Source organism: Adiantum capillus-veneris, chromosome 19 (genome assembly GCF_014529385.1).
Source record: "Adiantum capillus-veneris isolate H3 chromosome 19, ASM1452938v2, whole genome shotgun sequence".
NCBI classification, from domain to species: domain Eukaryota; kingdom Viridiplantae; phylum Streptophyta; class Polypodiopsida; order Polypodiales; family Pteridaceae; genus Adiantum; species Adiantum capillus-veneris.
In genome coordinates, this window is record NC_140949.1 from 59,273,022 (window position 1) to 59,417,200 (window position 144,179).

The following is a 144,179-nucleotide window of genomic DNA, read 5'->3' on the forward strand; positions in this document are numbered from 1 at the left end:
TGCAATGTTAATTTAAACAACTTGAATAAAAATATGATCTACCTCTTCCACTTCTTCATCGATGTCCCGTGAGATGGCCGGTATTTGTTCCTCCATGGGAGCCTTTCCTTTTCCGTTGACATTGCTTGTTCCCGCCTCGCGGTCGTGGGCTCCACCGAAGCGAGTTCTCTTAATCGGGGCCATTTCTCACTACTTTAAATGATTAGCTTGGAGAAAGAGCTAAGGTTCACAAGCATCATAACAGTCCAATGGGTAGATTAGTGACATCAATTAATCCCTCCTATATGAGAGTCGAGATTTCTTTCATAAGCAATCATTAAGGATGGCACATAATCCTATGGGAACCGGCTCTAAGATAATTATTCGGCTTACATGATCAAGAATAATTAGGATTTCACTATTGGAATTACCAGAGAATTGGATTAAGTATGATTAAACTATTTCCTAGCAATTAGATGATGCAGATTTACCCTATGCATATGTGTGGGGAAAAACCAATTCTTAGAGACTTATTGACGGATTAATTTCTCCTTAATTACGTCTTAATGCATAAGAGAAATGAATTCAATTAAGCTACAATGTTAATGAGTGATTACAATAGTGATTCTCTTCAATCTGCACAAATACTAGCTTACCGATTAATTACTATGCTATCTAGAGAGAGAAGATTCTGATAATTATGCTCTAATCATTAATCGAGAGTGAAGAATAGCTGATAATTCAGCTATGGAATGATGATTACATAATAGAGTACGAATAAGGAGAATTTAGAGAGTAGTCATAGAGATTTTCGGCTAGGAATAGGCATAATGTACGGGAAATTTTTGGTGGTAGAGAAAGGGATTTCCAGATGGCATTAATTAAACTGTCGTTACCGTGATTAAGAGCTGGTAATCTTCTCAATTTTCTGATCTAATCGAGCTTCTTGAGATGAAAATTCGGCAGCACCTTCCTCCTAGCTTCTTCTTCAATAGGTGTGTGATTCGGCAGCACCTCCCCAATGTATGTGGGTGTGTGTGTATGCACTGTGTGTGTGTGATCATAAGTGTGTGTGTGTGTGTGTGTGTGTATGCAAGTCTTTAAATAGGCTCCTACAGGCTGAAAATCGATCTGGGTTGCTAAATGCATCTGGGAGCTTCTCTAGTTAAGCATGGCAAGTCCAGTTCTCTGCCCACCAAGTGTCAGGTTGGCTTGGTTAACTAGTTCTGAGACTGAGTTGCAGGCTTGGCAGCTTTCCCAAGACTCCCACAAAGCAAGAGGGCGCCCCCTAGCTGCTAAAGCTGATCTGGAGTGGCCTGGGACCTGTTCCCACACAGTCCCTGGCCCCCGGTGCCTCCCCGGACAATTTTTAGGAAATTTGGTTCTAGGCTAAAACGGGTCATACGAATCGGATTTTGATGCCGTAAATTGCCATACGAAGCTCTAACTAAGGCGTATTGGCCCGAGTACCTGCCATATTTAGCAGCCCCCCGGGTCCGAAAATGCATTTTTTCAAATTTGGGGTACGGGTGCAGATTTTCGAGACGGTCGAAACTGGACGGGTCGGGTGACCAAAAACTTACTATTTTTGGAAATTTTTCACAAAAAATATTTTAATTCACATTTTGAAGCTTTATAACATTCTAAACATCATGGCATTGACAGAATCTGGAAAACTGCTAAAAATAGTAACTTATTCCATTGTATTCATTTCGTGGTACAAGGGTGCTCTTATGATCGGGTCAGAGACCTTACACAGTGTCATTGAAATTCAAGAAGTAAGTTCTTCTACATGCCTTGTTCGTGATCGTTGCCAATGAAGGAGAGTGAGAAGAAGAGCTTGATATACCTCTCCTCTCAACCTATGAGTGCTCCAGAAACCTCCAACGCACACGAGCTTGAAATATTCTACATCAACATACACGAAGGTACTGTGGCACACATTAAGGGAAGAGAAAGCATCACCAGACCTCTCTTTCCTGAGGAGCCGACTAAGAGGAGGAAGATCACCTCTACACCTAAGTGGCCCAAGGCCGCAGCGCGTGCTCAAGCGTAAGGTAACATTTGGCTTAATCTCATTAATAAGGGATTACATGACCACTACAGGCAAGAAAAAGGCTAGTGAGCAACCAACTTCAACCTCCAACTTGCAACCACTACTCTCACCCCTAAATCCTCCTGAAGCAAAGAGGCGAAGGCTTGCCTACAAGATTGTCGCCCGTCTGCGAGTGCTCCCAGTGCACTTTGTGAATCCAGACACCACCAATCCCAAGCCAACCTCCTGTCCGCGTGAAGATCACTTTGGATATTGTCCAAAGTGCTTTGGAGACCGGGTGAAAAGCCTCCCTGCCCTACCTTTGCTGCTAATTTTCAAGAAGTTATCTCAATCTAAGGAAACTATCTTAGTTGATGATGTGCTTCACATTAATGGTGTCACTTTCATTCGTCATGCTGATTATGGTAATAGCATCCAATTGTTGCTTGCTAAAAGGCTCAGCATTGTACAAAGTGTTGCCATCACACCTTACGTCTTCACAGATGCATCAGGAAGAGTCGAAGTGATCCGAGGTGCTGACCTTCTGTGGCTGATCAGGCTCATTGGTCCCAAGGTGGTGCAACTAAGCTAGGCTCTTGTGTGTAAGTATGGATGCCAATAATGAGAATGATGATCCTCGCATGTTTCCTTTTCATTTTGTGCATCATATCTGTGTGAATATTTGTATTGATAGAAAAATCTTTTATCAGCAAAGAATAGCCCTGTTGTTTGGAGCCGAGAGACTTGGGAAAATCTTGCGCTCTCCTCATCCTGTCATTCTACCCTTACTAGACTATTACCATTCCTTTGATGTGTCGATCTTCATCCTATTTTGAGCTAAGTTGTGCTAAAGCTCAAAATTGTAATTACCATACTCTATTTTAAAATAAATTGGAGCTGTTTGTGTAATTGTTTACTCTCTCACTTATGGCCTTCCCTAATTTTTATGGTAAGCCTGGGGAGGTTGCTCCAGACTTTTTGGATAATTTGGAAATGGCCTTTCTGGTATCGGGAAGGGATGACGAAGCTACTAAGTTAAGGGCCTTTCCTTTGGTCTTGAGGGAAGGTGCAAAATTATGGTATCAAACTTTGGCACCTGAAGAAAGAAGAGACTGGGAGTCCTTAAAGATGGCCTTCATCGAAGAATTTCGCCGCCATGAGCCTCCAGAGGAGATATGGAAACAGCTCTTAGAGCTACACCAAACATCACCCAATGACTATAGAAGCTATGAAGGAAAGTTTTCCAACCTGTGGGAGAAATGGTGTGCATCACTAGGTGAAGGAGAAAGGGCGCCAGAATGCCTAAAGAAGGACTGTTTTCTGGCAGGGCTTTACCCCATCCTTCGAGAAAAGGTAAAAGATAAATTCCCAGATACCTAGGAGAAGGATAGGAAGTTAAAATTCCAAGCTCAACTACAAGGGGGAATGGAGCCTCCACCGCTAGCTCAACCTACGGCAAGGGTAGTAGCAGGGACAGGAGAAACAGACCAAGAGTCCTCTCAACAAGAATTACTTCAACAAATCACCAATCAACTAGAGAGCCTGTCCATCAATCTGGTTCAAGGTGTAAGGGCTCCCCAGCCAGGAAATGAACGAAATAGACAAGAAGGACAAAGGCAAGCACGTGAGTACATTTGCTACAACTGTGGAGAGGTAGGTCACGGCATGTATTATTGCCCCCATCCACGACGCTATCAAGGAAATGGTAATCAAAGACGGCCTCCTCGCTAGCAAGTCACTCCTCCTCGAGCTAGGCCACTAAATGGACAAAATGCACACGTGGCTCCACCAATCCAAATATTGAGACCCCCTCCTCCACCACCACAAGCACCAACAGAGATCCCTCCACTACCATCGGGAGGGGAGGACAGGGCTGTCTCTGTCATAAGTCTTGACAATGGTAAGGATAAAGGGAAAGAAAAAATGGAGGAAGCTGTTGCCATGCCAATAAAGAGAGTTAGGAGACAAAGAACTGATGAAATGGAAGCTTCAGAGCCGGATAAAGGGAATGAGGGTTCCTCCCAAGTGATAGGAGACAAGAAAAGGAAGAGTGGGTCAAGGAGGCACATAGGAGTAGAAGACTTTCCACTTGGGGTAGGATCCATACCTTACGACCTGGTAGCAGATGTGAGTAAGCAAGGACCAAAGATTTCATGGCAGCAACTCCTCCACCTTTCCCCAAAGATGCGTAGAACCTGGTCTAAGATGGTCAGCACCAGGAGGGCTAAGGCAAAGCCAGTTGGGTCTATTAGTTCAAGAGGCATGAAGGATATCGTGCCAGTCATTGATACAGAGATTAAGAGTCAGCGAGTCTCCAATGTGTACGTAGATGGTGGAGCCGAGATTTGTGTTATGACAGAGAAATTAATGCACAGGTTGGTTTTGGAAGTAAACGAGCAAAATTCCTTACAAGCTAAGATGGCAAATAATGTAAGGGTGGCTTGTGTGGGAAAGGTTAATGGAGTGAAGGTTTCAGCTTTTGGTGTGGCAATCTCAATTGATGCTTATGTGATCCCAACTAAGGGGGAGGGCTATCCGCTAATCCTTGGAAGACCTTGGCTTATGGCTATGAAAGCTAGGCAAGATTGGGAGACAGGTTCCCTTGAGTTGCAACCAAATCATAAGGTAGGTGGCAAACAACAAAAAATTGTGTATGACATGAAGCAGGGTAGACAACAAGACCTAGAGATGGAGACTTCTATGGATGAATGGAGCACGAGCAGCTGCTCTTCATCTGAGGATGAGTCATCTGAGGAGGATGCTAGCTCTTTGGAAGTCATGGGTATAATACTGCGAAACCCAGAAGGAGAAGGTGGTCAAGACTCTCTAAACAAGGAAGAAGCCACAGGCTTAGAGGAGATGCTAGCTAAGGACCTACTAGAAGAAGAGAGAGAACCCTATTTGCAGGTATTAAAGAAGCATGTTGGCCTCTTTATAACTGATTACGAGCACATTAAAGGAGTGACGGTAACCCAACACCATATCCAATTAAAGGAAGGTGCCAAACCAGTGGTGCAAAGGCTAAGGAGATTAGGGCTAGTGCAACAAGATGCACTCTTAAAAGAGGTAAAAGGATTACTCAAGGCAGGATTTATCTACCCAGTGGAAGATTCTGAGTGGGTGTCTCCAGTTGTGGTAGCACCAAAGAAAAATGGGAAGTGGAGGGTATGTGTGGATTACAAGCCTCTAAACGCAGCCACAAAAAGGGACCATTTTCCTTTGCCTTTTCAAGATGAAATACTAAATGAAGTGGCTGGTCATGAAAGGTACACAGTGTGTGATGGGTACTCAGGCTACTTCCAAATCAGAATTGCAGATGAAGACCAAAGAAAGACTACCTTCATAACACCTTGGGGGTGTTTTTCTTATAGAGTTATGCCTTTTGGTTTAACTAATGCCCCAACTACTTTCCAGAGGTTTATGAACTTGGTGTTTCAACCTTACGTTGGTAAGTCCATACGAGTCTTCATTGATGATTTTTGCATTTACAGCTCTAGGGAAGTACATCTGTCCAAGGTTGATGAAGGTTTCACCCGTCTGGCCCAATTGGGTGGGCAATTGAATAAAGACAAGTGCCACATAGGTGAGAGCAAGGTCACTCTACTAGGCCATGTTGTGTCTCAAGATGGTATTGAGGCTGACCCTGAAAAGGTAAAGACATTGTTAGCTTTACCTACTCCTTCAAACGTGAAGCAACTAGTCTCCTTCATTCAAAAGGTTCGCTACATGGGACGATTCATACATCTCCTTTCTCAGGCAATCTATCCTTTGCAGCAGCTCACTAAACACACTACATTGACATGGAGTGAGGAGGGTGAAAGGTTCTTTCAAGAAGTTAAAACCATTTTGAGCTCATTGCCTGTCGTCCTACAACCCACATGGGGTGAATTATTCTATGTAAATCCTAGTGTAGGTCCAGAAGCTCTAGGAGTTGTCTTGATGCAAAAAGACCCAAAGACATCTCTCATGAGACCAGTCTACTTCTCTAGTAGAGTGATGACAGCTGCTGAAAAGGGTTTCAGCGCAACTGAGCAATTGGTGCTAGCTCTTAAGTTTGCAGTGGAGAAGTTTCGGGCTTACTTACTTCCGAGACAATTTGTGGTGATCACGACTGAGGAGGTTTTTCCATATGCCCTACAACACATGGAATTGTCTCAAAGAATAGCAAAGTGGGTGGTGCAGCTTCAAGAGTTTGACTACAAACTACAAGTAGAGGATTCCACCCGTGCTTGTTTGGCAGATGTCCTCACACAAAGGTGTTATGAGAAGGCCAAGAAAGAGGCACCTAGTAAGGTACCGCCTATCCCGGAGCCTGAAGTTCTACTGGGAGCACACAGTCTGTATTTTGATGGGGCTTACAAGAGGACCAAAGACAAGGCATCAGCAGGCATAGTAATATTAGGTCCAGAGAAGGAGAAGATCTTTGCAAAAGGGTTTCATCTAAAAGAGGTTCATTCTAACAATGAGGCAGAGTACCATGCCCTTGTTTTAGGGTTGCAATGTTGTTTTTCTCAGGGCATCACAAAGCTAAATGTTTTTGGTGACTCCATGTTGATTGTTAAGCAAATGGTTGGTGTATGGGCCTGTAAAAATGACAAATTGTCTGTTAAGATGAGGGAAGCAAAGGCCTTGTTGAAGGGTTTTAAAGAAGTTCGAGTGCACTTTGTACCTAGAGATCAAAATCGAGAATCACATGCCTTAGCAGGTGAAGAACTACAAACTCTCATAGTAGGTGCTATCCTTGTGAAAAGTCCTTTATACTAGGGAAAGGAGGAGCTGCATGATTTACTTTACTTTCTTGAGCATTGTGAAGCACCCTCTGGTATGAGTAAAAGTGAACGTAGGTGGTTGGCAAAAAAGGCTACCAGCTATAGCTTAGTGAATGAGGACTTGTATTGTAGAGGGAAAGATGCTGTCTTAAGGAGAGTTCCTGCATCCCAAGAGATAAAGGATATTTTGTTTAGTTGTCATGAAGGTGTGTGTGGTGGCCACTTTGCACAAGAGATTACTAGCAGAAAGATTTTACAAGTAGGGTTCACGTGGCCAAGCCTCCATCGATATGTACAACATTGGTGCCGCACATGTGAGGTTTGCCAAAAAGCTGGACCAAGGCGTCTTACCCATGAAAATCAGAATCCAATCAAAACCTATGGGCCATTTGAAAAATGGGGGATAGATGCAATAGGGCCACTACCTTGCACTCAATCAGGGAAGGAATACATCATTATGGGGGTGGTGTACATGACCAGATGGGCAGAAGCTCGTCCCACAAAGCACATCACAGCCAAGGACGTGAGTGATTTCATTTTTGAATGCCTTTGTTGCCGTTTTGGCACACCTTTGGAGATTCTCTCGGATAGGGGACCGGGATTTCGAGCTGATTTAGTCGGGCAATTGATGAGCAAGTTAAAAATCAAGCGCAGGCACTCTACACCATACTACCCTCAGTGCAATGGTCTTGTGGAAAAGGTAAATGGTCTTATATGTAAAATCATCACTAAGCAAGTGCATTTACATCCTAAGGCATGGGACAAACACCTAGATGCAGCACTTTGGGCCTACAGAACATCCTTTAAAACATCCTTGGGGTATACATCTTTTCACTTGGTTTACGGGCAAGAGAGCGAGCCTCCGAGTTCTAAAAGCACATCAAGAGGATAGTCAAGAGAAGCAGGTGGAAGAAAGAATCATCGATTTGGAGAGGTTAGGGCTAGATTGAGAGTCAGCAGTGAAGTACTATGCAGCCCAGGCAGAGAAGAAACGAAAGAAGTTCAATCGCAACCTTGTCAAGAAAGGTATCAAGGAAGGTTCTTTAGTGCTCAGATACGACAATCGCTTTGATCGCAGGAAGGATGGTAAGTTCTTGCTTAAGTGGGAAAGCCCTTTTGTAGTGATACAGAGGTTCTCAAATGGTAGTTACCAACTAGGTGACCTAGATGGTAAGGTACATCAGACCCCGGTAAATGGTTGGCGATTGAAGGCCTACCAATGTCGTCTTTCACAGCCATATGCTGGTGAAATCAATGCTAAGGATGGTTCAGAGGAGAGCTCATCATATTCGAGCTCCAACTAAGGTAACAATCATGTACATAGTCGTTTTTATAATTAAAAAAAAGACAAAAAAAAGAGGAAAAAAAGAGAAGAAAAAAAGAAAAAAAGAGAATGCTACCAGTGAAAGCGGATATTGACAATGGATGGGGTATGGCTTTCAAGGGTCTAGGAGACCAGTTGTTAGTCATGGATGAATACAATTATTCATCAGAAAGGACTAAACAGGGTGCATCAGCCAAGAAAGCAGTAACATGGCAAATTCAATTGGTACCAGATGGGTAAGTATTCAAGAGAACCCTATTGTAGCACAACCTACAGCTAGAGGCATCAAATACCTCTAGCTTAAGGGGGAGGGCTATATGATGCATGGTTTTTAGGACCCCTTCTGAAGATGCAATAAAGGCACAGTCAGTTGTTGGGGAGATGAGGATACTCTAATCCAAGGGATCTCGAAAGAGAAGAAAAATCTACTTCACAAGCACCAAAGAGTAAAAAGTGCCATGGACAGAAGATACGTGGGAACGAGCTCTTATGCATGCCTACAACCTATATCTTACAGAATAGCCCATTCTAGGTGTGAATTTCTAGTGAAATTTACACGAGGATGTTCGTGTGGACTCACAGCACAGCATACTCCGTTTTCACTTTTTTACCGACAATAAATATTTTTTACCTACAGTAAATATTTTTCACCTACATGGTAAATACAAATCACTTTTTACCTACAGCAACTTTTTTTACCCATGGTAAATATTTTTTACTGCACCATAAGTGTTTGGTATGTAACAGTTCACTGTTACTAGAAGCAGTGATTGGGCATCAACAATGCAGTTACAGGAGGAGAAAAGGGGAAAATCTTATGGTAAAGGTGAATCAACAGGGATAAAGACTTTTGAGTTGAAAAGAGACATGCTGATTTTTTCAAAGAACACATGTCAAAAGAAGCCATGGTTGAGGATTTTTTGAGAATTTGATATTCAGGAGGACCCAGCAGGTCCCCCCCTGACATGTGCAGAACCTCCAGTTTCAACAGCCACCTTACCTGCTCTTAAATGCTGGTCAAGGCCTTATCCCCATGTGTCACAATCAGAAAAATCAGCATTTACCCTCCCCTCTCACATCACTCTAGAGAATATCTTGATGGTGACATATCAGGTGACCTCAATCTGTTGACCACCCTAAGCAAAAAATAACCCCAATCAGCGGATTTAAGCATGTTTATCCCTAATCCTAAACCCTCTCAGAAACCTATATAAGGAGGCCTTCTCTCACTCAAAACCAACACTTCACCCACTTCACCAAGCAACGAAGCTATGACGACATTGCTCACAACGAGGAGCTAGGGATGGAGCTCTACTCTCTCTCCCTCTCTCTCTCTCCCTCTAGTATGCTACATTGCTAGCCCTAAAACCTAAATAAGGAGTCTTCTCTCATGCTCCATGGCCACCATCCTCGCCATCATTCTCTAAGGTATCGATGTGTTGCTAGTAGGATCATACCTACTTGCTAGGTTGATTGTTTTTGACAAGGGATTATGCCATCCTTGGCTTGCTTCTCTATATCCTTGTTATGTATGATCAGATGCCGTTGTATTGTTAAGTTGATGTCTTGTGTATATATATGCTACATAAGGTCCCTAAGCTTCGTTTCTATGTGTTTTGCCATATGTTTTGATGCCATCATAATGCCAGAAGTTTCACTTGCCTATGTGCACTATGTGTGAGGTCCCTAAACCTCTTAATTTAGGGTGGTGCCCCTTTGTTTTGTTCTTTGCTTGTTTGCATGAGGCGTGGTTTGTGGAGTGTGCACGAGTACAGAGGCCACCCGATTGCACTGCTCTTTTTCCTGCTATCAGTATCTTCTCTTATCAAGAATTTGCAAATTGCATCTAGCATCCAACCACACAAAATAAACCATCCAAAGGCTCTTCTCAACCCTAAATGCCAAAAGGCCAGCACATTGGAGACGTGCAACTTACCCATGTCATAAAATTGCATTCCCTCATTTAAAAAAGAATTATGTTCAAACTCTTGAAGATCAGCATGATACCTCCCAACATATCGACCATACACTTTATCATAAAAGAGAGACCATACAACTATTTTGCTACCATGTCCATAACAATGCCAGTCAAAGATATTCATCTCACTCAAACTATTGGCATGACAATAATAGACACATGATAATGATGCATCAAGATATTCTTTCAAGATATCCAATATCACACATCAAGGCATCTCTTACTCATCACACAATCTATATCATCCTTGCTTGACATAACTAGAGACAAACTATCAGCAAAGCCTTGTCTCTCACAATCAACACCAACATCATCCCTCATACGATCTTCCTTATTTGTTTGCATCTGAAAACCATTCATAAGAGGTATAATAACATCTCAATGGATACATTATCTTCATCTCTATACACAACACCACTAGAAATGCTATCCACCATCAAACATACACATAATCTTCATGTGATACCATCTCAATGGATACATGATCTTCATATCTATACACAACACCACTAGAAATGCTATCCACCATATCTTCATCTCTATAGACAACATACACATAATCTTCACGTGACACCATCTCATGCATACAAACGGAAATTTGATCATCATGCACTTGCACATCATCAAACGAGACCAATGAATCATGTATAGCACAAGCACTTTCATCAATAGTGACAACCGTAGGTAGTTCATCAAACAACCCATGTGTACACCTAAACTCATCATCCACAACATATGCACCAAGAGGGTTCACAATAACTTGGAACTCATCCAACCCCAAAACTTCACACTCAAGAGAGGAACCCTTAAAATCGTCATCGTTATTTGTAACCATAGCATATGCTTCTATAGTGCCATACTCCAAATCAATCTCATCGAACAAAGCATAGGTGAAAACATAGTCTTCATCCATTTTCATATCTTTCTTATGCGTGGACTCCAAGTCGACCTCAATCTCATCCACATCAACATGTACATCTATAAGATGAGAACCCAAAGAAGCATTTGTATTTTCATCACAACCACATGAGTGGCATCATCTTCCACATGCTTACATGCTACCTCACTCTCATGCATCACCACTTTCTCAACAAAGCCCATCTCAAGCTTCCACAATGCATACTCGACTAGAGGCTTGCCTATGTAAACTTCTTCATACCGAAAATTCACATTCACAATTTGCATAACCTCGTCCATTTTGCATGTTCTATCAAATACAATGTCTCCCTTATCCCACAAATATGCATACTCATCAGCATACTCTTCATTGCTATGTAAAAGGCCGTTGCTAAATTCCTCAAGCACATACTTTATCTTTGTCTAACTACCACATGTCTCATATATATCCATGAACATAGTTCTGAAGTACCTGCAAGAACTCAAATTGTCTGTATTGGCAAGCCAACATTTCTTATGGTCATTTTTTGTCTACAATTGTCAAATACATTATCACAAGCTTGCAAGTACCTCCACAAGTGATAAATCCTACAAAATCATCTTAGAACCAATATTAGGAAAGGCTTAGAGTTGATTCCCAGGTGGACTCCAACCTCGCAATCGAAACAACAAAACACTACTCTCCGCTCCTCAATGGGCGCACCACTTTATGTGAAGGATTGGGGGGGTAGCCTCTACAATACCTCAAACCAACACCAAGAAAAGAGGATGAAGAGAATGGCTCTCTTGAGATAATATAGGTTGATCCTCGCTCACAAATTTCGACGTCACTCACACTCTGCCTCAACTAACCCCAACTAGCTTCCCTCTACACCATGACAACTCCCACTACATTTGAATGCAATAAAAGAAGAAAAGAGATCAATAAAAGCAAAGAAAAAGTAAGGAAAAATTAATGGAAATCTCTGCATGTTTGTTTATAGAATCAAGAGCTTCATTTCTTTCCAAACGCCCTTCCGTGTCCTAGTAGAGACCCCATATGCGCTCCATATATACACATAGTTTGACCAAACCCCATCCAAATCAAGCGCAATTTGAAAACCCACAAAGTTCAACAAAAGAACTCAAAAAACGTAATTAAAAACTTAGAGAAAACTTTGCCCTTTTGCATATGTAAAAGCAAGGAATTGTAGCGTATAGTCTACCCTTGACTAGCTGCACCACAAAGAACTGCACACAACATGATTGTCTTACCTCAAACCACGATGAAGAGAGGTCAATATGCAGAGCTAAGCACCCAATTTCATCAGCCCATTCAAAAGAGACACACTCTCAACTCACCACACCAGGCTCTCGCAAAGCAAGAGGAGCACCCCTACATCAAACCCCCACCCTGCATCGCAGGTTGTAGCAACATAAGAGTTTCTTCTTTAAGCATAAAAACTCCCACTCACTCACGATCCCAAGTTTATAAATACTCAGTTTTTCTTCATAGTTTTTAATCACTTAGTCACTCTTTAAAATCTGGACACTTCTATGTACAAAAACAGCAAAACTATGTACCCCGTACAACTAGCTTGGATACGTAGAGACAACTGGCACACATCGCCTTTGTACAGTTTGTACAAGCCTGCTTTATTTATATCCAAGGGTCCCAAAAGCTTTAAAAAACATCTCTCAAAGTCTTTGAGGTGGCACACACCATTCCACCAAAACACGTCACAACATTATTTAAAGTCTTTTATTTCAATTCAATTGTCTATCTAACTTCTCCATCTAGTTTGATTCTCGTCATCTAATCTAATCTAACATCTAGCATCTAACTCTTAAATTCTAACCTTGAATAGCTGCCAAGTGAGCAGCTCATTCCAGAGCACGTCACGTCCGATGTCCCTTATTTTGAATATAAAAAACCTCAATAACCCTTTCTTGAAGTGGAGCACCCAGCTGCCAAGTTTCACAAGATCTCTCTCAAAAAATCATGGTAATTAAGCTAAATAGAATCTAGTGGAAATCCAATGGCCAAGGAGGAAGTGTGAAAGTGCATATGAATAGGCCGCCTATGCTACATATAGCAGCTCTAATCGACAATGCTCACATATCCCGGTTTGTAGTACAAATTTCTTGGGTATAAATGAGAAATCCCAATTGTAATTTCATTAAAGCATGATTTTCAAGGTCAAAAATGGTCAGTGGTATATACCTTAATTTTGGGCATAGATCCCAACAGTCTCATTCATTTGATATTAAAAAAAAACAAGTTCTTGAATACGCCACCTTTGAAGGGTTTTTCACCAACCTTTTAAGAATATGTTACCTACCCCATAGGATATTGTGATTTGTATTGGATGAGATTGTAAGCCTCCAAATAGAAGGCATTTCAAAAGAACTCTTTTAATAGCATTTGAAAAAAACTCTTTAATAGCGCACCACACTTTTCCACTCACATGTAGACTATTACTAGCCAAACATTAACAGACTCAAGAGTGTTGTATATGTATAGACCATCTTTCCAAATATGCAAAATTTTCATTGCATTAGGTGTTAGATACTAGGGAAAATTACCAAAATACCCCTCTAACTTGTGGAAATTCCCAATTTACCCCTCAAATTTCAAAAATTCCCAAAATACCCTTGTATCTATTTTCAATGGATCTTCAAGATTTTCTAATATTTATTCTTATTTGACAATTGAGATCGGTTTTGAGTGCTTAGCATGTAATTTTTTGCAAATTAACTCCCAAAAAAAGGCAATTATGTCTAAAAATAATGAAGGAATTCATCTCCAAAGCCTACATAACCAACTCAAATTTTAGTTTTAGCATCCTCTATGGTAGACAATCACTCTTCTTGTGAAAAGCTACAAATTTTTTTGTTTTTGGAGAAATTTACTCACAACTAGGGGTACTTTGGGAATTTTGAAAATTTTGAAAGGCATTTTGGGAATTTATGGCAATACTTTGGGAATTTTTGAAACTTGAGGGGTATTTTGGGAATTTCCACAAATTAGAGGGGTATTTTGGTAATTTTCCCTAGATACTATGGTGTTACAATGATCTTCTGCTCCTTAGATAATATGGTATTATAGCTTATGCTTAGAAAAAAACCTAAGTTTCGCGTAATCCCACCTACAAATTTTAAGCAAAAGAGATAAACTATAGGACTAATCAATGAAACAACAAATTACAAATCAAGAAGTATCATTTACACTAGTATATGGCAATTTACACTAGTATATGGCACCGCCTCCTGAGAGCACCATTTCGAGAGTGGCCGGGAGTCTCTCTCTCTCTCTCTCTCTCTCTCTCTCTCTCTCTCTCTCTCTCGCAATAGTCAAGCTGTAGAACACACTCCCGAGGAGCAACCGGATGGAGGAGCTGTTGACACGTGACCAATCGGGGGGGGGGGTTGTTAATCGTGCTAACTAATACATGTACAGTAGTACATTTGGTGCTTTTACATCTAAGCTGTAGATAGCACCTTAATTACCTTTACGAACTCCCTTGTTTCTTCACTTCACTATACTCATTTCTTCACATTCACTCTTACGTACAATACTTAAATCAAGAATCCACAAGGATTATCGAGAAAAAGATCCTTTCATTAGTTAATAAAACTGCCCATAGGGCTACAAACCACCTCTACAAAAGAGGGCTGCATCAAAAACATGGGGAGACCAGTGTGACATAAAAACGTGTTTCATGCAGATGAAACCCCGAAACCCCGAAACCTATGAAACGTTTTGCCAAAACACATGAAATGGACATGCATTTTTTATGAAACGTTTAAAATTGGGGCTTTTTTTCCAGAAACTTTGTTCAATAGAAGTACTTTGCTAAATGAATCAATGATGCATCAGTTATGATTCATGAAACTAGTGGCTGTGTTTTAACTTTCATCAATAATGAACATCTCTTTGATCGTGCTCGCTTGAAGTCGCTTCTAAGCAGTGAGCACGTCTCTCTCTCTCTCTCTCTCTCTCTCTCTCTTTTGTGGACATTAAAGTATAGAGTCATGTGTGCTACATTGTATACATATTTATTATATTTTATAATATATAATTTAATGTTGTTTATGAAACCTGTTTCATGTTTTTGACGCTATGAAACGAAACGTTTCAAAACCAACTGAAAGTGGACTCAAAGTGGAACGCAGGGCCCGTGAGAGTGGACCAGGCTGCGACGCCCCAAGTGTGCTGTCAGGCTGTGGACAGGGTTGGCATCATCAGAAGAACAAGAAGCCAAACCTGCTGTGTCATGGGCAGTCCCACAAACAATGAGGTTGACTCTCCAGAGGATGGCCGCAAGGTGCACATGCCGCCGAGAAGCCGTTGTGTACTAACCAACTCCAAACTGTTGTAGCTCTGTGTACAACTAGCAACTGAAACATAGTAACTATCCTCGGATACCAGTTGTCCCACAACCATTCCACAACCATTCCTAGAAACCTGGCAAGAACTTGACTGTGCTTTCCTCCTGCCAGTAAAGTGCTATAGCAGGAATGAGCCTCTCTCCGTGGTGCCAGTATATGGCACCCCAAGCAATCTGTGTACTGGAAAAAGAGAGTCCCTGGGTGATCGCTTGTATAGAAAGGATCCCACCAGAACCACTCCCCCGGGTCACACTGCACTCGTGGCACAGAGCGGCTCTCGCAAGCCCAAAGCCTAACTCAGGGGAGTTCCCTGAGAGCCTCACGGAGCTCTTTTGGCTACAGAGGCAACTCTAGTCTCTGACGCATCTCCTCATTAACTTCCCTGGCTGTAGCCAAGGCGAGTTGCAGACTCCTAGAGGAAGAAGCGACAAGCTCAGCAAGTCCTGAGGCCACTCTACCAGCAAGGGTGCCCTGAATGCCCAAACTCTCTGTCCAAAGTGTCACCACCCACTCTCTGAGCTCTGGATCCAGCAAGATCCTCTCAGGGATGTGCAGCATTGTGCTCCCACTCCTCAGTCTCTCTGTCACGATGAGAATCATTGGCGCATAATCTACAAATGTAGTCCCTGCCCAAATGCAAACAGATCCTCCCATGTCCCGGAGATGTGATCACTGGCATAGAAGCGATCTATCCGAGATAGATTCACTCCTATTCTACGGTCCAAACGAGAGAAAGACAAGCTGTTTGGGAGCCGCAGAAAGCCTGCATGTTGCCAAACATCTGAAATCCTCAAAGTCATACATAAACGCTCCCATGCTGCCAACTCAGCCATGTGAACTGTAGCATGACTACCTCCAATCCTATCTGAGGGTCCTCCAGCATGTTGAAGTCTCCCCCGACACACCACTGCTCTGCATGCAGCAGAGACGCTACAAATATGTGACCAAAACTCTGCTCGTGCACTGGCCGCATTGAGCGCATAAATGTTCAGGAAGCCCATGAGGCAACCATGAACCTGCATAGTAATCCACTCGGCCTTGCCTAGCACAATAATAGCTCTGCCCAGAATGGCCTGATGCCATGAGTCCGTAATAGTCATACATACCCCTCCCTAAATGCCTCCAGCCCAAAAGCAGCTGACCAAAAACTCTCATAACGGCCATGCAAAATCTGACATCGCCGAATGCGGCTCTCACAAAGATGGTGCTCCTGAAGCATAAGAATATCAATCATACCGCCCAAAAGGCATCGTTGAAGCTCCTGACGCAAGCAACCCCTCTGACACTGAAACTGGGGTCCACCTAGTCCCTGTACATTTCATGAGACAATCCTCATGGAGTCGGTGAGAAAAAAACCCATGCTGCAACAGCAACCAACTTCGCTATCTTCGAGGCCAGCCTGGATGGGGAGTAATCCGCATCAAGAGACCTCGAGATAGTCGTGACTGTAAAGTCTGACCCACCAGGCCCAAGAAGAGCGCGTCGTCCGTCGGGTAACATCAATTGTTCAACAATCCTCATGTATGTATACATATTAGGGTGGACTCTTGCGTGTCAACAAAAAATGTACCACAATGTTGTTGTATCCGATGGTGTCACAGTGAACTTGGCCAAAGGCCCTCAAGGTCTGTATCAAATATGTCACCCCCAAATCTCCCGTGTGGTGAGAGAACTCAAGGGCCTGAGCCTGCAGCCAGTCCATCACTGAGTCGAAAGTCCACTAAGTCTCGTCACTGCCACACAATCGGGAGGAGAAACTAATCGCTGTGTCAAGGGCTTCTATCCCTCTAGCTGATAGAAATAGTACGTGGACTCTGAAGCAAGCCGCCTCAAACTCGGGAGAGGAATCGTTGAGGAAGCATGTGAAGTCGTAGGTGAATAAGTCCCACCGGTGACGGATGTCAAAACTAGTGAGTCCTCGGAGGACTGCTACAAAAGAGGACGTTTGCACTAACAGGGTGTCTGCAGGAATGACTTCTCTTCTCTCGCCAAGCGGCTCGTGGCAAAAGCGCTGCCAAGAGACCTCCTAGATGCCGATGAGGAACCTGTCCCCTGAGCGAGTTGTGAGGGCAGTGGGAGGGGAGGGGACAGTAACTGAGGGAATGGGGGGAGATGGAGGTGATGGAGGCGGGGGGGTTAGGAGCAGTGCACAGAGCGGGGGGAGGAGGGGCTGTCAGTGGCGAAGCTGAGATGGAAGGGATATCTGTGAGCTCGTCCTGCTACAAGGGGTCGAAACGATTCCCTGTGGGAACCGACTGCTGTTGGCTTGGTGTAGGTCGACTACCAGGGGCGCCAAACTGACATGGTGCCCCTGACAACGTCAACCACGGACCTGCTGCCAGCCCTCCTCCGCATGGGCACCAGCCTCGGATAAAGAACCTGCTTGAGCTCCCTGAGTCTCTGCCTACTAGGTCTGCCAGCCTTAGGTGGCAAGGTCTGGGTCTAGGTCTGGGTCTGTGTTGCGGATCGGGGCTTCCTCAGTGGACAGGCCTTCGCAAGATGGCCTATCGGTCGCCAAATGAAGCACTGATTCGAGCCAACCACCACTCACCCGAGGTAGTAAAACGACCTTCAAGAGGGTGTGGGCGTCTCAAACCAAAACGCGTACTGTAGGTATGCCTTGGCAGCAACAGATGCTGCCGTGCAAGGTGTCTCCAAGATAGTCCCAATCTCGGAACCAATCCTGGAAAGGAGCAGGAGCTACTCTCTCCTCAGGCCAGGGAAGCAGATGCCTCCTTGACAAGAACATCGGAAACCAGATCAAAGCCATCGAGTCATTGTCGAAAATGAGCTTTGGCTGCTCAAAACAGGGGCTAATCGCAATGACCTTAGATGCCATCTCGGAAGTCCCAAACTCAATCTGGTATTAGCCGCGCCCGAGAAGTTGAACATCGATGATCTTTCCTGCCTCTGCTAAAAGGCGGGCCTGTAGGAGATAACGCACTTCCCCTTTGTTGGGTCGGGTGCCGATGATCTTGTAGATAATCAAGGTGGCCTAGAGGCGCACCACCTCTACCTCTAAGCTCGCTTGCTCTGTCGGCGAGAGAGCAAGTCGGATGGTGGGTTCCACGGGGTCGGACGAGGGGGTTTCAGAGGAGTCCTCTATGGCTAAGCAGAATCTATGTCTGCTGCTAAGACGGCAGGCGACTGCGGGGCGAAGGCGAGAGAAGACCCTGCCCACAAAGAGCACGATGCGGGAAGAGAGGAGGCGGTCTAGGGGTTGGGAAGGGGAAAAAGGGGGGGGGGGGGGGGTGTTCAGCAGCAGCGAGCAATCCATGATTTAATAAGTTTCCCCTCTTGTCAACTAATTTTATAAAATTATTTGAAGTAGCAGCAAAGACTAAACAAGTACTTAAAAGCCGGCCCAGTAAATTCTTCAGTAATTAGAGAATCAGAAATTTACTGTGGCAGTAGCTTACTCGACTCGCTACTATCAGCATCAGCAATGATGTGTAAGGTAATCAAGCCATTGTCTTTACTTTTAGCTCTGCTTGGAGGTAACTCTGTACGGCATTGGCACCATTGAGAAGTGGCTATCCTGTCAGAGCATAATGCCACCCACTCCAGCCAGGAACCCTGTAGACTGCCAATATATCCTGCCTGCTCACCTTTATTTTTATTGTACATAGGCTTTGCTATCACAGTGGCATACATCCAAAAAAACAACACACCGCATCAGAGAGATATAGAGAGCTTTATGAATAGTGATCATCGCACCAATAGTGCCCTTCACTCATCTTTCAACAGAAAGGGAGGCTGTATATCAAGGAAGTTTCAGTCCGTGTACAAAGGCACTGCCTGCATCTGTCTCCAGACACCTTGCTTTGAATCTCAATAAGACAACTGATTTGGTTCTCTTAAAAACAAGAGCCTTACAATGATTGAGCATGAACAACAGACGACAAAAATGCAAAAAGACCTATCCAAGACAAAAACTTGCAAGAGTAGACGCTCGTAGCTCAACAAAAAGAACTTCACCAATGCCTCCTGCTTTGTCATCCCATTATTAATCTCTACACACTGATGTTTTCAATTGAGGCAGATTTATCTATTCTCTTTACCAGACCCGCAATCACCTAATACACAAAATGAGGCCAGCATTTCAATGGCAACGATAGGAAATGTCTCGTCAGATGAACATCACCGTAAAATTTCAGCACTGCTCACCTTTCCGGGTCCAAGCTCATATCCGTTCTGAAGACCTTTTCCAAGGATGGTTTTGAGTGTCGTTTCCCATTGAACTGGAGATATAACCTGAATGAAATGTAAAGAAGGCATCCTATTATGGCGAGTTCGTCTCATACATTAGGAAATCGTCTCCTTTGAGAAAATACAAAAAAACACAGTTGCTTTTAGAAAAGCCAGGCACTTCGCCTTTTTGAAGTGCACTTTTGCTTTTATGGAGAAGATGACTTAAGAAACTACATTTTAGTTATGATTGTCATAACAGAACTCAAAATTTATGAAAAGCGTATCATAAAAAGCATAATTGTTGTTATAGTCTCTCCCTTGAGTTCATAGTCATCCTCGACTATGCCTCACTTATCTTCTGGGTATTTCTGAAATTCTTGTTTCCAGATGGATGGATGTGTCCTTTAAACTGAGCATAATATATGTACTAATTTAGCAGCACAGCAGACTTATTTGATGTACTAGAAGTCAAGTACTGTTTCAAGACGCCTAGTAAATTACACAAGCTACAGTTGAGCTTGGAAAGCCCATCTTTCTCCTGCTCCTTGAGCAAATAAACCAAACTACTACATAGCCAACTCACGGGGTCATTTAATTACTTGAAAAAAACTATTTTCCAAAAACACTGAAAACCCACATATGAGAAATTTCAGGGGTAAATTGACTATATTTAAAGGTTTTAGCACTAAAATTTCTCTAGATTTTGTAGGTTTTCTCACCTTCAAATATAAAATTTGAAGGTATATCTCAAAATTTGTAGGTGGGATTGCACTAAACCTAAGTAGCACATAAGTAAAGGGGGTTTCTAAATACCCTTTGAAAGCACATGATATAGACGATTTCCTGTAGTTCAACCCCTCAAGATAACCAACTACCAATTGTCCAAAACACTCATCATCCCCAGCTCAACTTGAGTTTCTGAAAATCTGCCTAAGGTTAGCCTCACAATTTTTTATTCAATCCAGAGCTTGCTAAACAAATCGATACCAAGTGGGTCTCACTACACGCAGAAAACCATCCTAGACTCTCGGGCTCTTGCTATTAACTTTCCAAATAACGATGCCAGTTGTACCAAGATTCCAATCAGATAAGCAAGAGGGCTTGGAGAGTGACCACAGCTGATTACCATGACGCACAATCGACACATCAGATTGCAAGAGGGAATAAACATTGCCAGCTGAAATGCATTCCAATCTAGTAGTACCAAGATTCCAATCAGATAAGCAAGAGTCCACATCGAAAGGAGGTATGGGTGAGTGATCAGCAAGCATCCTTTGAATCTTCACCCAAAGTTGGAGACAATGAAGACCCAACCAAAAATGGCCCACATCAACGAATGAAAAACATGACCATATCATCCACCACCTAATGCATTTGGCATATTCCTTTTTGAGAAAGAAAATACGCTTGGCGAGGAGCCGTTGGACCAAAGTTGAAGAGAATGCCCTACTCCAATGTAGACTCTCCAATCGAAGGGAGTTGCCTAGAGAGGAATGTCGACCATGCCATGCCAAATGTGTAGTGACAGCTGAAACCGGCCTGTTCAATCCAAAAAGGGCGGTAGACTTTACTTCAAACCTTGATTTAGCTTTCACCCATTATTAGTCGTCTATTTTACCTGTACTTTCAAGACACAACAAAGGGGAGAGGGATACAGGCTGCTAGATTGCACCTGTATGAGTAGACGGACACCAGATTGGCCCCTAACTTAGGCGCCCCTTTCGGTATTTCTTTATTGTTCAAAAGAGGGAATAAACATTGTGGTTCCCTACAAGCTGCCCCGCACAAACTCGGCTGAATTTCCACTGTACCAGCCCGATTTCGGCAGCATAACTGTACTAGGACACTTCACAGTCAGTATTCCCATGCATTGAATGACTTTCCCGACGCATACGGGCACTTTCCAAAACCTGGCGAGAATCTGCAGCACGCTGAATTCTCTGTTTTCAGCCCTGAAAATGCGCCAGATCACCTGTACAGAGGTCCCCTTGCGTCCCCGAACCTCCTGGGGGTATTAGGGTCCGTTTAGGGCCAAAACCCTAAACCTGAAAAAATACACAGCAGGCCGTAATTTACTGTTTCGGGCTCCGTTTCGCATGCCGGTCGCATCCTTAGCAAGTCCTCGAGCTCCCACACCTATAGGGCTACTTGCCCTTTGAATCAAACGAGATTTCTGGCGTGAAACCTCTCCGAATTCACTTGTACCTGCGGGGGATTAGCCACTAGCTAATCCAGTACCTGTGCAAGAGGCTCTTGCCTCGGCAATCGCGCATGAACCCACACAACTGTACATTGGTCAAATGAAGAGCCCACTAGAGGGGCATAACATACTGCCAAAGGGGAGAGAGAGGGCAGTGCGTAGCGTGCAGGGCATCACTCCTGGCACCGCACTGTGCATAAGAGGGAAAGCAAGCACTCCATAGCTCTTAACCTGTGACAGAAACTGAAAATGAGGCTCTCCCCCTCCTAAATTCAGCGCCACTTCTTGTTGCATGAGGCAAGTGCACCAGAAGGTGCCACTTGGCACATTTACAAGCATTTTCCCGTTTCGGGGTTGCCGCCTAAAAATCTCCCAACCGGCTGCCCAGTTGACTTCACGGCAGAGTAAGAAAATGTTCCCTTTGTCATTCCGGAGGTAATGACGTCAACACATTTTCAGGTCCCAAAATAGCAGTTCCCTAAATTTTAGGAAATGCTGCCATTGTATCTTTCTAGGTCATCCGACCCTCTTTGTACACTGCGGCCACATCCAGAACTGAAATGTAGCCTCTGTAGCAAAGGATTCCACTTTGGCTAGTCAATGACCCCACTTGGCTAACCATAGTCCTTGTCCAACCTTAGTGCTCTCTTGCCCTCAGGCCTGGACTCCCTCTGGACAGTTCCACACTAGCTATGCAATGCAGGGCAGTTGGATTTCCCGAGGGGTGTTTCCAAAAAGTGAAAGTAAATAGATAATAAGAAAGAAATCAACAAAAAGAATAGATAGTAGTCACACGCTGGTGACATACCCCCCTCTTGGCTAGTCAATGACCCCACTTGGCTAACCATAGTCCTTGTCCAACCTTAGTGCTCTCTTGCCCTCAGGCCTGGACTCCCTCTGGACAGATCCACACTAGCTATGCAATGCAGGGCAATTGGATTTCCCGAGGGGTGTTTCCAAAAAGTGAAAGTAAATAGATAATAAGAAAGAAATCAACAAAAAGAATAGATAGTAGTCACACGCTGGTGACATACCCCCCTCTTGAAATCTCAAACGTCCTCGTTTGCATCTATGTCGTACATGCTTACTGTCAACACTGATGTATTCAACACCTGTCGACACATATACGACACATACATGCTCATTGTCAACCCTAGTGTATTCAACACCTCATCGACTCATGTATTGCCTGCGTGTGAACCCTGTCCCAATGACATAGTGGTAGCTTCGCACTCTGCCATTGCTTTGAGTCACTAACTTTCCAATGACAAAATGGTAGCTGCACATTTTGCCACTGTCTTATAGTGCACGTTGGATCCCGTAACACTTTCGAGCATACCCAAACCGACAGTTTAAGAATGCAGTTACACATGTACTCTTCAATAGAAGCAATCACTGTATCCTTGACAAACTGACAAGAAATACTCACTTCTATAGCACTAACCAAACTTTTGGACATTCCATAAGAGCAATTGCCAAACTGACAATCTGTACAGCTCTAACATTCATGTAACAGGTATTTGATTTGAGCTCACTTTAAATACCATGTACATCATTTGTTTCAGAAGCCATTGTCACACTAACAATCCATTTAGCTTTGAAACTCAAGGGGTCAAGGTAGGTTGCAAATCGAAGGCTTCCAGGTAAAGTGATAACACAGTTGGTGACTCTGCAAGTTCACCTTCTTCCATCCACTTAGCATCCATTGGTGGATAGTTTCTGAACTTTACCAAGTAACGCCTAGCAACCTTGCCTTTCACTTTCCTTTCTTTGTGTGCCAAAATCTGTTCAGGGACCAAGATCTCGTCAAGTTCCTCGACTTTCGGCTGATCTTCAGCTGGCATATCTTCTGGCACATCACCCACATAGGGTCTGAGAAGACTCACATGAAACGCATTGTGAATCTTCCAACTGTCAGGCAATTTCAGCCTATATGCAACATCATTGATTATGTCGCATACTTGAAAAGGCCCATAGTAACGCATGCTGAGCTTTGGAAACAGTCTTTCCTTGCCCTTCATCTTCTTTAACCTTGCCTTCTTTAACATACTTATCTACTTCAAATATCTTGTCCTTTGTATGCAGTATGGGAGGAACTTTCTTGCCACCTTCAACTATCTCAAAGGGTGCCTTGCCAGTTGATGAATGCACTGTATTATTGTATGCATACTCCACCAATGGCAAATACTGCTCCCACTTTCCTTTATGCTCTGACACATAACACTTCAGCAGATTTAGGACAGTAGAATTTGCCTCTTCTGACTGCCCATCTGTTTGAGGATGAAATGACGAAGAGAATTTGAGCGTGGTGCCCATATTCTCAAACAAACCTCTCCAGAACAAACTTGTCATGCATGGATCACGGTCGCTAACAATCGACTATGGCATGCCATGATACTTGAAAATATTGCTCATAAACAAGCGTGCCATCTGATATGGCTTTATCTTCTTCCTGACAGGAATAAAATGAGCCTGTTTGCTGAATCTGCAAATAATGGTCCAAATACCATCGTTTCCTGTCTGCGTTCTCGGAAGATCAAAGATAAAATCCATAGCAATACTTTCCCATGGTTTATCTGGAATAGTTAGTGGTTGCAATAACCCTGGTGCCTTTTGCCTATCAAACTTGACCTTTTGGCATATTAGGCATTCTCGCACAAAGGCATCCACATCCCTTCTCAATGTAGGCCAATAGAAGAATGTCTCAACCGCTTTAACTGTAGCATCGATACCACGATGCCCTGCATACGGTGGGACATGACTCTCTTCCATAACTTTGCGTCGCAATGGCTTTGTGACACACAATCTGCCATGCATCATCATGAACCCATCTTTGAGAAGATAGTGTTCATGACGGTGTCCATCCATTAGCTGCTCGAAGACCCTTGCAAAATCTTCATCATTTGCATAATGTTCTCTCATATCATCAAGTTCATGATGATAAGGAATCGACACAGCTGAAATTTGTGGCTTCCTTGACAAGGCATCAGCCACAACATTCTTCTTGCCTTCCACATGCACAATCTGAAAATGGAACATGGACAAGATATTTGCCCATCGCATATGCTTCTCAGATAACTTTGTTTGTGTCAAGAAGTATCGCAAGGTCTGATGATCCGTTTGGACAACGAAATCTGCACCTAGCAGGTAGTGTTTCCAACTTAAGAGCGCATGAATCACAGCCAGTAACTCTTTCTCATAGACCTGCATGGTCATCTCTGGCCCTTGCAAAATTCTGCTCTCATAGGCTACTACCCTGCCATCTTGCATTAGCACTGCACCAATGCTACTACCGCAGGCATCACACTGGACCACAAATGACTTCCTAAGATCTGGCAACACAATGACTGGATCTGAAGTCATCTTTTCCTTTAAGAGATTAAAAGCTGAAATCTCTTTCTGTGTCCATCTAAAGGTGACTGCTTTCTTTTGAAGAGCATGTAAAGGTGAAGCAATCTCAGCGAAATTTCGGATAAACCTTCTGTAATAGGAGCATAGTCCCAAAAAGCTTCGGACATCATGCACCGTCTTCAAATTTGGCCATGACTTGATCGCTTCAACTTTTGCAGGATCCATTCTGACACCATCCTTTGAGACAATGTGTCCCAGAAAATGAATCTCTTCCAGAAAAAATTCACTTTTCTTTGCATTGATGAGCAACCTATGACTGCGTAGCTCTTCGAACACAATGGCCAAGTGATGCCTATGCTCCTCTTCATTCTTTGAGTAGACTATCATGTCATCAAAGAATGTACCAACAAACTGCTGGTGTGGACGGAAAATTCTGTCCATCATCCTATTGAACGTAGCAGGAGCATTTGTGAGACCAAAGGGCATCACTAAAAATTCGTAAAGGCCAAACGTCGTTCTAAAAGCAGTCTTGTGCACATCCTCTGATCTAATGCGGATCTGATGGTACCCACTCTTTAGATCTATCCTGCTAAACATAGCTGCTCCTTCTAATTTGTCCATAATATCATCAATTTTAGGTATAGGGAACCTATTCTTGATGGTATTCTTGTTCAGTGCACGGTAGTCGATGCACATACGCCATGAGCCATCCTTTTTCTGCACCAACAACACTAGAGAACAGAATGGAGATGAACTGGGCTGAATCAGCCCCTTTTCTAACAGCTCCTGTACTTGGCCCATTATCTCTTTCTGCTGAGCCGCACTAACCCTGTACGGAGGCTTATTTGGTGGGCTACTGCCTGGCACCAAATCTATCGCATGGTCCTCGGGTCTCTCTAGCGGTAATTGAGACGGTAATGAATCGGAAAAACAGTCACTATACTGTTGTAAAAACATTGACCTTTCTTTATCTAGCACAGATAAATTTGATTCATCACAATCTGACACTTCACGTGCAAAAACCAAGTACGCAGAAAGATGCTTTTTCATTACAGAAGTAATAGCAGAAGCTGATACAGTAGGAATAGACTCCCCTTTAAGCTTTACATCCAGAATGTGAGTCTTTCCCCTGCTCTGTACAGTGATCTTTTTGTTGTAGGCATCCATGATTCCCTGTACACGAAACAACCAAGGAATACCTAACAACACATCACATCCGTCCAGTGGCATGATGTAAAATTCTTCAGCATCTACATAGGACTGGATATGTAGACGCAACTTTCCAATGATGGGTGTCACAGCCTCTGTATGGCCAGGACATGCCAAACCTGCCTCTGTTGTATACCCCATCTCTTCAGGTCTGATTCCCAACTTTGAAGCCAATTCTGGGGAAATAAAGTTGGCTTTGGCACCTGGATCAAAGAAGATAAGCACTGTTTGATCCCTGACCTTTCCCCATGCTCTGCAAAGCTCACTTGCATCTGAATTTGGCTTGTCGCCCACCATATCTGGCACTAGACTAGCCATGGGCTTCTTTCCTTTCTTGTCTTCCTTGTCATCAGAATCAGCTGGCCTTTTCTTTGTAGGACAATTGTAAGCAATGTGGCCAGGCTGCTCACATATAAAGCATTTGTTCTCTGTCCTCAGGACCTTCTTTTGCTCTTCTGACTTGCGAGGAAAACGTCTTTTCCATTTCTTTGCTGGTCCTTTTTCTGATTCAACCGTAGCTTTGTCTTTCCCTGCGTTGGCTGACTCCTGAGTCCCTTTAGGAGTCTCATTGGGAACGTGCTTCTTGGCTGAATTTTTCTTGCCTGATCCTGCCTTGACGCCAGTGTTAAATTCACAATCTTCTCCCTTGAGCAAACCATTGCCAGTGTTTGCTACCTCGATGAGCTGCGTCAAAGTAGTGACTTTTGTCTTCGTGCAGTATTTTCTCAATCCTTTGGGTAGGCCACAACAGTATTTTTCAATCTGTTCTGTCAATGGCACAAACCTATAGGAAGTTACTGGAAGTAGAGCTTTCCAAAACTTCCGATTGTAATCATCCAAATTTCTGCAAGTGGCAGCATTTAGCTGGTGCCATTCTGTCATGACATCTGCTTCGAAATCATCAGATAACCATGCTGCTGCAAAAATCTGCTTGAAGTAAATCCATGTGGACAGAGCTTGCCCTTGAAGCAATAAAGTTGTCCACCATTGTCCCGCATTCCCTGTCAAGAAAGTGGCTGCCTTGCGGACCTTTGAAGCCTCTGTAAAGTTTCCCCCTACATAGGCCTAGTCAAACTGCTGGAGGAATGAGAGAGCCTTCTTCCTGTCATCAAACCCTGTAAAGGTCGTGAATGACACACCTTTGCCACCTTCTTTGTACGGAGTTGGCCTCTCCAGCGACGTTAAATTGTCATATGGAAGTGACTGAAACATGGGAACACTATTAGGGTTCATCTGTGTTCCTTGGCCGCTATTAACTTGACCTGGAAATGCCATATTTGGCTGCTGATTTGTAATTCCAGCCATACCAAAATTTGCCTGTGGCATCCCAAATTGGCCCTGAGTGCTCTGAAACCCTGGTTGCATACCCATGACACTGTACATGGGGTTAGGCATCATCGTTTGAGCACCCCCAAACACTGTTCCTAGCGTGTAAAACTGATTTCCAGGTGCACGACCAGCCATGCTCTGGAATACCGATCCACCTCCAAAATAGCCAAGGTGTACTGAAGGTGGTGGGAAGACCTGTTGCATAGCCTGTAGGTTGCTTCCCTGCCCATTAGAACCAGCTATAGGCTGCTGAAAGGTGGCAGGCTGAACTGGTACAGCTTGAAAGACTGGCATCTCAGCCACCTGTTCTTGCACCTTAGGCACAGGTTGTGGAGACTGCATGTTCTCCGTCAAGTGTACAGGTGTTTCCATTGACTGTGCGGTATGAATCACCTGTGCTCGAGCCTTAACAGGCTTTTGAATATGATCCAGTGACCCAACTTGCCGAGACGGAACAGGAGGTTGCAGAAAGGCTAAAAACCTCGGGTTCTGCATTACTTGTGTGAACATAGCCACAGCAGTAGCCAACTAGGTCCTGAATATATCATCATCCGTCTGTGGTGGTCTTGAGGACTCACCCACTTCATGTGTCTGTTGACCCTGTGAAGAGGAAACCTCTTCAGTCACATCATCTGGTCTGTCAGCCATAATTGCAATTCCCTGTGTCTGGCCTATGATCCCCTGTGTCTTCAAGCCCAAAACTGACCAAGGCTCACTTCTATGGGAAAAAGTGATTTAATCCCGTCGATGGAACCATGAAACCGGCCTGTTCAATCCAAAAAGGGCGGTAGACTTTACTTCAAACCTTGATTTAGCTTTCACCCATTATTAGTCGTCTATTTTACCTGTACTTTCAAGACACAACAAAGGGGAGAGGGATACAGGCTGCTAGATTGCACCTGTATGAGTAGACGGACACCAGATTGGCCCCTAACTTAGGCGCCCCTTTCGGTATTTCTTTATTGTTCAAAAAAGGGAATAAACGTTGTGGTTCCCTACAAGCTGCCCCGCACAAACTCGGCTGAATTTCCACTGTTCCAGCCCGATTTCGGCAGCATAATTGTACTAGGACACTTCACAGTCAGTATTCCCACGCATTGAATGACTTTCCCGACGCATACGGGCACTTTGCAAAACCTGGCGAGAATCTGCAGCACGCTGAATTCTCTGTTTTCAGCCCTGAAAATGCGCCAGATCACCTGTACAGCGGTCCCCTTGCATCCCCGAACCTCCTGGGGGTATTAGGGTCCGTTTAGGGCCAAAACCCTAAACCTGCAAAAATACACAGCAGGCTGTAATTTACTGTTTCGGGCTCCGTTTCGCGTGCCGGTCGCATCCTTAGCAAGTCCTCGAGCTCCCACACCTGTAGGGCTACTTGCCCTTTGAATCAAACGAGATTTCTGGCGTGAAACCTCTCCGAATTCACCTTTACCTGCGGGGGATTAGCCGCTAGCTGATCCAGTACCTGTGCAAGAGGCTCTTGCCTCGGCAATCGCGCATGAACCCACACAACTGTACATTGGTCAAATGAAGAGCCCACTAGAGGGGCATAACATACTGCCAAAGGGGAGAGAGAGGGCAGTGCGTAGCGTGCAGGGCATCACTCCTAGCACCGCACTGTGCATAAGAGGGAAAGCAAGCACTCCATAGCTCTTAACCTGTGACAAAAACTGAAAATGAGGCTCTCCCCCTCCTAAATTCAGCACCACTTCTTGTTGCATGAGGCAAGTGCACCAGAAGGTGCCACTTGGCACATTTACAAGCATTTTCCCGTTTCGGGGTTGCTGCCTAAAAAACTCCCAACCGGCTGCCCAATTGACTTCACGGCAGAGTAAGAAAATGTTCCCTTTGTCATTCCGGAGGTAATGACGTCAACACATTTTCAGGTCCCAAAATAGCAGTTCCCTAAATTTTAGGAGATGCTGCCATTGTATCTTTCTAGGTCATCCGACCCTCTTTGTACACTGCGGCCACATCCAGAACTGAAATGTAGCCTCTGTAGCAAAGGATTCCACTTTGGCTAGTCAATGACCCCACTTGGCTAACCATAGTCCTTGTCCAACCTTAGTGCTCTCTTGCCCTCATGCCTGGACTCCCTCTGGACAGCTCCACACTAGCTATGCAATGCAGGGCAGTTAGATTTCCCGAGGGGTGTTTCCAAAAAGTGAAAGTAAATAGATAATAAGAAAGAAATCAACAAAAAGAATAGATAGTAGTCACACGCTGGTGACAACAGCCTTCCAATCAACAATGAGAGAAGAAGTAAAGGGACATCCTAGAATGTGTTGTTCAAGCTTCCCAAACATGACGTCCCAATATGTCGGCTGCCAGTGACCAAAAGATGGCATGACAATATGCGCACACAAATGTGATACCATGAGTCTCCAAGGTGGTTGCTGCTCCACCAAGATTGGCAATAACATAGCTTTCCGAGCTAGAATATAACTTCGCAGATCCAAAATATTCAGCCCTCCGAGGTGCTTGGGAGAACACAGCTTGTCCATAGATAAGAGCCAAAGACCCTTCTACTAGAAGAGGTCTGCCAAAAATGCTCCAAAATACTAGATGTAATAGACTTGGACACCCCAAGCCGAGAATCTGATGCAACACACTTGAGAGAATTGAAAACACTTAGCAGACTTGAACAAAACTTAGAGCGAGACGATACGGCATGGTGAAGTTCTGCGCCCAAAGAGATTGACCCAAAGTTTGGCGCCCCTTTCGGTATTTCTTTTTTATCAATGCTTGGCAAAGTACAATGTTTGAGGTTCCTCTCCTCCCTGCAGTGCTCCCAAGACAATTTGTCCAGTCGAACATGCCACATCATGAGTTTATGACATCCCCCCTCTTGAAAGAATTGTAATCGCCCTCGATTATGCCTACAAAACCGACATAAGCCAGAAACTAATTCAGTAGACACTGACTTTAAGTACTGACGCGCTAGACAACACATATCCAGCATTTGTACAAAGACCACAATCACTAAACATTCAAATCACATTCGCATCACTACTCCCGTCGAGATCTTGGACGAGAATCATGATTTGTTGTAACATATTTAGCAATCACATCCAAATCTCATCGATCTCTCGTAGATGACTTGATTGACTGAATCTTGTTACTATCTCATCCATCCCATCTCTCCGGAGAACAAGACCAAAATGCTGCAGTCATTTCGTCTTTCAAACATGCTAGCAGTCCTAGGGGCTTTTCCTTGTGTCCATCTGCAAGCTGCAGTTTCATCCTAGTAGCCCTCACTGCTGGTTTTCAAGATCCTTAGGGCTGATTTGATGCACCTTTGGATCTGTCTCAATGTGGGATTGCCGATGGCCACCTAGGGGTAGATTTGGGGCTGAATTGCGCTCCTGATGTGAAAGGAATGAAAGGCTGAAAACGCAAATCTCGACGATGCCAATGATGGACAGCAATGGATCACTTGATGATGGTAGGGGAATGGCCAAGGAGAGGCTCGATGGGCTGCCGAAGTACCAGACCGCAATGGAGATGGCTAGCAAGTGCAGATCCGTGTCGATCCAGCAAGAGAAGGACTGAAATCTGACAAAGCTAGGGCTGATCTAGAGGTGGAGTTGGTGATAGGGCTGAAATTTGAATACGCTAGCTTATCTTTGCTAAAACATCAGGCTGATCTGGGTCTGGAAATGCTAGGACTGATCTAGAACTTCTGCTAGCGCTCACTGGACTGATGGTAAAAACGCCAGGCCACATGCTCCCTTTATAGGCCAAACTTGCTGGTTATAAATCAACTTACGGCTTGGTAGGGAAAAACCTCTGTCAAATTCCTACAAATAAATCATAAAAATGATTTATTAATAAGTTTGACCAAGGGGTTAGTTTCTGGGTGAAATTGTCACACATCTGCCCACCCAGGAATCCGATTGACGCAGAGAATGGCTTGTTGGATACTATATGCTCGTCATGTGAGATGCCCCCATAGTGAAACTCGGATTAGTTTTTTAGGTGAAATTGTCACACATTTGCCCACCCGGGAATCAGATTGACACAGGGAATGGCTCATTGGATTCCTCTAACCTAAAATTACATACTCGTCATGGAAGATGCCCACCGTCACACAACTGTCGACCCGGAATCCGATTGATGCGGGGAATGGCTCATTGGATTCCTCTAACCTAAAACTACATGCGAGATGCCCACCATAGTGTAATAACATCTCTCAAAACGCTTGTACAAACCATTTATGCAAGAGGGATCCAAAACTGGAAAATTGGCTCTAGAAGTTGCATGTCCATGTGCACCTGACATCCCCTCCTACTTAAGGTGAGGTACTAGTACCAGACTCCATGCACGCCATAAAATGGTCTCGGATGATGTTCCTTCTAGATGATGTCCTCCACGGAGACTTTTGAGAGAGAGGCTCCCCTGGGTGATGTAGAAATGTCCAAAACACAACGATGGTAATGATGCATCTACTCGCAAACCATGGACTGCCTCTTGGATCAACGATACCCTTGTTGGTTACCCGCCAATAATAACCTTTGCTGCATGTCACATGCATATATAACCCTATGTGCATGTGGACAAGATGTACCTACTTCTAGGGTTTAGGTAGCCTATGAAGTATTCTCGCACCTTTGTGAGCCTGTCGCAAGACGTGCATGTCTAGGCACATTAAGAGTAGCTACATACCCATTTTCACCGCACGAACTCATTTTCTTGAACTGCGCTTGAACCACCTCTTAGCGGGCATTTTATTGATAAGTGTGACTTTTCATTTACCCTTGTTGGAATGTAGGTAGGGAAAATGGCCTATAAAAGAAATCCTTTGGGCACCGGTAGAAGGCAGAGGAGCAATGAAGGAGCCTCTAAAGAACCACGCAGTACCAAGTACCTCGGATCATCAGCAGCATCAACGTTTTTCCCATGAGCATCAGCGTTTTTTGCTTCAACAATTTTCAGCCAGCAGCGTTTTTGCTTAGCACGATGTACCGCTGCAGTACCCTTGCAGATCAGCATGTCCCTCGTCGTGGTCGATCTCTTCATCGCGACAAGGACGGCGTTTTCATCTTTCAGCCCTCAGATCAGCCAGCGTTTTTCAGTTTTCAGCCATCATCGTCGTCACCGACAACAGATCAGCCCACTAGCTTCGCCACATATCCAGATCCCATCAACATCCCTAGCGTTTTCTGTTTTCAACAGAATCAGCCTTTAGCCTCGACCTCGTCGTGTCGTCATCGTCGTCGACATCATCATCGTCATCATCATCGACATCGTCGTCGTCAAGTACCACAGCATCTAGAACCATTGTACCAGACTTTGTGCAATCTAAAGCAAATACCTCTCTAGAAATAGAGAGGGGGGCCCTTGGAGGGGGGTTTGGGACCCCATCTGGTATCGTCTCTTCTCTAGCACTCTTGGCACTATTCATTCACAGTTTCCACGCTCTTTGTTTTGGTCATTGCACATTCTCTCATTAAGGTTAGGAAGGCTCTCCCTTCCTCTAAGTAAAAGGAACCTTGAGCACCCATTGATCACTCATCCTGAGCTTACACCATCATTCACTTTCGATGCACATTACATTGGTATCAAAGCTCATTGACAGTGTTCGGTATCATCACTCAAGGAAAAAATCACAAAGAACCATAGGAATTTTTTTCACTTGTTGTGATCGCATGCAATCTAGGACCACTTGGGCGTGTCGAATGGTAATCTGTGTTTTTGAAGAGTGTCAGGTAACCCAAGAAAGAAGGGCTTGTCCAGCCTCTCCTCATTCCTCTTTTCCACTCATTGAGAGCGGACCTTGCACTTAGCGGCAGGCCAATCAGCGTGAGGTGGGAAAAAGCAACCTTGGTGTGGGTGCAAAGCCGCCAAGGGGTGCACCTGCATGAAGGAGTTGAGCTTGGGTAAGAGAAAAGCCTTCAACATAGATTGCAAGCCAAGAACCCCAAGAACCTCAAGAACTCACGAGCCTCAAGAACCCAAGAACCCAAGAACCCAAGACCTCAGTGCATGGTCATCACCAGAAGCGGAATGGATACTTTGCGTGAAGGTGATGCGAGTGGAGTTAGAGATCAAAGTCCCTACACTAGGAGGATTATTTCCCGATCCTCCCCCATCCCCATCTACGCCACGGATTGCACCAAACCCTATGGAGGCTTTGGTCAAGTCGATGATGGAGATGATGCTACAAAAAGAAGCGCAATGCGCCACCATGGATCGCGACCGTGAAGAAAGAAGGGCAGCTATGGAGCTTGAGGTGAGCAAGCATGTGAAGCTCAACACATAGCGGCCGAAGAATGAAGGGCAGCTATGGAGCTAGAGCGTGAGCAAGCACGCAAGGCTCAACGCATAGCGGCTGAAGAAAAGAGAGCCGTTGTGGAGTTAGAGCGAGAGGCACAGAGGGATCAACGCATGCAAGAGTTGATCCTAAAGATCCTCTCCCGGAAGCCCGAGACACTCAAGGAGGCCGGCGAGTCATCATGTAGGACACGTAGAGAAGACGACTCCAACAATCCAGTCACTGAGAAGTTGAGGTTCAATAAGTATGATGGTAAGATGGATGCTTCTATGATTCATTCTTGGTTGCATCAATTTAATGCTTACTTTGTGACTATAAAGAAAAGAAGCAACAGTATAGTTTTGATTGTTGCCATAAATCTCTCAGGTGGTGCCATAAATTGGTATCAAGCTTGTCAAGAATCAAAGTTGGTTGAGCATCTTGAGCATGCCTCGGACGGCGTACCCCTCTCTCTCAGTTGGGTCAACTTCCAAGACAAGCTCAAGGCTCGCTTTATGCCACCGCAGTACCTCGATCGGTTAAAAGAAGATAGGCGTGGTCTTAAGCAAAATATGGCGCTCCTGTTATGTCTTTTTCTAACCGTATTTTGCACATAGCATTCAATTACACAAGTTGGATGACGAACGCAAAGAGGCTTTCCTTTTCGGGTTGGACGACTATATCAAGTTCGATGTACAAGTCTTCAATCCTACGGACTACAATGACACCGTTAGAATCGCTCTAGCGCAAAAAATGAAGCACAACAAAGGTAAGCCGAAGGAGAACAAGTCAAGTACCCCTTAAGACCAACCAAATGGTAAGAACGGTAAGATCAATGGTAAGCATAACAACAATTCTTCTTCTCAATCTTCTTCTACACCTAGAGCACAGAACTCTCACAATGATAATAAAGGAAAGGCTAAAACTCAAGACACCCCTAAGTTGACGACTAATGAAAAATCTGCTCAAATAATCTTAGGAGGTAGGTTAACTCTTGAAGTACGAGCCAAATATGCAAGTGACAGAAGATGCTTTGAATGTCACACTAAGGTCACATCGAGTTTGTCCTAAGAAAGCACCTAACGAACCCACAAATGAATCCACAGAATCCACATCATCTGTTAATGGCAGTGAATGCACTCAATGAGAACACTAATGTGTCCCAAGTATCATGTAGATAAGTCTCTCATACAGTGTTATGGTCATGTGAATAGTCAACGCATTGTGATCTTGTTTGATTCGGGTAGTATGCATGATGTGATTAGTGACTCTCTTGTGAAGAGCGCACGTTTTGAAGCTCTTCCAATAGATCCCATTGTGATCTCTAGATTTGCTCCTGGCATGCACTCTTCTTTCAAGCATGAATGTCTTGATGTGACAGTGTTTGTTCAAAATGTCAGTTTTCGTCGTAAGTTTGTGGTTTCTCCTCTCAAAGGATGTGATTTGATTTTTAGCGGTTTAAAGGTTATAATCCACGTATTGATTGGAAAGAAAACTCTCTATCTCTCACAGTTGAAGAAGCACCTCCCGTGGTTCTTCGCTGTCATAGTTTTTCTCTATACACAATCCCACAGTCTAGAAAAGTATGAGTCATTGCATGAAAAGGAATCTCTTTCTGTCATTCCTTCTTCGAAGCACGACACGCATTTTTTGCATGATAGAGATGTGATTGTTTGTTGGGATCACCAAGCCTTCACGTTGCTCCAGTCTGTACCGAGTACGCCCTAGGGTGACCGTCAAGCTAGATGGTTCCAGCCTTGTGAGCAATTTGGTGGTTTGGATGATTGTGTTTCTAGTAAAGCTAACCTCATTGCAGATACGATCAGTCATGGAGAACCGATCTTGGCTCTCGAGTCGAGGTCTAAAGAACCAGTCAGGAAGTATTTCTTCTTCGCATGATTAGTCAGTACGCATTGTTTGAGTTTCTCATTCATAACGGTCTCTTGTATTTTTGTAACCGTCTTTATATATAGAGTTTTATGCAAAAACCCTAATTTTCCAAAGTTGTTGGATATAAAAATTGTTCGTGTCAATGCGGAGAGCTTGTTGAGAGGATCAACTTCGCCTTCTATCGCATATCCAAATTCTCAAGCGTCGAAGAGATTTTTTTAAGTCTCTACAACACAGAAAAGCGTAAAAGGCATGTTTTAAAGCAAAAACAAACCTTTTTTTCTCTTGCAAGTAATCTTGAATTCCTTATGGCTTATGCCCTGTAAGACAAAGCGATGAAGACGGGAGCGCGCTCGATGCGCGATGAAGTAAGGGTGGGAGTGGCTAATAAGTCCGGGGTCGGGAAACGAAGATTCTTTGATCAAGTTTCCTGTAAACTTTGGAAGCGCCAAAGTGCTCTGTCTGCTCTTGAGTAGGCTTAAGCTCTAATACCACTGTAATAGACTTGGGCTCCCCAAGTCAGGAATCTGGCGCGACACACGAGAGAATCACTTAAAACACTTCACAACTTTTTCACACGTTAAAAATAGAGTCGACATGGCCCGGCGTAGTTCCGTGCCCAGAGCTATTGGCCCCAAAGTCTGGCGCCCCTTTCGGTATTTATTTTTATATTAATGCTTGAGCAAAGTTACAAATCCGAGGGTCCTCTCTATACTCAGTTGCTCGTCAGCAGACTGAGAACAAGAGTGGCCCTAATTCATATTTATTGGCCCTTAACCTTCAAACTCAAAAGCTATTAAATGAAAAGCTTCAAACTCAAAAGCTACTCACCTAAAAAGCTGCCAAAGTGAATCGCGGAAATCCGTACAGCCTGCCACGAGACACAACCAACGCAAAACGCGGGATTTCCATATTGTTGCCACGTCAACATGTCAGCGCAATTTGTGGGTTTGTCCGTACGGTTCTGCCACGTCATCAGTTGTCTTGCAGGTCTGTCCGTACAGTTTTGCCTCGTCATCAGTTTATGACAGTAACATTTTTCAATGGGGGCACATAATTGCGAGAAGATGTCGGAATGTGGGTTTTAACGGTTTTCTTGGGCACTATCCAAGCTTGAGAGGTTGAAACTTGTTCTTTCCCTTTACCTTTTGCATTTGGAGAAGCACGAAGTGCAAGCGATTGTAATTGCTTCCCTTTGCCTTATTCGCCCCAATCGTCGAGATGGAAGCTTAAGCATCTTTGGTTTGTACCTCAAGAGAGGATTTCGGATGTGAGGGAGGTCGAGGGGTAGGGACACCTGAAGGAGGTGGCTACAAATTTAGTTCCGGACATTCGGACTGCATATGACCAAATTCTCCACAACGGAAGCAAGAGTTTGCAAATTTACCCCATTTGAATTTGAATGGGCGCTTCCCAACCACTTTATCCCCACAATCGATCGAAATGCCTGCTAGTGTGGGGATGTCAATATCCCACACAATACAAAAACGATTTGTGTTTGCATCCAGCTTAGGAGATGACTTTGCCCAACTGGACCACCTCAACCCTGACGGGGCACTTATGACGAATAAGGCTCTAATAATCCTTGGTGAGAGCCAGGGCAAAACATGAGTCATTTGCGTACTGAAGAAGAGAGGAGACATTTCAAGCAAAGCAACTCTAGCATCCATGTCTGCTAATAAGACCTCATAAAATCCTCTCACGCCAAAGTAAATCCCCCAGACTGCTTGCCGCTTGAGCACGAAATCAACCCATTGGCCTACATCTTGAGGAGTAGGAATTTTTCCCAGGAATAAGAGAATCACCGCATTCAGGGCATATTGAGCAACGGAGTCCATAGGATCCTGCATAGGAATGCGCACTTCCATGACAAGAGCAGGTCCTTCCTAGGATCGGCATGCATCTTCAAAATGAGTCAAGGCATCCATAGCCGAATTCTCCATGGCTTTCCGACGCTTGTAAATGCATTGTTCCAGCGGATTCATCAGACGATGTAATCACACACCTAGTCATGACACATGTGGCTAATTCGGGTGCACCACACACACACACACACACACACACACACACACACACACCACACAGCTTTGTAAAACATCAGGCACACTGTACACAGTCACACACACTTTTGTTTTCGAAAGACCTAGGGCACGTTGCGCACAGCTATGTGAGCAGCCAGCAGTTGAAAGCAGGTCGCAAGGTCTTGCTGAAATCTGCGCGCAGAGCTGGGCAATGCGCAAAGGCTGCAACAAGGGCAGGGTGCAGGGCTGGGCAGCGCACAGGGTAGGCTTTTCATGCGCAAGGCAGGCCGCACAGACTCACACATGCTCTCACTCACCACTCAAGACTAACACTTGGCGAAAGCTGCAAATGGGTACATTAAAGGATATCTCCGTTGCTTATTGCAGATTGCTTAAAGAATTTCTCCCTGTACTCCTAGAGCCTCATGCAGATTGCTGTTTGTCGGAGGAAAGGCCACTTGTCAACCTCTAATTGATTGCAAAATGCAGAATCTGTGTGTGTGTTGAGCTTATAAGAAGTACAATCGACATGCTAGAATATTTGCATTAAGTCAACTAAACCATGAAGACCCACTTAAGCTTTTGTGAGGTCGACTGCAAAGAAAAAAATAGAGGCCCACAGGCTGTTTTTAGAGGATCTTCAAGATCATTGGACTATTTTACAAAAATCATCTGTTAAAAGTATTCGCCCATTTTTTGTAACTTTCGCCAACAATACACTGTAAAGTGCCCTTTTTGTAAAAAGTTTCAAGAGATTTACCCCAAATCCTACACTAAATAGGTTTATGGATAAGATGTATTCGCTAATCCATCTACATTTACAAATTAATTTTTTCTCTGGGGAGAAGCCAAACAGTGTAGATCAAAACAGAAGCATTGAAAAATATCGCAAATAATGACCTGTTTAGAAAGAATCCCTTTGAGGACAGACGGATCACAATGAGGTTTTGCATCCACATTGGAAATAACTGGAATCCTTGGGGCGTTGAATGTGGTTGCTGCCAAAGCCGCCTCAAGCTTGGGTACAGCAGAGCCCATTAATTGCGTATGGAAAGCTCCAGCCACTGCCAGACGCACCTACAGAGCAATGGTATTCGAATGCTTTTGAACAGCATGAATGGAGAGTCCTCTATCTCTGGTTTGAAAATTCACTCACAATCAACATGAGAATGTGGTTGTTGAATAGCTTACCACCATTCGTACCTTGAAAGACTTCGCTTTGGCCTCAACTGCTTGCACTCCCTTTATCCCGCCTGAAACAACATAGTTTCCCTGTCTAATTACAATGAAAATGTTAGAAACAACATAATTTTCCTGTCCAATTACACTACCAAATGTTATACTCATTGCTAGCTATCCCTTTGCATATCATGGTTGTACCCCCCTATGCATATAGTACCGCATCCATTTGAGTTACAGCTCCATCCCCCTCACTCCTCATTATATACAAGCACACCCCATGTCAGTCCATTTTGTTTTGTAGCAGGTTTATTTTCAGTACTTTGGTCCAATTTGCTGGATACCCGCAGGACACACAGCCAATTTGTCTCATGGGCTAAATTCCGCCTTTCAAAGACGTTAATAAAGCTCTCTTTCTTTCTTTCTCACCGTCGCTGGCCCGGTTGTATGTCATACTTCAACTTATGCAATTGACATACAGTCATGCATGTGCTCATGTGCCTTTGCCCAATTGTACATGTATGAAGTAAGATGGCAATCTTTGCTACAGCAGCTCGGTGCAGCGAGTCGGGCGGGGGAGAGAGAGAGAGAGAGAGAGAGAGAGAGAGAGAGAGAGAGAGAGAGAAGAAGAAGAGAGTTTTAACGTCGTAGGAAACTATCCCAAGAGACCTTAAAGATCTAGCCGACAAGGAGTTGAACTCAAGACCTGTTATTCAAGAGGGAAATGGCATAACTAATCTACCACACTTGGGTGATAGAAAGGTTATTACATTTTCCTCTTTTTAGAGAGAGAGAGAGAGAGAGAGGTGCTCCACCCCCCACCCCCACCCCCACCCACCCACCCTGCCCATCCCTGCGACCCCACAATCGGTTCTCAAAGGCAATAAAAGAAGACCACTACTTCCCTCTTTTAATTTAAAGATTTGCCAAGCAAAAGAACGCACTGTGCATAAGTAGTTAGCAATCTGAACTTTCTCGTCCTCATTCAGACCCTCGTTTGCAGCATCACACAGAGCTTGGACCTTCTCTGAATCCAATCCTATCACACTAGCCATGCCTCCTTGAGTAGAATCTGCAGCTGCCTGAAAAAATAGCAAGTTTGTCCTCGTCAGGCACCCACTTTGTACATATTGAGAGTTACTTCTGCTAAAACATCTTCTTTGTTGCAATGCGTGAGTGTGAATGTTAGGTCAGTGCAAACTTGTCACCTTCACATAAAACTTTGAACAAAAAAATAATGACCTTATAACACATCTAAATACACATTTACCTGCATAGCTTCACCTCTCAACTTCACAAGCTTAAGGCCATCCTCAAAGCTGAAAAACAACATACTTCAGCACAGCACCACGCACAGGAATACACATAAAAGTATAATGTATGAACCTGAAAACTCCAGCAAAAGCAAGCGCTGTGTATTCTCCCAAACTTAGTCCACAAGTAACATCCACAGAGTCAATAATAGCTTGGCCCTTACTGTCAGCACGCAAAGCCTCGACAGCTGCCATACTGGCCACATAAATAGCAGGCTGCATGACAACAAGCGCACGTGCTCCATAACTCAAGTTTGATACCAAATCAGCACATAGAATATAGCAACTTGGTTGTTTGAATGTTTCCTTGTTGGATTACCTGGCCAATAACAGTTGAATCAAGCTTCTCTTTTGGACCATTCACACACACATCCAGAAGATCATATCTGTGCCATTTGGAAACAAAAAGGGAAGGCAGACGTGAGTTGCCACCATTCCTTCCTGCTTACAAGAAGGTCACCAACAGATTCTTAAAGAATTACCCAAGAATCTCGCTTGCTTTGTTGAACATCTCGAGAGCTGCTGGGACTTGACCTGCATCTTTTCCCATACCAACTGCTTGGGCACCCTATTGATCAACTTATAAAATGTAAATGGTTATAAGAAGTACTCTGTCCATAAGAAACAAGCTGAAAGTTGTACACGATGCGAATATTTCAGTAGAATTAAAAGACGAGCATACACCACTGACAAACCATAGCCAACCAGTCACCATTGCCTAGCCCTAGTAAAACTGCTCAATTGACATTCAACCAACAATAGTAATTCAAAGAGAGCCAAAACCAATTCAAGAGCCACTGGTTGCTGAAAATAATGAACGATATGTATGCAAATGTCCGGTATACTATCAAAGGAGAGATCAGCAATATGAGCAAAGCCACACAGACAAGAGATTTGTCACTGCCTTATTAACACTACAAGGTCTCAAGACGTTTGCCCCTCAGGCTCTCAAGTGACCAGCAACTGCAGACAAAGATAAAGCCTTGTAGGACATAGTAACTGCAGAGAGAGCTCCAACAAGGCTCCACAAGACAAAGGGCTTGAACAAAGAGAAGAACCACAGTCCCACAGCACAAAACAAAAATACAAAATTAGTTATTCATCACCAAGTCTCTGTTACAGATTCTAAAACTAAACTTCTTGGTTTGCAGGCTTTCGATTGCACAACTAGACATCCCACACATAATAATGCAACCACATTGCTGTCATTGTTTCTTGCTTTAGAGAATGTACTACCTCTATGAGGCACTGATTCACTCTTCCTAGACCTATTCCTCTTTCTAAGTGTTGTCATGTGCGCATGGCTCTCTGTGCCATGTGGACATGCTTCATCGACTTCTAAAACCAATTTTCCAGTTTTGGAACCCTCTTGCATAAATGGACTGTATAGTTTTAGGTTAGACAAATCCAACGAGCCATTCCCGCGTCAATCGGATTCCCAAGTGGACAGATGTGCGACGGTTTCACCCAAAAACTTAGCTCTTGTCAAACTTATTTATAAATTATTTCCATGATTTATTTGTAGGAATTTGACAAAGGTTTTGCCCTACCTAGCCCTTAGCAGATTTATAAGCCAAAAAGCTTGCCTATAAAGGGAGCCTGGCAGTCCATCGTTGAAGGCAATTGCAGGTAGCGCCAGCTGGCAGAAGCTCCAACATTTTGTCAGCCCTCAGCAAGCGCTAGCATTCTGTAGATCCACGCCTTGGCGATCTCAATTTTCAGCCTAGCGCTACTCTTCCAACAGCAGATCAGCCAGCGTTTTCTGTTTTCAGCCCATCCCCTTGTGGGAGATGTGCGAAATTCGCAAGCACTAGCCTCACGGATGCGGTCCGGTACTTCGGCAGCCCATTGAGCCTCTTCTCGGCCACTCCCTCGCCAGCATCGAGTGCTCCCATTGTCGTCCATCATCGGCATCATCAAGATCTGCATTTTGAGCCCTTGATTCCTCTTACATCGGGAGCGCAATTCAGCTCCAGATCTACCCCTTACTGGCCATCAGCAACCCCTCATCGCGACGAATCCAAAGGTGCATCAAATCAGCCTCGGAGCTGCTTCATCTTGAAGAGTTACCGAGGCGACATTCCCTATTCAAGTTAGTAGAGTTTGCACTTGAGGTATTGCATATGTGTACATTCCATTTACGCAATCAAAAGCAAATACCACATTGGCAACGGTGTGGGGGCCCCTTGAGAGGGTTGGTTGGGACGCCATCGGGTGTCATTCTCCTCTTTCTCTCTCTCTCTCTCTCCATCTACACATCTCTGACGCTCTCTCTCTCATTCCCTCTTTAGGGAAAGATAAAAGGAACCATCATTCAAGCTAAAAGGAATCACTAACGGAAGGAAAGAAAGAAAAGGATTTGTGGAAATGTAAAACCTATATCTTCACCAATTCAATTCCGTTGCACCTAATAGTGGTATCAGATCTCCGAAAGCTTTGAAGATTTTGCACTAATCCACTAACCTTTGGAAAAAAAAATTCCTCTCTAGTGTTTGAGTGTGTTGTAGCGTTTCGCCCAAGGACGCTTCTCTCACTCAGGGAGCTGCAGGACCTGCCATTGTGTGTACGATCGTGCACCTTGAGCGTAGGAATTGCAAACACTGTATACTGGGGGTTACAATTGTGATGCAATTGCGAGAGAGTAGTTGACTTGGTGTGCACGCTCGACCACCTCGACATAACCAAATTCTAGCATGCATATTTGCAATCATAAATTCTTCGACATGACAAATCGCATCATTGAAGACGTGCACTGGGAACATGAAGATGTTGATTGTGAATATCACGATTTGTTAGCAGCCTATGACGACAAAGGAAGGTACCATCCAGATCAACCTATTAGCGTTGGAGTCTTAGCATTGCTTGAACAACCATCTCTCCCATCTACTTGGAGAATTCCATCATTCAAAAAGAGGCATTGCATCGTCATTGATCTGTACACAAGCAGCACATCCGGTCCACACCATCTGCATCTTCGAGCAATCGGTAGCCATCAATCCGGAGCGAAAGGGTTCCAATCCGAGGCAACCACCGCGGGAGTGGAGTTCGCAGGCATCTTAAGCCTATATTTGCAGTCACATCTGTTGTAGAGACGAGGATTCATCTAGAGCTTCCATCATATGGCAATCTAGTCGAAGCCCCAAGAGGAGCCTCTTTCTTTGAGGATTTACTCCGCAGTTTCATGAGACATCATACAGAGAACTTCCCATGGTTCGTGGGCATTCCAAAGGATATATCCATCTTCAATTCCCATTGGGTGTTTCTCTCGCCAATCTTCCCACGTAGGGGCAGCATAGACTGGCCGATAACCTTCATGGACATCAACGTTTGCATATCCAACCATGCGCTCGACGAGCATCCGTCCGGTTTGCAGTTTGGTTCGCACCATTCGAGGTGGGGCTATAAAGGTTGCTTCATGACTTCTAGAGCCAATTTTCCACTTTTGGAACCCTCTTGCATAAATGGTTTGTACAAGCGTTTTGACAGATGTTATTACACTATGGTGGGCATCTCGCATGACGAGAATGTAGTTTTAGGTTAGAGGAATACAACTAGCCATTCCCCAGGTCAATCGGATTCCCATGTGGGTAGTGGGCAAATGTCACCCAAAAACTGAGCACTCGTCAAACTTGTTTTTAAATCATTTTAATGCTTTATTTGTGAGAATTTGACAAAGGTTTTGCCCTACCTAGCCCTTAGAAGATTTATAAGACAAAAATCTTGCCTATAAAGGGAGCCTGGTAGCCCATCGTTGAAGGCAATTGCAAGTATAGCCAGCTAGCAGAAGCTCCAAAGTTTATGCAGCCCTCAGCAAGCGCTAGCCTTTTGCAGATCCCAGCCTTGGCGGTCTCAACTTTCAGCCTAGTGCTCATCTCCCAGAAGCACTTTTCAGGCCATCCCCTGGAGGGCGATGTGCGGGATCCGCAAGCGCTAGCCTCACGGATGCAGTACAGTACTTCGGCAGCCCATCAAGCCTCTTCTCAGCCATTCCTTGGCCAGCATCGTGTGCTCCCATTGCTGTCCATCATCAGCATCATCGAGATCTGCGTCTTCAACCCTTCATTCCTCTCACATCGGGAGCGCAATTCAGCCACAAATCTACCCCTTGGTGGCCATCAGCAACCCCTCATCAAGACAGATCCAAAGGTGCATCAAATCAGCCCCGGAGGTGCTTCATCTTGCAGAGTTACCGAGGCGACATTCCCCATTCGAGCCAGTAGAGTCTGCACTTGAGGTATTGCATGTGTGTACATTCCATTTACACAATCAAAAGAAAATACCACATCGGCAACGGTGTGGGGGGCCCTTGGGAGGATTGGTTGGGACCCCATCGGGTGTCTCTCTCTCTCTCTCTCTCTCTCTCTCTCTCTCTCTCTCTCTCTCTCTCTCTCTCTCTCTCTCTCTCTCTCTCTCTACACATCTCTACCGCTCTCTCTCATTCCCTATCTTCAGGGAAAGGTAAAAGGAACCATCATTCAAGCTAAAATAAACCACTAATACAAGGAAAGAAAGAAAAGGATTTGTGAAAGTGTAAAACCTAAAGCTTCACCATTTCAATTCTGTTGCAACTGACAAGTGTATGTGACATTAATAATTGTGGGGCTAATTTGCATTTAATTTACTATTTTTCTTTATATAGATCGTGTGTGTGTGGTTTTTTGCTAGCATGAAAATTTCAGGGCATATGTATATACACCTTAATTAGGTTACAAAAGCCTGCACAAAAAACTAAGAAATCGGTTGAAATACTCGCAAAAACCACAAAATCAAGACATGTAAGAGAAAGGACACTGAAGCAATAAAGGATTCTTTGAAACTAACTCTTCAATCTTCAACCTGCTGCTACAATTTTTTTCTTTCGAAGCTCGTTGCTGCTCCCTCCCGCCCTCCCCTTTCCTTCTCGTGTTGCCCGCCCCCACCCCCTCCCCCTCCCCCTCCTTCGCACTACCCCCACCCCGCCCCGAGCACCCTTCTCCTCCAGCCCCCATCCTCCCTTTACCCTCACGCGCTATCTATGGGCTGTTTTCAGCCTACTGGTGGTCTTCATCGACGTCTTCACCTTCTTCTTTTCAGTAGCAGACACAGAATGGCGGCCCTTGCTCCACCTCAAGGAAACTCTATTGAAGCCCCCTCGCTCTACACCGTGTAGCCGACCCTTCGACACTCTATCGCTAGAACAGCAAGCGAGCTTGATGGCCGAGGTGGAAAGTGTAACAAACTTGGACACCCCAAGTCAAGATTCTACCGCGACACAGCAGAGATTCACGTCAAATTAGTTCACAGATCACAAGAGAGTCAACACGGCCCGGAGTAGTTCCGTGCCAAGAGATATTGGCCCCAAAGACTGGCGCCCCTTTCGGTATTTATTATTATATTGATCTTTGAGCAAAGTACAATTGAGCCCGCGGTTGCTCGCTCTCAGACTTTGCGTCCAAATGCTCTGAGAAGTGAGCCCCTAAGGCCACTTATAAACATTACAAAGGGTTTCTAAAAGCAAAGCCCCAAAAGCTTCAAATTCAAAAGCAAACTGTCCCAAAAGCTGCCAACGCTCAAAACAGTAAGCGCTAAATGCGGAAATCCGTATTGTCAGGCCACGTCAATGACCAGTGCGTTTTGCGGCAGTTTGTACGGCTATCAACATAAATCATGGCCGTCCGTACAGTAGCCACGTCAGTAGAATCTTATGCTTTATTTTTAAGCCTAGTACCCCTTTTGGCCCCTCGATAACCGTCCATAAGTTGGAACAACTTTGTAATCATGCCACGTCATCAATTTGTGACATACCCCCCTCTTGAAAGAATTGTAATCGCCCTCGATTACGCCTGCAAAACAGACAGAGGCCATAAACTGTCTTAGTAGACACTCACCATTAGTACCGACGCACTAGACACGACACATCTAGCACTTGTACAAATCGACAGTCACATCACAGGACATTACTCAACATTACAAGACAAATCACTGGAAAATTCATTCCAAATCTCAGACCATGACCATCGACAACGTATTTAGTAATCGCATCTAGACCCATTATGGACCTCACTGATGCCAGATTAACTAATCCTCATTGCAATCATGTCTATAGAGATTTATGAGACCGAAATGTTGCAGTCATTTCGTCTTTCAGTTCCTGCACTCAAACAAGTCAAGTACAAATCAATCATATTCTTTTTCTAGAATTCCTGTTATAAAGTCATACAGTAGAATACTAGTTAGCCCATTAGTATCCCTGAAACCCAAAGGGGACATCAGTGACCTTATTCAAAAACCGGGGTAATCTGTTGATAAAGAAGCAGAGTAACTCCCCTCTTGTGCAAACCCACTGCACTAGATTCACCCTCGCTGAATTTGGGGTTCTATCGGAGTAGACTATGCTAAACCAAATGCTTCAAGGTAAAGTTTCAAAATCTGAGGAGTATCTGCTAGGTCCTCCTCCTCCACTTCGCATCCAATGCAGGATAATTCTTGAATTTAACCAAGAACCGCCTAATCACTTTACCCTTTATCTTTCTGTCCTTGTGTGCCAAAATCTGTTCTAGAACGAGTATCTCCTCACTTTCCTCCACTTCGGGTTGCTCATCTGGCTCCCCATCATCGAGCACATCGCCTTTAAAAGGCTTCAATAGACTCACATGAAATGCATTGTGAATCTTCCAAGTATCAGGCAGCTTCGGAGACATCATTTATCTTTTCTTTTATCTGGAAAGGGCCATAATACCTCATGCTAAGCTTTGGAAAAAGCCGCTCCTTTCCCTTTTTCTTTCTTAGGCATGCCTTCTCAAAACGTAAGAGCACCCAATCGTCTTCCTTTAATTTCAAATCGCCACGGTGTCAATTTGCTGCCTTCTTGTGTCGTTCTTGAGATTTCGCTAAAGCCTCTCGGACCTTGGCAAAAGCAGTGTCCAAGTCCCTCGTGTATTGGTCGGCTTCAAATATCTTATCTTTCGTGCTAAGGGTGGAACCTTCGAAGCACCTTCAATGATCTCAAATGGTGCCTTCCCCGTCGAAGAGTGGATCATGTTATTGTAGGCAAATTCCACCAAGGGCAAAAAAAATTCCCATTGAGTCTTTTGATCACGGATGTAAGACTTCAATAATCCAAAACGACTGCGTTTGCAATCTCTGATTGCCCATCTGGCTGTGGGTGGAATGATAACAGAGAACTGCAACCGTGTGCCAATGTTCTCCCAAATAGCCCTCCAAAACAAACTGTTGAATCGGGGATCTCTGTCGGAGACTATTGTCTCAGGCATGCCATGTGGTCGGAAAATTTGTGCAATGGACAGTCTCGCTAATAATCCGGCTTGACTGTTTTCTTCACTGGAATGAAGTGAGCTTTCTTGCTAAATCTGTCAATGACAGTCCAAATGCCATCATGCCCACTCTTTGTTTTTGGGAGATCAAAAATGAAATCCATTGCAATACTTTGCCAGGGGCGGGTGGGAATGGGTAAAGGCTGTAGTAATCCCTGTGCCTTATGATTGTCAAACTTGACCTTCTGGCATACTAAACAACTGCGAATAAAGTCGTCCACATCCTTCTTGAGTCTCGGCCAAAAGAAGTAACGCTCCACACCTTTCAAGGTGGTGTCGATGCAGCGGTGACCTGTAAAAGGTGGACAATGGCACTCAGTCAAAACCTTTTCCCTCAACGGCTGTGTGACGTACAACATCATTTCTTCATCAAGTAGCCATCCCGCATAGAATATTTGGCAACTACCTCCCCATTCTGTATTCGAGTGAATACATCGAAAAAATCTGGATCTGTGGCGTACTGATCAACCATGTCCTCGAAGTTTCTATGATGAATCGCCGAAATAGCCGAGACTAGGGGCTTCCGAGACAATGCACCTGCCACTAATATTTTTGGTCCCTGAACATGGACAATCTGGAAGTGAAACTGTGACAAGATGTTAGCCCACCGCATCTGCTTTTCCGAAAGCTGCTTATGTGACAAGTAGCATAAACTCTAACGATCAGTAAAGACCGTGAAATTGGCTCCGAGTAGATAATGTCGCCACTAAGTAAGAGCATGGACCACTGCCAATAGCTCTTTCTCATAAATTTGTACTGTCAATTCTGGCCTTGAAAACAATCGGCTTTCATAGGCAATCACATGGCCTTCTTGCATTAAGATCGCTCCCAGACTACGACCACAAGCATTACAATATACTTCAAATGACTTTTGCGAGTCCGGCAAAGTCAACACTGGTCCAGTAGTCATTTTTTCTTAAAGTGTCTGAAAGGCAGTTACCTCAGTCAGTCCCTGCGAGAAAGGGACTCCTTTCTGAGTCAAAATGTGCAAAGAGGAAGCTACCTCTGCAAACTTTCGAATGAACCGCTGATAGTAATAACACAAACCCGAGAAGCTTCTAACTTCATGAACATTCTTCAAATCTGGCCAGTCACGTATAGTCTCAATCTTGGCCGGGTTCATCTGTACTCCTGCTGTTGAGACGATGTGTCCCCAAAAGTGTATCTCCGGCAAGAAAAATTCACTCTTTTTGGCATTGATAACTAATTTGTGACCACGCAATGCTTGAAAGACCTGTAGCAGATGGTGTTGATGTTCTGCTTCAACCTTGGACAAGACTATAATGTCATCAAAGAAAGTGCCGAGAAAAGATCGATCCTCTCAGAAAATCCTATCCTTCATTCAATTGAAAGTCGCTGGAGCATTGGTAAGGCCAAAAGGCATGACCAAAAATTCATATAAACCGAAACTTGTCCCAAAGGCTGTCTTGTAGACATCTCCCGGAGCGATTCGGATCTGATGATATCCGCTTTTTGAATCAATCCTGTTGAAACAAGAGGATCCTTGAAGTCGGTCAAGAATATCATCAATCCTTGGAATCGGAAATCTATTTTCGATAGTGATTTAATTGAGAGCTCTGTAATCAATGCACATTCTCCAAGATCCATCTTTCTTTAATACCAACAATACCGGAGAGCAGTAGGGTGAAGTACTCGGCTGGATAAGGCCCTTTCCCAAAAGGTCTTTCACTTGGTTTAAAACATGTGGTCATCGGAGTTCGAACTGTCAGAGGACGATTCCTCTGTAGAACTGTCAGAAACAGGGGGAAATCTGGACTTCTTTGCCTTTTTCTTGCCCTTTCCGAAGCTTTGCTTTTTGCTTCGCTTGTTGCCTTTTTTGTCCTCGCTCGCTCGAGTCAGAAGAGCTAGAAGAACTGTTGGAAGAAGAAAAAGAAGAAGAATTGGGTAGTCCTTCAAATCGTACAAGCTTCTTCTTCTTTTTTGCAGATGCAAAAGAAGATTGACGGCCCAAATAACCAGGGTAGTCAGTCCCCTTCTTGCGCTTTTTCTCTTGCTTTTTGGATTGGTTGTTTGCGTCCAAAAGCCGACTGATCTGTGTCTCAACCACCTGTTGTAATTCTTGCTCTGTAAACATCCTTGGAAAAGGAGGTTTCTTGATGGCCGGTTTGATGGGTGGTTCTGTGGCTTTCTGCCAGTGGGTGTGTACTTCTGCGATGGATTATTGAGACAAAAATTTTGCAAACTGCGGATCCTTCGCAAATTTAATCATCTGCTTTGTGCACTCGTCAATCTGCTGTCGACGTTCCATCTCTTGAGTTCGTACTGAGTAGGCCGAGGTGGCCCGTACTCTTCCTCTGTTAAAACACTAAAATCTTCTACGTGATCTCCTCCTGCATTAGTAGATGCAGAAGAAGTCGACTGATTCTTGTTGGAATCCATAGGTGTCGCGAGAAAAGGATCGGATTTCCCGGTAGAAGAGAAATCGGCCGTGCTTTGATACCACTATAACAAACATGGACACCCCAAGTCAAGATTCTACCATGACACAACAGAGATTCACTATAAAATAGTTCACAAAAGACGACACGACCCGGCATAGTTCCGTGCCGAGAGGTATTGGCCCCAAAGACTGGCGCCCCTTTCAGTATTGCTTTTTATTTGCAAAGTATAAGCGAGTCCTTGGGAACTCACACTCAAGACTGTGTCCAGATGCTCTAAGTAATGAGGCCCAAAAGACCTATTTATTGTTACAAGTGTTGCCCCAAAAGCATAGCCCCAAAAATATAAACTCAAAAGCTTATTAAACTCCAAAGCAACTATTCCCAAAAGCTTTGCTCCAAAATCGCCAGCCAAAAGCAGCCAGCACAAAATACAGGCGTCCGTACACTGCCATGTCAGCATGACCAGTGGCAAAGCCGGAGATCCGTACGGCCTGCCACGTTAGCGTGTCGGCGCAATTTCTGGAGATTTGTCACGTCATCAGCCCAATGCATTTTACGGGTTGCTGCCACGTCAGCAGGGGCTGTGTGTGTGTATCCGGGGGCTTGTCCCGTCACCAGTTTGTGACACCATGGCTGCCTCAAGTGTACCAAATGTCACCAGGACCCAGTGGGCAAGTTCCCTCGCGAAGAAGTGTCTACAAAGCGTGTTTCCATTGTGACACGCTGCTGTTTTTATCTGTTTTTCAGCCCATAAATGTCGTAGACGGGGCTGATTTACGAGAAGGAACCCGAGAGCACATCTCTTCTGTGTGTAGGATTGGAAGAGAGGATTCTCTTACAACAAGAACTCTTCGTGGAAAGTGCTTTTCGAGAACCGAATTGCGTTTTGAGCGTCAAGACCTCAAAGGTAATTTTTTTTCATGTAATGATCTCTGAGTGTTTGTTTCTGATGAGCGCGCGACGGTGTGTGCAAGTGAAAGAGCACGCGAGGAAGTGCAGTGTGTGCAGAGAGGAGAGGCGAAGGCCAGCAGGAGAGGAAGCGCTAGAAGAAGAGAGAGGGCTCACGTTTTTGGGGAAAACTCAATAAGTGAGTTTTGGGTTTTCCCACTTTTATTATAAGTGACCTTTAAAAAATGTGTCCAGGTTCAATATGAACCTGGACAAAGTATAAAAATGTACAAAAAGGGGTTATTTAGGCCTTTAACCCAACAACCTCCCACTTAAAGGCATAAATGGCGCCTTTAAGCTACGTGACTCCCACCATCTCTATGCATAGATGATGTTGTGCTTCGGGTAAGCACTTAGTGAGAGCATCGGCTGGATTTTGTGATGTATGGACCTTAACCAATGTAATAAGGTCATCCTCAAGCACTTCTCGTATGAAGTGATACCGCACATCAATATGCTTTGTGCGTGCATGAAACATGGCGTTCTTTGCCAAGACATATAGCACTCTGGCTATCACAGCCAAGCATAGGTGCCTTGGAAGGCAAGCCAAACTCACTGCATAGGCATGCCAACCAAATAGCTTCTTTGGAAGCCTCAGTGGCTGAAATAAATTCAGCCTCTGTAGTAGACAATGCAACAATCTTTTGCAATTTAAAACACCATGAAACAGCACCTCCCGCAAGAGTAAATACATAGCCACTTGTGGATTTCCGTGTATCCACATCACCAGCCATGTCAGAGTCACAAAATCCCTTCAACTCCATTGGTCCTTTACCATAACAGAGGCATTTGTTTTTAGTCCCTTTCAAGTACCTCATAATGGACTTCACTGCATCCCAATGCAACCTGCCTGGATTAGCCATAAACCGGCTCACAACTCCCAGTGCATGGGCTATGTCAGGCCTAGTAGCAACCATAGCATACATAAGTGAACCACAAGCTGAAGCATAAGGCACACTTTGCATGTCATTGGCTTCTTCCTTTGACTTGGGACAATCATCCTTGGAGATTTTAACATATGGCTGTAATGGCACACCAAGAGGCTTTGCTTCGGCCATGTTAAATCTGTCCAGCACCTTTTCAATGTACTTTTCTTGCGACAAATACAACAGGCGCTTGTCTCTTTGCCGTGTAACACGCACTCCAAGTATATGTTCAGATGCCCCAAGGTCTTTCATTGAAAACGCAGATTTCAGCTGCCCTTTAAGAGCATCAACAGTGCTTCTTTTCTTTGCAGCTATCAACATATCTTCTACATAGAGCACAAGAATAATAGGGCTGCCATCCTCATCATGTTTGGTATACAAACAATGGTCTGCATGGCTTCTTTTGTAACCATGTTTAAGCATGAAGCGATCACACTTCTTGTACCACTGTCTACATGATTGTTTCAGCCCATACAAGCTTCTATTGAGCATACATACCAAATGTTCCTTGCCAGGGATGACAAAACCCTTGGGTTGCTTCATGTAAAGCTCTTCTTCCACATCACCATGCAAGAAAGCGGTATGTACATCCATTCGGTCCATTTCCAAACCAAGAGCAGCCACAATGGCAAACAATACACGCAAAGTGGTCATCTTCACAACAGGAGAGAACACTTCCTGAAAGTCTATGCCCTTACTTTGAACATATCCCTTTGCCACAAGCCTTGCCTTATACTTGGGTTTTGCATCAACAGTCTTGATTTTATACACCCATTTGTTAGGAATAGCCTTCCTTCCTTTGGGCAATTCAACCAAATCCAAAGTATGATTAGCATGCAAAGCTTTAATCTCTTCCTGTATAGCAAGCTCCCACTTGTCGCTATGCTCACATGTCTTTGCCTCTTTATACGTAAGAGGCTCTCCCTCATCTGTCAACATAATGTAATGCAAAGAGGGGTCATATCGACTCACAAGCCGTCTTTGACGAGTAGACCGCCTCACCCAATGATCCACATTATCCGGCAATGGGTTTACATCAGGTGGCACTACAAAATCATCAACAATGGGCTGCTATACATCATTTTCAGTACCATTTTCAGCATTGTTTCTTGGCTGCAAATGCCCTTCAGGAGCCTCAATTTGCTATCCAACATCATCTGGCTCAAACACCACTGGATCATCTACATTTTCAGCCATTTGTGGTGCATCCTGAGGATCAAAAATAGGCCTAACAGGTGACTGGTCATGCTGAAATTTCCCCCTTTTATGGTCATGCTTTGAGGCACAATTGTTTTGAAGCAGCCTTGCCTCATTAAAAACAATATCCCAGCTGCGTACAACCCTTTTGAGCTGAGGTAACCAAATCTTGTAACCCATTTCTCCTTCTTCACCATATCCCATGAAGAGGCCTTTAATGGACTTCGCATCTAGTTTACTCCTCAACTCAGTTCTAACATGCACAAAAGCTTCGCAACCAAAAATGCGTAAGTGATCATATGAAGCAGGCTTGCCAGACCAAACCTCTTCAGGGATGTCACCTTTCAAAGACATGTGAGGGGATTGATTGCATATATGCACTGCAGTTTTCAAAGCTTCTCCCCAAAATCCATGAGAGAGATTAGCTGTGGACAGCATGCATCTCACCCTCTCACAAAGTGTCCTATTGAATCTTTCAGCCACACCATTAGAAGAGGGGCTGTATGGCACAGTAAGCTCCCTCTTAATGCCCAAATTTTCACAAAACTTGTTAAATTCAGCACTTGTGTACTCCCCCCCATTGTCTGTACGCAAGCATTTTAGCTTTCTACCAGTTTGGGTGGTCACAAATTTCTTAAACGCAGCAAAGGCTTCATCCTTAGACTTAAGCAAATAAACCCAAATTTTCCTAGAATGATCATCAACAAAGGAAACAAAATAACATGCACCACCCATAGACTTAGTAGGTATGCTACATACATCAGAATGTACAAGATCAAGCACACAAGATTTACGAGAGACACCAGAGTAATAAGAACGCTTTACTTGCTTGCCATAATGACATTCATTACAAAAGTCAAGCTTTGTGCCTTTAGCATCAAGCTTGTTCAAAGTACAAAGCTTAGAAAGGCACTTTTGGCTCATATGGCCAAGCCTCTTGTGCCACAACTCCATGTGAGAGTTAATTTCAGCCAATGCAATAAACTTGCCCAACACGGCCTTTCCATGCATGCAGTAAAGTGTCCCTTTCTTTGTGCCCTTTACAATCAGCCTTGAGCCTTTGGTCATTTTACATGATCCTCTCTCAAACAAGATGCTGTAACCATGCATATCCATCTGACCAACAGAAAGCAAACTCTTCTTGATTCCCGGCACATATCTAACATCATGCAAGACAAGCTCATTTGTGCCATCTATGGAGAGATGCACAGTGCCAATACCCTCAATGGAACATGCATGATTGTTTCCAAGGTATATATGGCCACGCTTGCCTGCATCAAAAGTAGAGAAACACTCCTTGATAGGAGTCACATGAAATGAAGCACAGGAATCAATAAAGCATCAATAAGATCACTCTTGGTGATCTACATGTCAATAAGATCTGCATGTCCTGTGAATGAACATTTAAAGAGGCATCAAAGTCATAAGCATCATCATCTGACAACGTGGCACACAAGATGTCCTCTACATCTGACAGCTCCTCAATCACGACACTAGAAGCCACATTGGCCTTCTCTTTGTCCTTTGAGCTATCCTGTGCATCTGACTTGACTTCCTTCTTCTCTTTCTTTTTGTCTCCGCCATTCTTTTTCCTTTCTAACTCAGCTTTATAGTACCTGCAATCGGGTTTCTTGTGACCTTTCCTGCCACATTGATAGCAAGTCACATCACCCTTGCCTTTGCTTGCATTTCCCCTTTCTTTACTCTTACTCTTACTCCTTTGTACATAAGCATTCTTCTTTTCTGTCCTGCCTCTAATCATGTTGGCAGAGCTGTCTCCCTCTCCACTTGCTTTCCTCATGATTTCTTCATTCAAGATAGAACCCCTAACACCATCAAAAGTCAAATTGGGGTTATTGGACAACGAAACCACCAAAGTTTCCCATGACTCAGGTAAGGTCATAAAGTACCTGCGAACAATGACAAGTGCTCTGCCGTGCTCTTGGACTCATCTTGTTGCATGCCAACAAGCTTTCGCATCAAGTGCACCTGGTTGACAAGCGTTGTATTTTCATACATTCCCTTTAACTTCTCCCACACATCAAAAGCAATCGTGAGACCTTTCACATCAATGACGATCTCATCTGTCATGGCCATTTTAATGTATGTAACGGCTTTCCTGTTCATGCTAACCCATGCTTCATCTGTCATATTCTGTGGCTTCACCTGTTCAAGTGCCCCTTCGCAATCTTTAAGAAATAGGATTCCTTGAATCCTGTCTTTCCAAAGATCAAAACCTGTTACATCGAACCTCCTAATCTCGAAGAGGTTCTTCACATCCGAAGAAGATGAGGCCATAGTTGCACGAAATAAGAGGGATAATACGCTGAATTTTTGGGCAAAATGCGCAAAAATCGGAGTATAGCCTCACAGAGATGTGTACTACAACTCCAAATGGTCACAGGAGCAATTTGGGACAAAATAGGACGATTTGGGCATAAAATTCAAGTTCTGAAATTTATACGCAAGAAATTTCAACGAGCGAATCTGTGCTCGAAAACAACAAATTTAGTTGTTTTTAACCTCAGAGGACATACATAAGGTTAATACACAGCCTTTAGAAGCATGTAAGCACAAAAGCCCCAATTTGTAGCATCAAAATTGCATGAAAATGAGCCACAAATGGTCATACATCGACAAAATTTGTCAAATGTGCATGGATTGCATCTATTTGCACTTTCCCCAATGTAATCGCACCATAAAAACACTTGCAAAAACCTGCGTAAATCTAAAATTTGCTTAAAACACCTGTTTTAGGGCTTGTTTTTTTGGCAATTTCAGGGTTTTCGGGTAGCGAGGACTTAGCAAAAGTATTCCCACACCTTAATACATCATTTGCAAAACCTGTATTTTGCTGTCATAACCTGTAATTTCCTGTTTTTGACCTAATTTCAGCCTGTCTTAGGTCAATTTTGGTTGCCGGGAGCTCTCTAGTGTCCGGAGACGAGTCCTTTGGCGACGAAATTTCAAAATCTCACAAGAAAGTTGACCTTCTTGGCTGAAATTCAGCGTTTGCAGGTTTGGAGGCAAACCCTAATCGGGCTCTAATACCAGTTGATGAGCGCGCGGCGGTGTTTGCAAGTGAAAGAGCACGCGAGGAAGTGCAGTGTATGTGCAGAGAGGAGAGGCGAAGGCCAGCAGGAGAGAAAGCGCTAGCAGAAGAGAGAGGGCTCACGTTTTTGGGAAAAACTCAATAAGTGAGTTTTGGGTTTTCCCACTTTTATTATAAGTGAACTTTAAAAATGTGTCCAGGTTCAATATAAACCTGGACAAAGTATAAAAATTGTACAAAAAGGAGTTATTTAGGCCTTTAACCCAACAATTGATGCTTGAGCAAAGTTACAACTCCCGCGGGCCCTCTCTGCTCAGTAGCTCGTGAGCTAACTGAGGGGAGAAGTGGCCTTGGGTTCTTATTCAAAGACCCTTGGCCTCAAAATCAAAAGCAAGTACATGAAAGGTGCAAACTCAAAAGCTCTTCGGCCCCAAAGCAGCTAGCGAAAATCGCGGAAATCAATGAAGCCTGCCACGTCAACATGTCAACGCTTTTTATGGAAATCTGTACGCAGCCCATGTCAGCATGTCAATGCTTTTTACGTACAGTTCTGCCATGTCATGAGGTCCTAGCCCGGGTGGTCATGCCACGTCATCAGTTTGTGACATGACCCCAGGGGTTAGACCTTAATGGAACCCTACCATGGACAACCCTTGCCGAGGGACACACAACCCAAAAGTGCTGACGTGGTAGCCGTTGTACGGGCACTCCACGTTTTATGGATGATGATGTGGCACACTGTATAGACGCTCAACGTTTTATGGAAGCATCTTGGGTGTCAACTTTTGGGTCCATTTGTTTTTGAAGGACAAGCTTTTCATAGCTGTTGCATTTTGAGGCGAGGTGTAAGGTGCAACGGATGTGAATTTTGAACTTTGCTCAAGATGAGTGCTCCAAACTATGCTCAAGGTTCCTTTTACTTACAGAAGGGAGAGCCTTTCGTTCCTTTAGTGAGAGTGCAAATGATCACAAACAAAGTGAATGACACTGTGAATGAAGGTGCTGGGAGTGAGAGATAGAGAGAAGAATATGACACCATAATAGTTGTCAAACCCTCCTCCGAAGGCCCCACTCTCTATGGTGAGAGTGGTCTACTATTGATTGCACAAATCTCTACATTGCTTTGGACTTGCCGACGATGTCGACGATGATGAGGACGACGACGAGACGGGCTGAAATCTGAAAACACTAATGTCGGTGACGACGGCAATGACAATGATGCAACGACGACGCGCTGAAAATGCAGATGCTGAAATCTGCATTTTTCGGGCTGAGTGTGCAAACTACGTTGGATCTGACCGTGTGGCGAGGATCTGCTGCGGGAAGGTGAGATCTGCCAAGTTCGGGACTTCTATAGCTATGTCTTGATGTTGAAAACTAAATACGCTGATGCTTCTGGGTGTCTTGTCGCGAAGGATCTGTTGAGTGGTCCTTCTGATCCAAAAACGCTAGGGCTGATTTTGTGCTGATGCAAAAACGCTGGCTGATCCGCGACTATCGAAAAATGCTGGCTGATCTTTGGTTTGTGGCTGAAAATGCAAGGTTTACTGCCCCGGGGGGGGCCGAGGGGGGGGGGGGGGGGGGGGGGGGTTCTTGCTGAGAAGGTGCCTACTGAACACTTGGTTCGTGTTGCCTCTTCTGCTAGATTATGCTAGCGCTAGGGTTTCTTATATACTTGACTTGCTAATTTGCCCTACCGAGTTTCCCAACAAAAGTCACTTAAAAATAATAAGTGAAAATTGGCTAAAATAGGGAAAATAGGTCTATGCATTGTAAAAATGCTCCTGATGGGTTTTGACTGAAAACTGATGGTCATGTTGTATGCAACCACAGGATATGCATCTACTCTAAGTGCCTGGACGTGCACGGTCTACGAACAGACTCACAAAAATGCGAGAACACTTCCTAAGCTAACTAATTGAACTGAACTGAACCCTTGTCATGAAGTAGCTTGTCCACGTACACATTGGCTAGATGTGCACGTGACATCCCCTCCTTTTCAAAGTGAGGTACTGGTACCGAACTGTATGGCGTTGATAGAGATCGCCAAGAGCGTCAGGATGAATCTTGGGAAGGACTCTTCGCCGGTCCACTTTGATGCGTGGGATGCGATACTTGAACTTCATAAAGGTCTGCAACGCTTGCTTCTTTGGGCCGTGCCGAAAGCGACACAAAGTCTTCTGTGGCTCCTTCAATGCTTCAATTTCGTCTATGGTCATGCGTCTACCTTCTTCAAGAATCTCCGAGTTTGAAAATTTCTGGAACCACTTTTAACAGAAAAACATGAACATACCCATTCCGTGTAAAGTGACTAGAAAATGCAATGTAGATGAACAAAGTGACGGAGTGCCAAATCATTCATTAAACACACGCAAACAATGGGGTCGAATCTTGACTTTCTGATCTAAATCAATCTACTGTGGCAAATCACAATGGAAATGCCCATGCTTGATGCTCAATCCTTTTTGTGCTCTTTCGGATACTATGTCATGCCAAGGAAGAGACATGGAATGTGAATTCCTTGGGTGCAAACATTTCATCATTTCATGAGAAATCCGCATACATCCGTGCTCATTCATGTGTGAATCGTGCTCAGTGTACAATAAGTCATGCCTATGAAAAGGGATCACATAAAGACGGTGACTAAAATACAAGAAAGCATCACGAATGAAACACTCGAACAATGCTACTGACTAATCATGCGCATACACAATACTTCCAGTGGGGGTCCCTTTCTTTGTGCCCTTTACAATCAGCCTTGAGCCTTTAGTCATTTTCCATAACCCTCTCTCAAACAAGATGCTGTAACCATGCATATCCATCTGACCAACAGAAAGCAGACTCTTCTTGATTCCCGGCACATATCTAACATCATGCAAGACAAGCTCATTTGTGCCATCTATGGAGAGATGCACAGTGCCTATACCCTCAATGGAACATGCATGATTGTTTCCAAGGTATACATGGCTACGCTTGCCTACATCAAAAGTAGAGAAACACTCCTTGATAGGAGTCACATGAAATGAAGCACCGGAATCAACAATCCAAGTCTAGGACAATGCGTCATTGACAGTCAACAAAGCATCAATAAGATCACTCTTGGTGATCAGCATGTCCTGTAATGAACATTTAGAGAGGTATCAAAGTCATAAGCATCATCGTCTGACAAAGTGGCACACAAGATGTCCTCTACATCTGACAGCTCCTCGATCACGACACTAGAAGCCACATTGGCCTTCTCTTTGTCATTTGAGCTATCTTGTGCATCTGCCTTGACTTTCTTCTTCTCTTTCTTTTTGTCTCCGCCATTCTTTTTCCTTTCTAACTCAGCTTTATAGTACCTGCAATCGGGTTTCTTGTGACCTTTCCTGCCACATTGATAGCAAGTCACATCACCCTTGCCTTTGCTTGCATTTCCCCTTTCTTTACTCTTACTCTTACTCCTTTGTGCATAAGCATTTTTCTTTTCTGTCCTGCCTCTAACCATGTTGGCAGAGCTGCCTCCCTCTCCACTTACTTTCCTCCTGATTTCTTCATTCAAGATAGAACCCCTAACACCATCAAAGGTCAAATTGGGGTTATTGGACAAGGAAACCACCAAAGTTTCCCATGACTCAGGTAAGGTCATAAGCAAGAAGATAGCTTTCAACTTACCATCAAAAGGGGGCAAGCCAGAATCCTGTAACTGCGACAAAGTACCTGCGAACAATGATAAGTGCTCTATCGTGCTCTTGGACTCATCTAGTTGCATGCCAACGAGTTTTCGCATCAAGTGCACCTGGTTGACCGGCGTTGTATTTTCATACATTCCCTTTAACTTCTCCCACACATCAAAAGCAGTCGTGAGACCTTTCACATCAATGACGGTCTCATCTGTCATGGCCATTTTAATGTATGTAACGGCTTTCCTGTTCATGCTAACCCATGCTTCATCTGTCATATTCTGTGGCTTCACCTGTTCAAGTGCCCCTTCGCAATCCTTAAGAAATAGGATTCCCTGAATCTTGTCTTTCCAAAGATCAAAACCTATTCCATCGAACCTCCTAATCTCGAAGAGGTTCTTCACATCCGAAGAAGATGAGGCCATAGTTGCACGAAATAAGAGGGATAATACGCTGAATTTTTGGGCAAAATGCGCAAAAATCGGAGTATAGCCTCACAGAGATGTGCACTACAGCTCCAAATGGTCACAGGAGCAATTTGAGGCAAAATAGGACGATTTGGGCACAAAATTCAATTTCTGAAATTTATGCGCAGAAAATTTCAGCGAGTGAATTTGTGCTCGAAAACAACAAATTTAGTTGTTTTTAACCTCAGAAGACAGACATAAGGCTAATACACAGCCTTTAGAAATATGTAAGCGCAAAAGCCCCAATTTGTAGCATCAAAATTGCATGAAATTGAGCCATAGATGGTCATACATCGACAAAATTTGTCAAATGTGCGTACATTGCATCAATTTGCACTTTCCCAATGTAATCGCACCATAAAAACACTTGCAAAAACCTGCGCAAATCTGAAATTTGCTTAAAACACCTGTTTTAAGGCTTGTTTTTCGGCAATTTCAAGGTTTTCGGGTAGCGAGGACTTAGCAAAAGTATTCCCACACCTTAAAACATCATTTGCAAAACCTGTATTTTGCTGTCATAACCTGTAATTTCCTGTTTTTGACCTAATTTCAGCTTGTTTTAGGTCAATTTTGGTTGCCGAGAGCTCTCTAATGTCCAGGGACGAGTCCTTTGGCAACGAAATTGCAAAATATCGCGTGAAAGTTGACCTTCTTGGCTGAAATTCAGCGTTTGCAGGTTCGGGGGCAAACCCTAATCGGGCTCTGATACCAGTTGATGAGCGCGCGGCGGTGTGTGCAAGTGAAAGAGCATGCGAGGAAGTGCAGTGTGTGCAGAGAGGGGAGGCAAACGCGAGCAGGAGAGGAAGCGCTAGCAGAAGAGAGAGGGCTCACGTTTTTGGGGAAAACTCAATAAGTGAGTTTTGGGTATTTCCACTTTTATTATAAGTGACCTTTAAAAAATGTGTCCAGGTTCATATTTGTCCAGGTTCAATATAAACCTGGACAAAGTATAAAAATGTACAAGAAGGGGTTATTTAGGCCTTTAACCCAACAGTTTCCAAGGTACTTCCTCTTTGTGAGGGAGTAGGAGCAGAGGAAGGCATAAGCCTTTGTAGGAGAAAAGCGCTCTGACGAACTAAAGCGAGATCAGCCCAAGGGTTTTGTACTTGAGATTGGGAAGTAGATTCACGAATCTGAGAGTGATAGACTCTCGAGTTGGGATCAGGAACTTGAGATCCCCAAGGAAGGACTTGCGTCCAAGGAAAGCAGAGTTATTCTGCAAGAAGAGGATTCTGGGAACAAAATCGAACAAGAGTTGTAGGGATGCTATGCCTTGAGTCTGAAAGGTGAGATCTAGAGGCGAGAACCTTGGTTCTCGAGGATTCGGAATAAGGGAACATAAGTTCGTTAGAATAGGATCTTGCCATAGGAGCAGGAAGCTGAGACTTTCAAGAACCATCAAGTCTTATTCTAGAACGAACGTGGTAATACGTTCGGTTCAAGTGCTTGTATAGACTTCTCCTTAGTAATAAAGATACTATTGGGGGGGAAACCATAACTTACACTATTTTAACGGTCGATCTACGTAGTGTACAGGATGATCAATGACCGTCAGAAAACTCCCTTCTAAGTAGAGAGACACTCCAGAGTGATCGGTCCTAGTTAGACATATGTATCCTTGTGCGTAGAAACAATACGCAGTTTACAAGTTCCTCAAAGATTTAACTTTGATCGAAGACCTGCCCTCTCACTTAAAGTTTGAGGGTCTTCTGTTCAAAATCATGAGGGTCAGATTGAATGCCTTACTCCACAACTTTCTCCGGATAGCAACGTATCCTTCGAGGAGAGAGAACAAAAATTTGCGGTTTTCGTGTTCAATGGTTCTCATCCCACTGTGGGGATTAGATTCTTTGTACACTGGACCGTACACTTTCAGCTTGCATGGCTAACTCCACCATCCGCTTCAAAGTATCTTGCCGATGCGTCTGCAAAGTTCGGGTAAAAGTACTTCTGAAACTTCTTCATCGTTTCTTCCTCAGAGAGGTTCAAGAATGGAGCCACCTTGGAAAGAGTGAACCGATACATGTCCACGTAATTTGTGACTCCCTTGTTCTCCTATTAGGCAAACCGATCCCAATCTTCTCCAAATACCTTCCTCAAGGCGTAGAGGGGAAAAAAAAACTCATATACCTAGATGAAATCAGCCTTGAATTGAATCCAAGTCGTGTTTTGAATTCCTTGCAGAGCTTTGGTATACCACCAAGTACTTGCAATCCCCTTAAGTATTTGGTCACATGCCTCATCTGTAGGGTGGTGCGGAAGTGAATGTTGAACTTTGCTCAAGATGAGTGCTCCGAACTGTGCTCAAGGGTTCCTTTTACTTACCAAAGGGAGAGCCTTCCGTTCCTTTAGTGAGATAGTGCAAAAGATCACAAAAAAGTGGATAAACACTATGAATGAAGGTGCTGAGAGAGAGAGAGAGAGAGATAAGAATACGACACCAGAATGTAGTCAAACCCTCCTCCAAGGGCCCCCCCTGCCTCTCTTATAGTTTGGTTGTGCCAGAGATCCGCTTCCTTTTTTGGAGTTCATCATCAAGAAATGTTAGAATGGATGCGGATGATTGCAGAGGCACGGCCTAGGGGCTTCACAGTCCCTTGGCTTCTGTGAGCAGCTACAGGAGGTCCTTACTTTGGATGCTTTATATCAGTCAGATAAACAGCATTGCGCATGGTGATTTTTGCTACATCGCTCAAGGTGAACAGAGCTTTGGGCAGATCCATGTAGACTTGATCACTATCCTTTTAGCTAACTTCACTGCCTCGTTAAAATAGCTTGATTTCTAGATGTTTACTTTGGTTTGTTATGGGATTTTTCCCCAAGATCTCATTGTACACCTGTCAGGGTTTTCCCCATATTTCTTGTATATGGATCTATGGTCGAATTTTATGTAATGCAAAGCGCCAAGCCCCACTTTTGAGAGAGAGAGAGAGAGAGAGAGAGAGAGAGAGACTGCTGAACCAACCAACCTTGGTAATGAATTGATGATAATACAATGGGGGTTGAGCTCAGTGAATTTCGGATTTGCTACCCTCAACTTTGTACCTTAGAAGAATGCCATCTTGAGCATCGGTTGCCTTTTAGAAAATTGAACTGTGGACCATACTACGTCCAAGAATCCCCATTCGTGAACTGTGAACATCACGTCAAAAATACTTTCCAGATAATGAACTTTGAAAAACATCCTGTCCATAGTCCGACCAACAACAATGGATTGGTGCACTCATCCATATTGTTTTAGATACGTCTGGTTGGTTCCCTGCCAGATGCATGTGCCTTGAACTCCAACCTACGGGTTTAAACATCGATAACACAAGGGTCCAAATTAATTATACGGAGCATTGTTTGCCCCTCTGAGCCACTCACAAGCCGGCGACACTTGCACTTTGACTAGAAATCTGATGTCAAGGCCGTAGTGGTCGCCGCCACATGTGCCATGCCGATCTACTCTGTCAAATCTTTATTATCGTAATCTCTGTTTAGCTTGCCTTTGTCTTTGTCTATCTGTGAGTTCATGCTTTAGCCTTTGGCTTCAAACTCCAACCCAAACAAAGGGTAGAGTCACATTTATAACAACTGTTGTCGTACCTCATGGGTACCGAGGCAGCTAACTGAGTACTAGTACTGCCATCCTTGTCAAGCGCGCCTTTGCCATTGTCCTCTAGCGAACTCAACCATTTGCTTTTGGCTTAACAATCTCGAGCCAAACAACTTGCCGGTTTACTGGAGAAATGTGCCAGTGCATAGGCCGCTAACTGGATGGTTGATCTCCTATCCATAGCCATTTGTTGGTTTTGGTTGATGTGGCGGGTGCTCGAGCAAGGGGAGGCCATGTTGAAGGTACATGATTTGAAGACAACTCCTCGCACTCCAAAAAGTCGACCGCAAAATCCCCAAGCCGCTTCACCAAATTTTCCCTCTCTTGAGCTCCAAGATCCTCGCCTCCATAAGGCCGCAAGATTGGCACCAAGCCACTCTCCAAAGCCTTCCTCAAGCCGATCAAATTCCCAATCCACGTCCACTCCTCTGCTACTCCCGAAAAGTCCGTTTAATTGACTTTCGATGCCCTCGCAAGTCGCCGTCTTTCCCCAAGTGAATCACGCAACCCATAGTGAATACCCTTCTCTTGGGCTCCAGATCACCCAGCTCAAACCACCCACAGCGTTTTAAAACGTTGTGGCATGGAAGGAAAGTTGGGCCGCTGGCAAGGGGAGAGTGAGGGAGTTGGTGAAATGCTGCACAGGAGTGTAACGCTGTGGCATGGAAGGAAAGTTGGGCCGCCGGCAAGAGGAGAGTGGGGGAGTTGATGAAATGCTACATAGGAGCGTTTCAGAACGTTGTCGCATAGAGGGGAGATGTCACAGTCAGAGGCCAAGCTCTAGGCTGTTGTCGCTTTCATGCAACGTCACCACGTCACCTCAGAGATAATCATTTTATGCAATTGTTTGAGTTGGATAATCTTTATTTCATGCAATTTTTGATGAAATGGTTGTTCAATTAATTGTTTTTCTTCTCATGAGCGTGTGAGCAGGTGAATTTTAATGTGTTTTTTGCTGATTTTTGATAAAAATCAGCTGGTGGGATTGCTGATTTTTGATGAAAAATCAGAGAATTGAATGTCTTGCCTGTTAAATTTTCAGAAAATTTATATAATTCAGCATACAGTACATTATTCTATCATTCTCTGTACTCTTCCTCTGTGCACAGAGAGAGAGAGAGAGAGAGAGAGAGAGAGTACCTCTCTCTACTGAGCATGGTGCTCAGCGTAAAACTATAAGGTGCAGCGGAGGTGAATGTTGATATTGCTCAAGATGAGTGCTTCAAACTGTTCTCAAGGGTTCCTTTTTCTTACGGAAGGGAGAGTGTTCCGTCCTATAGAGAGAGAGTGCAATGATCACAAACAAAGTGAATGCTACTATAAATGAAGGTGCTGAGACTGAGAGAAAGAGAGAGAAGAATACGACACCAGACGGTTCTCAAACCCTCCTCCAAGGGCCCTCGGGCCCCCTCTTTATGGCGAGAGATGTCTATGCTATAGATTGCACAAATCTGGTACAATGGTCTAGATGCAATGGACTTGCCGACGATGTCAACGACAATGATGACGACGATGAGGACGGGCTGAAAACTGAAAAACACTAGGGCTGAAATGCTGAAATCTGCAAAACGTTGACTTCCTGCCGAACATTGACACTGTGTCAACAAGGATGGCGATAACGACTCAACGACGATGTGCTGAAAACGCAAATGCTGAAATCTAAAAACAGTGGGCTGAAAATCTAAACACTGGCTGGCTCGACGGTATGGCAAGGATCTGCTGCGGGTAGGTGAGATCTACGAGGCTAGGGGCTAAATCTGTAAGGGCTGGAAACTGAAAACGCTAGTGGACTTGGCTGATCTGGCGTCGGGAAACTGCAAAACGCTCTGCAACTGAAAAACACCAGGCTGATCTGCTGTTGATGGAAACGCTAGGGAGGTCCTGCTGCTGTGGAGAACGCTAGGGAGAATTTGTTGCAGAAAACACTATGGAGTGAGATCCAAAAACGCTGGCTGCTTCTGTTGGCTGAAAATGCTAGGGCCTTCTGCCGGTCTTGCTGAGAAGGTGCACTGCAAATTGCTAGAACTTCTTTTGTTGCCTCTTGTGCTTCTACTAAGTGACCATTGGGTTTCTTTTATAATCCCTTAGCAATTTTCCCTACTTACTTTTCCAACAAAAGTCACTTATTAATAAATAAGTGAAAAATGTGTATTTTGGCAAAAAGGATTCTATGCTCTGGAAAATGCTCATGATGGGTACTGAATGTCGTGCTAATGATCATGTTGTGTGCAATCAAAGGATATGCAACTAATCTAAGAGCCTGGACATGCACAGCCTGCGCACAGGCTCACAAAGGTGCCAGAACACTTCCTAGGCTGACCTGAACCCTAGACTTGAGATAGCTTGTCCACATGCACATAGGGTTAGATGTACACACGACATCCTCTCCTTTTCAAAGTGAGGTACTTGTACCGAGCTGTATGGCATCGAGGGAATGCGCCAACAACTCCGGGAATCTTGAGGAGAACTCTTCGTCGGCCCACTCTGATGCGTGGGTCGTGCGGTACTTGAACTTCATGAAGGTCTGCAATGCTTCCTTCTTTGGGCCGCGCCGAAAGCGACACAAAATGATCTGTTGCGGCTTCAATACTCCAACTTCGGCTATGGTCGTGGGTCTACCTTCTTCAAGAATCTCCGAGAGGAAAACTCCTGAAACCACTTTCAACACAAAATCATAATCATACCCATTCCATGTAGAGTAGCTAGAAAAATACTATTCTTCCTAAATGACTGTGCATGCAATGTAGATGAACAAAGTGACGGAGTGCCAAACCGTTCACCAAACACACGCAAAAAGTGGGATCCAAACTTGACTTTTCGACCTAAACCTATAACCTATTGCAAATCACAACGGAAATGCCGATGCTTGATGGACAATCTTGCTCGTGCTCTTTTTGAGGCTTTTTCCTTTTCGAGAGTGATCCGCATACATCCGTGCTCAATACGGCATGTCTGTGAAAAGGGAAAACATAAAGACGGTGATAAAAATACAAGAAACCATCACGAATGAGAAACTCGAACAATGCCTGCTGACTAATCATGCGAACACACAATACTTCCTAAGTGGGTTCTATGGACCTCGGCTCGAGAGCCAAGAACGGTCCTACGTGACTGATCATATCTGCAATGAGGTTAGCTTCACTAGCAAAATCATCATTCAAACCATCATCCTTGCGAACAATCACATCTCTATTATGTAAAAATTGTGTCGTGCTTCAGGGAAGAAAAGACTGAGAGAGTCTCCTTCTCATGTTTCTTTGCAAGCTTCGCCTACACATTAGAAATGAGAGGTAAAGAATGAATACCGTCCTCACCACGAATGATAATGGGAGAGTCACTTTTGGCATTTAGAATTAGCGTATTGTCTGTCCAATCAATGAGAGGGTTATGCTCACAAAACCATCAAATGCCCAAAATCATATCACATCCTGAGAGAGGAGACATGACAAATTTTCAATGGAAGGAAGATTGTTGAACAGTGAATAACACATCAAGGCACTCTTGCGTAATGAGAGAGTCCATACCGGGAGCGAAGCCCGACACCTCGAAAGGAGTTGTCTAGCTAACCTCCAAGCGGGCTCTTTCTACAAGAGAGGCACCAATCACATCATGTATACTACCTGAATCAAACAAGATCACCATGCATTGACCATTCACATGACCATAAAACTTCCTGAAAGACTCATCAGCTAGATGATTATTAAAAACTTGAAACAACTAGTGTTCTCATTCATGGCATTAACGGAGGATGTGGGTTCTGTGGGTTCTTGAGGTTCGCTGGATGCGTTCTTAGGACATGTCTTCTTTATATGACCCTTGACGTGACATTGATAACATCGACCTTCCTTAGCATAAATGACTTGTTCTTCTGGCGTTATGTATCCTCCTATAATTCCTTGTGCACATTTTTCATCTGGGGTTAGCTTAGGTTTAGCAGGTGATTTAGCTTTACTCTTAGATTCATTTTGAGAATTCTTTTCCGAAGGATTAGGAGAAGATGGGCTAGAAGAGTTACCATTCTTACCGTTCTGTGGGTTCTGAGGAGTTTGAGAGGTATTGTGAGAAGACTTGTTCTCCTTAGGCTTTCCTTTGTTGTGCTTCATCTCCTGTGCGAGAGCAATCGCTACCACCTTGTTGAGATCCATGGGGTCGAGTACTTCGACATCAGACTTGATATACTCGTCCAACCCGAAAAGGAAAGCCTCTTTGCGCTCATCATCCGATTTGCGTAATTGGGTGCCGAGCTGCAAAACACAATTAGAGAAAGACATGACAGGCATACCATTTTGCTTGAGATTGCGCCAATCATCTTTCAACCGCGCTAAGTACTGAGGTGGCATAAACCGCGCCTTGAGCTTGTGTTGGAAGTCGGCCCAATTGAAAGAAAGGGCACACCTTCGTCGGCTTCCTCTAGGTGCGCGGCCAACTGTGCCTCTTGCCATGTATGATACCAATTAATAGCATCACCGGCAACATACATGGCTACCGTCAAAACTTTGCTATTTCTTGTTTTCTTAGTTGTCGCAAAGTAAGCATTAAATTGATGCAACCAAGAATGAATAACACTAGCATCCATCTTACCATCATACTTACTGAACGTCAACTTCTCAGTGAATGGATTGTTGGAGTCCGCATCTCTACTTGTGCTACCTGAAGAACTGCCCACATCTTTGACCGGCTCGGTTTTCGAGATGAGTACCTATATGACCAACTCTTGCATGCGTTGGTCTCTCAGCGCCTCACGCTCTAATTCCAAGGCCGCTCGCCTTTCTTCGACCGCTATGCGTTGAGCTTCGTGTGCTTGCTCACGCCCAAGCTCCATAGCTGCCTTTCTTTCTTCGGCCGCCAAGCGTGCTCGCTCACGCTCACGCTCCAAGGCTGCCTTTCTTTCTTCGCGGTCGCAATCCCTCCTTGTGGGGAAAATTCTTCGTCACCAAGTTCACTCTCATCACCTTCACGCAAAGTATCCATTCCGCTTCGGGTAACAACCATACGCTGAGATCTTGGGTACTTATGTTCTTGAGGAACTTGGGTTCTTGAGTGTCTCAAAGTGATGACATGGCCGCCCAAGGGCAAAAACCCTAACCCTAAAAATCTACAAAAACCCTAATTCCAGAAATCCTAACTGCTGGCAGAAACCCTAACCCTAAATTGGGTATGACACGTGGCAGCAGTACAGACGCCCGCATCATGTGGCGGATATTGCGGAAACTGTTTTCTTTGGAAGCTCAAGAGAGCTTGTGAGAGAAAGAGCCTTTGCTTTATTTTTAGGCTTTTGATTTTAAGCTTTTGGGGCTCTTCTTTTGGCATTCCTTGTAAATAAATAAGTGGGTTGGGCTCCCACTCTGCAGAGCATCTGGACACAGAGTCTGAGAGTGAGACCCAATGACTCTTGTACTTTGAACTGAGATTAATACAAAAAAAAAAAACCGAAAGAGGCGCCAGTCTCTGGGGCCAATATCTCTAGGCACGGAAATCCGCCAGGCCAGTGTAAATCTATTGTGAACTGTGAACTATTTTGAAGTGGTTATTTGGTGCTGTCGCGGTCGATTCTTGACTTGGAGTGTCGAAATCTGTTACAATGGTATCAGAGCACGGCCTGTTACAGTGGTACAGTGGTATCAGAGCACGGCCGATTTCTCTTCTACAAGAAATCCGATCCCTAATTTTTTTCGCGGCACCTATGGCTTTACGCAAGGATCAGTCCACTCCCTTTGCATCCGGAGATGCGGGAAGGGAACACAACGAAGATTCCGGCAAGGAGTATAGCCCGCTCGGCCTACTCAGGCGGAGCGACGAGAGATGGAGCGTCGTCAATTGATCGGCGATGCAACAAAGATGATGCTCAATTTTGCGAAGGACCCAAAAAAATTTGCAAAATATATGAGCGACACTTCTTTTCAAGAAGTGCACGAGCAGTGGTAGAAAACCACAACACCAACCCCGAAACCCGCTCTCAAGAAACCTTCTGCTCACAAGAAATATTCAGAGAAGGAATTAGAGAAGGTGGTTGATGCACGGATTGCTCAGCTTTTTGATGCGCAAAACAAAGCTAAAAAGCACGGCAAAAAGCAGAAGAAAGGCACTGACTTCCCGGGATATTTGGGTCGTCAGTCGACATTTGATAAGGCAAAGAAACAGAAGAAGCGTGTTCGATTTGAAGGAGTACCCAGTTCTTCTTCTTCTTCTTCTTCTGACAGTTCTTCTAGCTCTTCTGATTCGAGCGAAGAGGACTAAAAAGGCAAAAAGCGAAGCAAGAAACAATGCTTCGGAAAGGGCAAGAAAAAGGCAAAGAAGTCTAAATCTCGCCTAGTGAGTGACAGTTCTACAGAGGACTCGTCTACAGACATTTCAGACTCTGACGATGGCAACTTTTATGCAAACAAGAAGAATTTTTATAAAGCCAACCAGTATGACTTTCTGGAAGACAAAAGCAAGAAAGTCTGAGAGTTTAAGAAAGGTGGACAGTCGATTAAATTTGACACGTTTTCAAGATATAAAGATGCTTCGAAGGCTTTGTCTTTTATACAGCAGTTTGACAACGCTTTCGCGGGAGGACGCTACTCAGAGCATCTAAGGTTCGGAGAGCTGCCTCTTATTTTAAGGAGAATGCTCGAACTTGGTGGTCCACACTTCTTTTAAACAAGACTGCGCCAGTTAAATGGCTGAAATTTAAGAAGCTTTTTATTTCTTCTTGGCTGACTCAAGAGTATGGACGCGATATACGAGTTGCTTGGAACCATCTTTGGATGACCAAGAGAGATACAGTGGACACTTATTGCGAGAGATTCTGGAGCTCTTTTCTACCTGTCTCTTCATTCAAGAAGATTTCGTTCAGAGAACAGATTGAGCGGTTTACCTTGGGTCGACCTATAAAGATCCGAGATCACTGCTTGGAACAGAAGTCAGCTTCTATTCAAGAGTTGATGAGTCATGCGAAACGGGGTTTTGCCATTCACTCTGGCAGTCTTACCTACCCCACCGATGGGGTCATGACACAACGAGCCGAACATACTTCAACGAATGAAAGTAGAAAGAGAAAGAGCAACCCAGAAAAGAAGGATGCACCACCCAAGCTTACTCCTCAGGAGAGAGCTCGCTTCATCAGGGAGGGGAAGTGCTTTAGATGCGGGGAACATGGACATATCTCCGCGAAGTGCCCTAAAAAGGCACAGAAAGAACAAAATGACAAGGACGACGAACGGCCTGAGAGTTCGAGAGCAGCTGAGGAACATGGAAGAAAAGGCAAGATGAAAACAGGACTGGTTCCAGATAGTGTCGGTACCGATCCCAACACCATGGACGAGAGTACAGAACTTTGCCGAGCTTGGGGCAAAGTGAAAGACCAAGAGGCCCTTTGATGGAGGAGCCAAGGGCAACTTCATTTCACCAGAATTGGCGGCGCGGCTCGAGATCACTCCCGATCGGATGGGACCACTTGTGGAGGAATTTCTAGCGGCACCCAACAGGGACGTAGCCATTACACCTAACATTGGTAAACTTCGGTTGCATTGTCAGGGGTATTGGGGACATGAGGACTCTTATATAATGCCTTTGGAAGGTTGTGATGTTCTCTTGGGAATTCCCTGGTACCACAAGAACAACGCCGTGGTCGATTATTGGGGGAGGAAAGCAACATTGACTACAAAGAAGGGGAGAACCATTGTACTTGACATTAAACTGAAGGGTGAGTCTGTCCCTATTGTATCGGCTTCGGCTATTTCTAAATTAATGAAATCCAGTCTGTTTGTTTACTCGATCTTTATGAAAGAATTGAGTGATAAGGATAGGACAAATATGTCTAAACTTCATAAAGAACGCCAAGATTTTCTCCACTCACGCCGATTGCTTCTCAGAGGGCCTACCAAGAGAGTTACCACCTGCTCGTCCTGAAGATCATACCATTGATCTGATACCTGGAAGCACACCACCAAACCGACCACCTTACCGTGTGAGCCGAGCACAGAATGAAGAGATTATGAACCAAGTGAAAGACCTCTTGGAAAAGGGTCTTGTCCAGCCTAGTACTTCACCGTATTGCTCTCCAGTGTTGGTTTTGAAGAAAGGCATCTTGGAGAATGTGCATCGATTATAGAGCTCTCAATAAAATCACCATCAAGATCAGATTTCCGATTCCTAGGATCGATGATATACTCGACAGATTACAAGGATCCTCGTGCTTTAGCAGGATTGATTTGAAGAGTGGATATCATCATATCAGAATCACGCTGAAAGACGTCTACAAGACAGCTTTTCGGACGAATTTTGGGTTATTTGAGTTTTTGGTGATGCCTTTTGGCTTAACCAATGCTCGTGCGACATTTAACCGGATGATGGACAGGATTTTTCGAGAGTACAGGCTATTTGTTGGCACATTCTTTGACGATATCATTGTTTTCTCTAAGAATGAGGCAGAACATAGAGATCATCTGCTTCAGGTCTTTCAGGCATTACGAGATCACAAGTTAGCGATTAATGCAAAGAAAAGTGAATTTTTCCTACCAAAGATACACTTTTTAGGACACATTGTGTCAGCAGCAGGAGTACAAATGGATCCGGCCAAGATAGCGACTATCCGTGATTGGCCTGATTTGAAGAATGTCCATGAAGTTAGAAGCTTCTTGGGACTGTGTTCGTCAAGCGGTTCATTCAAAAGTTTGCAGAGATTGCTCCCCTTTGCATATCTTGATACAGAAAGGAGTCCCTTTCTTGTGGGGACCCACAGAGGTGACTGCCTTTCAGACATTGAAAGAGAAATTGACTACGATACCAGTTTTGACTTTGCCGGACTTGCAGAAGTCATTTGAAGTATATTGTGATGCTTGTGGTCGTAGTCTGGGTGCGGTCTTCATGCAAGAAGGCCGTGTCATTGCTTACGAGAGCCGATTGTTCTCAAGGCCGGAAATGACAGCACAGATTTACGAGAAAGAGCTTTTGGCGGTTATCCATGCTCTTACTCAGTGGCGGCACTACCTACTCGGAGCGGATTTTATTGTCTTTACAGACCATCAAAGTTTGCACTACTTCTTGTCACAGATGCAGCTATCGGAAAAGCAGATGCGGTGGGCGAACATCTTGTCACAGTTTCACTTCCAGATTGTCCATGTTCAAGGACAGAAGAATGTGGTGGCAGATGCTTTGTCTCGGAAGCCATTGGTTCTGGCTATTTCCGCGATACATCATAGGAGCTTCGAGGATATGGTCGACCAGTATGCCACAGATACAGAATTTGCAGACGTTTTCACACGGATACGGGATGGGGAGACAATAGCGGGATATTCCATTCGGGATGGCTACTTGATGAGAAAACCATGTTGTGCGTTACACAACCGTTGAGAGAAAAGGTTATGATTGAATGCCACTGTCCACCTTTTACGGGTCACCGCGGCATTGCTACCACCATGAAAGGAGGAAAGAGATATTTCTTTTGGCCGAGACTCAAGAAGGATGTGGAAGAGTTTGTGCGCAATTGCTTGGTATGCCAGAAGGTCAAGTTTGAGAGACATAAAGCACAGGGATTGTTACAGCCTTTACCCATAGCCACCCGTCCCTGGGAAAGTATTGCAATGGATTTCATTTTGATCTCCCGAGAACACAGAGTGGTCACGATGGTATCTGGACTGTTATTGACAAATTTAGCAAGCAGGCTCATTTCATTCCAGTGAAGAAAACAGTCAAGCCGGATCACTTAGCGAGACTGTTTGTGGCCCAGATCTTCAGATTACATGGCATGCCTCAGACGATTGTCTCCGACAGGGACCCCAGATTTACAAGTTTGTTTTGAAAGGCAATTTAGGAAAACATTGGTACGCGGTTGCAGTTCTCGTCATCGTTCCACGCGCAGACTAACGGGCAATCTGAGATTGCCAATTCAATGGTTTTAAATTTATTGAAGTCTTATATCTCGGATGAGAAGACTCAATGGGAAAAGTACTTACCTTTGGTGGAATTTGCCTACAATAACCGATACACTCTTCGACGGGGAAGGCGCCATTTGAGATTGTTGAAGGTGCTGCGAAGGTTTCACTCTTCCTAAGCACGAAAGATAAGATTTTTGAAGCGGATAAGTATACATGCGACCTAGACACGGCTTTTGCCAAGGTCCGCGAGGCTTTGCAGAAATCTCAAGAACGATAGAAAAAGACAGCGGATCGCCACTGAGGCGGTCCGGGGCGGGCAACAAGAAGAGCAACCTCTAGACACCCTTCAAGGCTCCCGTGCTGCTCAATGGGGCTGGGGCACAACACAACACAAACCAAAACAACAAACCCACAGCCAAATCCCAACTACACAAGGGGCACCACCTAGTTTAAGAGCGAACTAGGACGCAAAAGAGGAGAATCGTTAGAGCAACCCACAAACAAGCAAGGAATTTACACTAACCCTAACACCAATGGAACACTCTCACACACTAAAACACGAGAGAGAGAGAAAGAAAGAAAGAAAGAAAGAAAGATTTTTTACGTCTATGTCAGGCCGAAATCGGCCTATGAGACAAATCAAATGTACATGGTGTGTATATCATCCGTCTATCGGAAAGACAAATGAAACAAAACTGATACAAAACTGAACTGAATGTAGGTAGTAGAGTATCTGAGGAGGGATGGAGCTCTATCTCTAGGGGTATATGCATGTCTATATGCTCAAGGTAGTACAATCATGAGAATGCATCAAGCTATCTAGCTCCATCCTGTACAAATGGGGGGATGTAAGATGTGGTACATGGGCGGGGCTGGTGCCAAGGCTACCCGGATTAAAGCTGTCGGGTCGGCCCTCATCTGAGCTACTCGCTCCTCAGTGGCACGGCGCTCCCGGGCTCAGATCTCCTCGATCTGTCGGTGGTGGGAGCTCGCGTCCCTGTAGCCTGTGACTCGTGGTCGTCGTCTAGCTCGGCTCACCTCCGCCTGTGGGAGTGTCACTCCCCTCTGAGTGTCTGGTGAGGGAGGGGCGGCAATCCTCTGAAAGAAGTCTGTGAGCTGCGACTGTCTCCCCTCTGTCTGTGTAGCTGTGCGTGGCTGTAGTAGTGTGTCCCGATGGCTCTGTATCTCTAGTAAGAAACGTCCGAGCTGTCTCTGATCTCGAGAGTCCATGATCTCTCGGAGAGTGGGCTGTCCTCTGAATAAAGCCTCATATCTGCCTCTGATCTCAGTGTATGCTCTGCATCTACATACAAAGTGCTCCTCACTCTCCACCTCCTCTGTGCAGGCTCTGCAGACTCGCTCCTCCCTGGGAACACCAATATGTCTCCTGATCTCAATCTCTAACCTGTGTGAAGCCACTCTCAGCTGACCAATCGCCACCCGTGAGCTATGTGGGATATATGTGTCCATATAGCGTGGTCTCTGTATGAACCCCCCAGACAAGATGGTGAGAAACTGGTCTCTGTAATCTGACATCCTCGTCCCCAAGCCAGGTGACTCCCAGACTCTCCTAGTGTATAGCTGCCACAGATCCTGTCTCAATACCAAGTTCCTCTCACTGCGAGAGAGGTGAACAGATGGTGAGTGGGGGTCGTACTGGAATGGTGGTAGGCTCTCCATGTCAAGACCGTGTCCCTCAAACCATGCTCTGACCTGTGAGTACCATGCTCTCTCATGCATATAGTGCTCGGGCTGCTTTGAAACGTATCGGCAATGATCAAGCAAACACAACTATATATTTAAGAAAGAGAGAGAAAGGGGGAGGGGGTGCTTGTTGCATTAATACCTTCTTACAAATCTGTCATGACAAATCAAAGTGAGATTAGTATTTGTTCAACATAGCTTGCGTAAATTTCACCACAACACATCACAAGAAAAGCCACCCCAATCACTGTCTTAAGGCCAGGAGAGTCCTCTCCACCCTGTCGCCCTCTTACAGTATGTGGGATTTATGGCTAGATTGATGACAACACCAGAGACAAGCTATCAAGAACTTAACAAAAAACACCAAGACACTTACGCATCATTGTTGTCCATTACTTCACGTTGGAAGGGAGACAAAGTATCCAAGCTTAGTCCAAATCCACCCTCCTTGATTCAGCGAATGTTGGGCTTACACTAGTAGGAGAAATGATAGATTTCCTACTCTCAATTGAATGATCACTCTCTCTCTTACAATGGCATAGAGTTCCCTTGCTAATCCCCTATTACAACACATGCACATGCATAAGACAATGAGCTTCCACTCAAGAGCTCCTTCTAGAGAGGTTGAGCTTGGCTTTTCAAGCTATAGCATAGTGCTCTTGCTTATGGCTCTCCTTTTGTGCTAGCTACACCCTCCTTTTATAACAATTTTGAAGGCTAGGATTACTCCTCTAACCATGGTTGGGTTAGATTTTCAGCAATTTATCTAATTTCTTTTGCTTGGAATTATCAAGAAGTTGGTGGGGAAAGAGAGAGGAGAGAAATGGAGGTGATAGGACTTTTCATAGTGAGTTAGTGTTAGTAGAGTTAGTATTAATTTACAAATGGAATTGGATATTTACAATGGGAGTATCCATGTAAGATACAAATAAGGAAGAAAAACTCTTAAGAGGTAAGAAAAGGTGGATTTCTTACAAGGTTGATGCTCCAAGTGTCTTGAGTAGGGCCAATTTTGACGCTTTTTGACGGTCCACTAGCTTTGACGGTACATTTTTTCTCCACTCTTGACCTTCCTTGAGAGACAAGGTAATTGAAGCTGAGTAATCAACCACCATGATGCTGTCTTTTAAGAGAAGAGGCTGAATTTTGTGGTTTTTTTGATAGATATGGGTAATTTGGAGGAGGAAAAATGAGACTAGGTGGTCAATTTTGGAATGGAATTGTGTGTGGGAGGTATGAGTTCACCATGGTTTCTCTTATTCTTCAAGGTTGAGGAGAAGGTGAGTAGGGTGCAGAGAGGAGTGGTGAGAGAGGTGGGGATGATGAGTGGAGAAGTGTGTGTGAAAGAGGAAAATGATAAAGTGGAAGAGAGAGTGTGGCTGCATAGCATGGGAAAACTGGGGTCCACTAATAAAATCATAGCTCACAGCTCGTAGCTCAAAGAAATATGAAAAAATTTGAGGCAAAAGTTCAGCCCACGAGCTACAACTTTTGTTTGTATCACCTTTTCAAATTCGGAGAGCAAGTGAACTTTAAAAATTCAACAAAACCGACCGTTTTTTTCCACTGCACAAGGTCCTTGTGGGATCCTTCTTTGGATGATTCTCTTGAATACCTCCAAGAGTGAGCCCTCCATAGTGCATGTATGCATGCCACCTACCTTTGACCTTATTTGGTAGGTCTATAATTGAAGATATTGTTGAGATTATGATATAAGTGAATAGTACAACTAAGAAAATCAAATATTGAGGGGTCTAAAAAATATGTACATGTCAAATATAAATAATATAAGTGGAAAAAATATAAAGGGGTCAAAAGAAATCTCTCTCATTATGAGGCTACCATAAAAAGATAAATATTTTTGGTGTTTTAATTTTTTAGAAAAAAAAACAAAATAGATGTAGGAAGGGAAAAATCACAATAGTGAAAAAATATACACATAAATAAAACTAGTTTTTTTGGATTTTTGTTGGGGTGGAGTTACACCAAATATAAGAGAAGCTTACATGAAAATATTTCTATATGGAATAAAGAGTATGAAGAATGGTAAGAAAAATTGTGGTAATGGTGAGGCAATGTATAGAGCATAAATAACACACACGTAGGTAGAAATATTTAAATAAATACCAAAATAATTATGAAAAAAATCTTTTATTTAGGCCCTATATACAAAGAAATATTTACATACGCATGGGTCATAATATACTTATATTTTTTATTTTATTTATTTTTTTTTGGCTCAACTAGCCCAATGACTAGCTAATTGAGGGTTTTTTAAGAAGATATGGGAAAAGTCCCGTGACTCACGCACGCCTATGTACAGTAAAATGGTAGGGATAGCCACAGTGTTTGGGTGATTTTGGTAGGGTGAGGTAACTCACTATGGCAATTACAAAGAGCCGAAAAACGGCTATCACCACCATCGCGATTTGAAATTGAAGGAGGATGATTGGGTACTCTTACGTTTTGAGAAGGCACGCATGAGAAAGAAAAAGGGAAAGGAGAGGCTTTTTCCAAAGCTTAGTATGCGATACTACGGACCTTTCCATATCTCTGAAAATATAAATGATGTCTCCTTCCGACTGAAACTGCATGACACTTGGAGGATTCACAATGCATTTCATGTGAGTTTCTTGAAACCTTTCAAAGGTGATGTGCCTGATGATGGGGAGCCTGATGAGCAACCTGAAGTGGAAGAAAACGAGGAGCTCCTTGTTTCTGAACAGATTTTGGCACATAAGGATATGAAGAATAAAGGTAAAGTCCGAAGGCGGTTCTTGGTTAAGTTCAAGAACTATCCTGCATTGGATGCGAAGTGGATGGAGGAGGAGGACCTAGTAGATACTCCTCAGATTGTGAAACTTTACCTCGAGGCTTTTGGTTTAGCATAGTCTACTCCAAATGGAACCCAGAATTCAGCTTGGCAGGAGATCTGGTGCAGTGGGATGCACAAGAGGGGAGTTACTCCGCTCATTTGTCAACAGATGCCTCGATTTTGATACTAGAGTCACTGATGTCTCTTTGAGCTTCAGAGATACTGAGAGCTGACAGTTTTCTGTTGTATGACTTTATGAAATGGAATTCCTGAATATGATACTGATTTGTTCTTGACTTCTTTTTAAGTGCAGGAACTGATAGACGAAATGACTGTAGCATTGTGGTCTACTTGATCTCGAATAGACATGGTTGCAATAGAGGTTACTCAATCGGACATCGATGAGGTCCCGACTAGATCTAGATGCGATTACTAGCTACATTGCCGATAAATCATGGTGTAAGATCTGAATGAATGTTGAACGTCATGAGATGTCCTGTGATGTCTAGTGATGTCCTGTGATGTCCTGTGATGTGACTGTCGATTGGTACATGTGCTAGATGTGTGTTCCTAGTGCGTAGGTACTAACAGTCAATGTCTGCTAAGACGATTTATGGCCTCTATCTGTTTTGCAAGCATAATCGAGGGCAATTACAATGCTTTCAAGAGGGGGTATGTCACAAAGTGATGACGTGGCCACCCGAGGGCAAAAACCCTAACCCTAAAAATATGCAAAAACCCTAATTCCAAAAACCCTAACCCTAAATTGGGCATGACACGTGGCAACAGTACGGACGCCCGCATATTGCGGCGGATATTGCGAAAACTGTTTTCTACGCTTAATTTTGCTTTTTACGGCAGTTTTTGGCTGTTATATTGGCTACGCAAAGGATGGGAGAGAGAGAGAGAGAGAGAATCTTTTGCTTTATTTTGGAAGCTCAAGAGAGCTTGTGAGAGAAAGAGCCTTTGCTTTATTTTTAGGCTTTTGATTTTAAGTTTTTGGGGCTCTGCTTTTGGCATCCCTTGTAAATAAATAAGTGGCTTGGGCTCCCACTCTGCAGAGCATCTGGACGCAAAGTCTGAGAGTGAGACCCAACCATTCTTGTACTTTGAACTCAGATTAATACAAAAAGAAATACCAAAAGGGGCGTCAGTCTTTGGGGCCAATATCTCTAGGCACGGAACTCCGTCGGGCCAGTGTAAATCTATTGTGAATTGTGAACTGTTTTGAAGTGGTTATTTGGTCGATTCTTGACTTGGAGTGTCCAGGTCTGTTACATTGAGGTTCTTGGGTTCTTGAGGTTCTAGAGTTCTCTAGCTTGCAATCGGTGTTTGAGAAGGCTTTCCTCTTACCTGAGCTCGACTCTTCCCTGCGGGCGTACCCCTTGGCGGCCTTTCGCTCACACCAAAGTTGCTTTTTTTCCCACCTCACGTCGATTGGCCGGCCTCTATGTGCACGACAGTCCATCTCAATGAGTCAAAAGAGGAACAAGGGGGGGGCCGGACAAGCCCTTGTTTCTTGGGTTACCTGTCACTCTTCAAAAACACGATAACGAATCGACACGCCCAAGTGGACTTGGGTTACGTGCCACCACAACAAGCAAAAAATTTATTGTGGTTCTTTCTGAAACCCGCCTGTAGGGCGGTAGACTTTGGCTTGCACTCGAAACTTTACTTAAAACTTTACGACACAGAGAAACTTCACGAATAAGCGTGTAACTAAAATTCAACACTTCAAGACAAACCACGGGCTGGCAGCTAGAGCGCTACCAAGCAGACAACGACACCATGTTGGCCCCAAAGACTCGCGTCCCTTTCGGTATTTCTTTATTCGTATTATACTTGAGAAAAACCTGTAAACTTCTACAACCTGTCCCACTTTTATCGGGTTGAAATTCCTCTACTCTAACCCGATTTCCGTAGCATAACCACAGTAGAAGTCTCCACGAACAAAGTCCCAAGGAAACATTGACTTTCCACGCACTTTAGAGTACTCTGCAAAACCTGGCGAGAAATTACAGCACAATGAAATCTTTGTTTTTGGCTTCCAATTTGCGCCAAAACACCTGGTTGGTGATTCCCTAGCTTCCCCGAAGCTCCTAGGACCTGTAGGCATCAAAATTGGCCAAAACCAAAAACCTGCAAAAAATTACAGCAAGCTGTAATTCTCTGTTTTGTGCTCCGATTCGTGTGCCGATCACTTTTTTGGGTAGCCATCAAGCTCTCGCACCTATAGGGTCACTTGCCCCTTGAATTAGACGAGATTCCTCGGGGGAAATCTCTCTAAACTGTCCTGTACGAGCACCCAAGGCCTTCCCAAGGCTCCCTTGGCGATATCTTGCCGTTTAGGTGCGAAGGGAGCAAAGATTAAACAAAAATCATTGGAAAGAAACCAACAACTGAAATTAGCTATTGCCACGTCCTCGTGACACTTTCCTTGAGTGATACAGAACACTGCCAAAGCTCTAATACCAATGTAAGGTGCAGCGGAAGTGAATGTTGATATTGCTCAAGATGAGAAGATGAGTGCTCCGAACTGTGCTCAAGGGTTCCTTTTTCTTACAGAAGGGAGAGCCTTCCATCCTTTCGAGAGAGAGCGCAATGATCACAAACAAAGTGAATGCTACTATAAACGAAGTTGTTGAGACTAAGAGAAAGAGAGAGAAGAATACGACACCAAACAGTTCTCAAACCCTCCGCCAAGGGCCCCCGCCCCCCTCTTTATAGCGAGAGAGATCTATGCTATAGATTGCACAAATCTGGTACTATGGTCTAGATGCAATGGACTTGCCGACGATGTCGACAATGATGACGACAACGAGGACGGGCTAAAAACTGAAAAACGCTAGGGCTGAAATGCTGAAATCTACAAAACGCTGACTTCTTGCTAAACACTGGCACTGTGTCGGCGAGGATGGCGACGACGACAAAAACGTTGGCTGCTTTTGTTGGCCGAAACTTCTGCCGGTCTTGCTGAGAAGGTGCACTGCAAGTTGCTGGAACTTCTTCTGTTGCCTCTTCTACTTCTACTGAGTGACCACTGGGTTTCTTTTATAATCCCTTAGCAATTTGCCCTATGATCCCTTAGCAATTTGCCCTACTTACTTTTCCAACAAAGGTCACTTATTAAAAAAATAAGTCAAAAATGTGTATTTTGGCAAAAAGGGTTCTATGCTCTGGAAAATGCTCATGATGGGTACTGAATGTCGTGCTAATGATCATGCTGTGTGCAATTAGAGGATATGCAACTAATCTAAGTGCCTGGACATGCACGGCCTGCGCACAGGCTCGAAAAGGTGCTAGAACGCTTCCTAGGCTGACTTGAACCCTAGACCTGAGATAGCTTGTCCACATGCACATAGGGTTAGATGTGCACGTGAAAAAAACAAAGATGATGTTGGTTCTTCTAACTTGGAGGGAGGAGCCAGCGTGGGGTTCCAGCATGGAACCCAACGTGCAATTTTTTTTGGGTATTGGTCGCGTGTGGGGTACAAGCAATCCACCTCCCCTTCCAGTTACACACGTGCTCACCCTCTGATTTCCAAGCGTCAAATTGCGTTGCTCTCTCTCTTCGAAGACCAACGATTTTGTTTTTACGCTTAGTCGCTCGAGGGAGTTTTTTTTTTTTTTAACTCACCCTTTTATTTTTAAAGTGGCAAGGACATTTGGGTTTTTTAAAATTCAAGGTATGAAACTTGCAACTCATTAAAAAACTCTTACAGAGAGTGAAAACTCCAAGAACTTCACTCTTTAAGCTCCCTGCTCCTCTCCTACTACTCCTCTCTCTCATCTGTTCGCACTCACGTGCTCTCGCCATCGCCTACTTGTGTAACAAATTGCTGACGTGTCAAAGCCTAAAGAATGGAGCCAACTTGCAGATGCTGGCCGAGAGGCCTAAACCCTAAGAAGAACAAGTAACAGAAGAAGTCCTACCAACTTATGGGGACCCCGTTCGATGGGGCCCCAAGTGACAAAGGATTAAAATAAAGCAACACCTGCGCACACACACAGAAACTGATGACGTGGAAAAATTCCAAAAATTGCGCTAACATGATGACGTGGCAGGCTATACGGAATTCTGTGTTTTGCGCTGGTTGATGACGTGGCAAGCTGTACGGATTTCCGTAAATTACGCTGGCAGCTTTTTGGCTTTGCTTTTGGACCAGATGCTTTTGAGTTTGAAGGCTTTTCACTATAATTGCTTTTTTTGCCAAGGGCCTTTAAATATGAGGTTAGGGCTCATTCTCTGGCATGCTTCTTGGAGAAGGTGCAGAGTCTTAAGTACCGGCTTGTACTATGTTGATGCAATATAAAGAAATACCGAAAGGGGCGCCAAGGTTTGGGGCCAATACTCTCTGGGGTGGAATTCCTCCACTCCGTGTCGCATGTCGTCTCTCTCTCTCAATTTAGTTGTTATTGAAGTGCTAAAAGTCTATTCAATCTGTTCTTTTCTATTGGCACGTGGTGCCCGTCTTGTGACAGCTTGCCTTCGGACGCTCACACCGACGCGTAGAGCTCCTCAAAGTTCAACTTTTCAAGATCAAAAAGTGCCAAGGATTTTGCCATGGATTCCTCCAACTCCGATGTGCAACGTGACGGCGCGCCAGGTAACATTCAAATTCCATTCACACATGCTCTGCACACATGGATCACAAGTATTTTTCAGAGCCTCGACCAACGTATATCCGCTCTAGAAAACGCGAACATTTAGACGAACATTCGCTTGACCTCTCTTGAAGGGGCCGTGCAGGGGTTTAACGCTCGGCTTGCTACTCTAGAAAATACAGCTTAGTCGACGACTGCCCGTATTTTCGAGGGCGAAACCCATCTCCACTAATTGCAGATGTAGGTTGCTGCTTTTGGGCGTTCATAGTGTTCCTACTACCACGATTACGTACAAAACCACTAATTTCTTAGGAGAAGAGAAGGAATGTACGGAGCTGACCGTAAATGAGTGGCTTCATCAGTGGACCAGGTATTTTGATCTCCATGGGGAGCATGATGAACGGAGGATTCAAACGATTCCTCTTTATCTGTGCAGTAAGGCGCTTACCTGGTGGCGCGACATGATTGAGAAGCCTGCGACGTGGGTTGACTTTTGTGTGAAATTCAAGAGGGATTTCTGTAAGGTGCAGCGGAATGAATGTTGTACTTTTCTCAAGATGAGTGCTCCATACTTTGGTCAAGGTTCCTTTTGTTCTTGTGGAAGGGAGAGCCTTCCGTTCTTAATGAGAGAGTGCAATGATTACTAACAAAGCGAATGGACACTGTGCGTGAAAGTGTATGAGACTAAGAGATAGAGAGGAAGAGAATACGACACCAGAGACGTAAAACCCTCCTCCGAAGACCCCACTCTCATTGGCGAGAGTGGTCTACTATTGATTGCACAAACTGGTACAAAGTGGATGCATGAGATTGATGCAAGTCTAGGCTATGTCGATGTCGACGACGGGGATGACGAGACCGACTCTAGGGCTGAAAGCTGATGCACTTTATCTGCTGTCCAAAAACGCCAATGGCTCAAATCTGCTGCTGCTAAAAACGCAAGGAAAAACGTTGCTTTGCTGCAGGTTCTTCGTGTCTTCGGCTGCCCTAAAAAACACAGATTTGCGGGCCTTTGAAGTGCTCCAAAAACGCTGATTTGACTGGTTCTTAAACGCTAAAATTCTGATGCTTAATCACTGACTTTCTGATGCTTAATCGCTGCTGAAAACGCCAAGGAAAGGGGGCGATGTTGCTATTGCCGAAAATGCTATGCACTGGAACAACCTGTGGCGATGATGAATTGCTGAAAAACGCCAGCAAAGGGGGACTTATGGCGATGAGGCTTCTTGATGAAAACGCTAGGGACTGGGGTGTCTTGCTTGGAGGGAAAACGCCACCAAGGGGAAAGTCTTGCTGAGAGAGAGAGGGGGAACCCTGCTGCCGGTGGCCTGTGTTCTCCTTGCTCTTCGGCCAAATAGTGCTAGCCTTGGTTTGCTTATATATTATCTTACCCAATTTGCCCTACTCAGTTCCCAACAACAACCACTTAAAATAATAAGTGAAAAATGTCAAAATTAGGAAAAATAGGTAAAATACATTGGAAACTTCCCCTGAAGGATTCTGATGGATTCTTATGGGAATTCTTATGACCATGCTATGTGCAACCAGAGGATATGAATCTACACTAAGTGCCTGGGCATGCACGGTCTGCGAATAGACTCACAAAAGTGCCAGAACACTTGCTAATCTAGACTGATAGACTGACGGAACCCTTGTTATGAAGTAGCTTGTCCACGGACACATAGGGTTGGATGTGTCACGTGACATCCCCTCCTTTTTAAAGTGAGGTACTGGTACCGAGCTGCATGGCTTCCTTGTAGTCTGCCAACAACTCTGGATAGTCCTTGAAAAACTCTTCGTCGACCCACACCGCTTTGTGGGTCCCTCGATCCTTGAACTTCAAAAATATTATCTCACTTGCTTCTTTGAACCATGTCGAAACCGATGCAACAACACTTGCTCTGGCTCCATGACTTCAGCTTCATCGATGATCTCGGGTTCCTCTTCTTCCGAAATGTCCATTGGAGGTGTTCCCTGAAACACTTTCAACCAAAAAACATGGAAAACGTTGTGCATTGACCATGAGTTAGGCAACTCCAATTTCATTGAAACCTCATTTATCTTTTTAATGACTGGAAATGGAGCATACATACGAAAAGACAACTTGGGACACTTCTTTCCAACTGCTTAAGACGTTGCTTCATGATTCTTAAATACACCCAATCCCTTTCCTTGATCGAAACATCCTGACGATGCTTATTAGCCTGCCGTGAATAAGATTCCTGAGCCTTGCTTAGCCAAAGCTTCACACTCTCAGAAATCTCATCCAATGACTGACTTTCAACATTGGCATCAAGCATTTGACTGACCAAGCGAGTCAAAAGTGACTAGAACAGACGGCCAAAAGCTGCCTCATACGGAGTTGCAGACGAAAAAGAGTCATTCAAAATAGCCTGAACCAATGGGAGATAGAGCTCCCACTGAGACTGCTGATCATGCACATATGACTTTAACACATCAAAAGCCAATTGATTGTAAATCTTTGTCTGACCATCTGACTGTGGATGAAAAGCCGATGAAAAATTCAACTTACTGCCAAAATTTTCAAAGAGTGCGCGCCAAAAATTGGACGTGAACTTAACATCCCTATCTGAAACAATTGATTTTGGCAAACCACAGAGGGGGTACCAATGCTTAATGAACAACCGTGCTACATCTTGTGCAGTGACTGTGACTTTACAAGGAATCAACATGCAGAACTTGCTGAAACGATCAATAATTGTTAAACATTGAGCATTCCTTGAATGGAAACTTGGTGGAAGGTCAATCACAAAATCCATGGAAATATCTTGAAAAGGTCCATCGGGAATAGGCAGCGGAAGCAAGAGGCCTTGCTGCTTATTCCGAGGAGCTTTTACCTTTTGACATATAGTGCACTGAGTGGTATAACGAGACACATCCTTTCGCATTTTAGGCCAATAAAAGAATCTTTCATTTTTTTCTAAAGTGGTGTTCATTCCCCTGTGCCCACCTGTGAGAGAATCATGTGCATCATGCAATATGGTTGGCCTGAGAGAGGGCAACACACATAAACATTGACGAAAATACAACAAACCATCATGAATGAGATAGTTGCTTGGCCCTTGGGAAGCAAAAGCCTGCAACCAATGCTTACCAAACTCGGAATCCGCATACTGATTCTTCATGCTGTCTAAAGACACACCCTATATAGAAAATGTGGATCTTGACTCAAGAGCCAAAATCTGTCCAACTCAACGCATCTGCAACAGGGTTAGCTTTTCCAGGCACATACTCAATCAAACCTCCAAATGGCTCAAAAAATTGTGACCACCGTGCCTGGCGATCACTCCAATGTGCACTAGGCATACACTGGAGCCACTTGAGGACTTGGATGATCTATGCGAACTGTCAACTCTCTACCATAAAGAAAATGCTTCCAATGCTTAAGAGAGTGAATGACAGACAAAAGTTCTTTATCATAAATTGAATAATTTTTTTCCGCACTATTGAGCTTCTGGCTAAGGAAAGCTACTGGACGACCATGCTGCTGAAGCACACCGCCTATGGCGACATTGCTCGCATCCGTCCATACCTCAAAGGGATCATCCCAAGAGGCAAGGATAAGACACGGTGCTTCTGTCACCGTAACCTTGAGAGCTGCGAAAGCCTCAATAGCTGCTTCGAGCAAGTCTACGCGCTGACGGCGAGTCTTTACCCCTTTCAAAACATCAGCCATAGGTGCAGCAATGCGTACAAAATTCTCTATGTGCGAACTATATGCTTGACATAAACCAAGAAAAGAACGCACATCATATACAGTTTTGGGCAAATCCCAATTACGAACCTTTTCCACCTTCGCGGGATCTAGCTTGACGCCTTCTGCAGAAATGATATAACCCAGAGAAGCGACTTCAGTAAGAAAAAATTCAGACTTCTTAGCTGCAATGTACAACTGACACTCATCCAAACGGGTTAGTACCCTTTCTACATCCCTTTCATGTTGTTCCCACGATGCAAAAAAAATGAGAATATCATGCAAAAAGATGAACACACATACACCGACCATATCGCCGAAGCGACCTACCATGAGACGATTAAATGTACCCACGGCACCTGTCAATCCAAAAGACATAACAATGTAAAGTGTGAGCTTTGTCCTAAAGTGTGAGTCAAGGAGAGGAGAGTGGCTTTATCCCACATACAGTGGAGCAAAGCTGTAGAGCTACTTAAAGCTCATTTCATGAATGAATAAACACAACTCTATTTTGCACTACATGCTTGTCTATGGTGAGCTTGTGCTAAGCTAAGTCAATACTCAAGATTGTGTTAATGAGTCCAAGCTAATTCTATCTTGGAACCTAATTCACTTGAGTGATAACCTTGCTTGCACACACACTCACACATTGACACTATGTTTCTCTTTCATCCACCCTAGCTAGCACGATCCCATTCCTAACAATTGGTATCAGAGCTTTAGGTTATGCTAGCTAGATTTGTCATTATGCATTAGAGTGTGTTAATTATTAGCATCTCCATTAGATTGATTAGCATTTCATTGTTACGGCCCATTGACATTTTCATAACTAGTTGCATCTCACTAATTAAGTACTAATCTAGTTATGTGTGGGCATGCCCTTGGCACACCCAAGAGGCCACTACCCTCCATGGCTAGGTAAGCTTGATTGGGGAGAGAATTAACACATTTTATTGCATTTCTAGTCATTTTTGTGCCAATTTTCTAATCGTTTTCATCCTCAATTAATCTTCCCGACTTTTGTACTTATCAAGCATTGACCATCTCATCTTGAAGCTCTCCTCGCAAGCTCTCCATAGAGCCCTTGATTGCTCCATTCCAATCCCGAGAGTCCCTTCATCTCCAATCCCAAAAAAATCTAATTTTAGGTGTGTGTGTGTGTGTGTGTGTGTGTGTGTGTGTGTGTGTGGAAACCTGCTAAGCTCGAGTTTAAGAGTTTTCTTTTCGGAGCTTCTTCACAAGCAAGCCCGTAAGCTTGTTGGCTAGCCCAACTTAGGCACCCTATTCTTGGCTCTTGAGGTCTCGGGGTCAATACCCTTGCCTAATTTGGGGAAGAGCGGGCGGACCCGAAATTTGCATGAAAAACAGTTTTTGAGCGGGTCGGGTCCGCTGGGGAGTTTTCATGCGCATAAGCCTTTTCAACGCTGACCGACTGGCTACCCGCGCCTGCCCCGACTGCCCAAAGCCCGCCCGACCTGACCCCGCCTGCCCGGTGTGCCCCGGCTTGCTCGCGCGTGCTCAAATGCTGCCCGACCTGCCCAGCTTGACCAAATTGACCGCGCTGCCCGCTGCCTGAGAAGCACCCCATCCCACTGAGGGGAGGTTCATATAAAGCCACAAGGGGAGGTTCATACAAGCACCCCGTCCCACTGCCTTGATCCTCTCAAGGGGAGGTGCCACATCATACAAGGCCTTGCAAAAGGTCCTCTTTTGGAGGACCTGCAAGCAGAAAAGGAGATACTTGGCAACATTTTTTAAAGCTAAATCATCAAAAGAGATTCTCAAAAGGATTTCCAAAGCGTTCAAAGGTGGTTTAAGAAAACTATCAAACTTCGTCGAGCTTCAACGGGACTTCCAAGCAATCAAAGAATACATTTGTTTTTTCTTTGTGAAGAGGAGCTTCACTCTGGTGAAGAGGAGCTTCACATTGAAGGGAAATTCCAAGCACAACTTCTTGCAATGTATGTAATTATATTCGTCTACATGGATGACATTATAAATGTGCTTTTGTAAGGAAATAGACACGGGCATTGGAGAGTCTCCAAATTGCTAAAACCTCTCCATGTGTGAAGACTTTGTGACAATGTGTATGAGAAACACCATATGCTTGGGCTCACGAAGTATGACCAAGATGGAAGAGAGCATTAATTTTTGCATAAACCCTTTTGTAAGATATTTTAGCATATTGTTGCATGTCATTATGACGCATGGAATAAAGCCTTATTGCACAACAAAAAGGGGGACAGAAGCACTTGTTCGAGGGGAGGATACGAAGTCAAATACCATGAAGCAGTTGAGAGCAACAGCAGAAGCTACGAAGGGAAGAGACCTATCAAAGGATCAGCTCACATGGTAGAAGATAAAAAAGATGAAGACAAGAGTAACATTGTCTTTTATGAAGACCCATTTTGAAGATGCAGCCTCTCTACTTGTAAGGGAGGACTTTTTCCTGTGTGGATATCACCATCCTTTGTGGATTTTATTTTCCTGTGTGGATATCACCATGCTTTGTGGATTTTGTTAACCTGTGTGGATAGCAACTTATCATCCTGTGTAGATTCTGCATCTTCAGTACCTTGTCATAGTCCAAACCTCAAGAGGAGGATTGTAAAGTGTGAGCTTTGTCCTAAAGTGTGAGTCAAGGAGAGGAGAGTGGATTTATCCCACATACTGTGGAGCAAGGCTGTAGAGCTACTTAAAGCTCATTTCATGAATGAATAAACACAACTCTATTTTGCACTACATGCTTGTCTATGGTGAGCTTGTGCTAAGCTAAGTCAATACTCAAGATTGTGTTTATGAGTCCAAGCTAATTCTATCTTGGAACCTAATTCACTTGAGTGATAACCTTGCTTACACACACACTCACACATTGACACTATGTTTCTCTTTCATCCACCCTAGCTAGCACGATCCCATTCCTAACAAACAATATACTCCCATTGCCCTCGCTCGGTGCGAAAAGCGGTCTTGAAGATGTCGCCTTTGAATACCCGTACCTGATGATATCGACTCTTGAGATCGACCTTGCTGAAAACCTTTGCCCCATTGAGCCTATCTAGGATATACTCAATGCGAGGCATCGGAAACTTGTTCTGGACGGTCATCTTGTTTAATGCACTGTAATCAACACACAAAAGAAACGAACCATCCTTCTTGTGAACAAACAAAATAGGAGCAGCAAAAGGACTTCACTAGGATGTATGAATCCTCTAGCCACCAACTCCATGAGTTGTCGCTCTAACTCTTCCTCCTGTGTCTTGTTCCAACGGTAGGAAGCCATACTGACAGGCTCCCTACCGTTGGAACAAGACACAGGAGCTAGATGCGATGGTCCTTCGGCCGCTCGGGTGGGAGACGAGGTGGAAGATCATCCTGCAAAAAGAGATATTTAAACTTGGTAAACAAACCTGAATACTTAGCCGGAGCCTGAATGCTCTAGAAACTGGAGCAGCATAGATGAATGCCGCTTGTGCTCCTCGTCGTAATTCACGCTTTACTTGCACATGAGAGATGAGAGGCAAAGAATGCAAGCCCTCCTCAGCACGAATGATGAGGAGGGAGTCAGTTTTGGCATTTAATGTGAGAATGTTAGCCTCCCAATCAATGAGAGGGTTATGCTCAAGAAACCATCTTATGCCCAAAAGCACATCACATCCTGAAAGAGGAGACACAAGAAATTTCCGACGGAAAGCAGCTTGTTGACCTATAAACATCACATCAAAGCACTCTTTCGTGATGAGAGAGTCCATACGAGGAGCGAAGCCAGAAACCTCGAGAGGAGATTTCTTACTAACCTCTAGGCGGGCTCTCTCAACCAGAGAGGCACTAATCACATCATGCATACTGCCTGGATCAAACAATATGATAAAACGCTGACCCTTTACATGAACATAACACTTCATGAGAGACTCATCAATATGTGTGTCAAAGACATGAGAAAATTCAACTTGGTTCATTAAAGTGCTTGTGGTTGTTGTGGGTGCCTTTGATTCTTTAGGTGGGACTGTCTTAGGACAAGCCTTCTTAATGTGACCCTTGACGTGACATTGATAACATCTACCTTCCTTAGCATAAATCATTTGTTCTTCAGCCGTGATGTATCCTCCTATAATTCCTTGTGCAGCTTTTTCATCCGGGGCTAGCTTAGGTTTTGCAGGTACTTTAGCTTTACCCTTAGATCCATTTTGAGAGTTCTTTTTCAAAGCATTAGAGGAAGATGGGCTAGAAGAGTTTCCATTGTTACCATTCTTACCCTTCTTACCATTCTGCGTGTTCTGAGAATTCTGAGAATTCTGAGAGGTTCCTTGAGAAGTCTTGTTCTCCTTAGGCTTTCCCTTGTTGTGCTTCATCTCTTGGGAGAGAGCAATCACTACCGCCTTGTTGAGATCCGCGGGGTCAAAGACTTCTACATCAAACTCGATATATTCGTCTAACCCAAAAAGGAAAGCCTCTCTGCCCTCATCATCCGATTTGCGTAATTGAGTGCCGAGCTGCAAAGCACAGTTAGAAAAAGACATGATTGGCATACCATGTTGCTTGAGATTGCGCCAATCTTCTTTCAATCGTGCTAGGTACTGAGGAGGCATAAACCACGCCTTGAGCTTGTCTTGGAAGTCGGCCCAATTGAAGGAAAGGGACGCATCTCCGTCGGCTTCCTCTAGGTGCGCGGCTAGCTGTGCCTCTTGCCATGCGTGGTACCAATTGATGGCATCACCGGCAAGGTACATAGCTGCCGTCCAAACCTTGCTATTTCCTGTCTTCTTAGTTGCCGCAAAATAAGCATTAAATTGATGCAACCAAGAATGAATAACACTAGCGTCCATCTTACCATCATACTTACTGAACGTCAACTTCTCAATGACGGGTTGTTGGAGTCCGAATCTCAGCTTGCGCCACTTGATGAATCACCAACTTCTTTGGCCGGTTCGGGTTTCGAGGTGAGAACATGTAGTACTAAGTCGTTCATGCGTTGTTTTCTCTGGGCCTCACGCTCTAACTCCAAAGTAGCCCTTCTTTCTTCGGCCGCTTCCCTTCTTGCGTCGGCCGCCAAGCGCACTTGCACAAGCTCACTCTCCATAGTAGCCTTTCTTTCTTCGGCCACTTCCCTTCTTGCGTAGGCCGCCAAGCGAGCTTGCTCCAAGTTGGCCTTTCTTGCTGCTTTTTTTTCTTTCCGTTCCTCGGCGGCAATGCGAGTCGCCTCTTGCTTTGCCATCATGTCCATCATTGTCTTAACCAAAGCTTCCATGGGGTTTCGTGCAATTCCTGGCGTAGATGGCAAAGGGGAAGGGTTGGGAAAACCTCCCTGTTGTGCTGAAATTCTTATTCACTACTTTCTTGCCCATCACTCTCATGCCCGGTATCCATTCCGCTTCGGGTGATGACCATGCACTGAAGTTGTGGGTTCTTAAGTTCACGAGGAACTTGGGTTCTTGTGGGTCTTGGGTTCTTGGGTTCTTGAGAATCTTGAGTTCTTCTCGGTCTTGAGGTTCTCCTTTTGCTTGCAATCTGTGTTAGAGAAGGATCTTCTCTTCACCCGAGTTCTGCTCTTTTCCGCGGGCGCACCCCTTAGCAGCCTTGCGCTCACACCAAGGTTGCTTTTTTCCACCTCATGTCAATTGGTCGGCCGCTAAGTGCATGGTCCGCTCTCAATGAGTGAAAAGAGCCACAAGAGGAGGCTAGACAAGCCCTTCTTTCCCGGGATTCCTATCACTCTTCAAAACACGATCACGAATCGGTATGCACAAGCGAACTTGGGTTCATGCAACCGCAACTAGCAAAACAAAAATCTATGGTTCTTGTGGTTCTTTCCTTGAGTGATACAGAACACTGCCAAAGCTCTGATACCAATGTAAGGTGCAACGGAACGAATGTTGTACTTTTCTCAAGATGAGTGCTCTGTACTGTGCTCAAGGTTCCTTTTGTTCTTGTGGAAGGGAGAGCCTTCCGTTCTTAATGAGAGAGTGCAATGATCACTAACAAAGTGAATGGACACTATGCGTGAAAGTGTATGAGACTGAGAAATAGAGAGAGAAGAGAATACGACACCAGAGACGTTGTAAAACCCTCCTCCGAAGGCCCCACTCTCGTTGGCTAGAGTGGTCTACTATTGATTGCACAAACTGGTACAAAGTGGACGCATGAGACTGATGCAAGTCTAGGCTATGTCGATGTCGACGACGGGGATGACGAGACCGACTCTAGGACTGAAAACTGATGCACTTTATCTGCTGTCCAAAAACGCCAATGGCTCAAATCTGCTGCTGCCAAAAACTCAAGGAAAAACATTGTTTTGCTGCAGGTTCTTTGTGTCTTCGGCTGCCCTAAAAAACACAGATTTGCGGGCCTTTGAAGTGCTCCAAAAACGCTGATTTGACTGGTTCTTAGACGCTGAAATTCTGATGCTTAATCACTGAACTTTCTGATGCTTAATCGCTGCTGAAAACGCCAAGGAAAGGGGGCGATGTTGCTATTGCTGAAAACGCTATGCATTGGAACAACCTGTGGCGATGATGAATTGCTGAAAAACGCCAGCAGAGGGGGACTTATGGCGATGATGCTTCTTGATGAAATCGCTAGGGGCTGGGGTGTCTTGCTTGGAGGGAAAACGCCACCAAGGGGGAAGTCTTGCTGAGAGAGGGAGAGGGAACCTGCTGCTGCCGGTGGCCTGTGTTCTCCTTGCTCTTCGGCCAAATAGTGCTAGCCTTGGTTTGCTTATATATTATCTTACCCAATTGCCCTACTCAGTTCCCCACAAAAGTCACTTAAAATAATAAGTGAAAAATGTCAAAATTAGGGAAAATAGGTAAAATACACTGGAAAATTCCCCTGAAGGATTTTGATGGATTCTGATGGGAATGCTTATGACCATGTTGTGTGCAACCAGAGGATATGCATCTACACTAAGTGCCTGGGCATGCACGGTCTACGAACAGACTCACAAAAGTGCCAGAACACTTGCTAATCTAGACTGACTGGACTAACGGAACCCTTGTTATGAAGTAGCTTGTCCACGCACACATAGGGTTGGATGTGTCACGTGACAATTTCGCAAAGATGGATGCTTTGAAAGCTTACACAAAATTGCAGAGTCTTTCGATAAAGACTTTGTCTTTTGATAAATATATACGACAACTTTCAAGGAAGCACTCACCTTCTACAAGGTGGATTCTACTCATGCTGTGCACATGTACCTGCTGGGATTACATTGAGGATTACCATTGGGCCTTAATCAAAAGACAATGCCCCAATTGATGTTGAAGATGCAGTGACAAAGGCCAGGACGTTCCATTTAATAAATGGAGCGAATTATGAGAAGAAAAAAGTTCAGACCACCAATCTGGCGAGGGCCCTTCGAAGAAGCGACCTCGATTCCAGCAAAGGTCCAAATCCCCGTCGAGACCTTCTCAAGAGAAGAAGAAAGCCAGGAATGTTGCAGTTGCTGATGCAGTGAAGAAGGGGGCTTGCTTCGGATGTGGCCAGACGGGTCACCAAATCAAAGATTGCCCCAAAAAGAAGACCAAGAAACTGCAGGGTCATTCGGTTTTTTTGGCATGGACAACACCTTACCTTGGCCTCGTCAGTGACTTCTTGGATTCCCTTCCTGATTCACACGTCTTTACCCCCTACCTGCACCGGTGTGGCGCTTACACGGCGTGTTTTCAGATCGCATTTCAGCTTTGCTCCTACTTCGACATTGAGATGTGGACTCAGATATAGGTTTTGGCACAACGGACGGATCTCCCTCAACATTGCAAATCTTCCATCCTCGAGGCTCTCTTGCCCTCAGGAAGATGTAGGGGATTGGATTGGTACAGGTACTTATGTGGACGTGGCTTGTGTTTTCTACTGCTACTTCTTCCTCAGTAACCCTCCCTCCTTCTCCCTCGACTGCTATCTCTCTATTTGGGATTGCCCTATCCACCTCCTTCATTGATTCTCTGTACAATAGACCCCTGCCTCTTGGCACGTCAGACACTTCTTTTGGACATGTACTCCTAGATGTGAGTATCCTTTGGCATTTGGATGCCTGCAGGGTCTCTTCCGGCACACTACTCCATGGTGGCTCTTTTGCCTTGCCTCTACTTGGTAGAGCCTCTTCCTTGCTTCTGCTTGGTTCTGTGGCTCCTCCACTTGCAATTTGGATGTACCTATGCACTACTTACATGGTGAAGACCTCATGGATGTTCATGCTTTGTTGGTCTACTCGGAGGCTACGACTTCTACAACACCGGTCATTCTTCCCAATGCATCCTATTAGTCTTCCTTTACCTTACCACACCATTACTTTCCCAAGGGGGGAGTTCTCCTATGTTGCGTGTCTTCACGACTTGCACTTGCAGACTCTCTCTTGGATTTTTTGTCCAGACCATCGGTAGTGGATATGCTCCCACATGTTGACTTTCCCCAAGATCTCCTCCGACTCTTTTGTCCGATATTGTGTGTCTGCCATGGAACAACAGATCATATTGCAGCTTATATATACCCTTGAGACGACTCCTTTCTTGGAAGATTGCAGATACTGCGGTCTCTACATGGATGGATTGCTTATCCTGTCATCTTGTCTACTATGGTGGACGAGGCCTTCCCTATTGAGCCTCTTCTTCCTGCTCTTCCTCCCTCTTCTGCTAGAACTTCTTTGACTTGGATTTGCTACCGTTTTCCCACCTCGACAGTTTTTCTCTCCTCGTGGTCAAAGTGTTCTGCCTCAGGGGGGGTCCCCATGTCTTGTATCCTGCTGCTACACTGGGTTCCTCCATCCCAATGGTGATCATCACCGATGGGCTATTGGACGCTCATCTTAGGTTACTTCCCTATATATATCCTCTTCAGCGACTTATTCCATAGCTTGCCACTCCATCAGCTTCCTTGTGCGACTTGATCGGAGTTTCCTCACTTTTGGTCATCATCACATTGGTGTTGTACGGAATGTGTGTTGTTTGGCTGGCGCTCCTCATCCTTTTCTCCCAGGATTTACATCTTCTCCAGATTTACCGAGCGTGTTGCATTCTCCTTGAGAGCTTCTCCGCATTTGTTGTTGAGGGGGGTGTTAGATTTTCATTGATCTCCAGATGCTTCGCACATTGTCTACAAGCTTCACACACATCATGTGTATTGGCCCTTGGTTGTGGGTTGGCCACCCGTACACCTACTAGACAGGGATCTCAGGCACACTTAGGGTTGTTCAACACATTTCCCACTTTAGACCTGTTTTTATCACATATTCCCCCATTTTTATTGGAGGGTCATATTTTTAGGTCATTGGGCTATATTGAGGATTATTGCCCTACCAGCCCCTATTTCTGACATGGACGTCCTGTTGCGTTTGAAAGTAAGAAACTTTATGACATTGAGATGCGTTATCCAACGTATGAGAAAGAGCTTTACGTCGTAGTCCACGCCTTGAGGAAATGGTGGCACTACTTGTATGGCTCTACATTTGTTGCATGGACATACCATCACTCCTTGCGCTATGTCTGTGATTACGGTGATCTTAGAGACCGGAAGGCTAGATGTGTTGAACTTATGCAAGAGTTTGACTTTGAGATCCATTACAGAAAAGGATCCAACAATCGTGTTGCCAATGCACTCAGCCGGATTCTTGAAGTTAATGCCTTGTCTATGGCTGAAATCTCAACGGATTTCTATCTCTCTCTCCGAGGGCTATGTCATTCCTATGGAACAAGGTCGAAGCGGGGCATGGCTCGTGTACAGGCTTGGGTGGTCCGGAGGCCAAGTGAGTCGTGTTGGAGAGACAAGACAGCGACAATATTCCATTAGAGGTGTACTATTGTTCAAAATGGAAAGGTCTACGTGCCGAAAATCGATGAGGTTCGACAAAGGATTTTGTTCGAATACCACTATGTTCCTAGCGGTGGGCACCTAGGCAACCAAAGAACTTTGGCTTTGTTCAGGCGATATTTCTATTGGCCAAAGATGCGCTATTACACAGAGAACTATGTGAAGAGATGCGCTCAGTGTTAGGTCAATAAGACAGAGTGTCTTAGGAAAGCTGGCCTGCTACATCCATTGTAAATCCCAAATGCCAAGTGGCAAAGTATTTCCATGGATTTCATCGTTGGCTTGCCAAATACTAGTCGGGGCAATGATGCCATATGGGTTGTGGTCGATAAACTCACAAAAATGGCAAAGTTTATTGCTGCTAAATTGGCTTTATCTGACATAAAATTAATTCTAAATGAATTATTGGAATTTTAAGTGTGAGGGTTTTACTCACTGGAGACATCCAAGTACAGATTATTTCTAGTGTATCATTCAAAGTAATGACAGGAGCACTAATAACGGGAATATCTGTAAGGCCACCAGGAACGGGTACTTTTGATGCGTCACATCGGATGGGTGACAAGGAGCGTCAGGAAGAAGTACTCGACCATCCGGAAACGAACATCTCTGATGCATCATAGGATGGGTGACATAGAGCATTGCGAAAAAGATTGTATTGTAAGTTCGGTACAAAAGGACTAGGTGATGGGTATTCCTCATGCGTCACAAGGAGGGTGACGGGGGCATCAAAAAGGGAATATACCATAGTGAGGAGGAAATTCCGAAATGTGTTAGGATTGTGCACAAGGATGAGCAAGTACTTGAATGAAGATGGGTTCAGAGGAAAACTTTAAGAAAATACAGTTGCTTTCTGAGAAAGCAGGTTGCTTTTCGCGAAAGCAGATGCTTTCCCGCAAGGAAGTCTATGTCTGTATTGCATCTGTGCATGTGGATGCATACAGGGACGCCTAGGAAGTGCTGTGTAAAGCATTGTTTTCAACTTATAAGGTTTTATTGAGTTTTTAAGCAGGTTCATAACATTTTCAAAATAGGCCGGCCGCCCACTTAATAAGTGGTCAGCCACCCTTAAAAAAAAGAGAAGAGCATAGCACAATAAATAAATAAAAACACCAGTGCTACCCTCTTATGGCAGCTCTCTCTCTCTCTCTCTCTCTCTCTCTCTCTCTCTCTCTCTGGCTGATACGCAAGCGACCTCCCTCTCGAGCTTTGGCGCCACTCCTCCTCCTCTATTCTTGCTGGCTCTCTTCCTGGCTGATATGCAAGCGACCTCCCTCTCTCCAGCTTTGGCGCCCCTCCTCCTCTATTCTTGCCGCCAAGATTGCTCCTATTCCTGCCGGCTGCCAGGAGCTACAAAAACACTCTCTCACGCTCTCAAGAGAGAGAAGACCAACGCTTGCAAGGAGAAGATGCTGCTGCAGATTTGATCCGCAAAGAAGACGTTGCCGGTGATGCCCATGGCTGCCCCAAGTGTACCAGATGTCGCTAGGACCCAGTGGGCAAGTTCCCTCGCGAAGAAGTGCCTACGGAGCGTGTTTCCATTGCGACAAGCTGCTTTTTTTCTGTTTTTCAGCCCATAAACGTCGTAGACGGGGCTAATGTATGGGAAGGAACACGAGCACACCTCTTCTGTGTGTGGGATTGGAAGAGAGGATTCTCTACAACGAGAACTCTTCCTCAAAATTGCTTTTCAAGAACTGAATTGCATTTCAAGTGTCGAAACCTGAAGGGTGACATTTTTTTTTTCATGTAATGATCTCTGAGTGTTTGTTTGCAAGGTACTTCCTCTTTGTGAGGGAGTAGGAGCAGAGGAAGGCATAAGCCTCTGCAGGAGAAAAGTGCTCTGAGGAACTAGAGCCAGATCAGCCCAAGGGTTTTGTAACCGAGATTGGAAAGTAGATTCACGAATCCGAGAGTGATCGACTCTCAAGTTGGGATCAGGAACTTGAGATCCCCAAGGAAGGACTTTGCGTCCAAGGAAAGCAGAGTTATTCTGCAAGATGAGGATTGTGGAAACAAAATCGGACAAGAGTTGTAGGGTTTCTATGCCTTGTCTGGAAGGTGACATCTAGAGGCGAGAACCTTGGTTCTTGAGGATTCGGAATAAGGGAACGTAAGTTCTTTGGAATAGGATCTTGCCCTAGGAACAGGAAGCTGAGACTTTCAAGAACCATCAAGTCTTATTCTAGAACGAACGTGGTAATACGTTTGGTTCAAGTGCTTGTATAGACTTCTCCTTAGTAATAAAGATACTCTAGGGGGGGGGACAAGCCCATCTTCTAGTCCTCAGTGCTCTGTCGATCTTCTCACTCCCTCTCTCATTCATCTCTTTCTCCCTCTCCCCCTATTTCTCATATTCTATGGCTTCAATATTAAGTGATAAATTCTATTTATCCAAGTATATTTTATATTGCTATGCCCTCCCATTTGTGACAGTGGTATGAGAGCATGGTCTCTATAAAGGAGGACGACTCAAGGAAGATACGGGAAGAAGCCATGACAAGCCAAGAGAGAAGTAAGCATGCGGAACCCTAAGTCCTGTAGGAAAAGCTCGCAAAGCTGGAAAAATTTTCCTCTCTGCAAGAAGTCGATAAGGCTTGGGATTCTCCAAGAAGGCGACAAGAGCATGATGCTCAATAACCTAGAGAATCCAGGAGCGAAATGCTCAAGATATTTCAGAACCCAGAAATATCCATGAACATCAATCGAGAACCATAGCCAAGAAATCCAACATTCCCGAAAGGATATGAAGAAGGTCTCTAGACCTCAGAACACTCTGGTTGACGGAAGGGAAGATGTTCCGAAAGCTACCGCTTTCATCCCACAGTTTGAAGTTGCCTTTGCAAACGACAATTTCTTGGAATCGTCGAAGATGATGTCACGTGCACATCTAACCCTATGTGCATGTGGACAAGCTACTTCAAGTCCAAGGTTCATGTCATCTTAGGAAGTGTTCTGGCACCTTTGTGAGCCTGTGCGCACGCCGTGCATGTCCGGGCACTTAGAGTAGTTGCATATCCTCTGGTTGCACACAGCATGATCATCAGAATTACAGTCAGTAGCCATCATGAGCATTTTACGGTGCACAGAACCCATTTTCCCTATTTTAGCCATTTTTCGATTATTATTAATAAGTGACTTTGTTGGGAAACTGGGTAGGGCAAATTGGCTAAGTGGATATATAAGAAAAGCTAGCGCTAGCACTTTTTGGCAGAAGAGACAGAGGAAGTACCACATCTGCAGTGCACCTTCTCAGCAAGACCGGCAAGAACCCCTAGCATTTCAGCCATCAAGACCAGCCAGCGTTTTTCCCTTGCAGATCGACCCTGGTGTTTTCAGCAGCATCAAAACAGCACCAGCGTTTTTGCAGACCACATGAGGCCTAGCATTTTTGCAACTGCAGATTGCCTCTAGCGTTTTGCAGTTCCTCGGCGTCAAATCAGCCTATTGCCTCAGCGTTCAGTTTTCAGCAGTTAGACTCCACAGTAGCAGCCCCAAACCTCGCAGATCTCACCTTCCCGCAGTAGATCCTCGCCGCACGGTTTCCCTTGCAGATCGACCCTGGTGTTTTCAGCAGCATCAAAACAGCACCAGCGTTTTTGCAGACCACATGAGGCCTAGCATTTTTGCAACTGCAGATTGCCTCTAGCGTTTTGCAGTTCCTCGGCGTCAAATCAGCCTATTGCCTCAGCGTTATCAGTTTTCAGCAGTTAGACTCCACAGTAGCAGCCCCAAACCTCGCAGATCTCACCTTCCCGCAGTAGATCCTCGCCGCACGGTCAGATCAGCCGGCGTTTTCAGTTTCAGCCCGCTGTTCGCAGATTTCAGCATCTGCATTTTCAGCGCATCGTCATCCTTGCCGACACAGTGTCAGAATTCAGCAGATAGCAGATTTCCAGATTTCAGCCCGTCTCGTCGTCATCATCATTGTCGTCGACATCGTCGGCAAGTCCATTGCATCTAGACCATTGTACCAGATTTGTGCAATCAATAGCATAGACCTCTCTCGCCATAGAGAGTGGGGCCCTTGGAGGAGGGTTTGACTACATTCTGGTGTCGTATTCTTATCTCTCTTTCTCTCAGTCTCAGCACCTTCATTCATAGTGTTTATCCACTTTGTTTGTGATCGTTTACACTATCTCACTAAAGGAACAGAAGGCTCTCCCTTCCCTAAGTAAAAGGAACCCTTGAGCACAGTCCGGAGCACTCATCTTGAACAAAGTTCAACATTCACTTCCGCGCCACCTTACATTGGTATCAGAGCTTTGGCAATGTTCTGTATCACTCAAGGAAAGAACCACAAGAACTTTTTTTGCTTGTTGCGGTCACACGTAACCCAAGTCCACTTGGGCGTGTCGATTCCTAATCGTGTTTTTGAAGAGTGATAGGAAACCCAAGAAAGAAGGGCTTGTCCGGCCTCCCCTTGTTCTCTTTTCACTCATTGAGAGCGAACCGTGCACTTAGCGGCAGGCCAATCGACGTGAGGTGGGGAAAAGCAACCTTGGTGTGAGCGCAAGGCCGCCAAGGGGTGCACCCGCAGGGAAGAGTAGAGCTCGGGTAAGAGAAAATCCTTCTCTAACACAGATTGCAAGGTAAAGAAAGACCTCAACAACCTCAAGAAATTAAGGACCCAAGAGCCCAAGAACCTCAAGAACCCAAGTTCCTCGTGGACTTAAGTACCCAAGATCTCAGTGTATGGTCATCACCCGAAGCGGAATGGACACTTTGCGTGAAGGTGATGAGCATGAAGGTGGTGAAGAAGAATTTTCCCCACCAGGAGGTTTTTCCGACCCTCCCCCTTTCCCATCTACGCCACGGTTTGCACCAAATCCTATGGAGGTGTCACGTGACACATCCAACCCTATGTGTCCGTGGACAAGCTACAGCATGATCAGGGTTCAGTTCAGTCCAGTCAGTCTAGATTAGAAGTGATCTGGCACTTTTGTGAGTCTATTCGTAGACCGTGCATGCCCAGTCACTTAGTGTAGACGCATATCCTCTGGTTGCGCACAGCATCATGATCATCAGTATTCCCACCAGAATCCATCAGATTCCATCAAGGGAATTTTCCAGTGATTTTAGCCTATTTTTGACATTTTTCACTTATTATTTTTAAGTGACTTCCCAACAAAAGTAGGTAGGGCAATTTTGCTAAGTTTGTATATAAGCAAACCCAAGTTAGCACTCAATGGCAGAAGAGGCAGCAGGAGCTTCCCGCTCAACAGGCATCTTCTCAGCAAGAACCCCTCAAGCACCTTCCCGCACCAACACCTAGCCCTAGCGTTTTGGTTTTTCCTCTCATCCCTGGCGTTTTTGCATATACTCAGCACCTCCACAGCCTTGGCGTTTTCAGCTTTCCCTTGATCGCCACAGTACCCCACAGCCTAGTGTTTGCAGATCGCCATCAAGCAGTCCAAGTCCCCAGCATTTTCACTAATGCTAGCAGGCAGCCCAGCGTTTTTGGTTTTCAACCCTTATCGCAACAGATGCAGCAGCGTTTTCAGCATTCCCCACAGTAGCAGATTCATCCCTAGAAGCATTGCAGAAGACCCCCATTTTCAGCCCTTGAAAACGCAGCCAAAACAGTCATTTTCAGCCACCGAAACAGCCCCGAAATTCAGCAGTTAGAAGACCACAGATTTCAGCCCTTCGGTCGACTTCGTCATCACCGTCGTCATCGTCGACATAGTCTAGTTGCATCAGTCACATGCATTCCCATTGTACCAGATTGTGCAATCATAAGTAGACCACTCTCGCCGACGAGAGTGGAGCCTTCGGAGGAGGGTTTTACAACGTCTCTGGTGTCGTATCTCTCTTCTCTCTCTATCTCTCAGTCTCATAAACTTGCACGCACAGTGTCCATTCACTTTGTTTGTGATCATAGCATTCTCTCATTAAGAACGGAAGGCTCTACCTTCCATAAGAACAAAAGGAACCTTGAGCACAGTTCGGAGCACTCATCTTGAGCAAAGCGCAAACAATCATTCCGTTGCACCTAACATTGGTATCAGAGCTTTGGCAGTGTTCTGTATCACTCAAGGAAAGAACCACAAGAATTACAAGAATTTTTTGCTTGTTGCGGTCGCACAAAACCAAGTTCGCTTGGGCGTGTCGATTCCTAATTGTGTTTTGTTGAAGAGTGACAAGAATCCCAAGAAAGAAGGGCTTGTCCAACCTCCCCTTGTCTCTTTTCACTCATTGAGAGCGGACCATGCACTTAGCGGCCGCCCAATCGACGTGAGGTGGGAAAACGCAACCTTGGTGTGAGCGCAAGGCCGCCAAGGGGTGCGCCCGCGGAAAAGAGTAGAACTCAGGTGAAGAGAAGATCCTTCTCAAACGCGATTTGCAAGCGGAAGAAAACCTCAAGAACCTCAAGATCCTCAAGAACCCAAGAACCCAAGACCCTCAAGAACCAAAGTTCCTCGTGGACTTAAGGACCAAAGATCATAGTGCATGGTTGTCACCCGAAGCAAAATGGATACTTTGCATACAGGTGATGAGCATGAGAGAGGCGATGAAGAATTTTCGCCACCAGGAGATTTTTTCGACCATCCCCCTTCGCCATCTACGCCACCAAGTGTACCAAACCCTATGGAGGAAATGGTCAAGCAGATGATGGCCATGATGGATACAAGAAGCAAATCGCCTTGCTAAAGACCGCGAGCAAGAAGCAAATCGCCTTGCTTTAGAACGCGAACGCGACGAACGCAAAGAACGAAAACAACAAAGAAAGGCGGAAGAGACCGCATGAAACGCGGTCCTTGAGGCCAAGCGTGCAGCTCAAAGAGTGGCTTTGGAGATCGAGCGTGAAGCTCAACGAGAACTACGCACTCAAGAATTGTTTCGACAAATACTTGCCTCAAAGACCGAACCACCCAAAGATCGTGGGAGTTTCTCAAGTGGTGCAAGCCACGACGCGGATTCCAACCATCCAGTCACAGAGAAGTTGACTTTCAGTAATTATGACGCTAAGATGGATGCTACGGTTATTCATTCTTGGTTGCATCAATTTAATGCTTATTTTGCGACAACTAAGAAGACAGGAAATAGCAAAGTTTTGACGGCAACTATATACCTTGCCGGTGATGCCATTAATTGGTACCACGCATGGCAAGAGGCACAGTTAGCCGCGCACCTAGAGGAAGCCGACGGATTCACGTCCCTTTCCTTCAATTGGGTTGATTTCCAAGACAAGCTCAAGGCGCGGTTTATGCCACCTCAGTACCTTGCACGATTGAAGGACGATTGGCACTCTCTCAAGCAAAATGGTATGCCGTTATGTCTTTTTCAAATCATATTTTGCAGCTAGGTAGTCAATTACGAAAATCGGATGATGAGCGCAAAGAGGCTTCTCTCTTTGGATTGGACGAGTATATCAAGTACGATGTCGAGGTACTCGATCCAATCGATCTCAACAAGGCGGTAGCGATTGCTCTCGCACAGGAGATGAAGCACAATAAGGGAAAGCCTAAGGAGAACAAGACTTCCACAAGTACCTCGCAGACTTCTCAGAATGGTAAGAACGATAAGAATAGTAAGAATGGTAACTCTTCTAACCAATCTTCCAACAGTCTCTCAGAAAAGAATTCTTCCAATGAATCTAAGGGTAAGGCTAACATAATTGCTAAACCTAAGCTTACTCCAGATGAAAAGGCAGCACAAGGAATTGTAGGAGGATACATCACGTCGGAAAAGCAAAGCACTTATTCTAAGGAAGGTCGTTGTTTTCATTGTCACATTAAGGGTCACATAAAAAGAACATGTCCTAAGCTTGAATCGAATGAATCTAAAGAATCCACAAAACCCACTTCCTCTGTCAATGCAATAAATGATAACAAGAGTGTGCCCCCACTTTCTCATGACCCTCCCATTGATGATTCTCTCATTAAATGTTATGGTCGTACGTCGGGGCAGCGTTTTGTCATATTGTTTGACCCAAGTAGTATGCATGATGTGATCAGTCCCTCTCTTGTTGAGAGAGCCCGCCTCGAAGTTAGTCCGAGATCTCCTTTCGAGGTCTCTGGCTTTGTTCCCGGTATGGACGCTCTCATCACGAAGGAGTGCCTTGATGTGTTTTTTGGAGTTCAACAAGCTGCCTTCACTCGACGATTTGTTGTTTCTCCTCTCTCAGGATGTGATATGATTTTGGGCATTCGATGGTTTCGTGATAATAACGTTCTCATGGATTTTTCGGCTAACACTTTAACTCTCAATGCCACAAGTGACTCTCCTATTGTCATTCATGGAGAGGACATTGTTCATTCTCCATCTCTCATTGCTAATATGCAAGACAAGATTGAAAGGATTCAAGAGAAGGAGACTCTCTCAGTCTCTTTTTCTCCAAAGCATGACACACAGGATTTGCATGATTGTGAAAAGCATGATGATTTGAATGATAATGATTTGCATGATTGTTTGGATGACAAAGATAAGCATGATGATTTGCATGATCAAGATGTGATTTCTCACAAGCATGATGAGTTGCATGAAGAAGATGTGATTGTTCACAAGGATGATGTGTTAGTGGATGCTTTTTCTAGCGAAGCTAACCTCGTTGTAGGTTCGATCAATCACGAAGAACCGATCTTGGCTTTCAAGTCGAGGTCCAAAGAACACGCACAGGACGATTCGATCATTCAGGCAGAACCGATCTTGGCTCTCGGGCCTAGGTCCAAAGAACCCGCACTGGACAATTCAATCAAGATGATCAAGATGTGATTTCTCACAAGCATGATGAGTTGCATGAAGAAGATGTGATTTTTCACAAGGATGATGTCTTAGTGGATGCTTTTTCTAGCGAAGCTAACCTCGTTGTAGGTTCGATCAATCACGAAGAACCGATCTTGGCTTTCGAGTCGAGGTCCAAAGAACCCGCACAGGACGATTCGATCATTCAGGCAGAACCGATCTTGGCTCTCGGGCCTAGGTCCAAAGAACCCCATCAGTACCCCCTAGCGTTTTTGCATCTGCCAGCAACCTCAGCGTTTTGCAGATCTATCACGAGCGACAAAATCAGCCCTAGGACCAGCGTTTTCAGTTTTCAACAGTTAGACTTCGCAGATCAAGTCCCGAACCTTGCAGACCTCACCTTCCCGCAGCAGTTCCTCGCCGCACGGTCAGTTTCCGCAAGGTTTACAGTTTCAACCCGGAAAACGCAGATTTCAGCATCTGCGGTTTCAGCGCGTCGTCGTCGCATCGTCGTCGTCGACATCGTCACCGACATAGAGTCAAAATTCAGCAGATAGAAGATTAGCAGATTTCAGCCCATAGCGTTTTTGGACAGCAGTAGAAAGATTGCAGATTTCAGCCCTTAGGTTGACTTCGTCATCACCATCGTCATCGTCGACATAGCCTAGACTTGCATCAGTCACATGCATTCCCATTGTACCAGATTGTGCAATCATAAGTGGACCACTCTCGCCGACGAGAGTGGGGCCTTCGGAGGAGGGTTTTACGTCTCTGGTGTCGTATCACCCTTCTCTCTCTATCTCTCAGTCTCATACACTTGCACGCACAGTGTCCATTCACTTTGTTTGTGATCATAGCATTCTCTCATTAAGAACGGAAGGCTCTACCTTCCATAAGAACAAAAGGAACCTTGAGCACAGTTCGGAGCACTCATCTTGAGCAAAGCGCAAACAATCATTCTGTTGCACCTAACATTCACGACCCACACATCAGAGTGGGCCGGCGAAGAGTCCCTTCCAGGATTCCGGATGCTATTGGCGATCTCCCTCGACGCCGTACAGTTCGGTACCAGTACCTCACTTTGAAAAGGAGGGGATGTCACGTGACACATCCAACCCTATGTGTCCGTGGACAAGCTACAGCATGATCAGGGTTCAGTTCGGTCCAGTCAGTCTAGATTAGAAGTGATCTGGCACTTTTGTGAGTCTATTCGTAGACCGTGCATGCCCAGTCACTTAGTGTAGACGCATATCCTCTGGTTGCGCACAGCATGATCATCAATATTCCCACCAGAATCCATCAGATTCCATCAAGGGAATTTTCCAGTGATTTTAGCCTATTTTCCCTATTTTTGACATTTTTCACTTATTATTTTTAAGTGACTTCCCAACAAAAGTAGGTAGGGCAATTTTGCTAAGTTTGTATATAAGCAAACCCAAGTTAGCACTCAATGGCAGAAGAGGCAGCAGGAGCTTCCCGCTCAACAGGCATCTTCTCAGCAAGAACCCCTCAAGCACCTTCCCGCACCAACACCTAGCCCTAGCGTTTTGGTTTTTCCTCTCATCCCTGGCGTTTTTGCATATACTCAGCACCTCCACAGCCTTGGCGTTTTCAGCTTTCCCTTGATCGCCACAGTACCCCACAGCAGTCCAAGTCCCCAGCGTTTTCACTAACGCTAGCAAGCAGCCCAGCGTTTTTGGTTTTCAGCCCTTATCGCAACAGATGCAGCAGCGTTTTCAGCATTCCCCACAGTAGCAGATTCAGCCCTAGAAGCATTGCAGAAGACCCCCATCTTCAGCCCTCGAAAACACAGCCAAAACAGTCATTTTCAGCCACCGAATCAGCCCCGAAACTCAGCAGTTAGAAGACCACAGATTTCAGCCCTAAAGTCGTCGTCGTCATCACCGTTGTCGTCACCAGCATAGTCCTAGGTTGCATCAGTCCATTGCATCGTCATTGTACCACTTTGTGCAATCATACGTAGACCACTCTCGCCGACGAGAGTGGGGCCTTCGGAGGAGGGTTTTACAACGTCTATGGTGTCGTATCTCTCTTCTCTCTCTATCTCTCAGTCTTATACACTTGCACGCACAGTGTCCATTCACTTTGTTTGTGATCATAGCATTCTCTCATTAAGAACGCAAGGCTCTACCTTCCATAAGAACAAAAGGAACCTTGAGCACAGTTCGGAGCACTCATCTTGAGCAAAGCGCAAACAATCATTCCGCTGCAGCTAACAGGAGGCTTTGGTCAAGTCGATGATGGACATGATGTTACAGCAAGAGGCGCAACGCGCTACCTTGGAGCGCGAGCGCGAAGAACGACGGTTTTGCCTTGGAGCTTGAGCGTGAGCAAGCGCGCTTAGCGGCCGAAGAAAGACGGTTAGCCTTGAAGCATGAGCGCGAGCAAGTGCGCTTGGTGGCCGAAGAAAGACGGGCGGCCTTGGAGTTAGAGCGTGAGGCGCAGAGAGACCAACGCATGCAAGAGTTGGTCCTACAGGTACTCACCTCGAAGCCTGAGCCAGTCAAAGATGTTGGTAGTTCATCAAGTAGAACAAGCAAAGATTCGGACTCCAAGAACCCCGTCACTGAGAAGTTGACGTTCAATAAGTATGATGGTAAGATGGATGCTACAATTATTCATTCTTGGTTGCATCAATTTAATGCTTACTTTGCGACAACTAAGAAGACAGGAAATAGCAAGGTTTTGACGGCAGCCATGTACCTTTCCGGTGATGCCATTAATTGATACCACGCATGGCAAGAGGCACAGTTGACCGCGCACCTAGAGGAAGCCGAAGAAGGCGCGCCACAGTACCTAGCACGGTTGAAAAACGATTGGTGTAGTCTCAAGCAAAATGGTATGCCAGTCATGTCTTTCTCTAATCGTGTTTTGCAGCTCAGCACCCAATTACGCAAATCGGATGATGAGCGCAAGGAGGAATTCCTTTATGGATTGGACCAGTATATCAAGTATGATGTCGAGGTACTCGATCCAATCGATCTCAACAAGGCGGTAGCGATTGCTCTCACACAAGACTCCGGAGATGAAGCACAATAAGGGAAAGCCTAAGGAGAACAAGTCTTCTCAAAGTACCTCTTAGACTCCTCAGAATGGTAAGAACGGTAAGAACGGTAACTCTTCTAGCAAACCTTCCAATAGTCTTTCGGAAAAGAACACTCAAAATGAATCTAAGGGTAAAGCTAACACACCTGCTAAACCTAAGCTCACCCCAAATGAAAAAGCTACACAAGGAATCATAGGAGGATACATCACGGCAGAAGAACAAGTCATTTATTCTAAGGAAGGTCGTTGTTATCACTGTCATGTCAAGGGTCATATAAAGAAAACATGTCCTAAGACTGAATATAACGAATCTAAAGAACCCACAGAACCCACATCCAGAACACTTGTGTGTCCCAAGTTTCTCATGATCCTATCATTGATGAGTCTCTCATGAAGTGTTATGGTCATGTGAATGGTCAACACATGGTGGTCTTGTTTAATTCTGGTAGTATGTATGATGTGATTGGTGACTCTTGTTGAGAGAGCCCGCTTGGAGGTTCGCAAGACAACTCCTTTCGAGGTGTCGGGCTTCGCTCCCGGTATGGACTCTCTCACTACAGGAGAGTGCCTTGATGTGTTATTCACGGTTCAACAAGTGTCCTTCCGCAGAAAATTTGTAGTGTCTCCTCTTTCAGGCTGTGATATGCTTCTTGGCATTCGATGGTTTCGTGAGCATAACCCTCTCATTGATTGGGCGGACAATACTTTCACTTTCAATGCCAAAAGTGACTCTCCCATTGTCATTCATGGAGAGAAAGTTGTTCATTCTTCACCTCTCATTTCTAATGTGCAAGTAGGCGAAGTTTGAAAAGAAACAGGAGAAGTAGACTCTCTCAGTCTTTTCTTCTCCAAAGCACGACACACATGATTTGTATGATAAAGATGTGATTATTCACAAGGATGATGATTTGCATGATAAAGATGTGATTGTTCACAAGGATGATGGTTTAGTTGATGCTTTTTCTAGTGAAGCTAACCTCATTCCAGATACGATCGATCACGAAGAACCGATCTTGGCTCTCGAGCCAAGGTCCAAGGAACCCACTCAGGAAGTATTGTGGGTTCGTATGATTAATCAGCACGCATTGTCGAGTGTTTCATTCGTGCCGGTTTCTTATATTTTTTGTCACCGTCTTTACGTGTTCCCTTTCTACAGGCATGCCGTATTATACAATGCACATGACTCACTCACGGATGAGCACGGATATATGCGGATTTCTCATGAAAAGAAAAAAAGTTTGCATTCAAGGAATTCACATTCCAGGTCTCTTCCTTGGCATGACACAGTCTCAGAACGAGCATAAGAAAGATTGACCATCAAGCATCGGCATTTTCATTGTGATTTGCCACAGTTGATTGATTTAGATCAGAAAGTCAAGATTCAATCTCACTTTTTGCGTGTGTTTGGTGAACGGTTTGGCACTCCGCCACTTTGTTCATCTCCATTGCATGCAGTCTTTTAGGAAGCATAGTATTTTCCCCGTCACTCTACATGGAATGGGTATGTTCATGTTTTTGCGTTGAAATTGGTTTCAGGAATTTTCCTCCTCGGAGATTCTTAAAGAAAGTAGACCTACGTCCATAGACGCAGTTGGACCATTTAAGCAGCCACCACAGATCCCTTTGTCGCTTTCGGCGCGGCCCAAAGAAGCAAGCGTTGCAGACCTTTATGAAGTTCAAGTATCGCACGACCCACGCATCAGAGTGGGCCAACGAAGAGTCTTTCCCAAGATTCCAAAAGTTGTTGGCGATCTCCCTCGACGCCATACAATTCGGTACAGTACCTCACTTTAAAAAGGAGGGGATGTCACGTGCACATCTAACCCTATGTGCATGTGGATAAGCTACTTCAGGTCCAGGGTTCATGTCATCTTAGGAAGTGTTCTGGCACCTTTGTGAGCTTGTGCGCAGGCCGTGCATGGCCAGGCACTTAGAGTAGTTGCATATCCTCTGGTTGCACACAACATGATCATCAGAATTATAGTCAGTAACCATCATGAGCATTTTACATTGCACAGAACCCATTTTTCCTATTTTAGCCATTTTTCCCTTATTATTAATAAGTGACTTTGTTGGGAAACTGGGTAAGGCAAATTCGCTAAGTGGATATATAAGAAAAGCTAGCGCTAGCACTTTCTGGCAGAAGAGACAGAGGAAGTTCCACACTTGCAATGCACCTTCTCAGCACTACCGGCAAGAACCCCTAGCGTTTTCAGCCATCAAGACCAGGCTCCAGCCAACGTTTTTTCCTTGCAGATCAGCCCTGGCGTTTTCAGCAGCATCAGAACAGCACTAGCCTTTTTGCAGACCACATTAGGCCTAGTGTTTTTGCAACTGCAGACTGCCTCTAGCATTTTGCAGATCCTCGACGTCAAATCAGCCTATTGCCTTAGCGTTTTCAGTTTTCAGCAGTTAAGACTCCACAGTAGCAGCCCCGAATCTCGCAGATCTCACCTTCTCGCAACAGATCCTCGCCGCACGGTCAGATCAGCCAGCGTTTTCAGTTTCAGCCCGCTGTTCGCAGATTTCAGCATCTGCGTTTTCAGCGCATCGTCGTCGCGTCACCGTCCTCGCCGACACAGTGTCAGAATTCAGCAGATAGCAAATTTGCAAATTTCAGCCCCTGGCGTTTTCAGATTTCAGCCCGTCTCGTTGTTGTCATCATTGTCGTCGACATCGTCGACAAGTCCATTGCATCTAGACCATTGTACCAGATTTGTGCAATCAATAGCATAGACCTCTCTCGCCATAGAGAGTGGGGCCCACTTGTTGTCCACCTCAAAAGCCAAGGGAAGGTACCAAGACGCACATCTCTCTGACCATACCAACTTCCCTAAGACATCTCTGAATTGACTCTCAAACAAATCTGCAAACTGTCTGATATCCATAAAGTAGTTAGCTTCAATCATCGTCTGCTCCTGGAAGATATCATAAACAGCCTCCCTCGCCCAAAAAGAGCCCCCTAGTAAAACCTATATTCTAATTCTGATCATGGGGACTCTCTCTAGACCGAGGAAAATGTAACGAGTTCCTGATGACTGCACGAAAAGAAGGTCGACACATAGTGGCCCACTCCTCAAAGAAACATCTGGAGGTCTCCATGGACCAAGCGCCAAAAACTGAGGTGGTAAGATCTCAGAGAGCACGACATCTGCTCGGGATGCAAAGCCTGCTAAATAGTCAAAATCCTCAGCAAACTACGACGACTCACTCTCGTGCTCCTCCTCAACAAAACCTCCTGTGAGAGGTACTTGAGACTGCATCTCCAAGAGATCCAAAGCCTATAAGACACGTCTATCTTGGGGCAACTCAAGCCTGGACTACCATTGATTGCTAGTCTTCCTCTATCCTTTTGTCCTCCTGCTCTAGAATCTCCTCTTGATTTTGGTCCGATAATCTCTCCTTTGGAGGTCTGTCAGTGGGTTGCTCTGCTTCTGCCAACCTCTGTCTCACAACCCTTCTGTAAACAAGGGTGGGTTGTGCATGTCCCTGTCTACCTACCTGCCTTCGTCTTTGTGTTTGCTCTACATTGTGTTGTTGCCCAGCACTCTACTGCTGTTGTACGGAACTCTGTTGTGGCTGTGAGGGTTGTATCTTCCTTCGACCATTTTGTCTCTGTTGTTTCCCTCTAGGGCAATCCCTCACCAAGTGCCCCATCTCATTACATCTGAGGCACTCGTTTGGTCCGCCCGTAACCACAATCCTCTGCGAGTGCAGCATCCCTTTCCACTCAAAGGTGATGGTATCTAGAAAAATTGTGGAGGGGATCGTAGCCACCTTTATAGATTGCACAGATGTCTGAGTTTGTGCCAAGCGCGCGAATGTATGCCGAAGATAGATCCCATTTGCCGCAACATGTCGTGCAACCAAAACTACGACAGCAGCTTTGGAAAGGATATTTTAACTGGATATTTTTGAACCTGACATCTGTCCTCAAAACCAGCTAGAGAAAAATCCTCGTACCACGGGTGCAGAAAAACCAATCTGTCCCTGAAGCCGAGAGGAGAGCGGCTAATGACACTGAGGCAAGTTCCTTTGATGAAAAAATAGCAATGGAAGTACCTCAGCCAAGTAAGATAATATCCTCCACTTGTCTTCATCCGAACCTGTGAGTGCACGAAAGCCACTCCCGGATGTTGACACGAGAGTAGGAACATCCTATCAAGCGGCCAACAGCCCCTTTTTGAGACGGAACTTCACTTCGATCACCTATCTTGCGTTGAAGATCTTGTGGAGTGACCATCACCGGTGCCATAATACTTGAGGGAGAGTCGGTAAAAAACCCCTTGCTTGGAAAAGAAACTCAAACCCAAAAAAGAATGGAGGGAGACAAGGTTGTGCAGGCAATGAGGGCGGCGAGAAATGGCGGGGTAGGGAAAAGGGAGGGCTGCGCTAGGGTTTCGACGCGTTTGGTGCTCCTCAGCTCCCCAACTCTCTCTCTCTCTCTCTCTCTCTCTCTCTCTCTCTCTCTCTCTCTCTCTCTCTCTCTCTCTCTCTCTCTCTCTCTCTCTCTCTCTCTCTCTCATTGTCTATTCAGAAATGGTTTTGACTCGTTAGACAGAGTCATGAGATATCAGGATCAAAGATGTCTCGGATTATTCCTACTTGAGATTCAGAGACATAGAGACGCTCTACTGAATGGGCAAAGACAGAGACAGTCCCAGAGACGCATCTCAGATTTCTTCAGTCTGAGTACCACAGAGTCAGAGGGGACACCACCACCAGAGAGCTCGGTTCCCACCCACACACACATCAGCGGTACTCTCATTGATCGAGCTACAGAGTTAGGGAGATCGAGACGACCGCGACTGAGGAGGGGAGCCACGCAGCACCGGCGGAGATTGCGGCAGAGGATCCACAAGATTCTAGCACGACACCCAGAATGTCGATCGGGATAGGCTTCATGCTACTGTTATATTGTATCATGGTGACACTTATCCCCACTTTGTACCTTTATGGTGATACCATTGCTCAGCCTACCAGCCACCCATAGGAGTCGGTAGCACTCCTATCAGTTCTTTGTTTGTAGTTTTCTTGTTTGTACCCAGACTTGGTACTAGACTCATCATTGTAATCAGTTGGTCTCATAGGTCATTTTGGCCTCTTGTAGACGTTAATATATCATTTCATTTCATTTTTCATTTCATTTTTCATTTCATTTCATTTTCTCTCTCCCCCCTTGGTCTCTACGCTTCCGCATCGTCGAGTTTGACACTAACTACTTGGAAGAATTTCATTGTTTTCTTGGTCCCTAATGCAATTATCAAAAGTAGTCAATCATCAATTCAGCCTAGTAGCTTACTACAATCATTCATGCACTTGAATTACATCCGGCATGGTACTTTGAATGTAACGACATAACATTCACCTTCCAACAAAAATTTGTAACTTAAATTAGGGATGTGACACGAGTAAGTGACGTAAGTCATTCTCAGTGTCATGTAGTCTAGGTTTCAGTCTAGGTATCATCATGTACTGGTGTAAAGCTAGGTATCGTCATATCCTCCCAGCTCCCCATGCGCATGCACATGCACGTGCACACAGAAGTATTTAGAACCATCAGCCATCATGACTGCACTGTGTACAAGTTTTTTACTTCGAGGTGCTGACATCTTTCAGCCTTTTTATCAGAACAAGTCTAAGGCATTTTACGGTATTTTAAGTTAATCATAAAAGAATGACAACAGCAAAAACGGCAGACAAATTGAGGGTGCCTATGAAAGTACGGGCCACCTGTTAGGGTAATGATACCGACGAAAGACTAGGCACAACCTGAAGATGAATAGGAAAAGAAAGCAAATGCTGAAAAACAAGCAGAGAATCAGAACTAGAATGGTTGCAAACTTTACATGGTAAGCCCTAAAATGGATGCTCAAAAATCAACTGTGAATATCCATGGGGATGATGCATGTAAGTAATGTAAAAATTGGACGTTATGGCCAAGACGTTCTGCTGCATATATTGATAGAAAATGCTTCAACAACTTAATTTGTAAACTTATGCCTTCAAAAGCATAATTCTAATCCAAGCACTTTGAACTCAGTAGCTCAGCTCAAAATTCTACAAGCTATTATGCAGATCTTACAAAAAGAAAGCATTTGGGGTGATAATTCAAATAAGATTTTCATGTACTAGAAAAGCAAAACTATTCCAAAGAACATGTCCCCCAAACTGAGGAAAAAAAAGCAAGCACTAGCAACTATTGGACAATATAGCATGTGCTAACCGACCAGACAACTCAAAGTAACAAGCAGTTTGTGCTTGTAGTAGCTATCCTTTGGCTGGCATTTATCTTCATTGGGTTATAAGGAATAAAATATTGTGAAACGCTTTTTATCCTTTGCAGCACATTATATACAAGCATAAACTCAAAAATCAATGTCAGAGATATCAAAATCTCTACCTGGCCTGGAAACATAAAGGCACAAGATGCTTTGTAATCCATAAACAAAGTATCATTGGTAAGGGCCTCCGTACTAACTGCTACACTCATGCAAATTCTAGGTGATTTTGAGGACTTGCAGAGACCTGGTGAAAACTGCAGCTTTTGGTGTTCTTTCACAAAACCGAAGTTGCTGACACAATGGAGACGCCTTGCTTGCAAAGCATTTATGGAGACTCTGGTCTTCTCCATGGTCGGACAAGAAAGCCTTGATCCAAAAATAGTTGCCATGGTTGTGCTTGACTAAGTGGAAAGCGTTTGTTTTCTGGATTGTCTTTGAAGAGCACGGTGATGTACTATTCTGCAAATGTACCCAAACTTAACAAATTCAACAAGAACCACATATGGTTTGCAAAAAGGTACAACAAATTTGTAATGCTCCTCACAAATAGCAAGATATCCATGATGAAGCAACTGTTTCACATTGAAATGTAGACAATTGTTTCCATGTGAGTGAACATTATACATGTGGGCATTTTCTGTTTGAATATGTTGGCATTTTTGTTTGTATAGGAAATGTGTGTACATGTGCTTGTAGGTATGTATGTCTGTTTGCAGAGAAGAGAATTGAAAACGTGTATGTATGTGAAATGTGGATGTGTATGTACTTGCAAATAGACAATTTGACAAATTCTGAAGCGACCCAATTAGTGAGGCTCTTGTAATTGCTTCAATCAAGACTGACAAATTCCTACCAGCTGAGCAAGCAGGCAATGCACACGAAGGACATCTCTCTCTCTCTCTCTCTCTCTCTCTCTCTCTCTCTCTTCCTCTTCGAAGAGTTCTGATAACTAACCAGCCTTACAAGATCCAGCTCAGATTGTGAGGGATGCAATCTGAGAGAAAGAGTGAGGGGATGTCGACACTGGGAGGTTCAGTACTTGCATGAAACGGCCTTTGCATGTACCTATTATCCACGAAGCTGCCAACTTGCCTTGAAAATGCCCGTAGTCCTTGTTTCAGTGTGCGTGTCTTGAGCGCAAAACGTTTTTACCTTGATTGTCTGGGGTAGTAAGGTGGGCGGCAAATTGCCAATAGGGTGCAATCCACGACACTAAGTGACACATAACATTAAAGAGGGGGGTAAGGGGATCACTAAGTGACACATAACATTAAAGAGGGGGGATAAGGGGATCGACAGCGCGGAAGTGGATGCGGGGAGTCCGAAGCAGATTAAACCCGGACGCACGGCAAGTCAACGCGAAAAAGAAGCCGAGCGACGACTCGATTTGAACCCAGGGCCTCGTCGTCTAGATCGTGATGCATGGGGTAACCATCCCACCCGCGTGCACATGTTGTACCCATGGTCCGGGTTTTTGGGGTTTTATATTTAAAATATAGGCGCTGCCCGGGTTTAATCTGTGGCCGGGTTTAGTTTTTAAGTGCCCATCTACGACTGCAACCTCTCCGATTTTCGTGCGCGCACTTCTCTGCCCTTGATCCCCTTACCCGCCCCTCATTAATACTATGTGTTATTTAGTCCTGAGGGGGTGCAATCCAAAGAGCACAACACCACCTAGCCTACTCCCCTAAAAATCGCTCTGCAAGCAAAACTTCGACGACAACACACGACGACATCAAAAAAATTACGTGTAACAAAAGTGGCCATGAATGAGAGGCCACACCAAGGGGGCTAGTGGGGTTTGAACGTACTACAAACGGATGCGTGGAAGACCCTACAAAATAGCAAAAACTACATGTTACCACGAGAACAAGTAATATATGTCATACTGTGATGAATCAGAATATCATTGGTCACACTCATCATCAATCTCATAAATATCAAGTCCAATTTTATAAACGTTGTTGCGATAGAAAATCATCATATACCAAGTCCAATTTCAAATATAAATCCACATCCAAATCACATTCAATATATATACCCGGGTTAACAAAATTATACCAGTTACTTAGTGGTGACCATCCATTGTAGCATGAGTTTGTGATCGGTGTTGCCTCAACCAACGAATCTACACCAATGAGATGTGCTTCCTAAATCGGTCAATCTACAATAATGTTTCCTGAACCGATGAATCTGAATTAAATATTATTTAAAATAGTGAATTTGTAGTTTGTTTTGTGTGTTTCTTAAATCGGTGAATATGCACTCATGTTGCTTCAATCAACGGGTCTGCACGTACAACTTGTGTTGCCTAAATCGGCAAATCTACACCAAGGTGAGTATTTAGACGATGCCTAAATCGGTGAATTTGTGTGTATGTGAGCAATAGACTAGACGAGGCATAAAAATTACAAAACATGTACTTGGTATCAAATTAGAACAGGTTGGAATACTGAAGTGTATATCAAATGTTGACGATCGTCCCAAATCAACTGAACTCATGCTATAGCTCAATATTAAATGATATCATTAGAAATTCCATTTAGTACAAGTGTAAGCCACAATGTAAGAAATGATTGAAGGATATAGTGCATCTGAAAAGCATGTACCATTGGGTACATGGAGAGAGATACGAGTAGGAGAGAGCTGACAGTATCAAACTTGTACTAAAGTAAAGTTAACAATTTCAAAAAGTGTTAATTTTGTATCAATAATCGACCATGAAATAAAACAATGTGCCATCATGTTTAAGGTAAAACATTACATGGGACAATCAAGCTATGGTAAAAAAAAGAATAGCAATATGACATAATGTCTAGAAAGGTTTTAAAAAAACTCAAAATTATTACACGTTGGTGATTTTTATGATTGTCTAAAGTCAAAGGATCATAAACACTTGCCAACATATCTTTTGAAGACAGGGAAGAGTTTCAAATCACTAGAATGAAATTATGAATCTTGTTAATACAAAGTGCAGATGATAATGAAAGTTATTAAAGTTAGTGATCACCCAAATTAGCCATCCAATATTTTGATTATTTTTCTCACTAGTAAGTTCTTATATTGTTAGGCAAGGCCGTGCTTATTAATGCGTACATAAATAAATTCGTTGAATATGTACTGTAGAAGGACAAATTTCAAATGCTTTATCAACAACTGTTTATATTTTAGCAGCTCTAAGAGAAAACGTGTCATAATAATCAATATCTAATTCTCCTAAATGATTTTCTCATATTAAACTGATCATTTAATGTGGGGAAGGCCAGGGGAGAAAAAGCTAGAATATTGGTTAAGCTAGCAGACCGACCACAGTAGGGATCCAAAGGAGGGAAAATAGGGATCCAAAGGGGGGGGCATCTGCAAAAGAGCCATGTGCAACAATGGGCTAAAAAGACCCTAAGGTTCAGCCCATTAAGACTTCCAAAATGCTAAGGTTCCAAAATTCAAAGGTTGTGTCCAAAGGTCAACCCTAGGGAAAATTGGATGCTTTGTGTGTGCCCTAAAAGTCTTTGCACATCCCTACATGGGAGGGGGCGAGCTCTAAAGGTAGGGGATGAGAGAGAAAGCCACACACACACACACAGGCTCCCTTTACACAAAGGGAATGAGGGACACATGTCAGCTCCCTAGGCCAGATGCCCACAAGGTGTGCCCAATTTCTATTGGATGACCCTTGAAGTGGACCAATGAGAATTAAGCTAGAGTAAATCTAGTTTAATTAATTTAAAAACATTCAATAAAAGAAACCAATGAGAATTAAGTCTCCTAGAAGACTATTGGGCAGTCTCCCAAGGGGTCCAATGAGCATTAAGGAGCCCCATGGCTTGCCTGATTCCTATTGGCCAGGAGGCAAAGGGGTCCAATGAGAGTTTAGTTTAATTATTTAATTACCTAAAGCTCTCACAAAAGGGGAAAGGGGGACACATGTCAAAAGGCTATCACTTATGCTGCTTAATTGTAATTGGCTTGACTTGGGGAGGGCCAATGAGGCTTCAGCAAGAGCAATTAGCAAGAGAGCTCGCCCAAGAGAGAGAGGGGGCTGATTTTTGCAAGGCATTATCACACACACACTCACACAAGCTCATGTGTGAAGAAAGAGAAGACTATCTCTTCCCAAGCTTTAATGGAGAACTCATCACCTACTCCAAGCTTGTGAGATAGAAGCCTACATCAACACTCTCTTGGCATGTGGATGCAAATCCAACCAAGAGCCAAGCTTCAATGCATGCTCATCTCCTCTACCAAGCTAATTACTAAGCTAAGCTATGCTACATATGAGTGATTATGTGAGGAGATGTACATCTTTCTCGTAAGATACTCCTTCTTCCTCTCAATCTACTCTCATACCCTGCTAGCTCTCACCATCTTCGAAGGTGTGTGAGGTCTTGGGTCTGAGAACGGGGATAATTCAAGTTGTGTTTGTTAAGTGTTTTGCTTAGTGCATGAAGTATCCATCTTCATTGCACTAGCTAGTCTTGAAGGAACACAAAGAATTGTATTGTACAATGTCTCTCTTGATGGGAGAAACCATAATACAAAGCCTTTTGGAGGGGGGACCGGCTCCATGAAAATCCGGTCCTCAACTGTTGTCAATAGCTTAATTTCTCTCTCTTTTGAAAGTATTGTCGATGCTATCTAACTTGGTGTTATGCTTTTTGTTGCTCTCTCCACCCAAGCACTCTTGTAATTCTCATTAGGAATCTATTCTAATGAAATGCCCACTATGTTCATGCTAATTTCCGCTACTCATAAGTTATTAGGCCATTAAATGTTACAAAATGATACTAAATTTGAAGTATTTCAAGAGAATTTATAGATATATAGTGCCATGTCACTTAGAAAATAGGTGGTTTGCTTATTTATCGTCTACCACAATACTACAGAAGCTTTGCACTCAACTACTCAGTAAAAACAATCAGCCCCATGATGCTATCATTCAGTTCAATCTGGATATCTAGATTAAATAACTACGAAAAAGAAAATTATGTTTGAGCACAAAAATAAAGCATTCTCTACTTCCAAAAATTTCGATTTCCCAAGCCAAATAGGAAGAAAATGCTCACAAAGCCATCCTTGATTGTGCCTTTTGTGATGATCTTCTCTTGAATGGGAGGGTGTCCATGGTTAGGGAGATTTGTGTTTAGTGATTGATTACAAATTAGTATGTGAGAGTGAGTGTGAGCGCTATCAATGAGTTGGTATCAATGATATGTGTGCTAGTTGCAATTATAAACTACTTTGGTGGCTATCAAACAGGTGATTTGATCCAGAATACACAGAAATTATATATTTTTTTCTATGTTAGCCATCTTCAGATCATTATTAGTCTACACTCGATGTAGATGAGGCTTTGTGCTCTAAGTTGAGTATTCTAGCTTGTAGTTCAATGCCAAGGGAACTATGGTCATGTGATAAGACCGTTTGCCTAAAGTCTTGCTACAATTGCTACAGCGGGCTTGACAATTGTGTGGTGGTCTCATGGGGGTTTCCACATGATATCCAAGAGGGCTCCTAGTGGGGGAATTGCATACCATGTAGATATCTACACGATGAAAGCTATGGTATCTCTTTAGTGATGAGCATCCCATGGCCTCTATAAAGCATGTGGTCTTCAATAGGAAAATTACTCGTCCATGTAGAGAGTGGATGAATGAAGTGTTACCCAGAATCAGATCTTTCAAAACTTTAATCACAATAAGAACACCTCAAACATACAATGAATTTACAATTGGTATAGATTCTCAATATTGCACATCATCAAGTTTTCCCTTTACTCGTGATGATAATGGCTACTCGAAATACTGGTGTCTATCCTGGTAGTTAGCATGCTTTCCGCACCTTCGATCGCAATCCTTGTGGCAACAATTCCTTCCATATTCATCCGTGCTATCATGATCCCTTTGTCTTTTGTGGCTTTGCTCACATTGATTGTCATGATCGCATCTGCCAATAGCTATACTTATATGGTGAACTTCTTCAGGCAAACAAGGTACTCTGGTAAAGTTATGAGAGCGAACAAGAGGATCCCCTCGTCTGATTATCCTCAAGTTTGGCCTGCTCTTCTAGGTGCTTGGCGAAAAATGTGAATGTGCAATAGGGGATGCGAATGCGAATGTTCAGGTGGATGCAATGTTGCATCGCCTAAGTTAATGGGAAATGTTTATTCGATTCCTTGTATCTAGGGGTGCCAGGCGGTGTGCAACCAAGAGGGGAGCATCCTATGGGGGGAAAGTTTTAATGCATGAATGAGGGACTGAGGACAGTGAGTGCGGTCCCCCTAGCAGCTCAAGATGTTGGATGACTTCTCATATCCAAACTCCTAAGATCGAGCCAGGGCAACTGCATTAAAATGTTGATGGAAGCTGTATATGATGGCGCACGACAGTTGCAGCGAGATATATATATATCAGTTGCAATAGAGGGTGGTTTGTGGCGGCCATCGAGGGGGAGAGATGAGGGATGTTACATGTATGAGAAAAGGTGGAGAGGGTGAAAAAGTGGGGCTAGGAAAAAAAATGTGGGCTATGTCATGCATGGTGACTGCAAAAAGAGAATTGGTTGGTTGGACAACGAACGAGAGCATTATGAAAAATATGAAGCCTCTAGGGGCCCTTTGGGATTAAGGTTAATTAGAGGCCAGCCAATGAGAAGAGGGTGGTGGACACACTCTATGCCCTCAAAAATGTAGGGGGACAAAGTAGTCTTACACTTCTTAAATGGGCTCTTACCTAGTGAGAAGGTGGGGTGGGGGGGGGGGGGGGGGGGGGGGGGGAGGGGCGGGGGGCATATGGAACCTCCAACTTCCCTCCTTTTTGATCCGGTTATGAAAAAATCCCAAAAATTTGAAATTTTTCAAAATTTTCAAAACTCAAATTTCATCTTCTTAAAACCCCCCTAAAACTATTTTATGGTCAAAAAAGCATTTTTTGACCTCAAAAAGTCAAAACGTGCACCCAAAAACCCTAAAATTCAAATTTTTAAAAAAACTTTTGGAAAATATTTTTTTGCTATCCAGAGCTCCCCCAAAAGTAGTTCTTAGGCAAAAAGTGATTTTCTCTCTCTAGAACCCCTTTTCTAACCCCTCCTTGGTTGGAACCATCACACTCATCCTCTACTCCAACACTCTCTCTCTCTCTCTACACCATCTCCATTGCTGCAGCAAAGAAGCTCCTCTCTCCTCTCCTACCACCTTCCATTGCCACACCAAGCAAGGGTTATCCACCTTCTCCTCCCATTGCCACAAGGGTTAACCACCTTCTCATATCACTTTATCCCACCTACATTGTAGCAACAAGCAAGGTCCTTCTCCTCCTCCTAGTTTTCTTTGCTCAACCATGGCCAACTCTACTTCGCAAAGGCAGCCAAAGGATGAGGTCACAACACTTGCATGCCACAACACTAGAGGTGTAGATGATGAGTGGGTGCCACAAGAGTTCACCAAAGGTGCTTGGGTATACATGCAACCATCTGCTATTGGTCCTCATCGTGTGCGGAATCGTGCAAACTTGGATCTTCATTGGAAAGGAAAGCTCCTTGGCTTCAAGAACCGCAAAGACAAGGGGATCGTAGCCATTGTGCAACATGTTTTCTCAATGTCAACCATGCATTTGCAACAACCACCTCGATTTCCAACACATTGTAAGTACATGTTTTGAGAATACAAAGCTAGGTGTGAAATCACAGTGTAATGTTATTATGGATTCATACTTAAGATTTGTCATGCATTTATAGTCATATTTCCATCCACGTTGGTGGAGGAACAGCCACTACATAGTCTCTCCGGCACATTCAATGCTATACATGCGGATATTGGAGCAATAATGTTCCCACATCTTTGCCCAACCAAACTGGTTCAAAGAAGGATTTTCTTCTATTCTCACTCCTATATTGTCCCTACTTCTACACAAGCGTTTGGAACGCTTGAACCCATCAAAGTAACTTCCTTATTAAGTATGGAGTGGCCGGTGCCAGATTTGTGGTCGGTATCATCTTTCAAGCAAAAGATGATAATGGATGTCCAAAACTCTTTGAAATACTCTAAAGCTTCTAGGTTTGTGGGCTTGAGTTGGTGTTTGCCTATTCATTGTTTTGTGCACATTTTTAAAGAGTTTGGATTTGTGGAGACTACCACAATACTTGTATGTAAAGAGGCGCATTACGAGGAATTAGAAAGGCTTTTAGAAGAGGACTGGGGTTTTGTGGAGGGCATGCACAACGGGGACAGGTACCGTTGTAAGGTTGGAGCTTCAGGTATTGGAATGTGCTATTTGAAATCCCGCACCTCCTTGTACATACGATTTCACTATGATCGTTGGATGTGCAAGCTTGGAGTGTGGACTCCCTTACAGAGTGTAGATGGCGCTATTGCAAGCTTTGACATTGCAGTGAAGATGCCCAACGATGCTTTGGAGGCAGTCCAAGTGAACAAGCATTGGACTCTTAGTAATGTTCGAGAACATTTGGTTATTATGGGTTTTGAGGCCCTTCAACAAGCACAATTTCGTTTACAAGGTCACAAGGTGAGAATCCTTCCATTTTCAATACATCATGGTTTGTCGATCATTGGATGCTTATAGTAATGAATGTCTGTAGATTGGGAAGAGAATGGAAGACAAATTGAAGGTCAAGGAGGAATGGGGGATGGATGGAACTATGCTATTAATCTTATAACTTTGTAACTCTTGCAATTTTCAAACTGATCCCCGCTGTATTCAACATGATTTGCTTCGGCAAATCATGCCTTTGAATATAATTTTTTGCATTGGGATGAGAAATCATTTTTTGATGAAAGTGCCTTTTTACTTCGTTAGCGTAGGAGGCCAAAACGCAATTCTAGCTCCACGTTAACCCACGTGGCTGCTGTCTTCACTATTTTTACTTCGTTAGCATGTAGCGGGATTTAACTAACGAAGTAAACATCTACGCAGCCTCCCTGCGCCCAACACTTGTGGCGACTCCCTCATGGCTTGGCGTTTCCTCTTCTGTAGTGCCCAAAGGTCTGGCTTGGCTTAGACTCCCCAGGCCCGTACTCCCCTTTCTGCTTTTGGTAGCTCTGCAAAGTAGTCCTCCTATGTTCTTCACTGGCGGCTTCTCACCTCCCTTTCTCAGGATCAGCCCGACACACTCTTCCTTTATCTCCAGTAGCATCTTGCGGCTTTCACTGCCCTCCCTTCTGGTCATCCACTCGGCCATGCTTGCCACACATGATGTCTCAGCCTCCCTCTTTTCCCCCTACTCTAGCGACCCCCCTTCTCTGCTTCCTCCCTGCACAGATGCCCGCACCTTCTTATTGCAGTGCTCTTTCAACTCAAGCCGTTGCCCCCTTGGCCCTCTTTTTATCTGTGCAGGTAATGGCTCCAGAGTGAGCCTCTCAACTGACTCTCTCCCTGGCCTTCGAGCTCCTCCCCTCTGTAATATAACGCTAACGGCTCCCTCCTTTCCAACGCTCTCCCTCATATTGCTCATGTCGACCCATTATTCATGCATGCCTTGCCGGCCCTGCTCGCACCACTTGTTGCTTTCCCCTCCATGCAAGCCGTGAAGTAGCGACTGTACCGCCCTTCCTGCTCACAGTTGACTCCAGCAACGTTTTCCTTTTTGATGCATTTATGTATTCGACCTTAACTCCAGCTCTTTAAAAAAAAAAACTTGCTTGACTCCGCTTCCCACGCCGCCAATTGCCTTCGCCTGTCGACCTTCTTTACCCGAGAAAAGAACTTCTCTTTTGTCTCCTTTCTCTCCTCTACACAATGTCCGCCAAAACCCAAGGCAAACGAAACATTGCCATGCACAACATCATCCCAACCAAGGTATTCCTAAGCACAATATGTTCTACCAGAGCTCGTCGCAATCAAGGCAATTCAAGTGATGAAATTTTGGATATAAAGCACCACATTAAGCATATATATGGACCAAAGCTTTGCTTAACACAATATGTTCCTTTGATAGTCCCCATCAAGCCAGTAATATCCTCGCTTGCCCATGTCATCGGCTTCGTCAAGCTGCTTTCCTTCAAGACACAAGCATAAATAAAGCATCTAGAGAAGGTCCTTTCCATCGCATATCATTATAATAGTATGTAGCTCTTCTATCATGGCTAAACCTAGTATATCAATTGAAGCATTGTCAGGCTGTCAATTTGGCCGAAATATTGACTAAAGCAGTGCCATTCTCCATACTTGGCCCGCATACCAACAAAGGCAATGATGAGCATATCAATTTTTCCCCGCTCTTCAAATTGACGTGGCCTACATCCTTTGGCCCTATTTCCTACCCTGGAAGAAGAGCAACATGACAACCCCCCCCCCCCCCCCTTTGAACCTGCTCGACATGTGCCAATTGTTATGTGTACTTGCAAGCTTACACATATAGCCACCTAATCACTGCCCCTCTATAGGTATGCTCTAAAAAATTCTTTGAACCTGCGTCTTTGTAAGTATATATCCATCTCAAATAAAGAAAATGGAACGAATGAAGCATACGTCTCATGTACGTAATATGGTCCCTATGGCGTGGCACATAGACATACCCTTACCCCAAGTCAGAGAGATCATCTGGCCCTCCTGGATCAAATGCAAAAATAAGAAACATGTCAAGTATTGGAGCTTCATAAAACACTGCCAACATTTGTTGCTGCAAAAGTCTATGATGTGTGTACACGTTGTAAACTTCACACAAAATAATATCATAGCTTGGTCCCAATAACATGCATCCGTATGGAATCTGGTTCCAAAACTTTTTGGATCCACTTGATTCAAACTTTATACTGAGCATATGCCACTTGTAACCTTTGCAAGGTAGGAAAATTTGCCCGAATTAAGAGAAAGATCCCAAAACCTATTGGTGATTGGTAATTAAGACAATCTGACCTTTAGCATTCATACAAGAGCAGCTACTCCCTTTTTCTGGTAACCATCAACTCCCTGACATAATCAATGAAAAGAAAAATGCAATAAAAAATCCATATTGTGCATACCCCTTGAAGAAGATAGCAAGCATTTGGTTATCTTGCCACCTTGGTTGACAACCTGGCATACCATCTGCACCCTCTGTAACCACATAGTTAGCATGAACCTTTTCACAATTTGTACTTATATTAGAGATATTCTTGATTAGAATTCCAACTTGGTTAGCTTCTACCTGTGAATCTGCATCTGCATCCACAACACACTCCATTAAACAGGCAGAGCCATGAAAATATGCATCATCTACCACTAAGAGATTTCTTTAAAGATGGAATATAAAATATAATTGAGAAAAGCTGTTGTTGGCATGGTAGTGTTGCTTCTGTGAGCTAAGAGCTCGAGGGTTCATGGGCGACGCTACTGTAAAGGAGCCACTAAGGTTTGCATGAAGGAAGCCGCTAGTTGCATGGAATGCTCTTATCTTAGTGGGGTACCCTCAACATGAAGGTGATGAGGATACATTCAATTGTTTCTATAGGATGCGAGCTCAGAGTGTCCCTCCAAATGTTGTCAGGGGCTGTTGGAAAAAGATGTAGTGCTTGGCACAGTCTTGGTCGATATGTACGCCAAATGTGGTGCGCTTGAGAAAGCACAAAGAGTCCTTGAGGAGATTCTTATCTAGAATGTCGCCTCTTCAAATGCATTGATTGCGGGATGTGCACAACGAGAATAGAGCCAAAAAGCTCTAGACTATTTCCAACGAATGCAAAATGTAGTGCCATCACGATAGCATGAGAATTTTTTGATGGGTATCCTCTCTAGGCTGTCATCTCACTCTAGAAGCATTGCAAGCAAAGCAACATACCCAAAAGCGTGATATCCACTTGCCATGTGCATCCATCTCAAGCTTTGACAACTCGATAGTGGCGATGGCAAATGCCAGTTCATGTTGGATTCAAAAAGAGCACGCTGGGGTCTTCTCCTCTCCTTAACCAATGGACTCATTTACGCAAGTGCTAGAGTTGCAAAGAAACTTACACCAGGGAGTTGCAAGGAAACTTACAGCAGGGAAAAAAAGAAATATGATGAGGGAGAGGAGGGAGAGCAGCTTCACTTTGAGGGCAGTGACAAACTTTACTTAGTTGAAGGACGGAAGCACGGTCAGGACTTTGCTTTCTCCTCAGTGGGTTGGAGAATCCGATGCTAGACGATGGTGTGCCGGTTGGGCTGCAGACTTGCACATCAACCACTGGATTTTCCTCGCTCTAAGGGGCTGTCTTCCCGCCATCCCCAATCGGAATGAGGCACAAGCGTGCTGCGTGTGCGCTTCTACCACGGTGACAAGCCGTTGCGCATTGTACATTAATTTTCTTGGTCAAAATTGAGCATCTTATAACTATTGGTCACACACAGGATTATGTCAACTTAAGATGATAGGATCTGTGGAATACAAAGCACAATATCTCTCTCTCTCTCAAGCTTCTCTCTTCTGGGTTCTTGTTTTCTCCTACCCTTGGGCTCACTTCAATCCAATACAAATGCGGCTAATGAAGCACTCTAGTTTTTTTTTTAATGTCTTAAAAAAAGGGTCCATTATAAAAGGGGGGCCACCTAACTCATTCACTATTTTCACTTTTGCAACTCTTGAGCTCCTCCACTCTCTATCTACACCCCAGGCTAGACATGGATGCTTCCACAGCCTCTGCATCTGCAACCACATCCACCCCTTTGTGACGCTTCATCCTCTTCCTCGAGGACACTAAATACAAAGGTAAGTTGGACCTCCACACCTTTTTTACTCGTCTCCCTGACCTTGACGCCGCAGTTGCCCTTCACATGGATGCATTTGCTGAGATTTTTGCGTTCATGGAGGAGCACATCATAAAATATGATGTATCTATCCCCCCACATGTAGGGATCTGGGTGCCTTGCGATCTTTTGCGCTATATACACAAAGGTGATCGCCCATTCTCCAAGCGGTTGCAACGATTCCAAGAAATTGCAACCGATGCAGGCCATTACTTGGACGAGCAAGCCCCAGGGGTGTCAGCGCTCAAGAAGCGCAAGTTGGGGGTGGAGTACCTTTCTCGACTCGCAACATTTATCTTCTTGGTGAGCGAGGAACCTGATTTGGAGGAGCTTCGCTTACCACACCTTCAGGTTGGGTCCTTTATCAAGGACACCAAGGAGCAGAGGCTATCCCCATGAACCCTGCAAGCGGAAGGAAAGGCACATCGGCTTGAGTACCCTAGGGGTCTTGAGGAAGTGGTTGAGAAATCCATAGTTGCGGCTGGCCCTAGCGACACTCCAGTGCCACTACCACTGACGGATGTGGCTATCCCACAGGTACAAATCAGCCGCTTCTCCTCAGTGTTAGTGGATGGGGAGGAGTATGTGTTCCTGCATGATTTGGAGAAAGCATTTGGCCTGCGCATGGATGAATGCTTGAGCGTGCTATGCAACAGCACCAAATGTCCCTTAGACAATACGCTAGATGCCCTAGAAAGCAAGCTCTTGCCAGATGGGGACTCTGTTGCTGACACTATTGCAGTTGTATGTGCGGAGGTCCTAGTAGCAGAGCAGTTGCACGTGGCTGATGAAGAATTCCAAGCCACGCAAGCCAAGGTTGAGGCTGCTAGGATGCCTATGCCATTATGCAACCTCCCATCTGATGATCCAAAGGTCGTATCTGTGGTGCATGGGAGCATTGACTTGGATGCAAAGGGCAACAGGGAGGAGGACGACAAGGAGCAGGAGGTAAAATGTATCCTAATTTTCATGTTACTATTTTATCCTTCATTGTCTTTTTTCTCAACCTTCATCGGTTTATGATAGGATGTCGTGGAGGTTGATGATTTTGCTGCAAGGACTGGTGGCAAGCAGACGGGCTTTGGACCTCAAGCTTCCCTTGTGCATTACCTAGGACAACTCCCCCCTGGCGATGTGGCCATTATCCATAATGAATTTACTCCCCAAGCCCATTTTATGACTTAGTCGTTAAAAGCTTTGAGCAAGTTTTTGTGTTTGAGCACCATTGCTCAAACTGCGCATCAAGTGTTCCTAGTGCGTAGATCCCTTGTATGCACAGCGTTTGGCACTGGCTTTCGTGGTAAAGTGCTTGCCCAGATAGGGATACATGCTTCCATTGGCTCAATTGACCCAAAGGCCATAGCGCAGTCCCTCTTGACTGGGGAGTTGCCTTACGTGCAAAATAGGCGCCAGGAAATGGTCAAAAAAATTATGAACTCCTTAGATACATGATGTAAAATCATCGTTTGGGAAGTAATTAAAAATATTTGAAATTGTCTCTCTATCTTGCAAATTATTTTAAATGTGATTTGTCAATCTTGAAAATTGTTTCAATTGGTGATATGAAAATTGTTTTGATTGGTGACTTTGTAATTTCAAGTTCTGTATGTAATTTCAGTCAATTTCAATAAATTTAGGTATTTTATGTTCCCTAGGGGGTAGATAAGCCTACCAAGGGCCAAAAAAAGCCTGGCCACAAGGGCGCGCAAATGGCCCATCCATCAGTTTTGGATGGGCCATTTGTGCGCCCTTGTGGCCAGGCTTTATTTTGCCCCTGGTAGGCTTATCTACCCCCTAGGATACTTACAAAGCACAAATTTATTGAAGTGAATTGGTTTTGCATCATTAATTTAGATGCACCCTTTTTATGGAAATTCCAGCATATGTTCACACTCAAGGACACTAGAAAAGGTGAAATCAATTATGAAATGAAGTTTCCAGCACACTATCACCTGCTTTAGCTCTACCTAGTACACCCCTGCACCAAAAAGTCCAATTACATTGGACATTTGAAAAATCCAAATTAATGATGCATAGACACTTGGCTTCACAATATGTTTTTTTTTTTTGATATCCTATAGGGAATTCAAAGCTTGAAATGGCCAAAAAAGGGTGTCCACAAGGATCCATGTAAAATAATGTTGCAAAACCAATAGGTTTTAGTAAATTTGTGCTTTTTAAGTACCCTTGGGGGTAGATAAGCCTACAAGGGGCAAAAAAAAGCCTGGCCACAAGGGTGCGCAAATGGCCCATCCAAAACTGATGGATGGGCCATTTGCGTGCCCTTGTGGCCAAGCTTTTTTTTGCCCCTTGTAGGCTTATCTATCCCCAAGGGTACTTAAAAAGCACAAATTTACTGAAATTGACTGAAATTACATACATAACTTGAAATTACAAAGTCATTTCATTACAAAGATAATAAACACAGTAGACACAACTGTTGATCATATTGTCATTGGAAAGTCAAATCATTACAAAGATAAGGGTGTGCAATACAAAAAGAGGGATAACTTCGGCTAATGCTCGAAGTCTCATCGCAATCGACGTGCAAGCTACATATCTTTTGGCTGTATTGTCACTCGCTTTCAATGAATTTCGCATAGGTTGGTATCTTCCAACACCAAAATGATGTGGGCCTCTGCAGCTTCTTGAATAGCCTCTAGCGCTATTGCTTGCATTCTATACTGATTCCATAGCTTTGAAGCACCTCCTTCATAGTGCAAGCAAAGGGGGCACGTCGAATCAAAAGCTCCGTCGTCTTCTGGTAGTGGTGGATTTCTGCAAATACCCTTGCTATTTTTCAGCGCCACTGCGGTTGTCTTGGGGGCACTTGCACATTTGCTGGCGGGCGGCGTTTAGGCTTCTTGAAAAACTTAGACTTGCGCCTGTTTACATGCTTAGGGGCTGGTTCTGCAGCATCTTCTGATTCTTCCTCTTCCCTTGGCTGCCGATCTTGTCATGTGGGGAGAGCTCCCTGACCTCAAGGCAATGTCTTCCCCCCAACGGCCACCCGGTGTGTGCGCGGTATTTTATCTCGTAGCCATGGTGGCTCACTCTCTGATTCAGTGTTTGTATGGACCACCCGAGTCCTGGATGGTCCTGCTTGTGATTGGTGGCGGGACGGCTGCTCCCTATCGGACTCTGTTGTTTGCTGGCCCTCTTCTTCTCTCCAGCGTTGGGCACATTGCTTCATTCTCCTTCTAGGTGTTATATCTTGAGGAGGTGGAGATTCAACAGTCCTTGATGACTCTCATGCTCTACCACCATGCCCACTACCAGATGAGTTCCTGGAACGGCTAGGCATTCGTGGCCGTTTTCTTGTGCCTTTAAGCCATGACGGCTTCTCACATCCTTGGAGGGTGTTTTTGTTGGCAGGCAGATGCTCTTTCGCGGTTTGTTTGGTGCGCGCCATTTCGTTGGTAAGAGCTTACCTGTTCTTAAGAAATGAGTGGTTTATGAGAGCATGCAATATTTATAAGGGCCCATTTAAAAAGGGCCCTGTTCACACTAATTTTTTTAAAAAAGTATTATTTTTTAAATAAACATGTCGCTAAGAGTTGGACCCTGCGTTCAGGTTTGGTGACTCGCGTAGTATCCACTTTGATCCTTGTCGCACTCTGCATCGTCGTGCAGCATGCTTGGTGGGACCTTGCGACGTTTGCCACTTGTTGCTATGCTCTTGACGACTCCATTTTCGCACTTCAATAGCAATCTTGGATTGTCGCGCACGCTCCATTGTGAGCTTACGAGCAAATGTTGTGCGAAAAAACCAGTTGAACACCTCCTCCAAATAATTGGATTGCACCATTCCACCACCATGTCGAGTATTTTTGAAGTACACTCCCCTTGCTCGATAATGGGACTTCTCCATGCCTTGAGTGCTAAAAATTTCAAGCGATCCATACTTGTGCATAAAAAATGCACCATGCGCAAACAAGATATGTTGTTCACATGAGTAAACGATCCACATTATTAAATAAAAACAATCCCTTGTAATGAATACACCATGTAAAATGACTTACCATGTAATGTGTGATGTTATTTTCACCCCAAGAAAGGGTGAAGACCTTGGTAAAATCCGCCAAGGCTTCTTGAAATGACTGGCGTTGTTCTTCTGTTGTGCTGTTAAGGCCCATAAGCTTGACCATTTTATCAAAATGTGCCCAAACTTGCTTGCGCTTGTTTGCAAGCTCGCCATTTGAATCATTGTCGGTAGTAGCTTTGCATAACTCCTTCCAAAGCTCCCAAAGGTTACCTGCCTGCTGGTTGGAGCTGTTTTGAGCATCATATTGACTTGGCTTTCCTTGGGAAACTTTCTTCAAAAAGTGTCTAGCTTTTTGTCCACTCACTGACACTTGTTGAGCAATTTCATGGGCCTCCCCTGTGTTCTTTGCAGCAACGATAGACACATTTCCACCGTGACAGCCAATGGAATTCAAGAGTACCTCCACTCTTTTGATCGCTTCTTGGGACTTTTCCAACGGTTTCATTGTGAAAGCATAGTCGATGTGGAGCTTCAATAGCCTATCAAAAATGCGCATGAATGTGTGTAATGTACAAAAATGTACATTCGATAGAGGAAATCAAAAGATTGGATTCCAAGCATGGTCCTTTTCATCATGGTCTGGGGCATTGAGCATGGGACATCTCAGAATAGACGCTTCCCATTCTCTACCTTCATCTCTGACATCATGACAATCTAACCCTTGTTCTCCATGCCCTCGCCATGGAAGCATGGAACCGGCCTTTGTAGTTAGTGCTCTTATGTGATTTTTGTCCATTAGGTTTGTACCCTCGAGTGCAAAATGGACAAGGCATGAGAGAAGAAGCCCCTTGTTTGCAGCCAAGCAAACACTTTATGGTCTTCAAATCCCCACCTAAGTGCCACTCCACATCATAACTACCAAAACCCTCAATCTCCAACTTCTGACCTGCAATTTGGGAGTGTATTACTTTTGTGATCCATGGAGTTCTCTCAAAAATCCATGAAAGTACTCCATTGGTCTCTTTGGGCACCTCAATAGCACCCAACCACCAAATGTCTTTCTCTGATTGCACGCTAAAAGATGGGATGGGAGATGGCTCGACTGAATCCCTTCGCTTGGTTTGCATAAGGGCCTCGTTCATTAGAGTGACACTTAGCCTCTCTAACCTTCGGCCTTTCACTATTTGACACTCATTGAGTTTCAGCACAAAAGCGACTTTTGTGCCAAGCACTACAAAATAAATAGTGCTAAGACCTTAAACTTCAGAGTCTATAATAAGAATAATACCAAAGAAAAAAGTAAAGTGTGTCACTTTCTTCAGGTAACTCGTAAAATCTAAGCATGGCTTCTTGAAGCCTTCTAAGATCCACGAAAATATTGTTCCACATTGTGTAAGGAAAGCCCTTCTCCGAAGGTCTTATGGATTGTTTCTTACCTTTTCCCCTTGTCTTTGTTGCGCACGAAGCATAAAGGGAAGTTGGCATTGTGTCCTCAATGTGTAGGTATGTCCCAATGCGGGAGAACACATCTTCGTTTGTGGCCTTCTTTGCGAGCTTGACCTTGTGAGGAACGGAAAATAGGTTTTCCACAATGCCATGTTCTTTGAGGGCATCCTTTAGGAGTTGAAAAATAGCCTTATAGGCTTTGGTGCTGATTCCAGCCTCATCACAAGCTTGTTGAACGTCATCATCACTAACCACATTTCTTAATTACGCATAAGGTCCTTGGTGACTGCATCCTTAATGTGCTTACCTCCAGGTGATTGTAAGATAGAAATCACGTTCTGGGTATTGAGACAACTAGTGAGAAGGTTGACTCGATCATCTTGGCTTGTTCCACCGCATGCCTCCTGGATGAAGTTTCTAGTAACAAATAAACATAAATGTTAGAAAATAGTGTGAAGTAAGAATGCATCATGCAAGTAAAGACCAAATCACCTTTTGGTTGTAACTCGTCGTTTGCGTGCTCCTCCTGAATGTGCAAGATTTTCAATGGATGAATACGTGCGTTTGCGTTCCCTTGCACCAAGGGGTGTTTCTTTCAAGTATGTGATGGTGTTGATAAGCTTCTGGATGTGGGACTCCTTTTCTTGCATTTGTTGTTCAAGAGTTTTAACTACCCTCTCCGAAGAGGCAACACTCTCTTGTAATGCCGTCATCTTGAGGTGAAGAGCTTGACATTTGTGCATCCACATATGCAAAGAATCACCTGCACCCATACACAACCGCTTGCAATAGCCTAACAAGCCTGCTTCTCCTCTCCCAAGAAATTGAAGAAATGTGGAAAGGCTATTAAACGATGGATGGAAGCGGCTTATAGGATCGTAAGGGTACAAATGGCCATCCACCCAAATGTCAACATTGGTCTCACAGGCGGTGCGACGTTCCTGTGATGACCTTTGATCACCTTCACTAGTGGTCTTCGGTGCAAATGCCGTGGGTAAGTGAATATGTATACTTTTGGTGTGCGGAGTACGTGGTGGTGGAAGAAAACCATTTGTGATGTCTGTGAGAACCATGGAAGCTGTTGCGTGAGGAAGCAAATGATGAAAAGATAGAGGGGGAAGGGTAGAGAGGTTGAGGAAGATGGGAGGAGAGAAGGAGGGAGGGGGGGGAGGGAGAGATTGGGGAGGAGGAGGAAGGTAGGGGCAAGGAGGGAGAGGAGAGGGAGAGGGAGAGGGAGAGGGAGAGAGGAGAGAGGAGGGAGGAGGAGGAGGAGGAGAGAACAAAATGTTTATTACTTTTTGGGAGAAAAGATTTTTGAAAAAATGAACTTTCTAAGCTTGTGGGTTAAAAAATGGGTCAAAAAATGATTTTTGGATATGTATATATGTTGGGAGGGAGTTTTAAGTAAAAAACAAGTAAAAATGAATTTTTTTTAAAAAAAGTCAAATTTTGACTCTTTGTGACCCACGTTTTTGCTGATGTGGACACACCCCTATACTTCCTTCACTTTAAAAAAGGCTAGAGAGAGAAAGTAACCCTTTAGGTCCACATCCTACATTTGTCTTAAAAAAAGGCTAGAAAATCCTACTCAAAACTACCTTCTTCAATGCCCTTGCTCCCTAAACCCCACACAACATTAGCCTTAATCCCTAAAAATTAGGATTCCTTACAAGGCCCATGCAAGGTTTATATTTCTCCTAATGGAGAGTGTGTGGCCCAACAATTGACCCAAGAGAGATAGAGTGAGTTGCAACTGCGTGGTCTCTAGTCGCTCGATTGTAGCCATTAAAATAAAAATCTAAAAAAATGGACACTACATGCATGGCAAGGCAGGGAGTTAGACCCAGTCGTAAACTCAAGTTTCACTCCTTTATGGGTGTGCATGGTGGCTTCTGGTGTGAAGTAGAGATCAAAAGCAAGAGCGGAAAGAGGCCATTGTGCTAGAAGAGATGTCATGCGGGAAAATATAATAGATGAATAAGAGGAGTGGTGTGGGTTGACAGGAAGCACCATGGAGGCTCGTTGTGGTCGGTGCATGTGTGTGCGTCAGTGGCAAACAAGAGAGGAAAAGGTAGTTAACAGCTGTTGGTGAGTGAGTGAGTGAGTGTGTGTGTGTGTGTGTGTGTGTGTGTGTGTGTGAGAGAGAGAGAGAGAGAGAGAGAGAGAGAGAGAGAGAGAGAGAGAGAGAGAGAGAGAGAGAGAATGGCTCATGGAGTTGGAGGAGTCTCCCTGACTCAGGGAGTAAGAAAGAGACATGGTCGATCGGGAGAGAAAGTTAAGTGTTATCTACAACTTGGGTGGGGGTGTGCCAGAGGAATAGGTGGTGTGATTGCTCTTTGTGGTAGTGCACTATGCAGCAAACGTACGTCTACAAAGGGTGGCATCGATTGACCAATGACACTCCACCGCCTCACTGTACATGCCTGACGTCCAGCTAAGGTCACATGGCCGCTACCGCCGCCGCCATCGGCTACGCCCTTGCACTGCAAAATTCCTAGTGTCAAAGGCGACATCGGTTGACCAATGACACTTCGTCGCCTCACTCTACATGCCTGACATCCAACGGAGGTCACGTGGCCGCTACCACTGCCGCCACCGGTTACGTCATTGCACTGCTGTTGTACTGCAAAATTCCCAGTGTCGAAGGCGGCAATCACTCGTCCTCGGGGGTGTGGACGCTATGCCACATCGTGGTCTATTTACTGGCTCGTCAATTTGAAGGCCAGGATTACTGGAATATTAAGTGCCACAATGAAATTTAATGAGGATTGTCCCCACAAGGACAAATTTCCTTGACTTGAGATCACAGGTTTTTGGGGAATAATCCTACATCAATATTATCTCTAATCCTACTCTTCTTTTCGCTCGTTTTATTGAAGATCTACTAGGGACGAGTAGTGTTATAATATGATTCCCTTGGTCTATATCTATAGGAGTATAATTCCTTCTCATTACTTAAAATTGTAATTATTGTGACTCTATGAGAAATTTACAGGCCTGCAATCCTTCCTCCATATATAATCGTCTCCTTTATATATATAGGTAGATAGATTACCAATGAGCTATAACTGTATGCGACAAAACACCTAGTTCTTTTAGTATTCTTAAGCATACTTAGTGCATATGATTAATTATAATCACAAAGTAGATTTTTTTATTCACTCATGAGAATTCACAGTTTTGAAAGGATCCAAATGTAATTATATTCTTAGGGGATTAATAATAATCACCTATATGCATGTTCTAAATAAGATAACTTAATTCTAAATATGACTTATCTTTGATCTTGATAATCTCCATCGACGTGATTGTTGTTGAGCCAAGAACATACCCATGGTCTGATACCACTGCTACAAACAGACGCATGGAAGACCCTGCAAAATAGCAAAAACTACATGTTGCAAGCCATAAAATTGACTAAACTGCATACCTGACAAATCTCGTAGCACATAATCGAAGCTATACACGAATAGAGAGAGACAAAGAGTGAGAGAGCATGTGTAGGTGCACCTCCTAGAGCGGAGTGAGACACGGGCATGATAAGAGAGAAGAGAGGAGAGACGAGAACAAGTGCACAGGCATTGGGTGCAATCTCCCCCTGTGCAAGAGTGAGCATTTTCCTCTTGCACATATTTATTTATAAATTTCTTGAATGCTCAAAGTGAATACATAATGGGCAGCCGAACATAAATGGCAATAGCTCATAAAGAGCACTTGAATAATAAAATATACATAAATATGATGTCCTTTCGCATATTCTTTAGTTTTTTCCATTTGTCACTTGCAATAAATGAATTATTTTCCACTTTCATTATAGAGCACAGATCCGACGGTGATGATTTCACACGGCATTTAACTAATCGCCTCATCAATAGGCTCCTTGTGTCCCAAGATTGGACCTTTAGGGTCATAAAATAAGGGGGCAAGGGTCCATCCATAGAAGTCAAGTTTTTTATTGGCTCTTTTACCCTAAGATCGATTTGGAGAAAGGAGCAAGGTTAGCTATGCCATGTGGCCACAAGCAATTGGCCTCTTAAGAGAAATGAGAGAGGATTTCTTGGAGAAAAATGGAGAGAGAGAGTGAACAAAGCAGTGGCATAAAAGAAAAGACATGAAAAATAAGGGGCTTGTGTGCAAAAGCAAGAACCTTTAGATTGTACCCTCGTTCTCTTTAGCACAACTGCACCGAAGGCTTGAGACTGATGTTTTGGATGCAGAAGGGATGCAATAGTAAACAAAGGCACGAGGAGTGGGTGCGAGCATAGTGACGTCCTAGTAGTAGCAAACGCAGAACATTCGTCTCAAAGAAATCAATAATCAACTCATAAAATAGTAAAGCATGTTATGCACACTCACTTTTTGTTGAGATAAACCTTTGGCAAGAAATTTGGTTTAGTTGATTGTGAGGAATTTTCTAGAGGAGTAAAGGCAAACCAATAAACCATCCTCCTCAAATGAAGGAGAGTTGACACATCCAATGCTTTCTTCCAATAAGGGTGACTTGATTTTTGCTTTGGCCAAGGAAGGGGTCTCTCTCTCTCTCTCTCTCTCTCTCTCTCTCTCTCTCTCTCTCTCTCTCTCTCTCTCTCTCTCACAAGTAGCTTCCAGTGACCCACCTAAGGAGGCTTCTCTCTCCAACTACAAAGCATTCAAAAACAAAACATCACATTGCCCGTATACATCTTCCAAACATGTGAATACTTTATGCATGGGTGAAAGCAACAAATATTTACTTTCTATTTAGTCTTATGCATGCAATATTTATACTCCTTATGCAACTTGACATGAGTCTCTTTCCTATGCGCTCAATGTCCTAAATTCTCACAAAGTCGTTGACTAAAATTCTTTGATTGTATGATATTCTCAAAACGGGCAATTCCACAAACGCAACACGAGAAAAACCTTCCAAATAAGTGACATTTTGTTGGTACTTAGTGTTGCAAGTAGATTTTCCCTTCCTTCTTCATTTACAACGTTTTGTTTTCAACAAATATGGAGCAAGGGTTTTCCTCTAGAAATATCCTACAATGCACTTATCTTAGGACACTTTATAGGCCTGGAATTGTTGAAGGTGCACTCCAAATTAAGAATTCATTGCCCCATCTTACTATCTTCTCATGGACTAACATTTTCTCTGCTTAAACAGAACACGGTCTTTGCATCATGTCATGCTCGATCACATGGGGCTATACCCAGAGTTTACATCCTTTTGTTATCCTCTCAAGGGGGATGACTGAGACCTTTGTATATGTATGTAGCAGGTAATAGCTCCCGAACTCTCAAACGACCTCCCAATCACCAACCTAAAGGAAGACCCTTGCATGGAATTTTGAGCTGCCAAAGTACTAAACTCTCTAGATCCTTTCTTATTTAGTTGTTCAAGTATGTCCCTCAAAAATCCATTTTCCACATCCAGCTTAGTAAATAGCTAATCATGCCTACTTTTATAAGATGGCCCAGCAAGAGAACAACCAATCAAGGCTTTAAAGAATCCTCGGTATTTGTGTCAATATAGTTTATGTTTTAGGTACTAGCTTACTGTTGTCAATGGTCCAAGAGACAAGTTTATGTATGTATGTGTACATGTGGAGATATCTCAAGGTAACAAATGATCACCAAAATGGATCGGGAATGGATCATACGAATAATGTGTAAACAAACATGGTAACAATAGAGAAATTTTGAAAAGCAAAGGGGGAGGGGGGGAGAGAGAGAGAGAGAGAGAGAGAGAGAGAGAGAGATAGATTCTACACATTGTTATTATTTACCCACAATCTAAGAAACTTTTAACGATTGTTTTGAAAAGTGATTACAGTCCGTACATAGAATTGATAAGATAAAACTAACTTCAAGGAAGTTTATGTGCACAATAAATCACAATTAAATACAAAACAATGTTACAGAGAAGGAAGTCATGATGATATCTTTGACGAGAGAAAGCTGATAAGGTAATATTTATTCTATTCTCATGAATGTTTGTATTGAAAAAGTCCATTCAACACTAGAGGAGAAGCATAAGTCGGTTCCAACAGTGGAGACAATAAAAACGATGGGGGAAGGGCACATTCCCTACGATATTGTAGGCAATGTGGAGAATTGTGTCAACTCCACGCCATACATGAGTATGGCTTTTCTTTTTTTGAGGAAGCAAGCATCTCCAAGTAGATATTGCATCTCTCCTCATCTGAAACTATAATATGAAAATTCTCTTTCTTCATACATCGGCTAACTCCAAATTCCATTCTTGTGGTGAGTTTGCTAGAGTATTGGGAGCAGCTTTGAGGAGAGATGCTACGTAGCTGCAAGAAAAAGCTATGACCCAATGCAAAAGGTACACTAATAATCCATTTTATTTTATTTATGCTACTATCTCAGAACCATTAAATCTGAGAGAGAAGCTTCGAGGAGAGATGCTACAAAGGTGCAAGAAAAAGTTGTGACACGATGCAAAAGGTACACTAATAATCCATTTTTTATTTTTTTTGCTTTTATTTTAGAACCATGTAGATCTACTTAAAACATTTACGTACAAAATCAATCAAGACATACTAATTTTACTTCGTTAGCATAACATCACCATTTGAAACTTTGACATGTTCTTAATCCATGTGGCACAAATTTTGAAACGGCTATCTTGCTTTATTTATGGCCAACATTGCGTAATTTCCTCTGCTAAACTTGTCAGTTTCATGTAAATAGCCTCTGCTAAAGTCACAATAGCAATTCCTGGTCCAAGCAAAACTTTCGCAATTCGAGCGGGACACAAACATCTACCCCAACATCTCTCTCTATATCCTCATGTTGTGGTGCGTGGTAGCCCGTGTGCGTGCATGCCAGAAGGGGGAAGGAGAAGAGGAGAGGGGGGCTATTTGGGGAAAACACACACACATCAAGAAGGAGCATCTTTTGTGCTCTCTTTGCTACTTTTTGTATAAGAGAAATGAAGGGTTAGTGAGTTAGTAAGTGTAGGGAAGATGTGTGGGTGGCCGTCGCATGGGATTTACCCAACAATATCGCACTTGAAGGCCAATGTGTCCATAAGTGGTGACTAAAGTTAATATGTACAACCGTGAAGCATGACAACTTCACCCTTGTGTAAATTTGTTCAACCTACACCCATTAACTCAATGCAATGTGAAAAACGCTTCATAGTTAGGCTCTTTGTAAGAGCATCTGTCAGGTTGTCATCAATGTGGACCTTGACAAGCTCCAAGCGCTTATCCATCAACGCATCCCGAATGAGATGATACTTCATCTCAATGTGCTTTGACTTGAATTGAAACACGTGATTCCTTGCCAAAGCAATGGTACTGTGACTATCACAATATAAAATTGGAACCTGCTAATATGTCTAGAGCTCCCACTAAATGTGCCAACCATATGCCTCCTTTTTTATGGCATATGATGTTGCAACGCACTCAACTTCTATAGTAGAAGAAGACGTACAATCTTGGAGAGATGATCTCCACAAAATGGCTCCACTTTTAAATATAAAAATATAGCTAGACGTAGATCTCTTATTGTCTCTACAACGTGCATAATCTACATCCATGTAACCAACAATAGATGCATCATTATTATTGAAGTATAAACACCTGCTTCTTGTTACCTTCAAGTATCTAAGGATGTGTTTCACCGCTATCCAATGCTGCTTGCTTGGATTAGCCATGTACTGACTAACCACTCCCACTACAAATGCAATGTTTGACCTCGTAGATTCCATAACATATATAAGATTGCGAAGAGTATGTCACACTTGCCATTTATTCTCTCTCAACATGTGACATGGGAGAATCTTCCTTGCTAAGTCTTAAATATGACGGTAGTGGGGTACTCACTACCTTCCCTCTTGCATATTGAAACATTGCAAGATGTTGTGGATATAGGTTTCCTAATATAATTCAAGAATTCGTGTTTTCTTGTCTCTATTGATACGTATACCAAGAAAATGATTTGCATCACCCAAATCCTTCATAGCAAAGTTTTTGTTCAACATTTACTTTAATATGGAAATCTCCTCAGTGGACTTGCCTGCTATGAGTATGCCATCTACATATAGAATGAGAATGACCAAAGAACCATCACTGAGTTTCTTTGTATACAAGCAGTGATCCTCTTGACTCCATCTAAGACCAAGATTGGGACCACATAAAAGCATCAATTTTTTTATACCATTGCCTTGAACCCTGATTTAAGCCATAAAGTGCTTTCTTGAGTTTGCATACAAGCTCTTCCCTGCTAGGCTGTTCAAAAACTTCAGGTTACTTCATTTTAAACATCCTCTTCTAAATCCTCGTCAAGAAAATCTATCTTCACATCCATTTGGAAAAGCTCCATGTCTTCTATGTCTATTAGGCCAAGCATTGTACATAGTGTAGTCATCTTGACCATTGGCGAGAAGGTTTCATCAAAACCAAGTCCCTTTTGCTACTTGAATCCCTTTTCCTTGTAAGCCCATTTTCAAGATAAGGCTTGCTTGCCTTTTGGCAATTCAACCAAGTCCCATGTCTCATGACTGACAATCAAGTTGTACTCATATTGCATGGCTTGCTCCCACTTGACCTTGTCATCCATTTGCATGGCTTCTTTGTAACAAGATGGCTCACTGCAGTCAGTCATCATGTCATAGTCCAACCCTGGCTGAAACCTCTCAAGTGGATTTGAGGATCTAGTGGATTGTCTCAAAACTTGACTATTGCTCTCGGCCTTGTCAATTAGAGTGCTGCTAGTGGGAGGTTCATCACTAGGCTTATGAGTTTTCATAAATTTTATGGGAATGTCCTTGAATGTGACTTTCCTATACTCAATCTCTTTGATGTGTTTCTTGTGCATCTTTGACTCATTGAAGATAACATTTGAACTGCGAATTACTTTACAAGATTCTGGGTGCCAGAGATGATATCACATCTCTCCATCTACAACATAACCAAGGAAATACACTTTTGTGACTTTGGGTCTAGCTTTTTTTGAAGCTCTTTGGGAACATGTGCATATGCGTCACAGCCAAAGATACACAAATGGTCATAATGTGGTTTCTTTTTGGACCACAACTCCTGTGGAATTTGGTAATTCAATGGAATACTAGGTGACCGATTGATGATATGTACTGATGTCAGTACTGCCTCTACCCAAAATCCTTGAGTTAGATTCACCATAGAATGCATGAGCCTTTGATATGATTCCACGTAGCAATTTGTGGAAAAGGATGGAAGAACTCCAAGTGCCAAGTGAGTTTATGCTTGTAGTTTCTCAGATCTATGAGAAGGTTATGTGTGAATTGTGCATGGGAAGAGGAATTTCAAAAAAAAATGCAAGCACTATTGGGGTTAAACAAGGATGTCCATTGTCACCAACTCTCTTTGGTCTATGCATCGATCAATTGGAACAAATGGTACTCGAGTTTATGCAAGGAGAAGGCATTGAAGAGGTCACTATTTGCAATGCGGTAATCATGCTTTTGGTGTATGTGGATGATGTAGTGCTTCTAGCACACACTTTAGAGGATGCTCAAAAGCTTATGCTTGTCCATGAGAACTTTTGCTTGCATAATGGGCTAATTGTGAATGAATGCAAAACAAAGGTTATGCTTGTGAAAACCAACCATAAGGTGAATCCATGCATTGTTTACAACAATGAGTCACTTGTTGTTCAGAGCTTTAAGTACCTTGGCCTTGAGGTTCCAGCCAATCACAAGTGGCATGAATGTGATGTGCATCATTTAGAAGCGAGAAAGAGAGTGTATTATGCATTTGATAACATGTGTAATGTGGGAAACATCAAGTGTTGGGTTCTCAAGATGTACCTTTTTGACACATTGGTGACACCATTTCTTTTTTATGGAGTTGAAGTGTGGGGCGGAAGCATCTCAAAGTCTACTGGGAAAGAGTTTGAGAATGTCCAAAAGCGTTTTCTTACAAACTTTCTCCAAGTTAAGACACAAAGACCATATATGCTCCTACTTGAGTTGGGATCTCTTCAAATTGAGGTTATGGGCATGGAAAGGGTCGTGGAGTACATGATAAAGATGCGTCAAAACCCCTCACATCGACTTCCTACAATTGCATGGGAAGCAAGCAAAAAAGTTCAAAAGACGCATAAAAGCAAGATCTTGAGAACAGGATGGATGCAAGGCATAAAGAAGTGGTTTGGGAGATGGGATGCATTACATTTGCTACATGATGCCTCAATTGACTCTCAAGTGAATGAAGCTTTTCTACGACACCAATGTATTACGGCTTGCGAGGAATCCGGTGGGTCATGTTTCACACATTACACCACCCATATTGCCCCCAACTACAAAACCATGTTCTTTGTTGAAAGAGGAAACCGTACTCACCCATACATCTTGAGCCTATCCCCTTGTCCCCGATATGCACTAATGTAGGCATTTGGCTTAGCTCCCATTCCCTTCGATGTGAGACAGGGCGTTGGGGCAAAGGAGAAGAGTCAAATGGATTGTGCACATTATGCTCACTGCAAGTTCAAGAGTTTGAGTACCACATACTACTAGAATGCTCAGCTTTTGGTCACATCCGAACTTGCTTTCCTCACATTTTATCCATGACTTAGACCTACACACTTTTCTCTCCCAGCCATAGTGTGAGCTCTCCATTGCGACTCTCATCACCACAATTTTGGAGCATCGAGAGTCACTCATCAGCCACACACATACTACATCACATGTAATTTTGGTCCCATAGGTCATATTTGACCTTCGAGGACAAAAAATAAAATCTCTCTCTCTCTCTCTCTCTCTCTCTCCAGCCACTCGGTGTGAGGGTGGCATCCAACCTCCCATGGCTGCTTCATAGCCCCTCCCTCCTTACCTAGGCCAACATGGAGGCAATAAGTCACCCCTGCAACCTACAACCTCCTGTTCCTACCCCTTCAACTTTCTACTCCTTGGTACAAGCTCCTTCACCTGCAACCCTTTCTGCTTCTATAACCTACAACGAGTTCCTTACAACCCCAAGCTCAAAGGCCTTTTTGTCATTGTAACCTTCGGCTCCAATTTTCAATCTCATATCAAGGGTAATACTCCTCAAGAGGTGTTCCCCACTCCGTTCAAACCGGGAGCACCTGCAAGTCCCGTGGCAAAATACAAGAGAGCATCCTCAACACCGAGATGAACCCATCCTTTGTGCCCCCCCTCGGGTGGACTCATTCAATCGTATCCAAACCAAGCTCAAAGAGTTGACAGTAGACAATGGAGAATATAAGATATGCCTCACTACCATTGAAGCCAGACTCCAATCTCTCAAATATCAGAAACAAGCAAATTCAAGAAAATTTTGCAACCGTCCCCTCAAAAATGGAGGAGTGCTTGCAAGAACTTCACCGTCGCGAAGGTCTCGCATTGACCATTTGCATCAGTGGATTTCAAGGGAAGAGGGTGATTACTTTCCTGCCACTCAAATCAAGCTCAACGAGGCCATCTAGCACATCAAAACCCGTCAAGTTTGATGCTTCCGCCATCGAGTGCGTACATTGAGATCACCGCACCAATCAAGGGAGCCTTGTCTTCAAAACTAAAGAGGATTGCACGACACTTCTAAGCAAACTGTCCTTCTAAAGGGCATGATAATCTAGATTAGTGAAGCTCTCATGCCCATGCAACTCAAGATGAAGAACAAGAGCTACAAA

At 44.1% G+C, this 144,179-nt stretch overlaps 1 protein-coding gene and 1 pseudogene across 4 annotated transcripts; one reads left to right on the plus strand and one right to left on the minus strand.

The window, feature by feature from the left end:
• Positions 1 to 19,045: 19,045 nt before the first annotated feature.
• LOC147434090 (uncharacterized) lies at positions 19,046 to 115,512 on the minus strand. Of its 4 annotated transcripts, none has more exons than XM_086490704.1 (11): positions 115,356 to 115,512; positions 114,512 to 114,851; positions 40,772 to 40,857; positions 40,609 to 40,675; positions 40,363 to 40,505; positions 40,247 to 40,295; positions 39,921 to 40,058; positions 38,989 to 39,069; positions 38,698 to 38,874; positions 19,521 to 19,607; positions 19,046 to 19,429 (listed from the first exon to the last, which is right to left on the minus strand). In XM_086490704.1, the coding sequence occupies exons 2-11, from the start codon at positions 114,779 to 114,781 to the stop codon at positions 19,367 to 19,369; spliced, it is 1,161 nt and encodes a 386-aa protein (XP_086346830.1). In that variant the 5' UTR covers positions 114,782 to 114,851; positions 115,356 to 115,512; the 3' UTR covers positions 19,046 to 19,366. The 4 variants fall into 4 exon arrangements, with proteins under 4 accessions (XP_086346830.1, XP_086346831.1, XP_086346828.1 ...); XM_086490705.1 differs by having other exon boundaries at positions 39,001 to 39,069; positions 115,347 to 115,512; XM_086490702.1 differs by having other exon boundaries at positions 115,347 to 115,512.
• Positions 115,513 to 123,664: 8,152 nt separating this feature from the next.
• LOC147434091 (uncharacterized) lies at positions 123,665 to 126,730 on the plus strand (annotated as a pseudogene).
• The last annotated feature ends 17,449 nt before the right edge of the window (positions 126,731 to 144,179 follow it).

Excerpts from the sequence above, each read along its gene's own strand:
- LOC147434090 (XM_086490704.1), bottom strand. The coding sequence starts at position 114,781 with ATGGCAACTATTTTTGGATCAAGGCTTTCTTGTCCGACCATGGAGAAG. Across the intron at positions 40,676-40,771 it reads AAAGCAAGCGAGATTCTTGG|ATATGATCTTCTGGATGTGT; the intron begins GTAATTCTTTAA and ends CAAATGGCACAG. Across the intron at positions 39,070-39,920 it reads TTGCTAACTACTTATGCACA|GGAAACTATGTTGTTTCAGG; the intron begins GTGCGTTCTTTT and ends GTAATTAGACAG.